Below are 127405 nucleotides of genomic sequence, written 5' to 3' on the forward strand. Positions count from 1 at the left end.
CCACACAGCAGGCTTGCTGGATTTTCTTTCTTTATGAAAGAACCCACGTAACTCCTGCTTTCGTCTGTTTTAGGAGGCAAGGCTGATTCAGAATGCCTGTTTGTTGTTGTTTTCCACTCTGTGGAGGCATTTACTTTTCCTAAAGGAAATCCATGAATGTTCTGGGGAAAGAGTAGTGATTAGCTATTGAATGTTTTCTGATTTAAAACTGCTCACCTGAAATTGATCCTTTCAGACTCGCTGATATGGAAATAATTTGGCAGTCACTAGGATACTGAGTAATAATGTCCCTGCAGGAGTGGAGAACAGTGGCCACATCTTGGCTACTTGTACTCATAAGCTTTCTCCTTGAGCTCATTCTGTTACAGATTCATATCTTGTGTTTAGTTATTTTGGAAGCTATTGGATCAACATTGTTCAGATTTTATAGAATGTGTTCTGAAGAGGAACTTTGATAAGAAAGTTTATTATAAATATTACCTAAAATATATGAATCTCTCTGCACCAGTTGTATCTTATTGGTTGGTCTCATCACTGGAAACTGGAACCCTTGATGAACAAAATTAATACTGAAATAATAAATAGTTTTATATTGTGAGGTTTAGACACATTCAAATACAAGATGGAAATACTAACTTGGATTGAGGCTGAAACACCTGTTCTATGGCTTGGGATTATTTTGGTTTTAGAGGCCCGATGGTGTGGTGAGGAAAGTTATCGGTATACGTACATAAACATCTTAAAATGGCCATCTCTCTAATATACATGCTTTAAGAAGACTTTACTAAACCTGTCTTTAAAAAGAAAAACAAAGAAAGGGCAGAATTTTAAAAATGCTTTCTCTGCCCAAGGCTTATGGAAAGGCAGCGCAAGGGTGACGAGGGCACATCGAGGCCCTGCTTTCCAGGCGCCATTTGTGAGCAGAGCCAGGAGCCCCGTCCATGGGCTTCCAGCCACTCGTTCCTCTCTGCGTTCATGGATGGAGCCCGTGGCCGTGTGCACAGGTTTCCTACCCAGACCAGCTTCCATCAGGCAGCAGCAGATGCCCCTAGGACAGGCCGCAGGCTGCAGATGACAGAGCTCCATAGAAATACCTCACCCAGTCCAGGGTCCTCCTCCTGAGCCGAGATGTACCAGGTCCTGGTGCAGTGCAGATGGTTTCAGACTGCTCTCTGTGGTGAATGCTGATGTCAGATAAAGAACTGAAAATGTACTCAACTTTTTCATCTTTTCTATTTTATTTTTGTAATTTATATGGTACACAACCCCGGAAGTAACTATTTTGAACGCATATTTTTATAAACCAGGTAATTTATTATTAGCCTGGAATTTGGACTAGGTTTGTTTTGTTCGTTGGCTTAGTTTTCAGTCAAAAAGGAAATGACTGCCTCCCCTCTGTCGGGTCTTGATTTCAAGTGCAGGTTCCGGAGAGCAGACAGAGTCTCCCAGAGCAGGAGAGCAGGCTAGAAACACACACTGCTCGGTGTGGGTCGGCTGTGGCCACAGAGATGGAAGTAGGGCTCTGTTCTTATCTTTGGGACGCAAAACTCAGAGCCATAGTGCTGAAAGGAGATCCCCTCGCAGGCCCCTTCCTGACACCCAGAGTTGTGGTTGAAACACTGAATGGGATGCTGGTTTAATCCAGATCTGATGCTGTGCAAGTCGGGGTGTTCACCTGGTTGGTCCCCAGCGTGACTCCTCTGCATTTCATACTGGCGGTGAATACAGCGTGACCTTTCAGATTGCATATCTCAAAAGTAACATTGCCTAATGTTTTATAATAAAATATATTATATGTGTTTTGATTGGTGAAAATAATACAGATACATTTTAAAAGAGAAGTGTATAGCACGTCCAGTTTTTGTGTTTTTAAGTGACACTTGACTGTGTATTTCGACATCACCCTCTCTGATTACAGATTTAACGTGAACACAGGTAGATGTTGGAGTGTCGTCATTTCAGCCAATATTAGCAAATGTTTTTAAATCGAAGGGCAGGACATTTCTGTCAGTTCTCTTGCTGAAATATTCTGCAAATTCTCGAATTTGTTTTTGAAAACATGGACAAAATCGAATATTCAGTGTTGGTGTAATTGTTTTCTCACAGTGTGGCCAGGAGAACCCACCAATCAGTGTTTCCTTGAGTTACCTAAACTCCTTAATGGTGCTTGTAGGCCTCTGGGTTTGTGCACACGATGAGCCACTCTCATTTCACCTCTGGTTTTGAAGCACTTGAGGATGTTCATGACTGAAAACCACAGGAGTAAAAGGGCTCTCAGTGGCTCATTTTCTTTTCTCTGCTTCAAAGGACTAGAATCCTTGATAGACGGGCATCAGTCTTATTTTTAAAGGTCTCTAGAGAAGGGAAACATTTCTCTTGATATTAGTCTGGGTTCCATTTCTCTGTCTTATTCCCTTCCCACTTTCAATGTAGACAGTACTAAAATACTTTTTATTCATTGGCTAAAACAGTACCTGTAGGTGGGGTAAGGTTTTTTGGTGGGGGGAGGAGTAATATTTCAGAATAACTTAATATTGTCTTGAAGATTCTGTGGCTACTCATGTAAATTTAAGCATAAGGTTGCCTTTGACAATAAGGCAGTTATATGACATTTTTGTTTTTAATCTGGAAAGTTGGTAACAAAATCAGTAATAACAGTGATGGAGTGGCCAGTTGCGTCTCCTTGAGGCCATCTGTGACCCTGATTTAAGAGGGATGCTTCTGTCATCATCATTGGAACTTGCCATTCATTGTGTCGTCAAGGCCCAGGGCCTTCCACTCCTTCACAGTTTGAAAAACCAAGGCTTTGAGGACCCGGGGTCTGTGGGAGCAAGGCTGTTTGCTGCCATCCCTTCTCTGCCGCGGTGCTTTAGAATGGGACGGAAACTTGGCATCAGTTCTCCAACCCCTGCGTGACAGCACTGAGGCTGCAACCCCGGGCAGGGCAGGCGGGCCCCACAGGCTGCCCGCTCCTTGTTGCCGTGCATGCGTGCAGAACGCTCTGTTCCTTTAGTCATATAAACACCTTTGAGAACTGCTGAAAACTGTGACCTTCTCCTTAGAAAAATGCCATGACCTCAAAATTTTGCCAGACTCCTCAAGGAATCCTGGACCCTGGTGGATCCCGTGTTAGGAGCCCCTTTCTAGAAGCAGCTTCTAGATGCACGAGGCGTCTTAGATGGAAGCGGAGCCTGCAGGAGGGTTCTGCTGCCTTTTCTGCTTTTAGTAGCCCCAACACCTGTGCACACAGATCTTGGGTGTAAATAGGGACATCTCACTCTGAGCCCAGCACTAGTTGGTGTTCTTATTCAATATCAAAAAGAGCGTCTGGAGGCTCAGTTCCAGTGAAACGGCATTTCCGTCATTCCTTCCACAGAACTCGGGGTGGGACTGCAAAGGAGGAGCTGCAGGTTTGTGATGCAGACTTCGTGGAGAGACAGATGTAATTAAGCCTCTCTCCATTTTAAAGTAGTAGTTCTGTGCTGAGCTTTGAAGTAAACTCCTGACTTTCACTTAAATCTCTGTTTTAAATGGATTCTGCAATAACATTTTCTCCCCTTCTCCCCAAACTTCCCTGTGACTTAGTTCGGATTTTTATACACGTGCTTTAAGATTCCTTTCACTTACGCACTTGGATGGCATGGAGCGCTGGAATGGAGGGAGTTCTCCAGCTCACACCTCCGTTCAGAGCAGGGGGCCCCCTCCCGCGATCACCAGCCTCGGCTCTGATGGTTTTCATGCAGGGAATGCCCTTCCCACTGAATTTTTTGTGGTTTTGAGTGTTAGAAAGTTCCTCCCTGAACCGAAACCTGGCTCCCACGACTTCCACTCGTGGGTCTGAGGCCTTTCCTTTGGGTGAACTAGAGCGAGTCTGACCCATCTTCATGCAACAGGCTTTAACACGTTGGTTGGAAACGTAAGCTCCAAGTGTTGCCATCTCTGGCTAAACTCAAAGTTCTCCTAATCCTCTTTATCTGAAAAAGCCCCAGAGCCTCTCTCCCTCAGCGCACCCTAAAACTATGGTCCTGGAAATAACATAACATTCCAGGTATAGCCTGAGCAGCAGCACCCTCCAAACAAGGCCCCTCACTAACTAATGCAGTCTCAGGTGGCCTGAGCCTTAACAGCCGTGTCACACTCAGAGCCTGTAGTCCAGCAAAATTACCGCATTTTGTGGTGGTGCAGTTAATCCTGATTCTGTCATCCTTCGTATGTGTTCTCTCTGCTCGCTTGTGACATCCATCAGCTTTAGGAGCATGAACGTGCCTTCTGAAAGTTCGTCCACGTGGTGATTAACAGCCGTGAGGGGCACGACAGGGCCTGGGGCAGACCCCAGCAGTCACAGGGACAGGGCCCTTGTGGCCAGCGCTTTGTCACCTCCTCAGTGGGGCCCCTCAGCTCCAGCATCGTCGTTCAGCCCCTGCGGAGTGTCATCTGGCCACTAGGTCAGGAAGAAGGGTCTTGATGGCTGCCTCGCAGAGATCCCGAATGCCCTTCTGCAGCGCTCTCATCTCCTCACTAGCCATCTTTCAAGACAAGCAGTGAGTCTGTCACCACGCCCTGCTTCTCAGAGTTCATTCTTTGATTTTCACTTGGGAGGAGCAGGTGATAAGCGCCAGCTTCCTCTTCCAGAGCTACACGTTTGATATCCCTTGGCTACTTAGAAAGTGTGACTAGTTGTCCTAGTGTGCGCAGGTCAGTGCTGGGCGAGGGAGCAGGGCAGAGACTCGTGTTGACCTTACTTTGTTTCTGTGTGAAGAAAGAAATGGTGTGTTTTGAAGTCAGTGTAACCATGACTCCACCAAGGGCCGCACGCCAAGCAGCCCTCTTGGGGCTTGCTGGCTGCAGGATCATGTCTGAAGGCAGAGCCTAGCTCCAGCTGGGTATGACTTCAGAGGGTTATCACCTGGAGCATACCTCGATTTTGTTCTTCTCTGCTCTCCTTTTCAAAGAAGAACAGTCAGGGTCCTTTGTTTTCATCCGTTTCTAATCTGGGCTAGAGCTCCACACAGACTGTCACTGAGAGTTAAGTTTGAACAACTCTCCATTTCAAAGTTGACTTGGGTATTTTTAAGCAGTAAAGTATCACACTAAAGATGCTTTAAAATATAAATATTTGAGCAGCAACACTCAAGTGTATGTGTTTATTCTCAAATACTCTCAAAGGTGGCTCCCTAACTTGACTGAGAACTTGACAGAGGAATAGAATGCACCCAGTCGAGGCCTGCCCCTCCTCCCCTCAGCCCCTCTCCCTGCTCTCAGACCTGTTGCCCTCCTGGCCTGGAGACCAGCTCTGCTCCTGTCTCAGGCTCAGGAGCCTGGCCCCTTGTCTTTTGCGAACTTCACTCATGTTAAAAAGAAAAAGCTCTTAACCCAACATCACCCTCCAATCGCTCCCCCTCGCAGCAGAAATCAAGAGCAGTCTATATTCTCTTTCTCCACCTCCTCTTCTCCCATCTGCTCCCTCTTTTTAAAAAAGCAACATATATGTTAGAAGATAGAACCCAGAATGGGAAGCTAAGCACACTGTATTCCCCCATCCAGAGAGGACCACTGTTAATACCTTACTGTATATCTGTCACATAGTGTTCTATGGACACACACATCTGTATGGTTCTTTGGGTTTGGCGGGGGGAGGTTACCCCAGTGAGGTCATACATCTTTGAGTTAGTGATCTCCAACTGTCCCCGTCCATAAGTTTTCACCTGGTCTAATACCCTGGATTTGGGATTTCCCCAGTGTCCCCAAAGTCCTCTTCCAGTGTGTCCAGCCAAGATCCAGTCAAAGGTGGTCATCGTGTCCTTAAGAATCTTCTAATCTACGTGAAACCAACGTATGGGCCTAGGCATGTTGTCCTGCAGGAGGTGCGCCCTGTGGCTCCGTGTGGCTGCTTCTGTGTGGTTGCACTGACCTCTCTCCCAGAGACAACTCTCCCGGAGTTCCTGCATCTGGAAGGCGTATTTGAAGGTTTGACAGATTCACCTGCAGCTTTTGGTTGTAATATGTGTAGCGATACTGTGTCCTTTATATGAGCTCATATCGAAGATGTTTCACATCTTTTTGACCCACTGTCAACGATGCTAAAATTGACCTCTGGTTAGGGGGCGGCCAGTGCAGCCCTCTGCCATGCAGTCACGTGTTCTCCTTATGACTAGAAAGTCATCCACGGGGGCTTACTTTGGGGGCGCCCCATGCACGGCACATGTCGTGCTGTTAACCCAGGTGATAATCCTTGCCATGAGCAAGAATTTCATGAGGGCTTAGGGAAGAGTGATGACCCTAATCTGCCGTCCCTAGACAGCATTTGCTGATGTTGGCTGCTGTCCGGGAGAGCCGCCCGGCAGGCTCCGAGCCTGCCCTGCCCTTCAGCAAGCAGTGCCTAGTGGGCGAGGGCTGAACCCTGCCTCAGGTGGGGTCACGGGAGGGCTTATGTTCCTGGTTTTCTCTTGCTTTGAGTATTTCAAATCATTCTTTTTGAGGTTAAATTGCCATAACCATGGACAGGCAAGCTCCTTAAAGCTGATTCCTTCCAGTGCTTTTGACTGACCTCATTAAGTTTTTAACTTTTTATTTTGAAAGAATTTCAGACTGACAGAAAAGTTGCAAAAATAGCACAAGGGATTCCTGCCTACCTTTCTGCACCCAGATTCCCCAGATGGTAGCCGTTTACCATGTGGCTTTGGCCTTCTCTGTGTGTCTGCATACAGACAGGTATCTGTACACGTGTGCATACCTACATGTGCACATGCGTATGTTTGTACATACATACATTTATGCTGATATATTCACTAATTTAGTCCCTTTTTTTTTCTTTTACAAGCAACCTGGTTTTTTAGTGTCTGTAAACTCGTGTATACATGAAGTCTACACATGTACGTAAAGACACATGAGCAAAGATCTAGAAGATTGGAATGCACAGTTATTTAACTTGGGCTCTTAGAGAGTATTATACCCAATAGCAAATTCCCTTTGATCACACATAGAACTTAAGAAATTGACTACCAAGCTACAGAGCACACCTCAGTAAATTCTAAAATCAACAATATACAACTTTTTCTATGATAGTACAATAAAATTCAAAATAAATGTGAAAAGATCTCACATCTGGGACCTAAACAATACACTATAAGCAACCAAGGTGAAAGAGGAAATCATAAGAAAAATTGTGAAATTCCTGAAAGTTCATGACCTCAAAAAATACATAACTTGCTGAGTTTGGCGGGACCCTGCTAAGGCTTAAATACATTTATCAAAAACAACATTTTTTTAAATGAGTTCAGTGTGCAACTCAGATACTGACAAAAGAGCAACAGAGCAAGCCCAAAGACACAAAGAAAGAGGAGTAATAAAGATGAGGGCAGGGGCCAGCCCGATGGCACAGCGGTTAAGTGTGCATGTTCTGCTTCGGTGGCCCAGGGTTCACAGGTTCAGATCCCTGGTGTGGACATGGCACCATTTGCCACGCCATGCTGTGGTAGGCATCCCACTTATAAAGTAGAGGAAGATGGGCATGGATGTTAGCTCAGGGCCAGTCTTCCTCAGCAAAAAGAGGAGGATTGGCAGCAGATGTTAGCTCAGAGCTAATCTTCCTCAAAAAAAAAATGAGGGCAGGGACAAGATAAAACAGAAAAAAATCAGCAAAACCAAAAGACTAAAAAGACCTCTGGCAATGCTGATCAAGGAAACAAAAAGAAAATGCAAGTTAACGTATGAAGTGGAAGAGGGAAATAACTGTAGATGTAAAAGAAAACTTACAGTATTCTAACAAACATGAGGATCTACGGAAAGCAGATACATTCTATGGAAATAGAAAGTACTAAAATTGTCAGAGGCATGATGATACTGAGCACGTGATACACGTGAACTTCTTTAATCTTCTCAAGAGGTCGCAGGAGGTGGGTGTTGTTGCTTCCATGGTAAAGGTGGGGAAGAGGCAGGAAGAGAACATGAGCTCCCACAGTCAGACTTGGCAGGGGTGGGGGCCGAGGCGGGTTGCGCTGCAGTCAGGCGCCGTGCTCTTAGCTACTGTGTTCTGGATGACTTCCAGAAACCCGAATGCACCAGCGACCATCAGAGAAAGGGGCGTGGTGATCAAGCCCCCCCCCGCCCCCAAATTCTCTCCAGGACAATCAATCTTACAAGTCACTTTTTACTAAACTTTCAGGACACACACAAACCCCATCTTATCCAAGATTTTCAAAGCCACCCCAGTCAGTTTAGCAGGCTAGTATAATCTTGATTCCAAAATTGGATAAAGACATCAAGATGATATGCCCTTTTCATAGATGCTAAGTGAAGCCAACATCATATGGTTTATTCCAGAATGCAAGAGTGACTCAACACAACTGTTTCAATAAATAACCTATTTTTGTTTTTAAATGCTCAGAAAACTGAATAGAAAAGAGCTTTCTTTGGAGCGTGGCAGAGCGTCTTCCGGGAAGGGCAGGAGGAGGCAGCGAAGGTCTGACTTCCCAGAGCCACCTAGGGGGGACACGGACCACGACAACGTTCTCCATGCGCGCGTGCATGTGTTTGTGTGTGTGTGTAAGCTGATGAGGCATAAGCCAGTGGCCAAAGGGCAGCCCAGGTGAGCAGCAAGCATGTGCAGGGCTAACAGAAACACGCGGTCCTACAGCGGTAAGGGACCACCTCCCACCCACCTCCGCCCAGTGGCGGGAGAAACTCGGACTGTGGCTGTGCTCAATGAGGACGCGGGCTTTTGCATGCTGGGCATACAGAAGGAGTCTGCACCCTGATGAGCACAGACAGGCAGCACGGCCCAGGCTTGGCGTGCAGCCCTTTGGCCCACCCATCCCCTCACCCCCCTCTAGAAACAGCAGAGAGCACCACTCCCCAGGAAAACCCTGCTGCCTCTGTGCAAATCAAAGTGCATCCTTCCACAGGACCATGTCAGGACTCCAACCTGGCTGTGATGCCCTCCTGGGCTCCCTGCTTCCAGGACCCCTCCAGGCCACTCTTCCCTCATGCAACTGCATGCCATTCCTTCCTTCATTTTCAGCAAACGCCTGCTGAGGCCTTCCTGTGTTCCCTAAATGAGACACACACCTCCTGCCCCTAGAGACCTTACTCTGGGGCTGCAATCAAACACTTAATCCAGCTGAGTTGACAAGTAAGGACAAGTTGCCTGGGTGAAGGATCTGATTCTGTTGACTTCATCACCAAAAAATAGCTCACCTCTGTTCCTCCTCCCCATCTCCATCATCACCCCACCTGCAAACCATGGGGACAGGCTGTGTGGCCTGAAGGGTCTCCTGGCTTCCATTCTTGTCCAGCTACCACCCAGCCTTCACCCTACCCTGGCATGAGCCTCCTAGGATGCACCTGTGACCTTGTCACTGCCTCCGTGGCAGCCTCCATAGGTCCCAGCTGACCCCACAGGTGTTTCTCAAACTTGAGCTCCTGCTGCCACCCTGCTCACACACACCTTTCCTTTTACATTATCAGTGTGGCCAGCTTCACACTTAGGACATTTGGATACCCTAAAACCACCTTCTGTGCTTTTTCTGCTGGTCGATTCTAAACAATCGAAGGTCAGTAAACCATGTTAATGCGGTGACGATGCAAGATGCAAATTCCCAGGCCCCACCAAGACCCTTTGAGTCTGAGGTCTCAGCAGGGTCTTGGGCATCTGTGTTGTAAACGAGCTCCCAGGGAAGGCTGAGCACATGTCCAGTCTGCCCAGTTGTGGGCCCTGTGCAGGGCAGCAGCCTGATGCCAGCCTCCATGCTACCCCCACCCCCATGCAGGGCAGCCAGAGGAAAACATGGAGGGTTTGGGCCCCAGTCTGCTGTGCCACCTGCACAAGTCACCTGCCCTCTCTGAGCCTCCCTTGTGGAATAGTGTCGTGGTTTCCCATTGCTGCTGCCGCAAATTACCACAAACTTAATGGCTCAAAACAACACAAGCAGACTGTCTTACAGTTGTGTAGGTCAGAAGTCCCACACAGTCTCCCTGGGCTTAAAGCAAGGTGTGGGCAGGGCCGCTTCCTCCTGGAGGTTTCAAGGAAAGAACAGGTTTCCTTGCCTTTTCCGGCTTCCAGAGGCACCCACATTCTTTGGCTCCTGGGCCCTTCCTCAATCTTCAAAGCCAGCAGCCAAGCCTCTCTCTGACCCTGCTTCCATCCTCCATCTCTTTCTCATCTTCTGCATCCCTCTTCCCCTTTTAAGCACCATGTGATTACACTGGGCTCACCCTGATAGTCCAGGAAATGTCTCCATCTCAGTGTCCTAAGTGACACCTGCAAAGTCCCTGTGCCGTGTGCAGGTTCCAGAATTAGGGTGTGTTCCTCTTGGGGGGCTCATTATTCTGCCCACCACACACGGGGGTGATCACCCTACAGCCCTTTCCATCAGCATTTCCTGAAGTGTGCCCCGTCTTCTGCCTGCATCAGCATCACCTGGGGCTCTCGTTACAGAGTGTGGGGCCACCCAGACCCCCAAACCTGAGCCTTGATGGGAGACTTGGGGTGTTGCCTTTCCTTGAGTTCAGGTGATTGCTACGCTCAGCGGCATCTGATAGCCTGGATCAATGAGACCTCCAGTGTGGCAGGGCAGGGCACTCTGGAGGGGTCAGTCCCCCACCAAGAACTTAGTGGGCCCATCACATCGCAGCCTTTTTCAGGAGGTGTTTCCCAGCCTACAGATGGACCTCAGGACCTCAGTCCATTCCCTGGGGACACTTTGGGCTCCACTTTGGGGCCAGTGAACCAGCAGGTGAGGGGCCTCTGGGAGGGGGAGTAGAGGGTGGGTGACCACATGGACTGAATGTGGGACCCAGGGACTCTGAGTCTTCCAAGCAGGGGAGCTTGGCAGGCAAGTTTTGCCCCCTGTGCTGCAATGCAACCCACCTATGTTCAGCACACAAGCGTGCCACACACGTGCACCATGCACGTCCATGGGACACCATGCACCCACATACACACACCGTGCACACACTCTCAGAGTCTCTCTCTGTCCCTGGTCTCCACCCAGACTGGGGGGAGTCGGGCCCTGCTCTGTGTGCAGTAACTACATGTGCCGTCCTAGCACGTGCAGACCGCTATAACAAAGGACTGGGTGGCTTAGAAACAACAGACACTTCCCTTTCACAGTTCTGAGGGCTGGGAGCCCAAGACCCAGGTGCCAGCACGATCAGCTTCTGAGGAGAGCTCTCTTCCAGGGTGCAGACAGCCACCCCCTCCGTGCGTACTGCTCACATGGCAGAGGCGGCAGGGGGCTCTCTGGCTCTCCGGCCCTCACAACCTAATCACCTCCCAAAGGCCCACCTCCTACTGCCGTTACCTTGGGGCTTATGATCTCAGAGTGCGCATGTGGGCAACACAAACCCTTGGCCCACCGTGCACCCCCCGCTGGCTGTGATGACCTTCTCTGGGAGCTCTGCCCTTGCAGGGAGTGTGGAGAGATCTCGCCAGAGCCCAGGATGACGCATTACGGGCGCACTAATAAAATGCACTGCCCAGAGCCCAAAGTTCTGTCCTTGCTGTTCTCTGATCTTATTGGTGACACTGCTTGGCAGCTCTACTTGGTGTCAGGCTCCTTCCTGCTCCGGTGGGGCCAAGATGTGGGGCTGACGTGCTACCGGGCTGCGCAGGCTCCGGGCACTAAGTGTCTGCACGGCTGGGCGCCAGCATCTCCTCCCCTCCCCAGCGAGGGCCCACACCACCTCTGCGCCCACACATCCCCCAGTGTGCCCATGCCCCCACAGTCTCAGCAGACCCGCCGTCCACCTGGCCAGACCCTAGCTGCCTCTGTGACTTCTCACACATTCCCCTCGTCTTCCCATCACCCAGTCCCGTGGCTTCTCCCCAGCCACAGCCCTCGGGCTGCCCCCAGCCCCCTGCCCCTGCCCAGGGTCTGTACTTGTCAGCTCTTCCCTGCCCGTTGCCCCCTCCCCATGTCCACCTTCAGTGCAGCGCTCCAGGGGTGGCCTCCTCAGTGCACAAGGCCCCCCACCCTGCCATCCTAGTGCTGGGCTGGTGGGGCAAACTCACGTGGTCCCAGAGTCATATGTGTGTGGGAGGTGCCATTTAGGCTGTGGGTAACCAAGGCAGGTACCAGGAGTGCTGGGAAAGGCCTCGTGGGTGCCAAGACCAGTACCCGTGGGCAGTAGGATCACCTCCTGCTGGGCCACACCCTGAGGACAGAGTCTCAGCCTCTCACCCCCAGGAGGCACTGACCTGGCCCTGCCCCCTCCTCCTCTCCAGGCAGGCAGGCCTCCTTTCCTTCTCACAAAGACATGAAGCACATGCTGGCCACAGGGACTTTGCTCCTGCTGTGCCCTCCATCCAGAAGGCTCTTCCCACAGAGCTTGTGGAGTTGGGTCCTCCTTCAGGTCTCAGCCCAAACCCCACATGCCCAGAGGGGCCTTTCCTGAACCCTCCCATGTAAGGAAGCCCTGGCCGTGCTCAAGAACCTTATCCTGTACTGGTCACTTCCTGGCACTTACTGCTCTCTCAAATGATCGTTTCTATTCTTCTGTTTTCAGTCTCCCCTCTCTAAACTGTGGGGAACCCCATGTCCTGCTCGCTGTTGTAACCCAGCACCCAGCATGGTGTGAGGCACCCAGAGGCCCTCAGGAAACATCCACCAGAGGGTTGGGGGCAAGGGGCTGAGCTGACAGCCTCCGTCGCAACGCCCACACTCTGGGGATTAGCCACCCCGGAGTGGGAAGGTAGGCTGGGGCAGGGCAGACAGAGGGGACGAGCTGGGCAGTATGCTGTCGGGTGGCCGGGCCTCTCCCAGGGCCCAGACAGTGTCCCCCACGCTGGCCTCCAGGAGCTGCCGGGGTGGCGACCGCAGTCCACACCGCAGCCTCAGCACAGAGCCGAGCTCCCGTGCAGTGGGAGAGGACGCCGGAGAGGGCAGGGGACACAGCCGGACCCCCATCACAGGGCAGAGGGACCCGAGCAGCGCAGGCGGAGCGGCCCCTGGCCCCAGCTGCCCCGTCCTCACTCAGAGAGCTCCGAGCCAGCCCCTCCGAGCGCGCTCTGCGCCTGCTCCCCAGCCGCCCCGAGGGCCCTGAGCCTGCGCCCGCCCCCAGGCCGTCTATCTGATAGGACCACGCCCACCTCGCCCCCCGCGCCTCCCCCTGCCTCTGTCTAGCTCTGCCCTGCCCACAGCAGCCCTAGTACACTTGTATGCCCCAGGCAGGTGCCTGCTCTCTCCAGGCCTCAGTTTCCCAAAGTGTGCAAGCACGGCTGGACTCTGTTGTTCTTGCTTGTCCAGTCTTCTGGAAACAGCCCTCAGCGCGTGCTTGGAGCAGCTGCACTGGAGAAGCTCAGAGCAGGCTGCACCCCCGTCTCCAGGCCTGGAATTCTCACTGACCAGGTCTGCAGAAATGGCCCGCGTGCAGCAGCCCTGGGCTCCCGCTGGAACTATCAGGCAGATGTGCTCTTTTTGAGATTGTCAACCTAGGGCTGCTGGGGGCCATTCTGCCACAGAGGGTCTGGTAGATGGGAGAGATGGATTCTTATTAATATTGTGCAGCTGGATCTAGCTATTCCTGAAAGCAGCATATCTTGGCATTTTTAATGCTTCATGAGCCAATAAATTACTGTTGCTTAAACTGGTTGGATTTGGTTTCCTGTCACATCTTATAAGGCAGATCCTGATTGAAGCAGAGGACAGATGTCCTGACCTCTATGCCGGGACAAACCGGGAAATTCTAATGTCCAGGTGGGGCCAGTTGAGGAAGGTCCCTGGATCCTGTTCAGGCCCCTCCCCCATTCTAAACGTGAAATGGCACACCTTTACACTCCTAGCACCCCAGTGTCTTCAAGCGGTGTCCTCCCCTCCCTCCGTCCCTGCCCGAAGAGGGCGCTGGGGGTCCAGTCTTCCTCGCCCCCTTGATGCCCACCTTGTGCCCACAGGACTCAAGGACACAGCCAAACCGCAGCTCAGTGGCCGTCGCAGAAGGAGGAGAGCCCAAGAGGAGGGCCCAGTGCCCAGCCTTGAGGAAAGGGAGTCCTGGGTGCCAGCGGTTGATCAGGCGAGGGCGTCGGCGGGCAGTTCGGGCGCAGAGACCGGCAGGAGCCGCGCGCAGAGGGGCAGCGTGCGGTGCTTGGGGGGGGGGTCCCCGCCACGGGGCGGGAGGCGAGCCTGCCGGCGGGGGCCCTGAACACACAGCTGGCTGCCTGGCCGCGGCCCTGCGGCCTGGAGAGGAGCCGAGGACGACAGCGCCCCGCCGCCCCGCCCGCCGCGCTCCCCGGGCGGCCGCGAGGGGGCGCCGCGCTCTCCGGGCCGGGCCAGCGCACGGCGGGCGCGGCGGCGACGCTGCCCGGGGGCAGGCCGGGGTGCAGGCGCGCAGGGACCGGTGAGTGGGGCGCGGGGCTGCGGGCGCGCGGGGCGCAGGTGCGGGGACGCGCGGGGACAGGGCGCACGGCGGGCGGGGGATGTCTGGGGCGCGCGGGGCGCAGGTGCGGGGACAGGGCGCGCGGCGGGCGGGGGTGTCCGGGACGTGCGCCGGGCGGGCGCGGAGGGGACGCGCGGAGAGGCACCGCCGGCCGCGGTGGCGGGAGACCCGCTGTGCCCGCGTCCCCGGCCGCTCCGCTCGGCGCCAGGAGCAAGCCTCTTCAGCCGCTCAGGTGGCAGGAGAAGCCCGCCTGGACCCGAGGCCTCCAGCCCGCGCTGCACCTCAGTTTCCCGGTCTGTGAAGCGGGAACAGCAAGGCTGACCTGCCCCGTGCTTGTGAAGAGGGGAAAGGGCCTTGTCCATGGGGAAGAGGGTGCTGTGGGCTCTGAAGCTGGGATCGGAGGGACGACAGGATCAGTGCTTCCATCAGAGAGCCTGCAGGGACGGTGGGGTCAGCTCGGGGACCTGGGCGTGGCCCTCACGCAGTGACAGCGGACAGGGTCAGGGGACCCTTGGTCCACTCCGCTCTGTGCTCAGGCGGAGCAAGGGAGGCCTGGAGGGGAGGAGGGGATGGTCTGACCGTGCCCCACGCTCAGCGAGGGGGACGGTATGGGACAGACAGACCTGGCAGCTTGCGGTGGTGAGGGGCTCGCCCAGCCCCCGCCCTCCTGCCTCCTGGGCCCTGAGGCAGAGGTTCTGCTGAGCTTCAGGAGCCGGACAAGGGCCCTGGGAAGATTTATCTGCCGGGCAGGTGCCGCGCCCCCCTCTTTCAGTTGAAGTAACTGAGGCTTAGAGAGATGACGGGACTTCTTCAAGGTCTCAGGACCACGAAGTGGCAAAGCTGGAGTTCCAACCATGGTGGGGCTGGCTCCAAAAGCCATACTCCAGCCACAGTGCCAGGGGACCAGGGGAGTCCTGGAGGTGTCCACTCACTCACCTAGAGCATTAATTGCCCACCTACTGTGTACTGTCTGCTCCCTGCCCCAGTAAGTGCTTACAAGCAGATGCCAGAGAGGGAAGCTGAACGACTAATCAGAGGGAAACGGGGTGTGGCAGAGGGTAAGTGCTCAGGAGAAAAGAAAACGGGGTGATGGGGGCGGAGGGAGACTGGGGTGGGCAGAGCCTTAGCCTGGCCGCCTGCAGTGAGGTGGCTGTGATGTGAACAGAAGAGCAGAGCCCACAGGAAGGATCTGAGGGAGCAGCAGGTGCCAGGTCCCTTAGGCAGGCACAGAGGGTGGATAGGAGGAGCTGGAACAGAGCCTGTGAGGGGAGCTCTGGGGTTTGGATTTTCTTCAGGGTGTAGTGGGCAGTCGCTGGAGGGTTTAGAGTTGCGTGTTGAAAGGATGCCCCCGAGGCAGGTAGAGAGGACTCAGGGAGCAGGAGAGGATCAGAGAGGAGGTCGCTGGAGTTGGCCAGGCAGAGCTGCGGGCACCTGGACCAGGTGCTGATGAGGTGATGGAGAGAGAGTTTTGAGGAGGAGCCCAGTGGATGCCAGATGTGGAGTCCACTCGCTAGGGCCGCAGCCACACGGAGGCCTCCACCCTGGCAGGGCCAGGCACATGAGGAGGGCAGGGTCTCCTGTGGGTGGTCGAGTTGTCAGCTGTGGTGGAAAGGGAGCCTGGTTTGGGCTCAGCACTGCCCCGCTCCCTGGTGTGCCTGTGCAGCTCTCGGACCTCCCTGTGCCCAGCGCAGAATCTGCAGAGATCAGAGGAGATGCCGCTGGGTCTCGGGCTGGGTCTCGGGTTGGCCTCTGCATCCTTTTGACGTGTTCCCATAAGCATTTGAGCGTTGGTGCTGCTCTCGCTTGTACTTTGACCCAGACCTACAGTCAGCCATTTCTCCAAGAAACCTTGGTGCCTTTTAGTGGGCGTGGGTTTTAGAAACGGGTATCCAGGTACTAGATGTGCTCATTGTTCCGTTGGTGTCATTGTGTTTGAATATCTGGTTGGGCTAGTCACCCTTCCATGGCTTTTTATTTTAGGGGTTTCCTGGCTATCCCAGTGTATTGCTTGTATCTTTTGTTGGAATCATATTAAATTTGTATACAATTTCAGGATAATTGATGTCATTATGAAGTCGAGTCATCTTACCCAAAAACAAGCAATGTCTTTCTATGTGGTCAAGACTACTTGGTCTTTCATTTATCAGGACAACCTTCAGGAGCATTTTGAAGTTTTCCTCACACTTCTTGTTAAGTTTATTAATGAGTATTTTACCTTGTTTGTTACTATTAGTAATGTTTTTTCTTCCATTATATCTTGTAACTGGTTATTGTTTTGTGTATGTATTTTATATCTATCTACCTCACTAAATTAATTTTGTTGTTAGTGTTATCATTTAGATAAAATGATAAAGTGATTTAGATAGCTCAGGTATTCTGTCATCTGAAAAGTGAAATAGTTTTGCTTCTTTACTGATTTTTATGCGTCTAATTCCTTTCTCTTGTCAAATTGGCTAAATACCTCCAGTTCAACATCAAATATTGGCTATAATGGGCATCCTTACCTTGCTTCTGACCTTAGTGAAAAGGCCTCTAGTACTTCTCCCGTTAAGAAAGATGCTGACTTTAAGATGGGGAGACTTTATTTATTTATAGTTATGGGAGTATCCATTAATTCCTGTTTTATTGGGTAGTTTCTTAAAATCCGAAATGGGTGTCAATTTTTGTTGAAGCCATATATGGAGATAATTATATGATATTTCTCCTTAGCACTATCAGTAAGATGAATCATATTAATGGATTTCCTAATGTCAGGTCCAGGATGAGAGTGAGGCAAACAATAAGACACAAAATGTATTAATGTGAATATTAAGCCATCCTTGCATTCCTGAAATAGAAACCACTTGGGCATGATATATTTTAATGTGATTGTATTAGCTATCTACTGCTGTGTAACAAGTTACCATAAACTTAGTAGCTTAAAACAACACACATTTATTATCTCATAGTTTCTGTGGATCTGAAGTCTGGACGTGGCTTAGCTGGGTTCCTGCTGGTGTTGGCCAGGACTGAGTCCTCATCTAGAGGCTCAACTAGGAATGGATTCACTTTTCCACTCATGTGGTTGTTGGCAGCATTCATTTGTTTGTGGTTACAGGACTGAGAGCTTGAGTGTTTTGCTGGTGGTTAACTGGAGTCTGCCCACAGCTTCTGGAGGCCACCCACAGTTCCTAGGGACCACCTGAAGATCCTTGCCACGTGGGCTTCCCCAGCATGGCCTCTTGCTCCATCAGGCCAGCAAAGAGAGTCTCTAGAGTAAATCTGCCGGCAAGACAGAGTCTTATGCGCAGAGTCACAGAAGTGACATCCCCTCAGCTGTGCCATAGTCTGTTGGTTAGAGGAAAGTCAGAGGGTCCAGCCACACTCAAGGCAGAGAATACCAGGAGACAGGGATTGTCGGTACCCTAGAGTGTGTCCGCCACAGTGCTATTAGATTCTGTTTGCTAATATTTATTTTTGCTAGTTTCCCCAGTCATCCCTTGGTTTGATGAAGCTTGGCTTCTGTGGTTCTTCAAGAAGGGCTTGTGAGTTTGGCATCCCTGGTCTCTTTCGTGTTGAAATTGTTCTGCACCCTTGACACCTGCAGGGTAGCTTGGCTGGTTATAAAATCCTGACTCACACTTTCTTTCCTTGAATTTGTTAAAATGTTGCTCTAGGTTGTAGTGCTTTTTTTTTTTTTTTTTTTGAGGAAGATTAGCCCTGAGCTAACATCTGCTGCCAATCCTCCTCTTTTTGCTGAGGAAGCCTGGCCCTGAGCTAACATCCATGCCCATCTTCCTCTACTGTATACATGGGACACCTGCCACAGCATGGTGTGCCAAACAGTGCCATGTCCGCACACGGGATCCAAACCAGCGAACCCTGGGCCACTGAGAAGCAGAACATGCACACTTAACCACTGCGCCACCAGCCGGTCCTGGGTTATAATGCTTACGTGTTGTTCTCAAGAAGTCTGATAGAAACTGCTTTTCTTTCCTTTGTATGTGACTTGATCATTTTCCCTGGAGCTCCAAAGGGTTTTTTTTTTCTTTATCTTTGAAGTCTAATCATTTTACTAGGAAATGTCTTGGAGTTGATCTTCAGTATCAATTTTCTCAGAGTCACGGGGGCCCTTTGAATATGCAGATTCAAGCCTTCTTTTATTTCCAGAAAGTTTTCTTGGATAATAATTTTAAATGTTAGTTATTTTGTTTTTCTTCTTCAGGGATTACAATAATATGTCTGTATGCTGGATCTTTTTTGCCTGGCCTCTATATCTGTCACTTTCTCTGTGATTCTCTTCACTGCGGTCTTTTTGTCCGTTTTGTTGTGTGGTAGCTGTCCTTCATTTCCTCAGTGAGCATCACTGAGTTCTGTCAAATTTGTCCTCCCTAAGAGAGCTTCCGGTTCAGTATTCATTTCTGAGATGACTTTGTCATTTTCATTTTCTTTCCTGAGTTTGGGCAACTCTATTGCACATTTACCTAGTTTTTTTGTCCATTTCTCTTCTGAGTCTTGTAATTTATACTTCAGATGTCTCAGCACGCTTTCTGAAGGCGATTCGAGCTACGGTGCCCTGTAAAGTGGTTTGCGAGGAGAATGGCTGTCAGCTCCTTAAATTGGTTTTGTGTGGCTATTGTCTGTCATCGTCTGTTGGCTTAGAAATGTCTTTATGTTTGCCTGGACTGGTGATAACGGAGGACGGTAGGCGGGAGTTGGGGATTTGGGTAACGGCAGGTTTCTTGGTTCAAGAGTGCCCTCTTCTGTTGGTTTAGAGAAGTGCGGAGCCCTTAATCTGGGAGTCCTCAGTGCCCGGAGTGCTTGTCTTGAGTTTGCCATTCATTTTTGCTTCTGCAGGACCTTAGGTTTCCATGCTCCTTCTTCCTGTCCATTTACCACCAACCCTCTAAAGACCTGCACTTCTGAGCCACGTGCCCCAGAGGCAGGGCCTCTCTGAGACAGCCGCCTTGGCCCGTACACTTTCTGTGCCCTGTCAATTCCCCACTACCTGGCGCTCCCTCCCCACGCCCCGTCTCAGCCCTGCTCTCAGAATCTCCCCAGCCTTTCTCCTGGTGCTGTTTAATCTGAGTTCTTGGCCTGGGCGGTCCTCGCTCCTCTGTCTCCTGGTTTCTGCCTGAGCTCCGTGCCAGGGGCTCTGGGTCAGGCTCTGCAGGCTGGGTCTTCTTGCCTCATTCACACCAGTTTCAGGCAGCAGCAGCCTGTCTCCTGGCCCTGCCCTCAGCCTGGTGTGGGTGGCCGTGTTTGCTTCCTTGGTCGATCTGTATGGAGAGGTTTGCACTGAGGAAGCTGCCATTATCTATGGGACCTGGAGGTGTCCCAAACTTCTACTTAGGGAGTTTCACGCAGATTGGGGCACTCTCCACCCCAGCCCGACACTTGCTCTCGTTTTGCAGCGCTCACTGCATCTTGCACTCGTCACCGCGGCTGAGCCACTTCAGGGTCAGCTGCCAGAGTTATGCCTCCCCAAACCCGCAGCACCCCACGGAGCAGGCACGCTCCTGCACAACACCGTGCTCACTGAGGAGCCTGGCCGTCACGCAGATGCACTTCCTCCTGCCTGGTCCTTACTCGACGGCCCCAGCTGCCCCATTAGTGCCCTTCGAGCCTTCTATGGGTCCAGGATCCAGTCCGTGGTCAAGCATTGCACTAGTTTATTGTGTCTTTCAGACTCTTTTAATCTACAACAGTTGCTCCACATTTCTATTCCTGTCTCCTGACATTCACTGTTTTGAAGGCTCTCTGTCAACTTTTTCCCATAATCTGGATTTGTTAGGCTTTTACCTCAAAACTCAGTTCGGGCTAAGTGTTTTAGGTCAAAGTTGTTTTAAAATTACAGACTGTGATGCGTCTCCGGGAAGTGACGTACCCCCTACCTTCCACCTCCCCGTCCTGTGCCCTCCTGGGGGCCAGGGCATCTGCCAGCAGCTGTGTGGGAAGGGGGTGTTGGGAGGAGAGGCTGGGCCCTGGGGCTGATGGCTTTACTGGGATGTCCTGTGGTACTGTTGGGCTCCCGCCTCAGTTTCCTTTCCCACCCTCCAGGCATCCTTCCCAGTTCCCTTCCTGTCACTGTCACTGAGCCCTCCCAGGGCTGCCTCCCGCTCCCCTGGCCTCTGGTCCTGGCCTTGTGGGCCCGGCTCAGCCTCAGGGGCTTCTTCTTTCAGCAAAGGCGCCCATTCACACCCATTTCTTGCAGGCCCCCAAGAGTCCTCAGGGCACCAGAAGTGGCAGAAGGCGCCAGGTCGCCGAGGCCAGGTTCAAAGCCACCACTTCCTCGCTGGGTGACTGCTCCTACACTGCAAGATCTCTCTGGGCTTCAGACACCACACAGGGCCTGTAATGTTGGTGTCTGGCACAGAGTGGGCGTCCACTCAGCCAGGCAGTCTTAGGGACTAACCTGTTAAAGGCTCATGAATTTTGGGGGCAGGAAGCCTCAGTGTTATTGTTTTCAAATAAAACTAAAACAAGCTCCAGGGTTGCCGGTGAAAGACCTCTGCACCCCGTGCCGGGATCCTCCTAACTGGCAAACTCCTGCTTTGCATGCAACGGATCTCCCCAAGGACCAGAAGGAGCGCAGCCTCTTGGAATCCGCTAAGTATTGCCCCTGCAGAGGAGATATTTGCTTGATTTATTTGGCCAGTAAATTGCTCATTTGCTTGTTTTCAAATCCAGACAGCATTCAGAAGTGCCCGAGTCTGGCTAAATAATAACAAAATGGCCATTCCCGCTGTGGTGGTGGAAGCACCTGCACAGACATGGTGACTGTACCTGTGGCCTCAGGTGAGTCTCAGAGTAACTTCCATCTACTTTAGAGATGAGCAGACAGAGCTCAGGGGAGCAAGGGGACTTCACAGGCCCCGCCAGCGTAGGCCTCTGATGTGAGTCTCTGAGCTCTAGACCTTCCTTTCAAGGGCTCACCTGATTAGGTCAGGATCATCTCCTTCTTGATTAACTCAAAGTCGACTGATTAAGGGCCTTAATTAAATTTGCAAAACTCCCTTCACCTTTGCCATATAACATAAGTAATCACAGGACTGCCATCCATCATATTCACAGGTCCCACCGAAAATCAAAGAGAGGGGATTATACAAGGTGTGTACACCAGGAGTGGGAATCTGGGGCCATTGTAGAATTCTTCCCAGCGCATCTTAACTTACCCCAGTCGAACCTCAAGTACTGTGGTGTGAGGACCTTCTGCTAGTGTACTTCCATTCTCCCCTCAGCCTTTGTGCTTGTACTTCTTTCCCGGGGCTGCAGAACGAAGTACCACAAACTGACATGGCTTAAAACAACAGAAATTTATTCTCTCACAGGATAGAAGTCCCAAATCAAGGTGTCTCAGGGCCAAGCTTCCTCTGAAACCACTAGGAAATCCTTCCTTGCCTCTTCCCAGCTTCTGGTGGTTTACTAGAAGTCTTTGACGCTCCTCAGCTTGCAGCTCCAGGCTCTGCCTTCATTGGCACGTGATGCTTTCCCAGTGCGTCTGTGTCTTCAAGCAGTCACCTTCCTATGAGAACACCAGTTGTATTGGACTAGGGGCCCCTCCTCTTTTAGTGTGATCTCATCTTAACTAATTACATCTATAGTAACTATTTCCAAAGGACATCGCATTCTGAGATATGGGGGTTAGGACTTCAGCATGTCTGTCTGGAGGGGAACAATCCAACCTATAACAGTGCTAGTGTTGTCATACATTTTTTTTCCCTGTATTTACAAACCCCATACTACATTATTTTTTGCTTTAAATACTCAATTGTATTTTAAAGATATTTAAATGGAAAGAAAAAAGCCTTTATATTTACCCGTGTAGTTACCATGTTCTTGATTCCTTTATGTAGATATGGGGTGGGACTGAGGCCAAGCGGGCCTGGTGCATCACCACGTGGCCACCTCCTGATCGCCAGCGATGGGGGCGCAGAGCAGGGCCCCGAGCTGGGTGTGCAGCCCACCGTGGCCACACAGGTGGGCATGTGGGGCCTCTCCTGTCACCTCTTTCCTGCACTTGGTGTGCATATCCCTCTGGGCGCTGTGCGTCTCAGGCTTGGTTTTGACAGCGGTGGTTTCCTATGTGCTGATCCCTGTTCATTTTTCTTTCCAGTTGAAGTTAAGTGTTAATGCCTGTGAAGGGCTCAGGCAGGACTTCTGGGGAGCTGGAACTGTGCTGTTCCTCAACCTGGGTGCTAGTGGCACGGGGGTGTTTCCTTTGGGAGAACGCACCTCGCCACACACCTCAACTGTGTGTGCTTCAGGACGCTGGCTGTGCTTCAGGACAGAGCTAAACAAACCAATGACACAAACAAGGAACAGCTAAGGCCGAAAGAGAAGCTGAGGACCCCCGGGCCCTGCCCCAGGGAGTGGGCTTGGCCGTCCCTAGGGCAGCAGCCGGGTCCGAGACTGCCCCCTCGTGGCCAGCCTGGGGTGGGGGCTTAGCTCCCTGAGCCTGTGGGCGGGGGCTGGGACTCAGGAGCAGCGGTGTCTGTGCAAGGACTCTGCAGACTGCAAAGTGCGCCTGCCAGTCGGAACCCCGTCAGGACAGCTGGTCTTCTGACCGCTTTGGGCCTTGCAGCTCAACTCTGGGCCCGCCCGTGCGCCGGCCTCTGCCTTGACGGGTGACTTGGAGTCCAGCAGCCCTGCTTTTGGTTAAACACAGATGCTCCCTGCATACTTCTTGCTGTTGTTACCTCCGCAGACTAATCAGTGGCTGCAGAGAGAAGACTGTGTCCACTGCCTGTCAGTGGAATCGGCCGGCGGGCAGGGCAGCTCCAGCAGGCTGCCTCCTCCCCGTGCCCGCCCGGGACCTGGAGCTCCTGCCCTGCCTGCGGTGCCACCCTGCACCTCATCTGTCTGCTCTCTCTCTGTCTTTCCATTCTTCTTTTCCCAAAATGAAAACCCCTTGAAGCTTCTCTGTAAAGTAATACAAGCTCATTGGAGAAAAAAAGTCAGAAATGCAGAAAGGGGTAAAGAGGAAACTAGGACAACTCACTAGCCTCTCTCGTCATTGAACATGGGGGACTTTTTCTCTGGGGGTGTGGGGGTATACTTCTCTTTTGCAAAGATGAATTTGTACTCAGCACGGCCTGAAGTATAACTGGCTTTTCTCACTCTGTAGCTCACATTCTTTTTTTTAAAGATGGAATTTTTCCATCCAATTCATGAAACCTTGAATTCTTTTTTTTTTTTTAAGTATGCTTTTTTTGTGCGGAAGATTGGCCCTGAGCCAACATCTGTTACCACTCTTCCTCTTATTGCCCCCGCCAAAGCCCCAGGACACAATTGTATATCCTGGTTGTAAGTCCTTCTAGTTCTTCTATGTGGGACGCCACCACAGCACGGCCTGATGAGCGGTGTGTAGGTTCGCACCCAGGATCCGAATGCACAACTCCCGGGCCACCAAAGCCGACTGTGCGAACTTAACCACTTGGCCACCGGGTCAGCCCCTCACATTCTTCTCAAGGTCTCCTGTGCCCCCGAGAGCTGTGTGGTGCTCCAGTGAAGGGAGGACTGCACTGTGCTGGAGCAGCACCTGTCGCTGGGCACTCCGGGCCCGCAGCCTCTCAGCAGGTGCTGGCGATGTTTGTGCTCTGCCTGGACAGGGTCTCGGAGTAATTGCTAAGGTCAGGGTTGTTGACCCAGGCTGGCTTCTGCTGTCATGCCATCCACAAGTTGCTCTGGAGGGTCCTCAAATCTCGGGGCATTGCCCGCAGGCTCGCTGTGCCTCACGCTCCTCCTCCTGCCCTGTCTGCACACTTGGTGCGCTGATCAGCCCTTGCCTCCTGCACCACCCTGCTCTGGGCTTCCAAGACCCCCTCCCCAAGCTTCCCCCTCTGCTCCCGCGTCCCCCCACCCCTCCATCCTCTTCCCGCTACAGTCACCCTGGTCTCAGTCAAGTCACCCAGGTGGTCAAATGCAAACCTAGTGTCCTTTTCATCAGCGATCCCTCTGCCATCCAAACATGGCCTGTGGGTGTCACCTTCCCAAACTGTCCAGAATGCAGCCATTTCCCTCCACCCCGATTCCAGCTCATTCCATACCCGTGACTCCCCCTCCACCCTTCTCCAGCAGTCAGAGACCCTCTAGGGCCACCGCACAGCCCTGGGACCAAAGTCCCCTCCTCCCAACCCCATGCCCCAGGGCAAGGGTCCTCACCACCCCCTCCAGCCACAGTGGCCGTGCTCTTCTCGGCTTGCTCCCTCCTCCGGGCCTTGGCACTTGCTGCCCCCTCCATACACACCCTCCTCCATTCCCAGGATGTCCTTCCCACGGCTGGTCCTTCCTGCCCTTGTGTCACCTCCGCACATGAGCCTGAGAGCTGGGCCATTAGGTCCACTTTGTGAGAATGTGAGAGGGAGAGTGAGCTCCCTAGGGTCTCACAGCCAGGGCCCAAGCCCACGTCCTGCGTGTAAAGCCAATGCACTCCTCACAGCCCACAGCTGATTCCGTATAGCTCCTGCCTGCTGATGATGGTGTACTTGAGAAACAGGCCTGTCTCCAGAGCCTGGGGAATTACAGTTCTTTTTACTGCAAGTACAGAAACTCAGCTCAATCCGACTTAAGCACAAAAAGAGAATGTATTTGTATCTGTAAATGAAAAGCTCAGGAGTGGACTTCAGGCATGGCTGGATCTAGGACATGGTCTTAACCTCTCTGCATCTTGGCTCTGCTTTCTCCATGTGGGCTCCCTTCTCAAGAAGGCCCACAGCAGCTTCACACTTACCTCCTATCCTTTCCTTGACCTGAGCAGAAAGAGGGAGTCTCTGCTCTGACAGTTCAAACAAATGTCCCCAGAACCGAGTCTGGGGGCCCACTCAGGTGACATGCCTACCCATGAATCTATCCCAAAGAGGGGATGGAATTCACTCAGTGGCTGGGCCTGGATCACATGCCCATCCCAAACCATCATAGGCCGAGGCAATTCCTACTGTAAGTGGACACCAGGGCCATGTGCCCTCCTACTACAGGCAAGAGAAGGAGGACAAAATGGGCTCTGTTGACAAAAGAAAGAAGAACAGATGCTGGGCAGGCAGAAGTCACAGAGGCCTGTGACCTTGGGCAGCTGCAGCAGGGCCAAGTCTTGGCGTGGGACCAGGAGGCCAACCCAATCTCCCTCTGGCACGCCAGCACTTGCTACCCCCGCGTCGCTCCGTCCATGTACTGGAGCGGCCTGGCCAGAAGGGTCATGCAGACACTCCTCTTAGGGCCTTCCCCAGCCTGCTGGAGCCGAGAGGAGGCTAGAAGTGGAGCCAGCTAACAGCCCGCTTCCTTGGGGAAGCTGCTGGCTGGGCAGAGCATAAGCCCTCAGTGAATTCAGCTTGAATAATCAGTGACCAAGACAGGCCAGCCCCTGCGCTGGGTGGGGGCGGCCCAGAGAGGGACAGGATTGCACCTGCTGTGCAAATGGCCCCAAGTTCATTCTTTCCCAGGGTGGATGTTTCTGGAAGTAGTGCCAGTTGCTCTGTGGCCCTCAGGCCAGCCTCCCCCTCCCTGCCCCTCACCTAGTCCCTCCTGCTCACTCTGAGGGCCGCCCCCCACCTCGGCCCCCAAGTGCTGGCAAAATTGCCATTCCTGGAAGCCCCTCTTGTCTGTAGTCCCTTCCTTCAGGAGGCCAGGGTGACTCAGGTGGGGCCGGGAAGGCCTGCAGGCAGGACTGGCCTCTGCCAGCCTGACAGCTGCAGTCGCCAGCACAGTGGTGTTTTCATGGCGTCTGCAGGCTGAATCTTTTCTGAAGAAAAGTGTTAGCCTGGGAAAGCCAGGGCCCCCTGACACCCAAGCAGGGGCAGTCTGCACAGGTGGCGATTCCTCCCTGCCGCGTCCTGGCAGGTCTGGGAAGTGTGACAGGTGGCTCCTGGGCCAGCCCACTAGTCCTTGCAGAGCCCGGAAGTCATTGTCCTGATGACAGGATTGACAACCGCCTAGGCCAGTCTTGCAAGATTCAGCCCGCAGGGAGGGGCGGGCTGCGGGGAGGGCGTGGCCTGCGCAGCCTCCGCCTCAAGGACCCCCCGCGCAGAGGGGTGGCCAGCGGGGGCCCAGGGGCGTGGCCTCCTGCGGTCTCGGTCAGGTCGAGGAGGCAACGTGATTGGCTTTGGAGACCCCAAGGCAGGAGGTCTGGAAATCCGAGCCCCGACAGCCGTGTGTCCTCAGGAGCCAGCAAGGCTGCGTCTTCAGGCTGGGCTGAGGACTGAGCACAACACTGCCTTGTCCCCTGTTCAGTCGTCATCATGTGTTGAGGGTGTTTATTTTAATGCATTGTAAAAAGCACACAGCACGTTAGACCCGTGAGTTCACAGTTGTTATCGGTAAGGATGATGCTAATCCTGAAATGTGAATTGACGTGAGGAACATGATGAAGTGAATAGCTGTGCAGAGGAGTCAGGTCCTGAAAGTCACCCTGTAGTGGCTCGTCTGACAAACACCAAAATGAGTTTTGTGTCCCGAAGGTCCTGAGCCTGAGGCTGGGCTCTTGGAGGGACCCAGGGGCCTGTCCAGGGCAGGTGTGCCCAGGGGAGCCCCACCTGCATCACCCTGCCGGTACCTGGGCTTCTCTTCCTGGTGGGTGTCCTCGCTCCCCAGCACCCCGGGGGCCTCCACAAGCTGCCACAGGGGCCCAGGGCCAGCAGGGACAAGGAGAAATCGAGCGGGGCTCTGGGAGACACCTTCACCGTGCCCTGGCTCCCCAGCGCCCCGCACTGCAGGGGTGAGGCCCTCAGCCACAGTCGCCTCATGTCAAACAGGCGAGTGAGAGCAGCCGCATGGCAGGTGGGCGAGGACTGAGTGAATCCACATGATGGCTGAGCAGGGCAGCACTGCTGACGCGGTGACTCGCTTCCCACTGTTCTTGTGTTCACTCTTACTACCTCACTATCGCCCCTGCTCCCACTGGAAGGTGTGGCGAACCTGTGGGAGCCCTGCCGCCCCTATTTCCAGGGCGCTGTTGTGCTCTCTTACCATTTGCGTGTTCCCCTTCAGGTGCATGTGTGTCGGTGGCATCTGGACTGGGCATCGTGCACAGCGACTGGTTCACACCTGTGCCCTCCACCCACCCGTGTGATGTGGAGCCCTGTGTCCACTTTATCAGAAGCTCTGAGGGGGAAGGGACTTGGCCAGGGGCTCCTGGGCAGGCGGTGGAGCAGGTCTGTGGGTCCCCAAATCAGAGACTCCTTCTTCTGATGAAAGACCTGGCCGGGCTGAGCACTGGAACCGCCCGGACTGATGAGGAGCCGGGGCGAGGCCCAGGCATCCACATTTTCTGGCAGCTCCTCTGGTGCCTGCTGGCCTCCAGCAGGTGCTGAGGGCGGGGCAGATGTCCAGGGCCCACAGCTGACCAGGACGGCCCTTCCCCTGGTGGTGGGAGGTCTCAGCCTCAGAGGTAAGGGCTCGCCACCTCTGCAGAGGTGGCCATGGCCAAGTGGCCTTGCACAGGACCCAGTTCTGGCACTCTCCTTGCCTGTGTCTCAGGACAGCAGCTGGAGGCCTCACACTGCCTTGATCCCCGGGGTTGACCCTGTGCAGCAGGCAGCCTCCAGGCCTGAGGTGTGAGTAGCCCACCATCCAGCCTTGGCCTTTCCCCACGCAGCCTGCCTGGGGCCCCTGCGTGGAGACCCTCCCAAATCAGAATCAGTGTCTGCTGCAGGCCCACCCTGGACCCATTTTCAGAAGATAATAAAAGCCTAATGATCAGTTGGAGTCCCCAGAAGGGTGGGGGCCCTCCTGTCCCCACCATGTTCCAGCTAGGTCAGGCCCTCTCTCCAAGCCTCATTTTCCCCTTCTGTGAAGCACAGATAATGACAAAACTGCTTTTCGGGGGCCCCTTTCACAAGGGGCCCAGATCCGCAGCCGTGTGTGCGCACACCACCCAGGGGTTGGCTGGGCGAGGGCCCCACCATCCCAGAGGCTGGGACTGAGCCCAGAATTCCAAGTGCAGCGCGGCCAAGGGTTCAGATGTGCACACACGTGCTCCCAGCCTTTCTGACAAGGGCCTTTGCTCTGTCTGCTGGAGGTCTCTGAGAGAGCAGACAGAAACAGTATGTTTCTTTGTTTTGTTGTAACGCTGATGACTTCATCTTCCCCTCGTCTTCCCAGAAAAGAGATGACGCATCTCGAGTCCCGCTGTGAGAGCCCCCTCTTACAGCGAGAACGAGAAGTCCTGAAAGCAGCTTCTTGCTTCTGGGAGTTCTTTTCAGAGAAGCGGTCGTGCTGGGTGTCACAGGCCCCAAGGCTCATGGCGGCTCTCGCCTGCCATCGTGGGGGGAGGGGAGGCTGGAGCGCTGCAGCCAGCTGCCTGGCCACTTGGCGCCGGCTTTCTGGGACTGCCCTACGTGTCCAGCCCCTCACCTGTGGATCCCACTCACAGGTCACCGCTAACAGGAAGCTGCACCACTTTTTAACTTGTTCCCCCAGATTTCCAGATTCAGAGGAGAAATGAAATTCTTTCTCTGTCCTTTAAGATGTTCCAGACCCTTGAGAGCCTTCTCTAGCTGGAAGGAAAGGCCCCAAGGGGTGATGTCTGTGCAGCCGTGACTCTGTCCTGACTCCGGGGCCCTGCCCCTCCAGACCCCACTTTGTTAGCTGGGTGACCCTGGGCCCTGACCAGCACAGCTGCAGGCGCACCAGGCCAGGGCCTGGTCTGGGCCCGACCAGAAGCCAGGGCAGGACACGTGGCAGTGGAGGGCCAGCAGCAGGCAGGGGGCACTTCATGCCTGAGGGGAGGAGGGGGAGCAGGCCCGGGAGACCCCCGGCTGTCTGGGCATGATGGGGGCCTCAGTGTCTCTTGTGATGGAGAAAGTGGCCACACTGGTCCTCCTCGGTCCACCTTCAGGCACAGCGGGCAGGGTGGAGGGGTGGGCAGGGCCACCCTGGCGGGGCGCTTACCTGCTCCTCGCCCGGAGAGCGGCCTGGAGCCCCGCTTCGCAGAGGCACCAGCCGGCCCAGGCAGCGGGGGGCTGTCCCACGCCAGCAGGCGGGATGGCGGCCGCACGCCCCCGGGGCGGGTCCGAGGCCCCGCGGTCTCCCGAACCACCCTCGGGAACAACTCCCAGAGGCCGCAGGGAGAAAGCAGACGGTTGTTTTGCCCACTGCCCGCCCCGCCGAGGCGCCGCGAGGGTCTGTCCGAGGCGGTGGCTCCTGCGGACACCGGGGTTCTGGCGGGGGTGGCGGGCCGAGCGCTCGGCGTGCAGGTCCCAGAGCGGCGCGGGGGGCCGGCGGCCGGGGCCCAGGGCGGGGAGGGTCCAGGCAGCCCAGTGTGGGGTGGGGATGAGGGAACAGGCCGCTGGAGGGCTGCGGCTGCAGGAGCCATCGCAAGGTGTGACAGCAGAGGGCCCTGCGGCCAGGCCGCTGGCTTCAGGCAGTGACAGGAGGGGGCAAGCAGGCCGGAGGGGCGCCCGGCAGGGGCGAGGCAGGCAGGGCTGCCTCTTGGCTGGAGGCTGAGGGACACTTAGCGCCTGCACCCTGGGCCCCTCATGCGTCTCAATGGCGTGTGTTTTCACAGGAGACTGGTATTCATTCTCTGCAGTAAATGAGACCCTCGTTGCCCCTCTCAAAACAGACTGTGCTCCTCCCCTCCAGCTGCCACCTGGGGGCCGCCTGGTCATCACCATCAGCCTGGGCTGCTGGCCAGGCTCCCAGAGCATGTCTTCTGCTCTCCTCTGTCTGCTGCTGCATCCAGTCACCTCCCACTGACTGTCCTTCATTCATTGATCCAGCAAGTGTTGACTGAGCCCTGTTCCAGCTGCTGGGGGAGCAGCCATGAGCAGCATAGACAAGCCGGGCCCCAGGGGAGCTCACAGTTCTATGGGGAGGAGAGGAGACAGACACATAATGAGGCACATGAGACTTCAGACTCAGACAGATGCCGCAGGGACACGCAATGAGGTCAGGGTGGAGAGGGGCAGCAAGTGCTGTGTGGACCAGTGCTCAGGGAAGGCTGTGATAGAGGATGAGAGGGAGGCAGCCGTGAAGGCCTGGAGGAAGGGCATCCGCGGTGGGAGAACAGCAGGCACAGAGCCCCGAGGCAGGACTGAGCATGGCATGTGCAAGGGGAGAACTGGGGACGAGGCCAGAGGGTGGGCCTGGAGCCTTATCGGTGGGACCTCACGGGCCATGAGAAGGACTTTCGGGAGGGGCCCAGGCGTGTCATGTCGCTGGTGGTGGTGCTGACCAGGTCCCAGCGCTGGGCTGGGCACATCTGTACACAACCTCTTCATGTTTCTAGGGCCTTATCAGCCCAGTTGTGCATGGGGGTAAACTGAGGCTCAGGGAGGAGCGCACACACACCCTCGCCACTCACATCTGCCTGCCTCCCCCTCTCCCAGAGGACCGGCCCTCGGCAGGCCTCCGGCTATAACCCCAGCTGCTCAGAGGACCCTTCCTCACTCATCGCCTCTCACGGCACCTCCAGGTGCAATGGCCCCAGCCCCCTGTCGACTGCATTTTTGAAGGTTGCTTCCAGGAGGGGACACTGCAGCTGGCCTTCCAGGGGAACGGAAGGGTGTTCTGCAGTGGGGGAGCCATGCAGACCTGCCTCTGAGTGGGGTGCAGATGGCGTGATTGGGGCACAGCAGGCAGGCAGAGAGGTCTGGAGGTCCTGACATACTCTTTCATAAAGTCAATTCATTTATTAAGATGAACATATTTTGTAATGAAATTTTACATTCCTACCGAAATCCCCAGGATCACTTCCCATAAATAGAAAGTAACCATAAGAATGAATGCAATCAAAACAAACATTATTGATTTTTAAAAAGAATAAAATTACAAAATAAAATATAAGCCCCAGCATTATGGTTTTAGGACATACTCACTCTATCTTGCCCGCTGAAGGCAGCTTAAAATCTGACAGATACACAGAGCAGCGATTTAAAGACTTCAAAAACTAAATAATAGCAGGCAGATTAGGGAAGAAAGTCAGGATTTGAAGAACCACTGAACTGGCAGTGAGTCTCACATTTTTCCTCCACTGGGTGGTCCCCAGCCTGTGCTCCGCACGGCTCGAAGGCCAGAAGGGACGTCAGCACCAACAGAGAGCTCCAGGAGAAACCCTCTGGTTCTGCCTCACGGAGCAGGAAAGGTCTCTCTTATTGCTCAAAGAGGGTGGAAAAATCTATTTTAAAAATCTTCCCTCTGCTCTTTCATACCCAGGCCACAAGCAGTCCCACAGGACATTGCATGGGCCCTGTAAGCCTAGAACCCTGGGGGAGGGGAACGTCCTCTCTGCGGAGGAGCTGCTGCCCCACGGCCGGCAGAGTGCACTGCCTTGGCTCCTCCTCCCTCGGACCTCCTACCAGGTGGCCCCAGATGCAGAAAGAATCGTGGGAGTGCATGGCAGAGCGGGGTGAGTAAAGCCCTAGCTCTCTGGCTGGAAGACCAAAAGGGGAGTCCCAGGCAACTGGAAAATACCACAGAGATTGTCGAGAGGGAGGAGCTCAGGAGAGCAGCCCCACAAAGTTGTTTATGAACTCCTGGGCTCACCCCCAAGCTGCACCGGTGGGGATCTGAGTCCACACAGCACACCCTGGGCTTTGATAACTAAAGGACAAGACAGACCACTGGCCTGGTCTCAGGCTGGCCACTATGTGGCACAAAATCTGAATACCAACTCAGTGGCTTTGAAAATTAACATCAAAACCACAACCATAGAAACCTCACGTGAACTTTTGGCACAAGCCCAACTAGGTCAGTTGCCTGCTAAAAGAAAAACATAAATATTCTCATAGGATGTAAACAAGACCCAGAATTTGAAAACATAGTGTTCAAAATGTCTAAAACCCCATCCAAAATTACTTGACATATCAAGAACTAGGAAAATCTCAACTCACATGGGAAAAGATAATGAGCAGATGCCAACGCTAAGGTGAAGTAGATGTTCAAATCATCTGATGAAGACTTTAAGGCAGCTGTAATTAACATACTCCAATAAGTAAGGGCAAATGCTCTTGAAACAAATGGAAAGACGGTAAGTCTCAGCAAAGAAGTACGAGGCATAAAGAACCAAATGGAAATCTTAGAACTGAGAAATGCAACTACCAAAATTTAGAAACTAACTGGATGGGCTCAGTAGCAGAATGGCAAGGACAGATAAAATGATCAGTGATATTGAACATAGTTCAATGGAAATTATGCTGTCTGAACAGCAGAGAGAAATTGAAAGAAAAATTAACAGAGCTTCAGGGACAATAGCAAAAGGTCTAACATTTATATCAGTAGAGTCCCAGAAGGACGGGAGAAAGACTGCAGTGCAGAAAAAGCATTTGATGAAATAATGGCTGAAAACTTCCCAATTTAGGCAAAGACATAAACTCACATATTCAAGGACCCGAAAAGAAGGTGAATCCCAAACAGTATAAAACAAAGAAATTCACGTCCAGACACATCAAATCAAATTGCTAAAAACTAAAGACAAAGAAAAAAAAGAAGCTGAGAAAAAGGATGCTTTCCTTATAAGGGAAGAGTTCAAATTACGGTGGATTCCTCATTAGAAACCATAGAGGTCAGAAGTAAGTGGAACAATATTCCGGGAGTAAATGCTGGAAGAAAAGAACTGTCAACCCACAATTCTATATCCGTAGAAAATATCCTTCAGGAATGCAGATGTTGTAAGACATACTCAGGTGAAGGGAAACTAAGAATTTATTGCCAACAGATTAGCTCTCTTGCGTTGCTAAAGGAAGTTCTCCTGGTGAAGGGGAATGACACCAGAAGGACACTTATAACATCAGGAAAGAAGGAAGAGGGACAGAAATGATAAATGTCTGTATAAACGTGATAGACCGTTCTCCTCTTGAATTTTTTAAATATGTTTGATGGTGGAAAACAAAGATGCTAACATTGTCGAATGGTTCAGTTTCGGTGTAGGTAGATGTAAGGAATAAGATGCCTAAAACATAAATGAGAGAGGGCAAAGCCGCCTACATGGCAGTTACGTTTTCTGTATTTCCTATGAAGTGGTGAAATACTGATTCTAAGGAGGCTGTTGAAAGTTCAGGATGTCTATTGTAATCCCTAGTGCCACCTTGAAAAGAAATACACGGAGAGAGATAGTAAAAAACCAAACAGAGAAGTCAAAATGGAACGCTAAAAATTGCTCAGATGATTCAGAAGAAGGCAGAAAAGAGGAAACAAGAATTAAAAACAGAGGCAACAAAAGGAAAAAGTAAAATGGTTGCTGTGAACCTAAAACTGCTCCAGAAAATAAAATCGATATTTAGAAAATAATAGAATGTCAGCCCTTATTCAAACACACTGATTAGTGCATTAATTATAAGCAGTTTAACCAGACCAATTAAAGGGCAGAAATTGTCAGAATGGATTTTTTACATGATCCAACTTTATGCTATCTAAAAGAAACTCATTTCAAATATAATAACATAGATTAGTTCAAAGAGAAAGAATGGAAAAAGGATATAACATGAAAATACTAATCAAAGAAACCTGGTGTGGTGATATTAATAACAGAATAAACTTCAGAAAATTACCAAAGATAAAAAGAGACATTACATAATGATAAAAAGGGTCATTTACGAAGAGGACATCATCCTAAATGTGTACGTTCCTAACAACAGAACTTCAAAATACTTGAAGCAAACTGACTGAACTGAAAAGCAAAATAGACAAATCCACAAATACAGTTAGAGACTTCAATAGTCCTCACCCATTACTCGTTAGAACTAGTAGCCAGAAATCAGCAAGGATGGAGAAGAACTCAACACCGCCTGGATCTGATTGACATTTACACGCCATCCCGCCCAACAGCAGCAGAATACACAGAATTCCAGCGCACGTGGGGTATTCAGCAAAACACAGTGTGTCTTGGATCACAAAATACACCTTAACAATTACAAAAGTATTGCGCTAACACCAAATATGTTCTCTGACTGTAGGGGAATTAGATTAGAAATCAAATACAGAACAACGACAGAAAAATTCCCAAAAACTTAGAAATTAAACAACACATTTCTGAATTATCCATAGATAAGAGAGGAAGTGTCAAGTGTCATTTTGAACTGAATGAGAATGAAAATACAACATGCCAAAATTTGTGGGATAGGCCTAAAACAGTGCTTAAAAAGAAAATAATGGCATTTAATTCTCGCAGAAGGGAGGAAAGTTCTTGAATCAATAGTTAAAACTTTCACCTTAAGAAACTAGAAAGAGAAGAGCCAAATAGACCCAAAGCAGAGGGAAGGAAGGAAATAATAAAGATGAATGTAGAAATCAATGACATTAAAACATAGTGTGCTCATGGGTGGGAACACTCAACATAGTAAAGCTATCAGTTCTCCCCAAATTAATCTACAGATTTACTGCAGTTCCAGTCAAAATCCCAGCAGGATTTTTTGTCAATATAGACGAGGTCATTCTAAATGTATATGGAAAGGCATCGGAGCTAGAATAGCTTAAAACACCAAAATATGAGTTAGTAATAAACATAACTATTTGTGACAATGCATACCTGTAAAAAAAATCCTTAATAGGACAAAGGGAGCCATTTATCAAATGTCACTAATGAAAGGCTGTTTGGTTTTGATTGTTTAGGGTGACACATAGGGGCTCTGAGAATCTGAGACTCCCACCTGGCTTGTTCTGCATGGTGGCACGTGGTCTGTTCTCTCCCTCCACCGCCCAGGAGTGGGCATCCTCGGGGCTGGAAGCCAGAGCTTGGATCTAGAGTGCAAATGTCCCCTCGCTGGCCTCAATTAATCCACTCCCGGCCCAGCTGGATTCTCACCCTGGCACTTTGAGACTCAGTGGTGAATGCCCAGCCTCTGCGTGGAGCCTCCATGGCCCAGGAAGATGGGCGGGTGGCAGGTGGCTAGAGGCAAGAAGACATCATCCTGCTTTTCAGAAACAAGGCAGCAGGGCCTGTGAGCAGGAAGCCAGGTTGCTGGTGACTTTGAACAGTCCTCGTGTCCCTGTGCAGTCCAGAGCTAGGCAGCCCCGGGGACCTTCCCACCCTGGTCCCACTAGTTGAGTGAGAAATGAGGCCCAGAGAGGGGAAGCATTCTAACCAAGGCCACACTGCAGGTCAGCAGCCAGATGGGAGCAGAAGGTAAGAGTCATTCATCCGCTCACTCGTTTGTTTCAGACGTGTTTTGAGGTATCCTGCACGTGCCCAAGCACAGTCCGGGCACCGGGGATGCTGCCGTGGGTGTGAGAAAGCATGTTCCAGGGCTCGCCGTCTTGTGGGGAGACAGAGAAGAAATAAGTAAACAAACAGAGTGAGAACCTCAGTAGGTGGCAAGGACGGTGAGAAAATGACCGCAGTGACGTGACGTTGAGGAGCCACCACAGGCAGGTCTGCATGATGCGATCCGAGAGGTTCCGGTGCGCGTTTCTCCTTTCCCCTCACGCTGTTCTCACACTCACTGCACTGCCGACACCGGGTGAGCGTCTGACAGTTTAACGCCATGCTGACTGTCCACCTGGAGACTGCATCAGGTTGCACAGGTTAAGGGCTCAGTCCCGCAAGACTGGCCCCACTTCCGACTCCAGGTTCTCACTGTGCTTCTGTCCGACTGGCTATAAATCAGAGGTTCCTACCACCTCCTCCTCGGTTCAATTAATTTGCTAGAGCAGCTCACAGAACACAGAGAAACATTTACTTACATTTACCAGTCTATTATAAAGGATGAATATATTTCTTTTCATAGGTCATGGTATCCCAGAGGCATCCCAGCGGGCTCTGAATGCTGGAGAGCCAGCCGGGTGAAGTGAGGGAAAGATGCTCCTGGCAGAGGGACCTGCAAATGCCGGCACAAGAGTGCTGTGTTCCAGGAGCAGGGCGATGTAGGGGGGGCGAGATTGTATCTGATTCCCCTCAGAGCCCTGGCAGTCCCCCAGCCTCCTCGGATCTCGGATCCCGGTCAGTATGGCCATCCGCCCTCCCGGGGCTGCATCCTGGACCCTAAGGTGTGGGGAGCTAGGGATAGAAGCTTGATGTCAGAGGCCCCAAGGCTTCCATGGCGATAACCACAGCCTGTCTGGTCCACACGGGGGAACCACGTGCCGGGCCTCATGGGTCTCTGGAGCAATTCCCTTCTGGCTGCCCTGCTCCTCCCGCCACTGGGAGCTCCCTAGGCCATCCTGGGCCTCATGGAGGCAGATCCTCCCATGGCCATTTCTCGCCAGCTCTCTTGGAAACTGGCTCAGGCTCCTCTACCTTCAGAGCCCACTCACCTGTCTGGCTGGTTTTCACCTCTCAAAAGGTGCTCCGGGAGCAACATGGTGGGTTGGCCGGGTGCCGGGATTGGGGGTGAGGGGGTGGATACCTCCTTGCCTGTATCCCTGATGTGTCTCCCAGGCATATAAAATGCAGAGGCCCCAGAAGAGAGTCCTGTTCCTCTGCTCTCTGCTTCCGCCCCCTCTCGGGGCTCCAGGGCTGCAGGGTTCCGTGCACAGGCTGGTGGTGTGAGTGGGGAAAAGGGAACGCTGTGGGGGGCAATTGGTTACTCTCTTAAGCCAGACGCCTCCTCCCTTCAGTATCCACGACCTAAGGTTGGCTGAATGTGGACACGGGCCCCTTCTGTTTCCTGTCTTCCCTTTTGTTGATGCATTTCCCTAATATCACCACCTAGTGTTATACTGTAAATACAAATGCTCTAAATATATATGGAAATGTCAGCACGCCAAGGAAAATAAATGCCTTAAACCACTCGCAGGACACATCTGTGGATTCACACTGGGGACCGTCCTGGTTTTCACAGGCAGGTCCTTGGGCCGGGTGTGGACTCTTGCTGGTATGAGACTCTGTGGGGAGTAGATGTGCTTCTCCGTACTTTTTTCCTCCCATTTGTGCTCCTATCTAGAGATTAATTTTCTATTTGTTAGCTTTAAAGTCATTTTAAAAGTTTTCCTAACACTGTATTGTTGGTCACAGGCATATTGTATATAGCTTATCTGAAATAAGGGGCCAGTTTTTTCTTCCCAAAGGCAAAGCTGACATGGATAACGGAGATGATGCTGGAACTGTGTTAGGATAGAAATCTGGGTGAGGGAAGCTCATGGGTCTTTCCCAGGAGGCTGTGCTGCAGGGCCAGGTGAAGTGATCCCAGGTGTGAAGCAATGGCCAGCACAGGGGATGTGTCCCTAAGACAGAGCCCAGCCCTTCACAGCTGGAGATGCTGTCTCAGCTCACAGGACAACATGCGCAGGTGGCTGGGCAGCAGGGGGCATCCAGTCTGGAGGCCCCAGAGGCCAAATGCACAAGGAAGGAAGTGAGTGCCTTGACTGGACCCTGGAGCCCTCAGTGACCCCTGTCTATTCCTCAGTCCCAGGCAGAGCCAACAGGCTTCTTGCGGGAGGGACGTGGAGGGGTGCTGGGCTGAGCAACCAGGAACGGGGGGCATCTGCAGGAAGCACTTCCACGTTAGCACAGAGAGACTGTTCCGCTGGTATGGCCCTGTCCACCTTGCATGGGATAAATGAGGCCACAGGTGGGCAGCTGTGAGTCCTGCAGGCAGGAGTGTCACCTGGAAGAAGTTTTTGGTATCAAGATTCTTTCCACTTGTAGTGACAGAGGCTCAGCTCAAATTGACCAAAACAAAACATGGGAATTTTCTATTTCACATAAATGAAGTCTCCCAGCGGGGTAACTTCGGGTGCAGCTGGATTCAGGGCCCACACACTGTGCTCAAGGCTTGTCCTCCTGCCCCCTCTCAGGCCCACTTGCCTTGAGGGGGCAGGAACGGGGCACCCGGCCTCCCATTGGTGGCTGGATAGCTGCTAGCAACTCAGGCCTTCATCTGTTCTGCCTCCAGTGCTGCTGGGAAGAGAGCATCAGGAGGGCAGGCTGAACACTCAGTCCCCCCGAAGCCCCCTAAAATACTGTAATGGCACTTCTGTTGACACACAGCACAAGGACAGGGAGAACAGGAGCAGTGACAGTAGCAAGAAACTTTAGGAAGGTGGCTGAGGAACCAATGAGAGAGCAGAGCTGAGGGAGTCAAATCCCCAGCCTGAGGATTAATTAGTGGCTGGCTACAGTCAGGAGTCACCCCCACAGCTCCACTTCCCAACCCCAGTATCAGAGTTCCCCCAAAACAGCCCTCCCAGATCTCCCCCAGTGAGATCCCCCTGCTCCCTCAGAGTGTGCAGTCTCCACCTGGCAGCCAGGGTTCCCAGACACAGAGGAATGCGCTCAACATGGCAGACGGAGACCAGGACAAAGTGGGGAAAGGCAAACTGGAGGAAACAGAGGCAATGCAGGGAGAAGGAAACCTCAAATAAAACTTGTTACTGATATCCTGAGGGAGGTAAGGGAAGATGCTACATCTATGAAAAAAGAACAAAATGTTAGACATTTAATAAGGAGCATTCAAAGAAAAAAATAAATCACAGAAATTAAAAATATGTCAGCAGAAATAAGTAGAAGATTTAGAATATAAACTTGAAAAACTCAGAAAGCAGAGCAATAAGATTTGTTTATTTATTTTTGCTGGCAGATTCACCCTGAGCTAACATCTGTTGCCAACCTTCCTCTTTTTTTCTTTCTTCCACCGCAGAACCCCAGTACATAGTTGTATATTATAATTGTAAGTCCTTCTAGTTCTTCTATGTGAGCCACTGCCACAGCATGGCTACTGACAGACAAGTGGTGTGGTTCTGCAAACAGAACCAAACCCAGGCCACCAAACTGGAGCATGATGAACTCTAACCACTAGGCAATCAGGGCTTACTCAATAAAATTTTTTTAAATGGAAAATAGAGAAAAGATTAAAATTGAAGGACAAGTCCAGAAGGTCTGACAGGAATACTCAGAGTTCCAAACAGAAAAGGAAGGAAACGAAGTCATCAGTGGAATGACTTAATGAAATTTCCCAGCACTGAAGGGCGTGAGTTTCTAGCTGGAGAGACTGGAAACTGCCCCACACAAGGGATGGAAAAGACCCATATCAAGGCACATCACTGTGAAATTTCAGAAGACTTGGGATGGGGGTGACCAACCATCTTGGTTTGCCTAGGACTGAGGGATTTCTTAGGATCTGGGACTTTTAGCACTAAAATCAGGATGGTCCTGGGCAAGCCACAATGGTTGGTCACCCTACTGGGACAAAAAAATTCTACGAAGTGCAGAGAGAAGCCAGAAAACAGTGCATTCAAAATTCTGAAGAAAAATGACTTCTAATTTAGAATTCGATACCCTGCTGAACTATCAACCATACCAACAAGTAAGATGGTGATGTGAGAACATTTCCAGGCATGTAAGGTCTCAAAAAATTTATTTCCTAAGCACCCCTTCTCAAAAGCTACTGGGGGATGACCTCCATCAAAGTGAAAGAATAAACCAAGAAAGTGGAAGACCACAGATGGAGGAAGCAGAAGACCCAACATGAGAGATGAGGAAGGAATCCCTTGGTGAAATGATGATGAAAAGCAATCCCCAGATGGCAGCTCTGCACCAGACCTGGAGGGCAGCTGAGCCACACTGCAGCAGTGGGACCCAAGAGATGGACTGTCATCACTAAGACCCCACTTCCATCGGGCCGTCTTCTTACCCCGAGGACGGAAGGCCCAGGAGAGCTTGGCCCAGAGTCTCATTGGCCCTTGGTTTGTCTTGGCCATGGCTGAGGAGGGTCTCTCCCTCGTGCTCTGCTGAGGGCATGCACATCACTCACAGAAGTTCTCAGCTTTTCCCTGAGGGCTGCAGGGAGGCCACGGTGGGCTCAGAAGTGGAAAGTGCAGAGCAGCCCGCTCCCTCTGACTGTACTCCTGCTGCGTGTCCAGTGCCTGGTCTGCACCTCCGTCTTGCCGGGCGCCCGACTGCGGAGAGCCCTGTGTTTCCCAAGACTCGCTCGTGACCTTGCTTACGACCTCCCCAGAAGGGGCCTTGTCAACTCCCAGAGAAGCAGAAGGCAGACCATGACCAGGAGACTGTTCTGCTCACCTCCACCTGGAGCCTCCGTCCAGCGGGGCAGTGCTGCCCTCTCCTTGCAAGGCTGGTGGGTGCTTGCCCTCCATTTTCAAGACTAGGTGGTGCATTGCCTGGGGATAGACTACATGAGGTGGGTAGAACTAGAAAGAAAAGAAGAGAATGATTAACATGAAAGTCAGGGTGGTGGTCACCTAGAGGTTGAGGCGGTAAGAAGTCGGCTTGATCAGGGAAAGTGCTTAAGGGATTTAAGGTCCTGGTAATGCTCTTCGTATTAGCCTGGGTATAGGTTCACAGATGTTCATGTAGTTATAATAACAATAAAAATAATTATTATTTAAATTGTAGATGTGTTTGTGTAGACTCTTTTGTGTTTACTTCTTTAAAAAGTAAAGAGAACACCTCTCTCTTGTGGTCCAAACAAGGCCCAGGATTTACTCTGATTGGATAACCTGGGTCCCCTGCTCAGGGATGGGAGGAGGGGATGCTGCTCTCGTGGGCCAGGACTCAGTTCACCCCCCAGCCCACCCCACCCTAACCAGGGATCCAGCCAGTGGGAGAAGTGGTTCTGGAAGTCAGGAAGCATGGCGGTTGGGAGGCCAAAACAAAACCCCTTCGCTCAGGTTTAGGGGAGCAGTTGGGTCATATATTTTGATTCCCTTGAAAGGACTGATGTCCTTCGGCCCAGTGCCTCTCCTTCTAGAAGTGTGTCGTCAGGAAGTAATCAAGGATGTGGACCAAGATTAAGGGACTAGGATTATGGAGCAAGAGAGTGGCTGACTTTTCCCTCTTTGAAGAGCTCTATTTTTAGTTCCCGACCTGTGGTGGGTCTTGCTGCTGTCAACCTGCACTCGACAGATTGCCTGCAAGCCTGGCCCTGAGCTCTCAGAGCCTGAGATATGGAAGCAGAAGGCTCTGTCAGCAGGAGCTCAGGGCTATATGGAGCATACAAATAATTCAGGCCAGTCCTCTGCTCACAGGCAAGTCTGTTGGGTGGCCTCCTGAAGGCAAGGCCAGGTGCATTCCCAGCATAGGCAAGCGCAACATCTGGGCTCAGGCCTGAGGGAGGCCCTGGCACCCCCACAGCATCCCTTCAGGCGCCAGGGAACAGCGGGGAGCCCTTCATGGGACCCAGACTGGAATGAGGTAAGTGTTTTAGCTCCAGGCTGTGTCAGGGAGGGTGAAGCAAAGGACGACAGGGTTTATTGGGGCTGAACAAGATGCTGCCACTGCTCAGAGCAGCCATGCTTGAGCTGGCATGGTCCACCCCTACCCCAGGTGGACTCTTTCCTTCCCTGAGGCTCCTATAAGAGTTGGGGAAGGGCTTGCCTGTGAGCAGAGGTCTCTCCTTCACCTGAGTCCACCACAGACTGCTCAGGGGGCTCCCTGCCTCCTGAAGGCTCAGCCACTTTGGGGTTCCCAGTAGTCAGTTGCCCTCCCCAAGTTCCAAGCCACTGAGCCAAGCTCCCCTGCTGAATATCTGGGCCATGTCTGTCTTCCACTCAGCCTTTACCAATTTCCCTTCCCTGAGCCAGGGCCAGGAGCTTGGGCTGGAGGTGGGAGCCCAGTGATCCAGGTACTAGTCAATAGCTGGTAACCTTGTCCATTCCACTTTACTCTTCAGGGCCCAGGTGTGCTCATCTGTGAAGTGGGCAGTCATTCCCATATGGTTCTTGTAAGGATTAAGATAAGAACAAAAGACACATGAAGCATGACACAGAATCTGTTTCTTCTTGAACTGAAACCTCTGGGACTCAGAACCTGTCTGGGTCAGGTGGAGTGGGAACTTCATCCTGGACCCTTGCAAATGGCCCTGAGTTCAGCTCACCATCCCCTAAGGGCACAGGGACTGTCCCTGTTCCTGCAGATGCATCAGAAGCAGTCCCAAGCAAAGATGCACATTTGGCCCTCTCAACCATGCCTTGGGCCAGCTGAGGCCCCAGACACCTCACCTGGGGTGCAGGTCTGGCCTGGACTCTGTGAGAAAAGCTTGGAACTTAGGCCACTTCTCAGAGCTCCTAGAGGCCCTGCAAAGATAGAAGTAACACTGAACAGAGGCTGAAACAAGGGCTCTAAGGAGGCCCTTCTGGGTTGGGCAGCTCTTTCTCATGGCAGGGGAAGGAGGAGACCTGGGCATTCAGGACACATGCAGATTCAGGGGATGTGTGGCCCCAGCTGCTCCCAAAAAGCTGCGGGGGGACTAGGAACATCATCCTAGAAGGGCTCTCAGCTCTGTCCCCAGAGCACATGTGACCCTGATGGAGAGACAGAACAGTATAAGGTGTTTATTCTCCCCAGTATTGTTTCTGCTGTAAAGTTTTGTGCAATGCATTATGACAAAAAAAGGGAATGATGTTTAACCACCAGAACGGAAGAGATGAAATTACCATTAATTGTAGACATGATTGCCTTCTGGAAAACCCAAGACTCTTAGAACTAATGAGATTTAAAAGTCCATATTCCAAACCCAATAGCAATATCCAATTAAAGACATAATGGGGGACATCAGGGAAGAAAGTATAGTAGGAAGTGCCAGGATTCCACCTCAGCTATAGGACAGCTGAACCAGCAGAATCTGTGAGATGTAACTATTTGAGCACTCGAGTCTTTTCAGAAGCTTGAAGCTTCCGGAGGAAAGCTTGGACTTCCCAGTTACTTTTGGTCAATTTCAGGTCTTAGCATGGCAGCAGCTACCCATCCTCCACCCCTCAGCCTCACGGCAGGCAGCCATGCACATGCTCTGGGAGCAGCTCGCAGGAGCCAAGGTGGGCAATAAAGACCTTGACTCCAAAGAGCAGGGCTCTGGATTCTGATGCTGATCGCTGCTTCTGACCACGGAGGTACAGATACAGGGGCAGGCCACTGTGGTTGTAATCCCCACTGAATGAAGAGGCTTCCAGGGGATTTAAAGGGCCAGAACCTGGGTCTTTTCCTCCTTCTTTTCCCCCTTTCTCTCCTTTTAGGAGCCAGGATTAGAACATTCAAAAGCACCCCACATGGGGGGAATTTTAACAGTCATGGCACATGCTCATGGAAAGGAGCAGGCTCAGAAAAGACCTTAAGTCTGCACCTCAGGCTGATCCCAGCACAAAGGCACCCTGCAACAATTAAAACAAACACAGGAAACACTGAGGAAATCTTATTTCCAGAGTTACCACATTATAAGATTCAAACATCCAGTTTTCAACAGAAAAATCACAAGACATAGAAAGAAACAGGAAAGTATGGACCATTGAAAGGAAAACAAAATAGATCAACAGAAACCATCTCTGAGAAAGACCAGATGATGGACTGGTCAGTTAAAAGATGAGTGGTCAGTTAAAAAACTATGTATGAACAAAATAAAAATATTAATAAGGAGATGGAAAACATAAAAAGGAACCAAAAAGACATTTTGGAGCAGAAAATTACACCACCTTAAATGAAAAATTCACTTTGGAATAGACATGTTCCAAATCAGATTTGAGCAGACGGAAGGAAGAATCAGTGAACTTGAAGACAGGATGATTTAAATTATTGGGTCTGAGGAACAGAAAGAAAAAAGGTTGAAGTAAAGTGAACAGAGCCAAAGGGACCCAGGGGACGCCATTAAGCAGACCAGCATACACACTGTGAGAGTCCCAGAGGGAGAAGAGACAGAGAAAGGAGCAGGGAGATTATCTGAAGAACTGATGGTTGAAAACTTCACAAATCTGGAGAAAGATATAAATATAAACATTCAAGAAGCTCAACAAACTCCAAGTAAGATAAACTCAAAAAGACCCACGATGAGACACATTATAATCAAACTGTTTAGAAGACAGAGAGAGAATCTTGAAAGCAGCAAGAGAGAAGCAACTCCTCACATGCAACGGACCCTCCATAAGAGTTTTGGCAGATTTCTCATCAGAAACCTTAGACGCCAGAAGGCAGTGGGTTGAAATATTCAAAGTGCTGAAAGTAAAAACATTGTCAACCAAGAATCCTATATACAGCAAAACTGTCCTTCAAAAAGGAGGGAGAAATTAAGACATTCCCAGATAAACAAAAGCTGAAGGAGTTCATTACCACTAAAACTGTCTTATAAGAAATACTAAAGGGAGACCTTCAGGTTGAAATGAAAGGACACTAATCAGTAACTTGAAGGCATATGAAGAAATAAAGATCTCTGATATAGACATCTACATGGGCAATTATAAAAGTTAGATATTGGTAACTTTGGTTTTTAACTCCACTTTTTGTTTTCTACATGATTTAAGACACATGCATTTTAAAAAAATAATTATTAGTCTATGTTTTTGGACACCAAATACATAAAAATATGATCTTGTGACATCAACTGAAACAGGGAAGGGACAGCGCTTACAGAGGCAGAGTTTTGTATGCTATTTAAGTTAAGCTAGTATATGTTCAAAGTAGAATGTTATAACTCTAGGATGTTAAATAGAATCCCCATGGTAACCACAAAGAAAAAGCTATAGAATATAAAGAAAAGGAAGTGAGAAAAGAATTAAAATATTTCAAAACAAAACACTAACTAAACACAAAAGAAGATACTAATACAGGAAATGAGGGACAAAAAGCTAAAGGCATATAGAAAAAAGAGCAAAATAGCAGAAGTAAATCCCTCTTAATAGTTATTATTTTAAATGTAAATAGATTAAACTCTCCAGTCAAGAAGACAGATATTGGCAGAATGGATTAAAAAAAAAAAAGCAAAAAAAATGATCCAACTATATGCTGTTTACAAGAGCCTCATTTTAGATCCGAAAATATAAGTACAGTCATGTGCTGCATAACAACATTTCAGTCAATGACAAATTGCATATACAACGATGGTCTCATAAAATGAGTACCAAATAGCCTAGGTGTGTAGTAATCTATACCATCCGGGTTTGTGTGAGTACACTCTGTGATGTTTACACAAGAACAAAATTGCCTAATGACACATTTCTTAGAACGTGTCCCTGTTGTCACGTGATACATGATTGTATGTTAAAAGTGAAAAGATGGAAAATTATATTTTATGTAAATAGTAACAAGAAGAGAGTGAGATGGTTATACTAACAGCAAAAAAAAAGACTTTAAATCAAAAAAGTTTACAAGAGATAAGGAAGGACGTCATATATTAACAGAAGTTTCAATCCAGCAAGAAGATATAACAACTATGAACATTTACACAAGTAAAAACAGACTGTAAAAATATGCAAAGCAAAAATTATGAGAATTAAAAGGACAAATAGACAGTTCTACAGTAATAGTTGGAGACTTCAATACCCAACTCTCAATAATGGATAGAACAATGAGACAGAAGATAGGTAAGGAAATAGAGGATTTGAAGAACACAATAAACCAACTAGATCTAATAGACATATACAGCACACTACCCAAGAGCAGGAGCACACGCATTCTTCTAGAGCACAGGGGACATTCTCCAGGATAGACTACATGTTGGACCACAAATCAAGTCTGAATAGATTTAAAAAGATAGATATCATATAAAGTATGTTCTCTGACCACAGCAAGATGAAGTTAGAGATCAACAATAGAAGGAAAACTGGAAAATTCACAAATTTGTGGAAACTAAACAATGCATTCTTAAACAACCAATGGGTCAAAGAAGAAATGAAGGGAAATTAGAAAATCCTTAGAGACAAATGAAAATGCAAACACAACATAGTAAAACTTATGAGATGCAGTCAAAACAGTGCTAAGACAGAAATTTGTAGCTGTGAAAACTTACATTAAAAAAGAAGAGAGATTGCAAATCAACAACCCAACTTTAGAACTTAAGGAACTAGAAAGAAAAAGTAGAACAAATAAACCCAAAGCTAGCAGAAGGAAGGTACTAATAAAGATTAGAGCAGAGAGAAAGAAAATAGAGAAGAGAAAAACAATAGAGAAAATCAATGAAACCTAAATTTCGTTCTTCAAAAAGATTAACAAAATTGACAAACCTTTAGCTAGGTTGACAATAAAAGACAGAGAAGTCTCAAGTTACTAAAATCTGAAATGAAAGTGGGACACCACTTCCAATTTTACAAAAATAAAAGGATTATAAGAAACTACTATGAACAATTATATGTGAACAAATTGGATAACCTAGTGAAATGGACGAATTCCTAGAAACATAAAACCTACTAAAACTGAATCACAAAAGAGAAAATCTAAACAGACCTCCAACTAGTAAGGAGATTGAATCAGTAATCAAAAGCCTTCCAGCAAAGACAAGCCTTGGACCCGATGGCCTTTCTGGGTGAGTTCTACCAAACATTCAAAGAAGAGTTAGCACAAATCCTTCTCAAACTTTTCCCAAAAATTAAAGAGGAGGAACACTTCCTAACTCACTCTATGAGGTCAGCATTTTCCTAATACTTTGCTAGGCAAAGACACAGCAAGAAAAGAAAACTATAGACCACTCTCTCTTATGAACATTGTTGCAAAAATCCTCAACAAAATACTAGCAAACTGAATTCAGCAGCGTATTGGACAGATTATACACTACGAGCAAATGGGATTTATTCCTGGAATGCAAGGATAATTCAACGTATGAAACTCGATTAATATAATACATCACATTAACAGAATAAAGGAGAAAAAAACCCCATGGTCATTTCAATTGATGCAGAAAAAAACATTTGAGAAAATTCAATACCCTTCAAGGATAAAAACGCTCAACAAACTAGGAATAGAGGGAAACTACCTCAACATAATAAAAGCCATATATGAAAAACCCATGACTAACATTATTCTCAACAGTGAAAGACCAAAAAGTTTTTCTTCTAAGATCAGGAACAAGGCAAGGATATTCGTTTTTGCCTCTTCTATTCAACATAGTATAAGAAATTTTAGCCAGAACAAGGAAAAGAAATAAACGGCATCCAAATTAGAAAGGAAAAAGTAAAATTAGTTGTTTGCAAATGACATGGTCTTATATGTAGAAAGCCCTAAAGATTTCACACAAAAAACCTATTAGAACTAATTAACAAATCAGCAAGTTAGGATACCAAATCAACAGCAAAAAATCAGTTGTGTTTCTACACAACTAATACTCCAACAATGAACGATCCAAAAGGAAATTAAGAAAACAGTTCCAATTACAACAGCGTCAAAAAGAGTAAACTTAGGAACTTATCCTTACCTCAACTTAGCCCAAGAGGCAAAAGACACTGAAAACTACAAAACATTACTGAAAAAAATGAGAGAAGACAAATGAATGGAAAGACATCCTGTGTTCATAGATTGGAAGATTTAATGTCGTTAAGATGTCAATACTATCCAGAGCGATCTACAGATTTAATGCAATCTGTATCAAAATTCCAATGGTACTTTTCGCAGAAATAGAAAAATCCATCCTAAAATTCATGTGGAATCTCAAGGGACTCTGAATAGCCAAAGCAAGCTTGAAAAAGGAAAAAAAAATATGGAGGAGTTGCGCTTCCTGATTTCAGAATTTACTACAAAGCTACAGTGATCAAAACAGTGTGGTACTGGCATAAAGAGAGATATGTAGACCAATGGAACAGAATAGAAAGCCCAGAAATAAACCCCTGGGTATAGTCAAATGATTTTCAACAAGAATGCCAAGACCATTCAATGGGGAAAGGACACTCTTCAACAAATGCTCCTGGAAAAACAGGATATCCACATAACAAATAAGGAAGTTGGACCCTTACCTAACACCATATATAAAAATTAATTCAAAATGGATCAAAGACCTAAACATAAGAGCTGAAATTACAAAATTTTTAGAAGAAAACATTGGGGGAAAATTTCATGACATTGTATTTGGCAATGATTTCTTACATATGACACCAAAGGCACAAGCAACAGAAGGAAAAGTAGAGAAATTGGACTTCATCAAAATGAAAAACTTTGGTGCATCAAAGGACACTACCATCAGAGTAAAAAGGCAGCCCACAGAATAGAAGAAAATGTTCACAAATCACAAAGGTAATGAGGGATTAATATCTAGAATACATAAAGAAAATCCTAAAACTCAACAATGAAAAAATCAAACAGCTTAATTCAAAAAGGGGCCAAGGACTTGAACAGACGTTTCTCCAAAGAAGGTATATACAAATGGCCAATAAGATGCTCACCATCACTAATCATTAGGGAAATGCAAATCAAAATCACAGTGAGTTACCACTTCACACCGTAATGGACAGTTACTATCAAAAATACGGAAAACAGGCCCCCGCCCCATGGCCGAGTGGTTAAGTTCCTGCGCTCTGCTTCAGCAACCCAAGGTTTTGTAGGTTCGGATCCTGGGCACAGACCTAGCACTGCTCATCAAGCCATGCTGAGGTGGCGTCCCACACAGCACAACCAGAGGACCTACAGCTAGAATCTACAACTATGCACCAGGGGGCTTGGGGAGAAGAAGGAAAAGCATAGCAACAGAGGTCAGCTCAGGTGCCAATCAAAAAAAGAAAATACAGAAAACAAGATGTGTTGGCTTTGATGAGGAGAAATTTGGTACCCTTTTACATTGCTGGTAGCGATGTACAATGGGGCAGCCGCTGCTGAAAACTGTATGGCAAAGGTGGAAGCAACTCCAACGTCCATTAACAAGTGAATAAATAAAGAAAATTTGGTATAAATATACAACGGAATATTATTCACTCTTAAAAAGGAAGGAAATTCTGACATTTGCAATAACATGAATGAACCTTGAGGACATTATGCTAAGTGAAATAAGCAGCCACAAAGGGACAAATACCGTGTGATTCCACTTAGAGGAAGTACCGAGAGTAGTCAGATTCACAGAGACAGAAAGGAGAACAGAGGTTCCCAGAGGCTGGGGGAGGGGCATGGGGAGTTATTTAATGGGTATGGAGTTTTAGTTGGGGAAGATAAGAAAGTTCTGGAGATGGATGGTGGTAATGGTTGTGCAACAGTGTGAATGTGCTCAATGCCACTGAAGTGTACCCTTAAAAATGGTTACGCGGTAGATTTTGTGTTACGCATATTTTACCACAATTTTAAAAAAGATATAATGGGGGAGTGGGGAGAAATGGTGGTATGAGAGTGTGAAAACGTGTAAACTTCTGCTACATCTCAAGGCAAGGCCGGAGTGGCTCTGATGTGGAGCTGTGGGCCCACGACAGCTGAGGCTGACTTGGCGGGGGTAGTCCCCAGCAGATGCCGCAGCTGCGGGGCTGGACGAGCAGGGTAGAGCCATCAGGCCACAGCGAGCCAGGACACCCTGCTGAAGCCCAGGAGTCCAGGTGACAGGCTTTTGTGGCACAGAGCCTCCTTAGCAGTTGGAATTACTACCGGGTTGTGGTCCCAGGCCCTTGCAGGTGGGGAACGCCCGTGGGGGATGCGCCTTGAGGGCCCTGTCTCCTCCCAGGCACCGTGCTGGGGCTTTGTGCACGTGGTCTCACCAGCTCCTCTCCTAGCCTGGGAGGAGGGACTCTTCACCCTGTTCTCAGCGTGAAGGCACCTGATAGAGCTCAGAGGAGCCCACCACAGCACGGGGTCCCCATCTGGGAGTATCCTTTACCTCTGTCCCCTTGGCCACGGCTGGTCCAGTGCCTGCCCAGGAAAGGAAGCCCGAGAGATCATCTCCTCTCCAGGATCATCGCCCAAGACATGCTGCACTGACCCCTATGTGCTTCTCTTGCGTGAGTTCGATAGATTTCCATCTTCTGCTGATTTTTAATGCCAACCACCAGTGCCAGGGGCCATGACAACAGAGTGGGAGTTGTAGACTGGCCACCTGGGAAATAGAGCTGTTATCTCTAAATGTGCTTTTGGCCCCTGGTATGGCCCCCACAGGAGCTTTTGTTGTTGTTGTTGTTGTTGAAGAAGATTGTTGAAGCTGAGCCAACATCCGTGCCCATCTTCCTCTGTTTTATGTGGGTTGCCACCACAGCATGGCTTGACGAGTGATGTGTATGTCACACCCAGATCCAAACCAGCGAACCCAGGCCAGTCAAGCAGAGCTCAAACTTAACCTCTGCACCATCCGGCAGACCTACAGGGGCTTTTTCTTTTTTTTTTTAATGAATTAAATTGCCACTCTTAAAATCAGAATACAAAACATAGAAGTCAGGAGTCCTGGTGTCTCTTCAACCTGGAAGGTCTGAGCCTGTGGTGGCCCCAGGAGCTGGGTTTCCTCACGGCCACAGCCCTGGCTGCTCACTACCGGCCTCACACTGAGGAGGAACCCCAGGGCCCTCAACAGCCTCTGCCACGTGCTTTTGTATGATCAGATGAAAAAGAAAGTTACATATTTCTGGTACCCACATCTCCGTCAAAAGTTGGGGAATGAAAAAAAGATCATCCTTTAGGACTGTGCCTGCCTTGTAATCCTGACATGTCCTGCACTTGTCACATCTCCCCAGTTCCCATAGAGGAGTTCAGCGTAGGCCATGTAGTCCCAGAAACGTGGCGGGTGCCAGAGGCCCAGAGCAGGTGGTCTGCCAGTGCGCAGCCCTAGAAGGATGGAGGCCCGTTGGGCGCTGGTGGGGCACTGGCCGCCCACTGCAGGGTGGTGGGCAGGGTCCTCTCCCCTCATTCCACCAGCCTTCCCACCAGTCTAGTCCACACAATGCAGGCTGGCTGCCCAGGTGTAACTGTTTCGGGAGCCCCAGGACCTCCAGATGCAGGGCCTGAGACCTAAACACGGGGAGATACCGAGACGCCTGAGGGGGTGGGGCTGGGCAGGGAAACGGAGGCAGAAGCGCATGCCTAGGAGGGGGGAAGCTGTGACTCTTTCACTCTCTGAGCCTCAGTTTCCTCATCTGTGAGAAGAGAGGGCAAAGGGGTGAGGTGGGGTCAGGGAGCGGGGAGTGGCTCTATCAGCCTTCCCAGGCCGAGACCCGAGCTTCTCCCCAGCTCCTCCCTCCCACCGACTCGCCACTTGAACGCCTGGCATATGGGCCGCCCTCACCACCCCAGTGCTCGCTGTGTGACTTCAGGCATCACTGCTTCCCACCTGCCTCGCTGAGTCACTTGAATGCCACACATCTTGACCCAGCACCCACTATGTATGTGCTAGGCATGGGGCTGGGCCCTGGGGGTGCAGCAGGCAGCAAGCCAGGCTCCTCCGAGACAGCATGCAGTGCGAGGCCTGGGGGACAGGAGGCCCGGGGCCCCGGGAGTCAGGAGGCGCGCCCGGCAGGCAGGTCCAGGGCGTGTGAAGGGATGGTGCATTGCTCGTCCTGGGGCAGAGGGCCTCACTGGACAGGTCAGAAAGTGGACTTTGCAGTTCAAACTGTGGCTCGGCCACTCTCGGTTCTGAGCCAGAGCAAGATGTTTCCTCTCAGTGTCCCCTCGGTGGCCCCATCACAGGGCGGGCATGCCCCAACCCCCACCCCGGGATTGGTGCAGGTGTTCCTGGGGCCCTTCATGCTTCGGGTTCATTTGATGGCTGAGCTTACCTTCGGCTTGAACGAATGGCACTAAAACAGAAACAACAGCAGGGCAAGGGGGTGTGCACATCAATGACACGGCGTTCAGCACCCGGGGCGTTCCGTCCACTTGAATGGGTTGTCTGCATTGTGTCGGATGTGCAGTCCTTGCCTGCCTGTTCACTTTGTTATCCCAGAACCCGTTTCTGTGTTATCGCCGAGGCTTCATGACCATCATTTCAACAATGACAGAAACTCCACTAACGGGTATGAGGATGTCCTTGTCCGTTCTCATTTTGTTCATCATCTATAGCACTCTGGATTTTGTTCACTGCTTATAATTAACGCCGAAGCAAACTCCTTTCCATGCTTTTCCTCTTTAGATAATCTTCTTGGGTTATATTTCCAAGGATTGGGATTAAGGTGAAAGGGCACTATTGAACATAAGGCTCTTTGCACATGGAGCCAAATCGTGTACAATTCAGAGGGACCATGACAATATGCAGCCCCACCCAGCAGGGTTTAAAGAGCTGCTCCAACTCGCCAGGCAGCACTGGGTGTTTTCATCAGCCTTGTTCATTTACTGGGTATAAAGTGGACGCCCACTGGAGTCATACCATGCACATGTCTGTTCTCACACACAGGGCCCTGCGGCCCAGCAAGGCAGAGAGGGGACGGGAAAGTGCTCTTCAGAGGGCGCAGGCGGAGCAACCAGTCCGCCAGCCACCCAGTCTGTGGGGGCGCTCGGCGCAGAGCCCGTCCATGCTGGCCCCAGACTCCCGGGCCCACTCACCTCACCACGCAGGCTCTGTCCACAGAAGCACAGGCTAGGGGGGCTTACTGGTGATTTCAAGGATTTTCAAGGGAAATTGTGACAATAAATAATTTTCCCATCATCATTTCCCATCATGGCTTTTTTTAAAACAATTGTGGTAAAATACACATTACATAAACTTTAGCATCTTAGCCATGTTTAAATGTCCCGTTCAGTGGCATTAAGTGCACTCACATTGTGGTGCAGCCGTCACCACTGTCCATCTTCAGAATTCTTTTGATCTTGTAAAACTGAAACTCTGTCCCCATTAAATAATAATTCCCCATTCTCTCCTCCCCCAGCCCCCAGCAGCCACCGTTCTACTTTCTATCTCTCTGTATCTGACTCCTCTAGGGACTTCCTGTAAGTGGAATAATACAGTATTTGTCCTTTTGTCACTGGCCGATTTCACTTAGTGTAATGTCCTCAGAGTTCATCCATGTCATGGCATGTGTTGGAATTTCCTTCCTTTTCAAGGCTGAATAATATTCCATTGTGGGGATGGGCCACAGTTTGCTTATTCGTTCATCCATCGCTGGACACTGGGTTGCTTCTTCGTCACTGGCATTTAAAAACTATCCCCATCCAAACAATGGAACACTGTGAGGCAGTTAAAAAGTAAAAAGAATGAACAAGCTCTATCCTGCCAGGGAAAGCTCTCCAAAATGAGTTGTTAGGGAAAAGAACACAAGAGAATGTGTACAATGAGCTACGTTTTTCGTGTAATAAAGACCGAAAAGAGGGAATATGTATTTATATTTTCTTGTCCTTGCTTAAAGAAGCTCTGGAAAGATAGATAAGAAACTAACAAAAGCAGTTTACTTCTGGGAGGGGCATCCGGAGGCTGGGGGCCTCCATCTCCACGTGGCTGCTCTCGCACCCCAGTGTGTGATGCCGCTCCACCCGCACTCTCCCTGGTCCCCCACTTGGTCGCTCACCACTGTGCCTCCAGGACCCACAGCCTGGCTCCTGCCACCTGAGCACACACTCCCACAATCACGCCATTTGCCCCCAGCTCTGCTGAGCCTTTGTGCACGCTGGCCCCCACCTGGCAAGTCTCTCTGCAGGCGCCTTCTGCCCTCTCCTGAGCTCAGACACACACACACCCTGCCCTCTCTGTGCTTCAGGCAGGCTGGAGCCCCTGCTAGAGGGAGGAAGAGGCTGGCTTGCACTCCCTGGAGGTCCTCATGCAGAGGCCAGCGGTGGGCCCCCGCCACCCTGTCTGCCCCAGCACACCTGGGAGGAAAATAAAGTTGTGCTGTCCCTAGGGCCAGGACTGTCCGGACTGCCATCTAGACTGATTCCTGAGCCCTCCCCCGGCTGTAACTTAGTCCCCGCACCCTGCACACTGTACAGCCTTGGGACGGCCCTCCACGGGGCTCCCTCTGATCCCCAGTGTCAGCTCTGATTCTCCATGTCCATCTGTCTCTACTCTCAGGGCCAGGTCACCCGTGTCAGGGTCTGCCATGAGGGCAGCAGGGGCGAGGTGAGCAGGGCAATGGGGAGGCAGACCCTCAGAAGTCCCTGTGGTAAGCCCACAGGACTCCATGGTTAAGAATGTGGGGGCAACTTGAATGTCCGGCAAAGGGGATGGTCAAACAGTCCCAGGCTTGGCCAGGCCTGGCTGCTGTGAAGGCCCTGGCAGGCTTTGTTCAGGAAGACTGGCCTATCGGGTCCGTAGAAGAGCCTGGGAGAGGCTGCACTGCACATGCGTGGATGGGCTCCTGCCGTAGGCCAGGCCCTTGATACAGTGCCAGGTCAGAGCACATGCCCCGACCCCTGCCCAGAGGAGGTTTGGATAGAGAAATCCCTGCACGACCATCGCGGGTGGCCTTTCTCTGACCAGGCACCAACAGCAGAGCCCCAACACTCACAGTGCTGACAAGAGCCTCAGCCGTGTCCAGATGGAGGGAGGAGTGAAGATGGCAGGGAGCCTTCTTGCAGGAGGGCACAGCTGGCTGAGTCAGCCAGTCCTAACCACAAAGAGCCTGGGATGCCAGAATACAGAGGGCAGCCATTTGGCTGCACCTGAGAGTAAACCCAAATTAAACAGGCTCATGTAATCAAGAATTCCACAGACTGGCTGCCGGCACAGCAGGATCCAGGGCCTCACACGCCAACCTCAGGAACCTGCCCACTTTCCTGGTCCCTTATGGGGACAAGATGTTTCCAACAGGACCATTCTACCAGCTCAGGGGTCCCAGGGGAAAGAGTTTCCAGGCACCACAGAAGTTCTGGGATTGCCCCTGAGCTCTCCAGTTTGTATCAGGCCCATCTCTGATCCAATCTTTGTGGCCAGGGGCAGGGGGACTATGCTGACTGTCCAGGCCTTGTCAAAAACAACCTTCATTGGGGGTGGGGGTGGACACTGAAAAGAGTCACTCCCTAAACGGCTTGGACTGAGAGTGAAGGAGAGATGGTTCCCAGAGGATGCTGTGCTGTGGGGTGGAGGTCCCTGGCAGCCCTCCCAGGAAGTGATCACTGGCCTCAGGTGGGCACAGATGTGCTTGTGGGAGGCAGGGTCTGCCCAGCCAGGAGCCCAGGGGACCAGCAGGCCCCAGCTCAGGTGTACCCCAAATGCTGCTTGCCGTTGTAGGCAGACATGCCGCGGACACTGAGCGCCTCCGACATGGTCACCCGCAGCAGCCTCAGCCCCCCGCCCACTGAGCCCACAGACGGTGAGCAGGCTGGGCAGCCTCTCCTGGATGGAGCTCCATCCTCAGCCTCCCTGGACACCCTGATCCAGTACCTGGTGCCCACAGCCGATTACTACCCTGAGGTGAGCGACCCAGTTGAAAGCAGGGGCGGCACATTGGGCAGCCGTGGAGAAGGCAACAGGGCTGGGGCTGGTCTGGGGCCTAGGGGATGGGGTAGGCTGGGAGGCATGCCCCCCATGCCCTTGTGAATACATGCTGCCTTTCTCTCTGTCCCCTTAGAAAGCCTACATCTTCACCTTCCTGCTGAGCTCCCGCCTCTTCATCGAGCCGCAGGAGCTCCTGGCCCGGGTCTGCCACCTGTGCATTGAGCAGCAGCAGCTGGACAAGCCGGTGCTGGACAAGGTGAGGGGCAGGCAAAGCAGGGGGCCTCTGAGTGTACCAGCACTCCCCTGACATGCCCTCGGGCATCAGCCTCTTAGAGAGGCAGTGATTGTGCCATTCTCCTGAAGGAGCCCACGGGGGTTTCTGACTTCTCTGAGGCCCAGAGCCAGAGGGACAGAGTCAGAATCTTTAATGCAGGTGCCATTATCCAGTGCCCTATGGGAGCCCTTGAGCTCACACCAAGCCCAGACCCGGGCCCACAGAGCCCCATCAGTAGGACCCCTGCCATCTGGATGGCCCTGCAGCATATGCCAGGCTCCCTGCCCCCAGCACCCTGCATTCCACCCTTCCCTCCCCTGGGGGTCCGCTGATGGCCCAGCCTCCTGTGGTTCCCCATATCCTTTCCTCTGTCCCTGACCAGGTGCCTCAGGCTGCACCTGTCTATTTATACATGTGTGGGTCAGGCTCCACTGTTACAGTGACAGAAACCCAACTTCAACTGGCCCAAGCAAAGGGACTTTACTGGCTCATGTAACTGCAGAGTCTCAAGTACCACCTCCTTAGAACGTGGTCCTTCTCCTCCAGCCCTCCACTCCGTTCGCTGGCCAGCCTCCTTCTCGGGCGCTCGCCGCACAGTGACAGGTGGCCTCACTGCTCCGGCTCTCAGCCCACCTTCACAATCCCTAGAAAGAGCGCCCACCCTTGGTAGGGTCCAGGGAAAGACCCGATCTCATTGGCTTAGGCCATAAGCCCTTCTGTGAGCCTGTCACCGCACCTGACGTGGGTGTGCGTGCTCTGATTGGCTGGCACTGATCTGGGCCCACTCCCGGAGCTGGGGTGGTGTCAGCTGCCCCTGAACCCCCGGCTGGGAGTGAGGGAGAAAAGGCAAACTGAGGTGCTGTCACCACGGAAAGGAGGACGAGATGCCAGGCAGCAAGAACAGATGACCCCTCCCCAAGTGTGCCTGCCCTCTCTGCTCCCTGTGGTCTGCCCCATCCCCGCGACCCGTCCCTGTCGCCTGGCACAGAGAAGTCATGAGGCCTGTACCCGCCTTGGCCACTGCCACCCAGTGGCTCAGACCTGGGCACAGAACAAGCAGGGAGTGGCAGAGGTGGTGGCTGAGGTGGCCCCCCTCGCGATCACCCCTCACCCACCGTGGATGCCCCTCACTTGCCTTGCAGGCTCAGGTCCGGAGGTTTGGCCCCAAACTGCTCCAATTGTTGACCGAGTGGATGGAGACCTTCCCACGGGACTTCCAGGAGGAGTCGACCATCAGGCACCTGAAGGACGTGGTGGGCCGCATTGCCCCCTGTGATGAGGTGGGTGAGCATCCTTCACCTGTCTGTACCCTGACAGCAGGCTGGCCCCTTAGGGGCGTTGTCTTCCCACCTGCACACTGTACCTCCTCTCAAATCAACCCCTTTCTGCCCCATCAGGGAATTGGGCACTGCAGACCTGGCAGGCAACTCAGGCCTCGGGTCCAGGCCAGGGCTCTTGACCTCTCTCCTATCTTGCTCTCATCCAGGGCATCAGATGGTGGGCGAGGGAAGATCCCCTCACGGGACCTTGTGGTCACATGGTCAGGCTGTTGGTCTGTGGCCCGTTAGGCCAGCCTGGCAGAGCCCTCGTCCTGGGCCTAGTGCCACGGAGGCCTCCCCCTCCTGCCCCTGCACCACATCCAGGGCTGGGCTGGCAGTCAGGACTCCTGGACCAGGTCCCTCCAGTCAGGGGCAGAAAAAGGCTCTGCAGGATGAACCAAAATAACAGCAACAGTGGGAATAGCGGCCACTTGCTGTCTGGGCAGGTTGACTGGCGATCCTCTCGGCCTCCAGGGGTAAGCTGTAAACCCTGCAGGGCTGGGCAGAGGAGGAGAGAGTGCCCCCTGCAGCTAAAACCACACTTCAGGGTAAATGGCCCTTGCACTCCAGTGGCTTGCGAGGCAGTCGGTGTACCTGGGTACCCGGTGTACCTCTGCGCCCCCAACCCTGCCTGGCTCTCCCAGCTGTGCTACACTGGGGAAGGCACTTAAAGGTCTCCAAGCCTCACTTCCCTAATGGAGGAAAGCAGGACAAAAATTCCCACCCCAGGATTATGGTGAGAATACAGAGAAGGGCCCTGTGAAGGGGACAGAGGTCTCCTGGCACCTTTAGAAGGGGCAGGTTTATTGGCCACTCCAGAATGATGCTGTGGCCAGCACTGATGCTGCTTTATCTGGAAGGAGAGAACAGTGCAGGGAGTGCATGTCAGCAGCCCTGGGAGGAGGCTGAATGTGGCAAGCTAGCAGCTAGTAATGTGCCCCAGAGTGCGTCTGGACATGGCAGAGCCGGCTGCACATGGAGCACAGGGGAACTGCTAAGGCAGGCTGGACTATGGAAGCTCTAAAGCAGAGGGCTAACTGAGGCTCAGAGAGGGAGGCCCTGCCCCGGGGTCACTTCACAGAGCAGGCAAGTAAGCTAGCTGTTCTGAGGGCTCAGTGAGATGAGGGTCCTCTCCTCCTCCCTCTGCATCCCGATTCATCTGGGGATCATGTCACTTGGCTTAGGATGCAGCAGGGAACAGGGTCAGGGAAGGCTCCAGGATTGGACGGATCAGGATGGAGAGGTAGAAGCAGGGAAGGGAGATGCTTGCTGACTGGCTGGATAGACAATTGGCTACTTTGACGGATGAGTAGAGGCGGGAAGACAGATGTTTGAGTAGTTGGGTAGGTAGGTGAATTTATGGGACAAGTGGATGAGGAAAGACTGATGGAAAGAAGGGAGGGGGAAAGGTAGGAATGGTGGATAGGTAGGTGGGTGGATGGATGAATAGAGGGATGGGAGGGTAGGTGTATGGGTGTGTGTGGGTGTCAGTGGGTGGCTGAGAACATGGATGGGAAGGTGAGTGGATGGGTGAATAAGGATGGATGTACAGATGAGTGGGTAGGAGATACATGGCTGATGGATGGATGGATGAGTGGGCAGATGGGTGAGCAGGTGGATGGATAGTTGGGTGGGTGGATGGATGGATGGATGGGTGGGTGGAGTAAAGGGTACATAAGGGGGGAAGAGCCCCGTCTCCTGCTTTCTCCCTCTTCCCAGGAGGCCTTCAGCTGCCTGAGGTCTAAGCCAAGATGGGATTACCCACCCTTATCAGGCCTGCCTCTGCCACTGGGGGAGCCATTTCAGAGGCAGACCCTGCCCTTCTGGCTGCGCTGGTGGAGGATGGGTGTAAGTCCTGGGCTGGTTTCCTCCAGAAGCGGAGCCTCCTCACCAGCTCCCAAGAAGCTGTCAGGGCTGTGCTGGGAAATCTTTTCTAACCACCTAGTGGATGAAAATAAGGTACAACGGAGCCCTGTGAATGGAGAATGGTCATCCCCCAGGCGTGGGTTTTCAGAGCAGAAAAAAGTCATTCAGAACATTTCCTGCTCCTTCTCTTGGGATCCAGTTAGGTGTGCTGAGCAGTGTGGGCTGGAACCAGAGTTCCCCGGCTCCGCCCCACCCACCCTGGCCTGGGACGGGGGTTCTCCCACGTGTCTTTGTGCTCCTCAAGCTGCCCTTCTGCGGAAAGCACCTGCTGCAAAGGGGATGTCCTCCAGGGCTGGCCTGCCCTGAACGCTGTAGGTGGTCTGCGGCACCTCCCAGCTCGGGCCGGGGCTCAGCTCAGAGGGGAGCTGGGAGCCACAGGCCAGACTGACAAAGCAGGGCCTCAGGACTCAGAGCATGAGCCAGATGCAAGCTTGGAAACCATAGCTGTGTGACCTTGGGCAAGGTGCTTCGTGTCTCTGAGCTTCAGTTCATTCAACAGTCAAATGGAGACGACAACGGTCCCCACCACGCAGGTTTGCAGCAGAGTCCCTGAAGTCACCTGAGCTCTTATTTCAGCACCTGGGAAATGCAAGCTATTATGAGGGTCCAATTCTTTCCAAAATTCAGGCATATTGGGATTATTTTTAACTTTCATGGAACTTTTGTCATGGAACATTTCAAATATACACAAACAGAGAAGAGCAGCCATGAATTCATGTGAACCCTCAGCTGGCTTCAACAATTATCAGCATTTTGCCAAACTTGTTTCTTCTATGCCTTCATGCACGTCCCCCTCCCTCCAAATTATTTTTAAACAAATCATAGACATTATATCTTTTGCTCCAAAAATATTTCAGCATTTTCTTGTAAGGATTCTCACACAGGCATAGAATCAAATGACATAAAGTGCTGGGCACAAGGCAGTGAGATGAGCACGAGTGTTTTCAGAGCTGTGTATCTTTGGGCAAGTTACTTAACCTCTCTGAGTTTTAAATTCCTTTCTAAAGAGGGAGGATGATAATCCCTGCCTCATAGGGCTGTGAGGAGAACAATAAGCTCAGGGATGTGGAGGCGACAGCACAGGGCCAGGGTCAAGTGGGCCTCCCCATCAGTGCAGCCATGACAGGTGACACCTGTGCCTCCTCCTGTGCCCTCTGCCATTTCCTGGAAGGTTCACATCCTCACTGTCCTCCCCACCACCTCTCAGTAGCTGGGAACAGAAGGCTGGAAGGAGTGAGGAGGCCCTTCTCCATGACTGTGGGTTCTGGAGACCCGTGGAAACCTTTCCAGCACAGAGCTGCTGCAGCCAGACGCTGCTCCGGACCACCTGTGCCGGGCAGGGGAGCCTGCCTTGGAGGGGCTCCTGGTAGGTTAGACTCAGCAGTTTCAGCTCAGGGAAGCTAGTCCCGAGGCTGACGGAGGCTGGGGGAGCCCAGAGAAGGCCCAGAGGTCGCAGCTGTGGTGAGGGAGACAGGACAAGAGGACAGAAATGCTCTGGCCACACCCACTGGGCCGGCGGAGGAGGCTGACACCAGGCAGCCCTCCTGGGACTGATCTTACTTTCCCACCCATGTGACTGTCTGCTGGACCGACCCCACTGCCTCGGAGGCCTCCCCCGAGGGCACAGGTGGCGGACAGCTGACAAAGAGAACAAACTGGGCTCCGGGTTCAGAGCTCCGACTCATGCAGAGCTGCTGAGCCCACTGGACATCGGCCCTGGGCTGCTCCGAAGGAAGTTTGCAAGAACTTCAGAGAACAGGGGTCTGTGCTTGTCCGGCCAGAGCCAGGGACTCTAACCACGACATGCCCGGTTCCAGAGAACCCGGAGACACCTGGAGAGCTGCGGCTGCCGCCCTTGGACAACCTCTGTACTGGCGCCGGGTCTGTGCACACAGGAGGCGGCCCGGGGAAAGGGACGAGAACACAGCCCAGGCCCTGTCCCCCAGGCACGCAGGCACGCTGACCGGGGTGCTGCGCCATGCCAGGCATGCCCTGTGCTCCATAACGTGGGCTCCTGGCAGGGACAAGGGACGCCTCGACGGCCTCAGGGGGGCTCTGGGTCTGCTCAGACTCACTGAGGAGCTCTCCGGGCCTCCGCCCACAGTGTGCAGAAGTCAGCGAGAATGTGAGAGGAGGTCAGGGGAAGGGCAACACTGTCCCCAGCCTCAGAGGACGAGCAGAACATTCAGGAAAGACCAACAGCTAAGCTGGAGGTTGACCCACTGGAAGAGTTCTAAATGATTTAGAAAACAGGCAACGGCAATTCTTTGGGGTGAATATTGGTTCAACAGAAACAAGTCCTGCTAAATTATCTGAGTATTTTTTAAGTAGCGTAAGCGCATGGTTTTGTCAAACCGTAGGCACAGGCGCACGGCACCCTGGACGTCAGGAGGGCCCCGCAGTCCACCCTGGAGAGGCTGACTGACCCAAGGCAGGTGAAGGCCACGTTCGTCCAGTCAGCAAATGCGGGCACCTCCTATGAGCCAGGCACCGCCCTTCATGCTGGCGATGAGCAAAGAGCGACCCGGTGTTGTCTTCACGGAGCCGGCAGTCCCACGAGGGGATACAGGAAGAGGGTCGTCCTCCGGCGTGGCGCGGGCAGGGGCTGCGAGGGAAGGGCCCAGCACTCTGAGCTCCAGAGATGAGAAGAGCATGCCAAGAGGGAGAAGGCTGCAGAGGCCCTGCGGGGCAGCCGAGTAGGGGTAGAAAAGGGGTCCAAGGATGGAGGAGGGGCCTGCGTCTGGAGCACAGGGAAGGGGGGCAAGGGCCACGTGGAGGCCACTGAGCGTGGCCAGAGCTGACCTCAGGTCCTCCAAGCCATGCGGGGCTTTCGTCTCTGCAAAAGCATGGAGGCATTTTAAGGTCAGACGTGCATTCTGAACAGACTGCTCTGGCCGCAGAGGGCAGTGGAGAGAGGCCAGCGTGCGCGTGGGGGGCCCCCGCAGCCGCCAGGGAGATTACAATGGCCTGGACCATGGAGCCCATGGTGGGAGACGAAGCATGGAATCAGAAGAAAGCAAAATCAGGAGGGCTGGTGGCAGCCTGGGGATGGATCCGGGCCGTGCACCTGACGGTCGTGCTCCAGCCACCGAGACCAGGGTGTGGGCAGAGGACGCGGCTCTGGGTGAGGAGAGCCCCAGGCAGATCGGGGTGACCCCAGGCCATGTGGCACATGCAAACTGGGCCTTGTCCACACACGAACACCAAATAACACCCTGGACATGAGCCAGCGAGCCAGGAATGAGAAGAATGGACGAGGCCAGGAGGAACCCCACGTGCAGCCACAGCAGCAGCCAGGCGTGTGAACAGCCCCGCGTAGGAGGAACAGGGGGCTGAGGCCGAGGCCAGGGCAGCTGCAGCCTGAGAGACGGCCCCTGGCTTTCTGGACAGGAGGTGCTGGGGAGGCAGCAAGAGCGGCCCGGAGGCTGAGGGAAGTGGAGCCGTTGCGGTGGGGGAGGAGCGAGTGGGAGATGAGGGGTGTGATAGCCAGTGTAAGCCCCTGAGACACCACTGGCTGGGAGAAGGAGAGAGACGGGTGGCGCAGGGGGCTCACAGGTGGCAGACTGTCGCTGGGGCTGGCTCATGCTCCCACACACAAAGGCGGGGGCGCGGGGCAGCAGGCTGGCAGCACAGAGCGGGAGGGCTGCTCCTTCCGCGGCACCAGAGGGCCCTGGGAGCTGGCGTTAGGGGTCGGCTAGGCAGCCTCCCGTCCTGTTCCCTGTGTCGTGACGGCTCCACCACAGTCGCCGGGGCCACTGCACAGAGAAGCACTTCCATAAGGGGCTGGCGAAGCCACCACCACACCAGCACTCTGGGCTCTAACAGTGCTGGACTCAGTGGCCCCTTGAGCCCCATCAGGGACTTGAGGGACCGTCGAGACCCCCAGGCACACTGGGCCCAGCAAGCCAGACGAAGTGCCGCTGGGCTTGTGTTTTCCATCTGAAACTGCCTGGTCGTCCTGATGGCCCACCACCAGGTCTCCTCCCAGCCCCTGAGCCAGGCCGGCGGGGGCCCACCCATCTGCAGGGGGCCAGGCCCTGATGCCCACTGCCACCCCCACATCGGCTCCTGGGCTCGTGGGCTCGAATCCACCCAGGGGGGCCCTTTGATGCTGACCTGGGGGCTCATTCTGCGGGTCACTGCCCCACCCCTTGGGAATATGCAGATGTCTTGCTTACTGAACCCAGCTGGTCTGATGGCGCCTTCCTTAGAAATAGGGGTCTCTGAGGGGGAAAGAATCAGCTTCCCCATGGGGGTGGGAGGGTGGGCGCCCTCGAGGGTGGGGTGGTGGCCTTCACCCCTGCACAGCCCATGGCGGCCCAAAGCAGGGGCCCAGCCATCTGCGTGAAGGTGAGGGGCTCTGTCAGCACGGCTGCCGTGGGCACACGCCCACTGCATGCGTGGCTCTAACAGCACAGAGATGGCAACACAGACTCCCTGCCCAGGCCAGGCTGTCATTCTCCTGGGGGTGTAAACAAACCGTAGGCAGGAGGGACCCCCATTAAAGCAAAGGCCAGTTACCCAGGGCAGAGCCCGTTCCACATCTCCTCTGTCCCTTCTTGCCCCTGGCAGTGCCCACTCTGCTTGCTGCCCAGACAGCAGGGGTGGCTTTGGACCCTGGTCACCCTCCCTGGCCGAGTTCCTCTCAGCTCCCACTGGTAACCCTGCAGCCTCCTCCCCAGCCAGCCTCAACTGTGGCCCCTGACCTGCCCTGGACTGGGTCCTGCTTCAGGTGGGGCAGCCCATCCCTGCCAGCCCGGGGCCTGACCCCTCAGATGGGAGAGAGGCAGAGATGGGTGTTGGGCCTGAGCGCCCCTCTCTCCACCCCTCTAGGCATACAGAAAGAGGATGCAGCAGCTCCTGCAGGCTTTGCACCAGAAGCTGGTGGCCCTGGGCCAGGGGCCGGAAGGAGTGCTGGGTGCCGACAAGCCCATCTCCCACAGGACCAAGCCGCCGGCCTCCATCCATAGGGAGCTCCTCAGCGTCTGCAGTGACCCCTACATGCTGGCCCAGCAGCTGACCCACGTGGAGCTGGTGAGCAGGCCGACGCTGCCCTCCGCCCAGATCAGAGCCAGGAACAACTGAGAACAGCTGACACCCTTGGCCCCATCCGGCCCCCGGCTTATCTCAGCATAACCCAGGGCCTGAGCCTGTCACAGCAGGGCCGGCCGGGCACCTCCAGAGGGCCCTGGACGCTGGAGCAGCCTCTCACCACTCCCGGGGCAAGCAACAGGAGGGCTGGAGGTGCCAGCCCTGCCCAACTTTGACCCTGGCAGGCCTGAGACGCAAAGCCTGGGACAGAGGAACTGGGTTCAAATCCTCGCTCCAACTCCCCTGCTGTGTGACCCTCCCAGGGCTGCTGCCTTCCTCACCCCGGCCTCCGCCCCCCCCCCCCCCCCCCCCCCATGACTCACACAGACATGCTGTGCCCACCCAGCTTTCCAGAGAAGTCAAACACGCCTTCCTGCTTGCGAAGGGGACGCCCTGGCCCAGCCTCCAGGGCGTTAGTTTCCTTGCAGATGCGGAGGTCAAGGGCAGAGAGGAGGCTGGGGAGTGGGTTTCTTTTAAACCTCCACATTTATGGTGCCCTTGCTGCCTTCCAGGCACTATACCCCACACCGCCCTGCCATGTAAGTACTATTATTATTCCCTTTTCACAAATGAGGAAACTAAGGCCCAGGGAGTTTAAGTGATTTGCCAGAAGTCACACAGCAGAAGAGCCAGAGCCAGGATTCAGTTCTCAGCCAGACCCCATGCTCTTAGCCATCAGGCCTCCCGCCAAGGAAGCAGGTCATCAGTTACCCCATTTCAAGCCTGGTTTCCCAGGTATCGCACCCCACAAGCACTCCCTATAGGACATTGCCCACTGGCCCCATGAATTACAGCAGCCCCGGTGCGTGGGAAAGAGGGGCTGCCTCCTTCAGGGACGGTGCTGAGCTCTGTGACAACCCAGAACGGGGTCGTGGAGCCCCAGTGAGAAGGGAGGTGCCCACTGGGAGGCAGGGAGCCCACAGGAGCACCTTGCCAGGCCCCCAGGGGCACCCCCTCCCATACCCTCCCCCTGACCTGACTCCTCTTCTCCTTCCCGGTGCAGGAACGGCTGCGACACATCGGGCCTGAGGAGTTTGTCCAGCCTTTTGTGAACAAAGACCCTTTGGCCGGCACAAAGGTAGAAGGTCCTTGGATGGGCTGTCCCAGCAGTGATCCCCACCCACTGCCCTGCGGGGAGCTCGCGAGCATCAGCTAGGCGAGCTTCAGGGGCCCAGAACGGGCCATGGGCTTGAAGAGGCGCGTCCACTCCGCCCGTGCCCCTCCAGCTCGCCCTGGCTGGAGTCCCGGGGAAGCCTGGGAGGGCGGCACGCGCCCAGCCGGTCACCCACCCAGCGAGGGCGGAGGGGTGGCGGGGAGCTGAGGGAGGGAGGAGGGTGCCCGGCGCTCCGGCCACGCGCGCCCTCCCCGGGCATTCCGGTGGGCGTCGGGCCCTCCAGTGGCCACTCGGGGAAGCGCCGGCTGGAGCGCGCAGCCCCCGGAGGGTCAGGGCGCGCTCTTGCCTCGGGTGAGTGCTGTGGCCCTGGGGCCAGGCGCTCGGCCGCCTCCGCACGTCCATTTCAGAGTCCGCCCCTCCACTCTCAGAGCCCAACCACCAGGGTGCCTGGTGCTTCTCAATGGGTTAAATCCTAGCAGAAAGTGGAAACGTGTCTTCTGCCCTGGCGCCTAGTAAAAGAAGTGCAAACTGAATACGCCATGGCTTTTTCACTGCTCACAGGAGCAAAGATACACTGTGACTCTGAGCAAAGATTAAACACTGTGAGTGCCGAGGGAAAGGGATGCTCTCATACGCGGCTGGTGGGGGTGACACTGGCACAGCCGCATTGGAGGGCAGAGTGGCAACAGCATCAACGCTTGAAGTGTGCACTCTGGACCTCAACTTTCCACACCTAATACTTTATCCTACAGATATGCACACCCATGTACACAAAGATGTACACACAAACGTATTTGGGATATACAGTGTTTTATGGCCAAAGGCTGGAAGCAAATTATTTTATCATCCATGGGGACTGGACTAAAAATTATAACACATCCGTACACAGCCAGCCCTAGGGCTCTAGTGGTTAAGATTCGTACTCTCAGCGCCACCTCTGGGTTTGTTTCCCCGCAGAAGTTGTCCGACACTGTGGCAGCTGCATGTCGCTGTGATGCTGAAAGCTCTGCCACGGGGATTTCAAATTCCAGCAGGGTGACCCATGGTGGACAGGCTTCAGTGGAGCTTCCCGGTTAAGACAGACTAGGAAGAAGGATGGGGCCGCCCACTTTCAAAAATACTGGCATGAAAACCCTGTGAATGGCAGCGGAGCACTGTCTGATACAAGCTGGAAGGGGAGAGGATGGTGCAGAAAGACAGGCAGGATTCCGCGCTGCTGTCCACACGGCGCTAGGAGTTGGAATTGAATTAAAGGCAATAACGAAAATCCATGCAGGGAATGCTATGCAACTCTTAAAAAGAATAAGAATGACTGTAAGTGTGGAATAATCACCAAGATCCTTTGTCAAGAAAAAATTAGAGTGAAAAGCAGTAACAAAGCATATGTGACCATTTGTGTGACAACAACAGAAGGGTGCGTGTGTGATCCGGATGTGCTTCAAATGCGTGTCGCCGCCTCCAGGAATAGCCACCGCTTGGAGCCCAGCGCGGGCCGCGGTGGGAAGGCAATTTTGCTGCTCATAGCGGGTTGTTTGCTCTTGTTTTGTTTTGCTTTTTTGGCCATTTCCAAATATTTGTTATTTTTTATTGTAAAGGACATCAAGACTGCACGCGGCATTTACTCACCCGCTCTCCTGGAGGTGGACGTTTGTGTCGTTCCCAGCCTTTCGCTGTTGTGGATGTTGCTGCCATGGGCCTTCTTACACGTCTCCTGCTGCACACGGGTGCATAGCTTTCTAGGGCGTCGGTTCTCAGATGTTTCAGTCCCAGGATGCCTTTCCGCTCTTGAAAACTACGGTTGACCCCAAAGAACCTTTGGTTTTGTGGATTATATCTGCCGATACTTATCTTAGCCATTTACTTATCCCAAAATGACAATATCTCATTACATGTTAATATAAGTAACGTATTTTATGAAAAATAACTATATTTTCCAAAATTAAAAAAAAGTGCTGAGAAGAGTGACATTGTTTTACAGTATTTTTGTAAATCTCTTTAATGGCAGACAACAGAAAACAGCCGGATTCTCTTGCCTGCGTCTGCGTTGTCTCCTAACCTGCATTGTTCTGGCGGAAAATCCAACTTCACGCAAATATGTAGTTGGAAAAGGGGGCAGTATTTACAGCCTTTTCAGGGGGTTGTGAACATTCTCCTTTGCTACTATGCTGAAACTGAGCAAGTGGTAGTTTTTTGAGATCAATTGCTATTTGCAATCTGAAAATAAGCCAGTGGACGTTCTGTTAATTCGAGCCCACTGGTCCGTCTTGCAGCTCGAAGGGATTTCTTGCCCAGGCGTGACTTTGTAACATCGTCTGTTGGTCGTTTGGGAAATATGAGTTCACTGAACCAAGAAGTTCTTAGGAATGTTGGCACGCTTCATTACATGATATTTGTAAATCACATTCATTAATATCACTACTGATCTCAACCCAAAAAAGTCCTTAAATATTAGGAAGCTGTCAAGGTACTGAGGCGGATACATGTTCGACAAGTTTCCAATTTTCTCTTAAAAATGTGAATTTTATCATTGGCAACATATACTATCACTTGTTTTCCTTGAAGTGACAGGCTCATTTTGTTCGTTTTCGAGACAATATCAGTCAAATAGTGAAGTCTGGAAACCGTAGGTGGTCAGTCCTTCCGTCAGGTGGGAACGATGTCTGTGGGGAAGCGGTCGTTCGGCTCCCGCGGCGCTCGCTCCGGGCCTTCCCTCTGGACCCCATCAGACCGCGGGCGGCAGAAGGCGTCCAGGTGGTCTCCTTTCGTCATGTAGAACACACCAAAGACGTGTACTCAAGGGCTGAGATCTCATAAAAGTGAGAAGCTTTGCCTCCTCGAGGACATTCTCAACTCACACTCGCTTTTGTCCTTTACTGTGAGTGTGTGGCAGTGACAGACGCAGTGACCACTGGAGTGGCCTGGGGCCTCTGCCTTGATTCCGGCTGAAGTGGCAGCAGTTTTTTGCACCATTCTTTTCCACATCAGCGCAAATGTCAACACCGAGAAAGGGCAGTAACACTGTGTAAACATGGAAGTTGCTTTGTCCTTGTGGACCTCTGAAGGGGTCCCAGGGCCCCCAGGAGTCCATGGACAGCTCTGAGCTCTGTTGCCCTAGGCTTACCTTGGAGGGGCTCGCTGCGTGCATCCCAGGCTGGGCACGTGGCTGCGCCGTTCACACTCCCAGCAGAGAGCTGTCCTTGCTCCACGTCCTCACAGACACTGGAGATTGTCAGACTTTCTCATTTTTGTTAAACAGTTAAATGGAGCATCTTTTCTTGTGTTTTGGACATTCTTGTTTTCTCTTCTATGAAATGTCTGTCCCTGATTTTTGTCCAGTTTTTTATTGATGATTTGTCTTTTTCTTAGGGATTTTTAAGAGTTTCTGTGAGGTTTTTTTTAATATGTACTAGTTAATTATCCTTTGTCAGTTAAACAGACTGCAAATTTTCTTCTCCTGGTTGGTTGCTTTCATTCTCACTACTATGTTTTTTGATGAACAGGTGTTCTTAATTTTCTCCTTATAAAGAACTTTATCATTATTTTTGCTTTCATATTTTGAAGCTATGTTATTCGGTGCAAACAAATTTAGACTTGTGACACATTCCTGATCAATTGGACCTCTTATCATTGTGCCAGTATCCTTTAAACTCTCCCAGTGCTTTCTGCCTTAGAGTCGTTTTTTTGCCCTAAAGTCTATTTTGTCTAATAGTAATTTAGTTAGGTGATATTTATCATATGTATTTTTCTATTTTTTCACTTGTATCCTTGGGCTTGGGGTGTGTCTCTCAAAAATAGCAAGAGGCTGGATTTTTTTCATTGCAGTGAATGTAATTGCTGATCTCTGTGGATCTGTTTTTACTCTCTTCTTTTGTACTTTTCAATTATGTTTCTCATCTTTTCTGTTTCCTTTTTTCCCTTTACTTCTTGTGGATTCTTTTAAATTATGGTACATTTATACAGTGGAATATTCTATATCGATTTAAAAAATTATATTTCCAAATGATAGTTTATGGCACATGGAAAGGTTCATGTGGAAAAATATGGACCTATATCTACAGTTACATACAGATAGATGGATACATAGAGACATACAGTTGATTCTTGTGGTTCACAGAAGTTACAGCCTGTGGTCGTCGTGAGCACTGAATTAGTGAGCACAGAGCCACTGTTTCTGTGGAAATGCAGAGGCAGGCTCCTGTGAGCCTCTCATCACAAAGTTTTCATCAACCAGTCGGTATATAACCTGTGTATGTGTGTTTCTGTCTAAAGATACCTTATTTAATGCACGTTGTTGATTCAGTAACATTGGGCTCATGCCTACAGCACTGTCACTCATGTCTGGACGAAGCTTAGCTAAGGCATGTTCTCTCCTTCGGGCCCATCACAGCCTTCACGGGCTTAGGGAAGCGACACAGGGCGGAGGCACTGTGGTTGGGGGCCACTTTAAGCAGTGAAATATCCATGACACTAAATAGACCGCAAAAAGGACACTTGTTTACAGTGTTGGAGCTGAAATGAGAAGGCAGGGCGTCGCCCAGCTCAGCCTCAGCTGGGAATGCACAGGTGCGGCCGGCGACTCAAAGGTTTTGCCACTCTGCACATGCATGAATGACAGTGACAGTGATCAGAGTATTAATTTTGGGGTTACAAACAAATTTTTAGAGAGTAGACAGATTTACAAATACAGAATTCAGGAATAATGATCAACTGTGTAAATATATATATATATATATCTCATATTAATAGATCTCATATTAAATTACATCTTTAAGTGTATAGAAAAAAGGCTAGAAAGATACACATCAAATCATTGGTATTTGTGGATGGTTTTGAAGTTTCAACGTTTTTCCGGATTGTCTATAATGATCATGAACTGACTTCATGTTCAAAAAATTATTGACAGAAAAACTGAGTGTGGTCCTATGTCTTCCCCAGCCTTGTTTCAGTGACAAGACTAACAACCTAGAGGCTTATGTGAAGTGGTTCAACAGACTCTGCTACCTCGTGGCAACTGAGATCTGCATGGTGCGTAGAAAGCCGGGGGCATGGCCTGGCACAGCCAAAGGTGGCCGGGTGTGGAAGGAGCCCACGGGGAGGGAACCAGAGGGCATCCTGAGCCCATGCATCTCTAAGCCCAGGGCCAGGCTAAGCATCCCTCCAGGTCACCCGGTGTCACCCAGCTTGCCTGCAGTGACATTTGCCCCCTGGGTAGAGCCTGGCAGGGATCCACTGGCCTCTGACGAGGGTGTCAGAGACTGCTTGCTGAAGGAGTGAGGGGCAGCTGATGTTCCCGCAAGGGGCTCTGCTTCCTGCATCTGGGCCTGTCTGCCGTGGTGGCCTGGGATGCAGCCACATTTCGTCCCTGGCTGGCTCAGGACTGAGAGGTAGAAATGACCTAACTATTAAGAATTGGGAGATTGCACCTACATAGTCTAGGTCCCTGGCTTCTCCTGGAAAGCAGGAAGACCCAGCAACGCTGAGCCAGACGTGCTTGTCCCTGGGCCACGGTCCCACCGGGCCATACCCTTCCACCCTCTTCTCTTCCTTACAGCAGAGGGACCTTCCTCTGAACCCACTCTCCCGTCAAGCCCCAAGGCCACTTGTCAGGGAAAGATCACAGGCAGCGTGGCTGCCAGGTTGGGCTCTCCGGAAGCAAATGCTGAGACAGAACTTGGGGGACAAGGTGTTTATGAGGGGTCGGCACCTGTGACAGAGAAAGGGGAAGAGGCAGGACTGCTCAGAAGGAGAAGCTGATCTGCGATGCCTCTCCCTGTGGGAGTGTTTCCTGTGGGACAGCCCACCCGGGGCCGGAAGGGTTGGCCTTTATCCCCCACCCGCGGGAGGACAGAGTTTGGTTCTGAGCCATCAGAGAGATTGATGTCTCAACCTCGGCCACAAGCTGGGGTTGAAGTCACACAGTCATTCTACAGAAAGCGGTGGAGGGGCTACTCAGAGGACAGGGTCTGGCGTCAGCACGTGCCCCCCCATCATGTGGGGAGAGCAAGCTTGGTGCTGGGAGGAGGGCGAGGGAGCCATGCTTTCTGCTTCTGGAGGGGGCGTGCTGGAGCTGGGCCTGAAGGCAGACATCCCGGGGAGCCCTCAGCCCCAAGAGAGTCCCACCAGGCCGAGCTGAGTCCTCCATGGCATTGGGCTCTGTGCCGGCTCTGCCCAGGACGTGCCTGAGACCCTGAGCCCTCAGTCTATGAATTGCCCTGGGAGAGCGCCTCTGCTATGAAACAGGCTTAGAGAAGGCTGACGAGCAGAGGTCTAGGCAGGGCCAGGTGGGAGCATGTCATCACTGAGCCTCAGGCTCCCTGTCCCCAGCCAGCCAAGAAGAAGCAGAGGGCGCAGGTGATCGAGTTCTTCATTGACGTGGCCCGCGAATGCTTCAACATTGGCAACTTCAACTCCCTGATGGCCATTATCTGTGAGTCTGTGTGGCCGGCCTGGGGCCCCCCATGCACGTGCCCCCAGAAAGGTTGGAGGGGGTGCACTCAGGCAGACAGGCTGCAAGCCAGAGTGCTCCTCTGGGTGGGGTTGGTGCCGGCTGGGCCCACCTCCCGTCCCAGAGGTTCAGGGGAGGTGCCCTTGAGGCCGGCTGAGCCTCCTCAGGGTGCTTGGTAGGGCTTGGCAGTGCGTCCCCAGATCCAGGAGGAGCAGGGACCCAAAGCAGGCCCTGGCCACAGTATGGGGCCAGTGTGGTGGGGACGGGGACAGGGACCTGCATGCACAGAGTCACAATGTCCACCACCATCCATCCATAGTCTGGCAGTCAGAGGCCACTGCGGACCTCAGCCTTGGTCAGGGTACAACCTGAGGGGCTGGGCCAGCTGGGACCCGCAGAGGCCTCCAGCCCGAGCGAGTGAGTAGGACTGTGCAGCCCGAGTTGCCCCCAGCTCGGCCCTCCATCTTCCAGCCGGCATGAACATGAGCCCTGTCTCCCGGCTGAAGAAAACCTGGGCCAAGGTGAAGACAGCCAAGTTTTTCGTCCTCGAGGTAAGCAAGGTTGCTGGGCAGCCAGGGGCCACTGGCCATCCCCAGGATGCAGCAGTCCAAACGCCTCTGTCTCCTTGCAGCACCAGATGGACCCAACAGGGAATTTCTACAACTACAGGACAGCCCTGCGCGGAGCAGCCCACCGCTCGCTGACCGCCCACAGCAGCCGGGAGAAGGTAGGTCAGGGCCTGCCCGGCCCTCAGAGCTCCTCTCTTGGCCCAGGTGGGCTGCATCAGAGAACCTGGATGCTGACTGGACAGTCAACTGACCCAACCCCTTGCCCTTCTACAGCATTTGTAATAGACAGCCTTTTTTTTGTAATGTTGCCTTACTTGCATGCCTCCACCATGGGGAACTCACCACCTCCCAAAACAGACCAGCCCACACCCTAGCAGCTCAAACTGGAGAGCAGTGCTTCCTTACGGGGCCACAGTCAGCCCCTGGGGCCGTCTTCTCTGGAGGGCCACGCAAGCGAGGCTGCTGCCCCTTCTACCCACCAGTCCTTCAAAGCCCCCAGGCCCCTCCCTCCTCCTCCTGAGTCAGTGGCCCTATGCCCTGACCGGTCCTACCCTGGTCTCCAGTTCCTTTCTCACTAGGGTCCCTTTGACCCCTGAACTGCTCCATTGGTCAGAGTTCCTTCTGTTTCAGACCAAATTGTGGTTCCAAGCACACTGGGTCTTACAGCTCCGTATTGTAGATGCAGCACTTCACTGATGTGGCCTCAGGTCGCAGTTGGTCTCCAGCAATGACTACACCAAGCTGCTTGCTCACTAAAGCTGCCTTTCACGGGTCCTGTGCTCACACATTTGCATTTGGGGGCCTTCGCTCACCCCGACCAGTATTATTTCTCCTGCAAATTCTCCTCATGGCCTCTGATAAAAGAAACCATGCCCAGGCTCTGGGATTGCAATGATCCTCGGGCTTAACCCTGACACCAGCCCGATGATTAGAGTTGTTTGTCTTCACGGGGAGGAAACCTCAAGACTGCCAGGCCTTTTCAGTCTGGTCTGTCGCAGGAACGTTGGAGGAGCCAGGTCCCTGCCACGGTTTGTGGAGGTCTGTTTCCAGCTTGAGGGGTAATAGAACCACCTGTGTTCCTGAGATTCTAAGTCACTCTGGAATTGTGTCGCATGGAGGCCAGTGGCCAGGTTTGGGGAGCAGGCCGAGAGCGGCACGCTTGTGCCACCCAGCAGGCCTTCCCAGCCCTCCCCCAACTCTCAGTGGGGCGGTTCTACACAGACCTGGCCACTTGGATGGCTGTGGCCTGTGCAGCTGGCCCTTCCTGTGCAGGCTGTGAGCACTTCAGCAATGTGGTCCCGAGAGAGCTGATGTGGAGGGGACGGCATTCAGTAAGGCAAGACTCAAATCCCGGGGCAGATGAGCCTGTCCGCCAGGACCCAGGAAGCTGGAGAACCAAGGTAGCAGGGACAGGGACCTCGCGTCACTGAGCACCCACCACATGAGGGCCACTTGCCCTCCAGCCCTCATTTAATTCTGACAACTACTCCGTGCGATGGATTTCAGCATTGCCATTTCCCAGCTTAGGAGACTGAGTCTCAAAGAGGGGATCTCACTTGTCACATGGCGAGGAGGTGGCAGAGCCAGGAGTCGGACTTCAGCCTGCCTGGCTCTGAATCTTGGGGTCTTTGTGTACCACCGTGTTGCCTCCCATTCCCAGGGTGCAGGAGCTAGGTGGCAGGCACAAGGGCCCTGGCATATGGCCCAGTGTTGGACTGTGGTCTGGGGTGGTAGAGGTGGCTGCAGCCCTTGGTCTGAGGTGTCAGCCATGGCACTGGCACTCTGCACTGTTTTTCTTCCATCTGTGCTGAGGTAGGTGGCCGTGGGGCAGAGTGAACAGACTGGGACTTTGTGTTCCCATGCTCTGAGCCCCCTTCCAGCTCTGGGGTGCTGGGACGCTGTGCATTTAGGTCTGGCGCTGTCAGTGGGTGCTTTACAGAGCTGTGCATATAGTTTCACTGCATTCTCCTCTACCTTCCATAGAGACATGGACCATGAGCGAGGCCCACAGAAGATGGTTCATAAATGGATGGAAGGCTAAAGGATGAATGGATGGATGGATGGAAGAATGGATAGACAGAAGGATGGATGGATCAATGGAAGGATGGAAGGAAGGACAGAAAGATGGATGAATGGATAGAAGGGAACTTACAAGGAAGGAAGGATGGCTAGAAGAGGGACGGATGCTTGGGGATGCTCTTGCAGCCCCTAGTGCCCCCGACTGAAACTTTGAGGCCAGGAGGTCTCAGTGGTCGTGGCACTCTATGCTTTCTTCCTGCCTGTGGCCAGCTCCTCCCTCTTCCCTGGTCTCTGGCCCAGGGCCCGCTCTGCACAGGCTTCTCTGGGCCACCTCCAAGCTGAGCTGGGTTCTGATCCAACTGCTCAGGTCTGGAAAGCAAAGGCAGTGGGTTTACAGTCACGCCGTGGGGACAGGGAGACCAGCTAGGGCACTAGAGCCTGATGTGATGGGCCTGGACCCAGGTGGACATGGCAGACATGGTGGAAAGTGCTCATGTATGGAAAATGCTAGTGCTCTGGGCACCAGCTCCAATGGCCCTGCCTCCAGGAAGCCTGCATCAGGCCCGCAAGGAGCCGTCTCTGTCTGTGGAGTCCCACTGACCTTACTCCCATCTCTGTCCCGGCACTTCTCCCCATTCCGACCCCATTTAGCCTTCATGTACTGACACTGGGCCTGGGACTCGGCACCAGTGGTGGAGTTGGGGAGATGGACAGAGACCATGCTCCCTCCTGGCACAGTGTGGAGGCAGGCAAGACAGGGGCTCTGGGGCTGAGCCACCTGAGTCCTAGTCCTGCCTCTGCCCCTTATTGCTGTGTGAGCTTGTGTGAGTTACTTAACCTCTCTGGGTCTCGGCTTCCTCATCTGTAAGGTAGGGTAATAAGAGTTCTGCTTCACAGGACTGTGGCAAGGATGAAACACAATCCTGTGTGCATACAGCTCAATGCAGTGAGGCACTCAGGCCCACCACCAATGCCCCTGTGACAAGGGCGTAGGCAGAGGGCTCTTTGGGAGCACACACAGGGACTAAACCCAGCCTGGGGGAAGCAAAGACCTCCTCACTCCGTAGGCTGTGTCCGTGACTGTGTCCTGCTACACAGAGGTCAGGGATGAATGTGTCTGGCATGCCCTCACTGCCCCCAAGCCCTGGGCCTGGCACAGAGAAGACCTGAGCCAATGTTTGTGGACCCATATAAATCTAGGGTGACCAGTTTGTCCTGGCTTCCTGGGGACAGCCCCAGTTTTAGCACCGAAAGTCCTGCGTCCCAGAAAACACCAGGCAGTTGGTCTCCCTGCTAAATCTGGCTCTGGTCCTGGTGGTCACTAGCTGAGGGGCCCCAGCCAGGCCGTGCCACTCTATGGGCCTCAGGTTCCCCATCTGCCCTGCCCAGCTGCGCCATCCGCACTTCTGTGCTGTGCAGAGTGCTCAGTGCTGAGGTCTTCACTCAGAGTCCTTGTCAGCTTGGATGGGGTTGACCTCAGCACTCCCTGAGCCAGAAATGTCAGGTCCTGGTGCCCAGTCCCAAGGGTGACAGGCTGGAGGCTGGTCCTGACTGGAGCCCCAGGGCAAAGCAGCGTGTCAGTTTCCTGGGCTGCCGCAGCACAGCACACACTGAGTGGCTTAGAACAACAGAAATGTCTCCTCTCCTAGTTCTGGAGGCCACAGTCAAGGCTGGCGGGGCTGTGCTCCCTCCAGAGGCTCTAGGTGGATCCTTCCTTGCCTCTTCCAGCTTCTGATGGTCTTGGGCATTCCCTGGCCAGTGGCCACATCACTCCCAGCTCTGCCTCCACCTTCACATGGCATCTTCCCTGGTGTGTCCAAACTTCTCTCTTATAAGGACACAAGTCAGTGGATTAGAGCCCACCTAAACCAGTATGACGTCATCTTAACTTGACTCCATCTGCAAAGACTTCCTCCAAATGAGGTCCTGTTCACAGGGTCTAGGACTTGAATGTATGTTTTGGGGGGACACAGTTCAACCCAGAGCAGCAGGGTAGACCCAGCAGGCTCCCCAAGGGTGGGGTGAGCTGTGAGCGGTGCGTCTCTCTCCCCTAGGAGTCAGCAGATGCAGAGCAGAGAGGAGAAGCACGTCCACTGCTGAGACAGAGCCCCGCCCTTCACAGGCCCCGCTCAGAGCCGCCCTCAGGGCCCGGCCTTCCCACGGTGCAGCAGCATCAGATCTTTAGCATCAAGAAAGACATAGAATGACAAATTGTTAAATATATATATATGTTTTGTTCAAAAAGAGGCCACAAAACTTCACAACACATGATTCATAGTCCATACATATTTAACAGTGTGCTCAGCATGCACCGTTCCTCCTGGGGCACACGAGCTGGGAGGCCTAGGTCTGTGGATCCCCGGATTGTGGGGGGACGCTCCCACCAGCCTCTCCCAGCAGGCGAGGGAAGAAATGGTAAGGGTCATCGGAACTGCGTGTCTTTCTCCCAGCCCCAACACCAGGAGGAATGGCCCCGAATACGGTAGGAGCTCAGTCAGCCCTGGGGTCTGCTGGGGCCTGGGAGGGAGCAGTCTGGCCCCAGGGTAAGAGGGCCCATGCCTGCTCTCTCTGTGGTTTCCACATGGCCCCATGATGCACACTTAGTAGCCTGTAACCCAGGAAGCCCCGAGGCTGCCAGCCTCGCCCAGGGAGTCTCTCCAGCCCCTGCCTCGGGGTTGCGCCCAAGGTCCCTGGAGCAGGTGGCTGCTGGCGAGGCTGCCTCCTGCCCGGGCGGCCCTGCAGGGAGGCCAGTCAAGGGCCAACCTGCAGCGTCTCCCTTCCAGATCGTCATTCCCTTCTTCAGCCTGTTCATCAAAGACATCTACTTCCTGAACGAGGGCTGTGCCAACCGCCTCCCCAGTGGGCATGTCAACTTTGAGGTAGGATCTTGGAGCCCCTGTGGGTTACAGGCCAGTAAAAGCCCCCAAGCAGGCGCACCAGCCCTGAACAGTTGGACTAAAGGGTCCCCGAGAGGAGTGCAGCCAGCCACTCACAGCCGGTCCTGAGGTGGGGTCATCAGAGTCCCCCCACCTACATTGTCCAGAGGGGGAGACCAAGGCCCATGAGGCACTGACTCCCGCTCCGTGTGGGCCTTGTGCCCAGAACAGGCAAAGCAGACTCATTTTCAGCCCTTGAGGAGCACCAGCCTGGTAAGGAAGACAGCCCTGCAGGGCCACAGTGACAACTGGCGAGGTGCCGTGACAGGGGCTGCACACGGGCACAGTGCACGGGGCCGGGGAGGCCTCCCAAAGGCAGGGCCCTGAACAGCAGGAGGAATTGGTCAGGCACAAGGCAGAGGGAGCAGAAGGAAAGATTCTTCTCCCTCTGCAGATGCTCGCCACTGTCAGCTCAAGTGTCTTCTCCTCCAGGAAGCCCTCCTTGACCTCCCAGGCAGAGGGAGGCCCATGCACAGCAGGTTGGACATCCTTTGGTCACAGCACTCCAGTTCTCAAGCTCCTCAGAAGCAGGGCCAGGCTGATCTGCTCTGTGTCCCAACCCTCTACACAGGCCCACGCAGCACAGGTGTCTCAGAGTGGCTGGTAGGCTAGGTATGGTGGGGGCGGAGGCCCAGGAGCCCTGAGGGCATGGGACAATGCGGCAGGAGGTAGCTGCGTCAGACAGGCAGAGCACGCCACGCCGCAGTGTGCTCTCCCAATCTGTAAGGAGCGGCTCTTCTCCCAGAGGAGGGCAGGCCCCACCCAGCCTCCATCTCCAAGGGGCAGGCAGTCCTGGGCTGGCCCCTTGCTCTCTGAGTCTCAGTCTCTCCCTCTGCAAAACGGGGCTCCAACCACGGCTGCACAGAGGGGCCAGGAGGGACGGACATGCTTCGAGGCCCACCAAGGCCTCTGCAGGTGTCCCCTGCTGACAGGGCCCCCGGCCAACACCTGGGCCCTTTGGCTGGAGTCACCTCTGCTTTGGGGCCTCACACAGATACCCCACAGACCTTCACATACTGCCCACAGGGCTGGTGACCCCTGAGGGCCAGTGTAGCTGGAGAAGTCCAGTCCAGAGGTGGCCAAGGCTCTGCATCCTGGGGGGCAGTCCCGTGAGGCCACGTGAGAGACTAGGCTAGGGTGAGGCTGCAGGGCCCAGGGGACCCCAAAGCACACCAGGTGTGGGAGCCCTTGTCTTTGCCCTTCTTGAACCAGTCCTCAGAACTGAGGCCAGGGTGGGAGAGGCAAGACTGCAAGGTGCTCCTGTGGCCCCAGATCAAGGCACAGGCAGTGCGAGCTGGAGCTGGCCACCAGAATTTACTGAAAATTCTACTTAAATGAATTTCCTTAAATTTTATTTAAATATATTTATTTAAAGTTTTTTGCATCATTCTCTAAATAAACAAACGTGTCATACGTAGGGCTATATCACTTGTCATAAGTAAGGATAACCACAAAAACAAATGGAATGGAGCTAAAGTAATAGTCCCCTTGAGATGCGCAGCCAGCCAGCGGCCCAGCTGGCTGCTCTCTCCCACGAAGAGAGTGCCTGGTGAGCCCGAGTGTCAGGTGCGGGGATTCCTCAGGGGGAAAGAGGAGACGTGACAACCACCTGGGTTTTCCCGATGGGTGATTCGGTCATTTATTTCCCAGTGGTCCTGCCTGCCCCAGAGGTGGACCTCACTGAGAGTGTTGAGAGAGCCCGGCCAGGGCCCAGTCTCACAGGTGACCTCCAGGCACTGGGGGGCACCCACTTTGTGTCTCTGTGACCCTGGCAGAAATTTCTGGAGCTGGCCAAGCAGGTTGGAGAGTTCATCACATGGAAACAAGTAGAGTGTCCCTTCGAACAAGACCGCAGCATCATCCACTACCTGCACAGCGCCCCCATCTTCAGCGAGGATGGTAAGGTGGCCCACGGCCTCCCTGACCCCCGGCTACAGGACTCTTGGGTGGTCTCATAGTCACATCGCCATTCAGGGCCCCTGCTCTAAGCAGAACGCACCGTACCCCCATTTGCTGGCTCCAGGAGGGAGCAGAGAAGGCTGCATCCCCCAGCTGGATGGTTGCCACCCTCAGAGCACAGGACAGGGCCCGAGGAGCTGTGGGTTGGGACTCCAGGGCCAGGCGTCCCGCTGGACACAGCTTGGACGCTGTTGGGCATCATAAATCTGAACCATGCCTCTGTATGACCCACTTTCCTCATCAGTGAAGTGGGGGTGATGATAAGAACTGCCCTCCCAGGGTCACACGGGGCTGGCAGAGCACTGGGCTCATGGATCTTTCCACAGCTGATGTGCATGCACGTGTGTGTGTGTGTGTGTGTGTGTGTGGTGCACAGCAGCATGAGAGCAGACACCCTTTCTCCAGAGTGCCGCTGCTGTCCATCCCTCCAGCAGACCAGCGTTCCCACCTGGTCGTTTGTCAGATACAGCACATTTGCTTCTGAATTTGCTCAGTGAGCGTCCTCCAGGACCCCCTCCTCCAGGAAGAGGAGTGCTGGAGAAGCAACTGGTCATCTGGGCCTGAGCTGATCGTCCCTGTGGGGGCAGTGTGGCCCCATGGCTAGCTGCTCTCTGGGTCTAGGATACTCTTGAACCACCCTGAGAGGCCCCCACTCAGCATGCCAGAGGCCTGGCTCCTTGCCACAGCAAGCATTTTACAAAAGGACCCACACCCATACTCAGGAGAAGATGTTCTGCCAAAAATAAAAAATTAAGGGGAAGTATTGTTTAATGATTTTATTTCTGAATTATTAATACTTTCAACTTTGCCATATTATTATTCATTTTGAAGCCTTTTGGTGGGGCTCTCACCTGCATCTGGAGTCCCTCCCCTCACACAAGAAGCTCAGCAACCTCATCAACCAGCCTGGGCTGCTACCACCCCAGTGAGCTGTGTGACCCTGTGCAGGTTCCTCACCCTCTCTGAGCGTCCACTGCTGCATCTATAAAGTGAGGAGAGAACATACTTCCCAGGGCCGCAATGAGAATTCCTTAAATTGGCACAGGCAAAGCCTATGGGACTACACTCCATCGATACTAGTTGTATCTGTTTCCTATCGGTGCTGTAACAAATCACTACAAACTTGGTGGCTCAAAGCAACACGAATTTATCCTCTTACAGTTATAGAGATTAGAAGTCCGAAATCAGTTCCACTGGGCTAAAGTCAAGATATTAGAGCTGGGTATTTCTGGAGGGTCTGAGGGGAGAATCCATTTCCTGGTTCTTTAGGACTTCTAATGGCTGCCTGTATCCCTTGGCTCATGGCCCCTCCCTCCATCTTTGAATCACATCAGTCCAACCTCTGCTTCTTCCATCATATCATCTTTTCTCCCCTGTAGTCAAGTCTCCCTCTTAGGACACTAATGACTGCATTTAGGGCCCAGCCTGGGTAATCCAGGATCGTCTTCCCTGCTCCACTTCCTTAACTAATCTCATCTGCAGAGTCTCTTTAGGCTGTAGATAGTAACATGGTCACAGGACCAGGATTCTCTGGGCTACTATTAAACCTCCTACACTAGTTGTTATGATGATTGTTGTCATTAGCCACTGACGTCTTCATGGAACTTGGGCAATAAGATGTGTCAAGGGCACGTTAGGAGTTGGGCAGGGGGGGTGTAGGGGAAGAGAGGGAAGAAAGAAAGGGGCATTTCATTCACTCGTTCAGTCTCAGGATTTCTAGAGAGTCTGATGTGTGCCAGTCAGCAATTCTGCTGTGAACATGCAGATAAGAGCCTAGCCCTTCTGGAGCGCCCTAAGAGAGGAACACCTCTCATTTTGACCCTCTCTTTCTCCTGTCCCTCCCCCCACCCCCCAAAAGCAGAGAAAAGCAAAAGAGACCTCAGATGTATTGAGCCCTGACTGCTTCACAGCCTCTGACAGAAGTGCCCCCGGGCCCTCAGCCCCAGGCCTCCCCTGGCAGGGCCCTCCTGGCAATCCAGTCAGCCTTGAGGCTCCTTGAAGCAAATAAAAATACAGAAAGTCTCAGCAAAGAAACAGAAGATATGAGGAAGAGCCAAATGGAAATTTTAGAACTGAAAACTACAATAACTGAAATAAAAACTGAGTAGATGGGCTCAACAGCAGAATGGAGAGGACAGAGGAAAGAATCAGTGAGCTGGAAGACAGAACAATAGAAATCATACAATCTGAACAACAGAGCCTCAAGAGCCTCCGTGGGGCTATAACAAAAGATCTAACACCCCTGTCATCAGAGTCTAGGAAGGAGGGGGACAAAGAAGGCAGGGTTGAAAAAGTAATAGAAGAAGTAATGGCTGGAAAGTTCTCACATCTGGAAAAGACACAAACCTGAAGATTCAAGAAGCTGGGTGAATCCCAAACATAATAAACCCAAAGAAACCCATACCAAGACAAATTGTAGTCAAACTTCTGAAAACCAAAGAAAAGGAAACAGATCTTGAAAGCATTGAGAAAGAAATGACACTTTACCTGTAGGGGAAAACCAATTCAAATGACATCTGATTTCTCATCAGAAACCATGGTGGCTGGAAGGCAACGGCACTCTTTTCAAATGCTGAAATAAAATAACTATCAACCCATAATTCTACATCCAGTGAAAATATCCTTCAGGAGTTTAGTAGAGATAAGTCAAAATTGAATTCTAAAAACTGTTTGGGCAACCTCCAGGAGGAAAAATAAAACAGAAACAAAACAAAGAGAGAACACACAAAAACCAAAAAAAAAAAAATGAACAAAATGTCAGATTTAAGCCCTATCAATAATTATATTAAATGTAAATGGTCTAATACACCAAGTAAAAGACAGAGATTGGAAGAGTAAATTAAAGCCATGGCCTAACAATATGCTGTCTACAAGAAACTCGTTTCAAATATAATAATACAGACAGGTTAAAAACTAAAAGGATGGGGAGACATTCATCAAAGGAAAGGAGGAATGGCAATATTAATATCAGAGGGAAGAAAATTCACAGAGACAGAGAGGAACATTATACAATAATAAAAGGGTCAGTCTCCCAAGAAGACATAGCAATCCTAAATGGGTTTCCACCAAAAAACAGAGTTGCAAAATTTATGTAGCAAAAACTGATAGAACTGAAAGGAGAAATAAACAGATCCACAATATAGTTGGAGACTTCAATGCCCCTCTCTCAACAGTTGATAGTACAACTAGACAGAAAATCAGCAAAAACATCGAAGAACTCATCATACCATCAAACAACAGGATCTAATTGACATTACAGAACACTCCACACGACTACACATTTACAGAAGACACATTTTTTCAACTGCCCATGGAACATATACCAAGATAGACCATATCCTGAGCCACATAAAATAAACTGCAAAAAATTGAAGTAATTGAAATCATACAGAGTGTGTTCTCTGATCACAATGGAATCAAACTAGAAATCAGTTAAATAAGACAACAGGAAAATCTCCAAACACTGAGAATCTAAACAACATGTTTCTAAATAATCCATGAGTCAAGGAAGAAGTCGCAAGGGAAATCAAGAAATAACTGAAGTAAATGAAAATACAATCAAAATTTGTGGGATGCAGCTAAAGCAGGGCTGAGGGAAAGAAATTTCACAGCACTGAATGCGTATGTTAGAAAAAAGGAAAATACTCAAATCAGTTATCTAAGTTCCCATCTCAGAGCCTAGAAAAGGAGGAGTGAAATAATCCCAACGCAGCAGAAGGAAGGAAATAAAAGCACCAGAGAGCAGAAATCAGTGAAAGGGAAAACAGAACAATAAAGAAAATCAGTTAAACAAAAAGCTGGTTCTTTGGAAAGAACAAAAAAAATTCCCATCCTCTAGCAAAGAACCTCTTGACAAAGAAAAAGAGAGAGAAGACAGAAATTACTAATATCAGGAATGAAACAAGGGGTGTTACTACAGACTCTGCCAACGTCAAAAGGCTAATAAGGAAATACTATGAACAATTCTATGCACATAAATTTGACAAGTTAGATGAAATGGACAAATTCCTCAAACAACACAAATTACCACAAATGATAATTTGAATAGCCCTATGATATTATGGGAATTGACTATTAAAAATACTCAAAAACAGGGCCAGCCCAGTGGTGTAGTGGTTAGGTTCGTGTGCTCTGCTTCGGCAGCCCGGGGTTCACAGGTTCAGATCCTGGGCGCAGACCTAGCACCACTGGTCAGGCCACGCTGTGGCAGCATCCCACATAAAGTAGAGGAAGATGGGCACAGATGTTAGCTCAGTGACAATCTTCCTCAAAAAAAAAAAAAAAAACCCCAAAAATGAAATCTGTAAGCCCAGATGGTTACACTAGAGAATTCTATTAAACTTTTAAAGAAGAATTAATACAAATTCTGCACAATCTCTTTCAAAAAATAGAAGCAGTGGGAACTTCCCAATTCATTTTATGAAGCCAATATTAGCCTGATACCAAAACTACACAAAGACAGGTTAAAAAAAGAAAACACAGATCAATATCCCTCGTGAATATAGATGCAAAAATTCCCTAACAAAACATTAGCAAATAGAACCTGGCAATATATTAAAAATAATTATACATCATGACCAAGTGGGTTTATTCCAGAGATGCAAGTCTGTTCAAGATTTGAAAAGCAATCAATGTAATCCACCAAATTAACAGGTTAAATGAGAAAAATCATTTGAGTACATCAATCGGTGTAGAAAAAGCATTTGACAAATTTCAACAACTATGCATGGGAAAAACTCTCAGGAAATCATAAAAATAGAAGGAATTTGTCCACTTGATAAATTGTATCCACAAAACCCCTTCAGCTAACATCATATTTAATGGTGAAAGACTGTCTGCTTTCCACCTGAGATGGGGAGCGAGGCAGGATGTCTACCCTCACCACTCTTATTCAGCACAGTAATGGGAGAGCTAGTGCGTGCAAAAGGCAAGAAAAAGAAATAAAGACATACAGATCAGAGATGAAGAATTAACACTGTCCCTATTTGCAGAAGATGTAAAAAAAATCCCAAAGAATCTACAAAAACTCCTAGAACTGAGTTCAGCAAAAGTCACAGAATGTAAGATAAACATGCAAAAATCTATTGTGTTTCTATATATTAACAATGAATATGTGGACACCGAAATTAAAAATACAGTACCATTTATGATTGCTCAAAAAATGAAATACTTAAGTGTAAATCTAGCGACACGTGGACCAGATTGACATGCTAAAAACTACACAATGCTAATGAAAGACATCAAGGAGCTCAACAAATGAAGAGACGGAACGTTCATGAATTGGGAGACTCTACATGGCAAACATATCAATTCTCCTCCCCAAAGTTAAGTACAGGTTTAATGCAATTCCTATCAAAATTCCAGCAGGATTTTTTACGGATATAGACAAGATTATTCTAAAATTTGTATGGAAAGACAAAGGAATTAGAATAGCTGAAACAATTTTGAAAAAGAAGAATAAACTAGGAAGAATCACTCTACCCCATATGAAAGCTGCTGTTATATGGCTACAGGAATCAGGAGAGCGTGGTCTTGACAAGACAGGCACACGGGTCAATGAGCCAGAACAGGGGACCCAGGAGTAGACCTGCACAAATGCGCCTAGTGATTTTTGACAAAGGTACGGAAGCAAGTGAGTGGAGGAGTGATAGCCTTCGCGACAAGTGGTGCTGGGGCGTTTGGACATCCATAAACCAAAAAATGAACCTCATCCTAAGCCTTACACAAAAATTAACTCAAAATGGATCACAGACTCAAATAGAAAATGTACAACTATAAAACTTTAGGAAAAAAAGCAAGAGAAAACCTTCAGGATGTAGAACTTCAGGAATTCTTATAAAACTATGTAGGCAGTGGGGCCGGCCCCGTGGCTGAGTGGTTAACTTCACGTGCTCGGCTTCGGCAGCCCAGGATTTTGCCAGTTCGAATCCTGGGCGCGGACATGGCACTGCTCATCAAGCCATGCTAGGTGGTATCCCACATGCCACAACGAGAAGGACCCACAACTAAAAATACACAACTATATACCGGGGGGCTTTGGGAGAAAAAGGAAAAATTAAATCTTTAAAAATAAATAAATAAACAAACAAACAAAAAAAACTATGCAGCTCCTATACGACAGCAGTTGTACTCTTGGGCTTTTATTTACTCCAGAGAAATGAATACTTACGTTCACACAGAAACCCATACACCAACACTGATAGCAGCTTAGCATGTTACAACCGAACACTGAAACAGCCCAGATGTCCTTTAGTGGGTGAACAGTAAACCAACTGTAGTATATCCACACCATAGAATACTATTCAGCACCAAACAGGCCTGAAGTCCTGGTATACCCTACAGCATGGACAACCCTCCAGAAAATTACACTGAGTGGAAAGAGCCAACCCCAAAAGGTTACATATTGTACGATTCCATTTATGAATATCATATTCCTGAAATGACCAAATACAGACATAGAGAACTGATTAGTAGTTGCCAGGGGATCAGAAAGGGGTGGAGATGGGAGGAAAGTGGTGGGGCCATGAAAGGCTACATAAGGGATCCTCATGGTGATGAGATGTCTGCATCTGGACAGTATCCGCGTCAATATCCTGGTGCTGAGCCTGTCCTGTAGTTTTCCAAGGGGTTGCCATTGGGAGAAAGCGGATAAGGGGTACACTGATGGCTCTGTGTATCTTACAACTGCATGTGAACCTACAATTATCTCCCAGCAACAAGTTTGATGTAAAAACTTAAAGCAATTCAGACTCTGTGTATAAAATAGATTATCATCATCAACCACAATTGCCTAATTTTACTTCATTTGCTGACTAGGTCTTTATCTGGCTTCTTATGAAAGCGAGAGCCCAGAGAACCAAACAGAAAGAGAGAGGTGGAAGTCTCTAAGGTGAGTCTGTGCGCCGCGCCGGGCCAGGTGGCCGCAATGCCTGCGTCTCAGCCCACGGGAGGCGGGCAGGTCAGGCCAGGGTCTTAGGAGTGGGGGCAGAACTCAAGGGCTGGGGTAGGAGAGGCGGCTAGGACCACAGGCTGCCCCTGCAGGTGGTCAAGACGTGTCCCGGGGCCAGAAACCCCTAGTCCCTGTTCTCACACCATAATGTGAGACTCACGCCATCTCCTGCTTGTTGGGCCTGTTAACCCAAGCCAAGCAGAGGTGGGAAACGATCCACAGCAGTGGGCCTTGAGGACCAAGCCCGGAGGATTGCACAGCACCCGGGGTGGGAGGCCGCTGCTGGAGGGCAGTATGGCCTGGCCGCGGCAGGCTCTCCCCACCCTCGGCACCTTTCAATCGGCAGGTCTTCTATTTTGGGGAAGACGTGAGAAGCGCTGAGCTGCAGGAGGAGGAGCGGAGGAAGTCAGCAGCAGGCTTCTGCAGCCCTGCCTCAGCCGCCCCAGCGCAAGGCAAGGGTGTTGGTGCCTCACTGCTTTGCAAACCGTGAACCTGTGGTCTGGCGCCACCACAGCGACCACGTGGCACAGGAGACCTTTTTCCTTTTGTGGAACCTCAGCCCTGGCAGGGCCTGGGCCTCCAGACGCGTGGATGGCACCTGCCATGGGGGCCCTGCCTTCAGGACAATGTGACAGCAGGTCACATTGCTGGTCAGTTTGTCCATCCTTGGCAAGGACACAGCACGGCCCCAAAGTGTTGGACGACGGCAGTCTTGATGTCACTGGGTGACATGTGCCGCAGAGGCCGACACCCAGTCTGTTTCCAGGTGGCCTGGGAGCCCCCACCTCTCCAGCAGGCATCACAGTGATGTGAAAGGGACCAGAGCCCCCAGGGCCCCTGCCATTCTAGGATGGACCCTACCCTGCCCCTCGCCATGGCTGTTTTCTGAAGCCATGTGCACCCCCTTTCTGGATCCTGCTCGTATCAGGGGATGGCTTTTTGGTGACAGCTATGATGCAGGTCACAGGACAAATCTGAGTCACAGAGCTGACAACACGTACAGTACATTGTAAACTTCAGAGCCGGTATAAACACACATGAGTACACCCTGCATGTCCACATCCGCACCGTGTCTCTCACCCATGGGCCTGAGGTGAGCTTCCGCCAGGAGGCAGGCAGTTTCCATGCTCAGTTTCCCAGGAGTCAGGAGGGGGACGTGGTAGCCATTCCCTCCCCACAGACCCCACGTTGTGCTGACAGGACCTGGCGAATGGATACTGACAGCCTGTGCGGCCAGACGCCTCTCTTCTTGGGGAGTGGGAGGGGAGGCTCCTCTCATGGGCCCCCCCCAGCCCCTCACACACCGAGTCAAGCTTCTGTGCCAGGAAGCAGTGGTCATGGAGCTGCTGAGCCCCCACCCGGCATGTGACCAGGTCACCCAGCCAGGAAGTCAGGACGGGTGATGTGTGATGCAGGTCAGGCCCTGCCGGGCACAGCAGGGTATGTTGGGGGACACTGACCCGCCCTGGCCAGCTGCTGGCCACGTCAGGCCACGCAGGGGCTGGGCCCGCTCGGTACCAGACTTGCATGTCCTGGCGCCATGGCTTCAGCATAGACACTCAGCACCTCAGATGCCTCCGCTGACGCAGGGAATTCTGCCTGGTGAACCGGGCCGGGACCTCGGCCAGGCCCCAGAAGAGCCTGGCAGCCTGGCAGAGGTGTGGGACCGCTGCATGTTAGGGTTGAGCCCCAAGAGCTTCCCCCCTTCCCATCTGAGCCCCAGAGAGAAGGTGAGTGGTGCAGGGAGCAGGTGGCAGGGCGGGGGCCGGGCTGCCACTGAGCTCAGGCTTCCACCCACCTCACACCATACTGAGATCCCAGCAGGGGCCTGGAGGGTCCGAGGAGCTGGCTAGATGTCTCCTCATCCCTTCCTCCCTACCCAACATGCTCCCTTGGTGCCTGGCATCCCCTGGGGCAACATTAGACAGGACCCTCTGCAAACATCAGCAGGGACTGTCCCTGCCTCCCAGTCACACTGAGCACTGCCTGTCAGGAGCAGGAGCATGTGGTGCGAAGGAGTCAGGCCAGCCTCAGAGACGCATGATGGCAGGTCCAAGTCCGATGCCCATGGAGCTCTGGGAGGCCTGCCCAGGGCCCAGCTCCCACAGAGGAGGTTGTCTCCCACCCAGCCTTGGGGAAACAGGACACTCTGGAGGGGCCTCCCAGGCCACCCAAGGGCCCAGGCCTTGCCAGTCGCCTGGCTCCAGCTCCTTATCCCTGAGCAACTTGGTACAGGCGCCTGTGAGGGAACCCCAGGATGCTCAGCTTGGGGAGACATCCGTTGAGGCTGAGGGACCTGGGGGCAGCTGGCCACGGTGCCCTCCCCTCCTCATGCGATCCCTCACCCAGGCCCAGGCTCCAGCTCTTTCTCCAAGGCCAGCCCCCAGATGCCTCTTCGCAGCCGTGCCCCCAGCAGCCGAGGCCCATCTCAGCCCTCTGCATCTCCTGCCAGGAGATTGCAGCTGCCTCCTCCCAGGCTGCGGGGAACATGAGGGAAGGGTGTTGGAGAAAGCAGTTCAGGGCCTACCATTGAAACTCCAGTGGTTAGACCAGGAGGCAGGTCAAGCTTGTCAGTGCTAACAGGGCAGGGCTACAGCCCTATTGCTGCTGGGCCTGCAGCCCCAATGCAAAGGAAACATTGTTTCCTGTTCTGTGGCCTTGCACATGCTGTTCCCACCACCTGGCATGCTATTCCCACCTTGTCGATCTCGTCAGAGCAGCAGCCTCAGGTTTAAGGCCTGTCTTCTGGAGTGGGATTCCTAACATGCGGCCCCTCCTCCACGCCTGCCCCCTCCAGCCTGCCCACTCTGGGTGACCCAGTGCAGAATGGGTGTCAGGGGAGATGTCAAGGTGAGGTCTGGGCTCACCCCAAGTTGGAAGAGGGTTCAGGGCAAGAGAGAAGGAGACAGCCCACGGCCAGCCTCGCAGAGGACGCAGGGCCAAGGGGGCTCGGGCTGAGTGTGTTTGCGTCTCCGGTTCATCCAAGGGGCCCTTGAACCCTGTCTCCACCTCCCTGAGCAGCCGCTGGGTGGCAGACCTTGTGCGGCCAGAAGTGGGGCTTCTCTCAGACGACCCACCCAGCAGCCCCCCAGGTGGGGATCATGGTGCCACTTCTCCAGGTGCAGCCTCAGAGCCCAGAGAGGGACGGTGCTCAGCTCACAGCCACACAGACGGTTCCTTAGCCACATCCAGGACTCGTGGTCCTTCCCTGCAAAGGTCCCTTTGTCCTCTTGCTCTCCTGGTCTCAGTCCCTATGGCCAAGTCAGATGGCCCACAGGGACTCCGAAGGTGGGTCCCACGCCTGTGGGGCAGGTGTCAGCAGCACTGGTGGTGCCCAAGACTAATGCCCGTGAGGCCCAGCACAGCGCTGGTGACACAGACCCCCGACCCACAGCACAGGGTTTGAAGCCACCCAGCTCAGCCACGAGGCAGGCATCTGGGTGCCAGACACCGGGCATGGGGACAGCCAGCAGCCCCACTGCGCCCAGGAGGCCAGGGAGAGGGCGGGGCCAGGGTCTCTCCTAGTGCTTTTCCCCAGCCCTGCAGAGAGGGAACAGCGGGGGTGGGGGACAGGAGGACGTCCCTGACGGCTTTGCCTCGGAGGCCGCTGGGCCTGGCTGGGGTTCAGAATCGGCCTGTTCTCACACGGGTGCTCCGCACCTCCTCTGAAACCACGGCCCCACATCGCCCATCACTGGAGCCACACTCCCACCAGCCCCCACCCCGCCAAGCTCCCTGAGCGAGGGCATCCCTCTCACGACCAGCGACTCAGCCCTGTACCCCAGCCACACCAGGCCTCTGCAGAACCTGTCTGTCCCTCCAGGGCAGGACTCCAGGTAACCCCAGGGGACACCACAGACCGCCTCCCCCCCCCACCCCCAGACCTCAGGCCACTGCGTCCCTCACACTGCAGGGTGCATATGAGGTTCTTGAGGGCGGGGCGCCCTCCCCGGTCTCTAACTGCACCGACACAGCCCGCCGGTGGGTCGCGGGGCGAGGAGCCGTCCCTCAGTCAAGAGCTGCGGCCGGGTGTCCCTCAGCTGGGGCTCCACTGCACCGAAATGCAAACACTTCCCTCGCCGGCGCCGAGCTCCAGGCCTGGCACCACACACAGCCTAACAAACCCCACGAGGGAGGTGCTCTCACCGTCCACTGGGCAAGTGACGAAGCAGGAGTTCAGAAAGGCAAAGCCACGGCCCGAGGACACCCAGCTCACAGGGACGGGCCTGCCCCTACGAGGGTCCGTGGGCTCCAGAGCTCTGCTCCTGAGGGTGCGGAGGAGCCAAGGGGGCTCCGACAGGCCGCCAGGTCTCCCGCAAGCACAGACACCGTGACACAGGTCTGTCCTCCGCTCCTGCCCCTCCTCTTTTCTGGGTCCCTGAGCCCCCAGTACCCCCTGATGTGTCATTGTGTTTAAGACAAAGCTCCCACTCCCCCTAGCTCCCCACTCCCTTCCGTGGGCCCTGGCGGGCAGTCATGCGTCGTCCCCAGCAGCAGAAGGGAGCAGGCTCACGTCCCATCGTGTCATCCTTTGTCACGGCACCCGTGCTGTGAGGGGCAGGCCCAGCTGCACAACGTCTTCAGTGAAAACGGCTTCACTTTCAGTTCTCAGGACTTAGGTGGGGGCCTGGGGCCCTGGGCCGAGAGACGTCCCACAGGGACACCTGGAAACACAAGCACGAGAGGCCTCTCAGCCACAATCAGGCCCTTGCCCAAGGGCTGAGCGGCTGCCTGACGCCATTCTCCTCTGGCATCCCACCTGGGCCTCCAGGTAGGAACAGAGAGGTGGAAAGATTAACTGGGAATGAGCAGACCTGAGGCAATAAGCTAGAACCCTCATGTTGACCAACAGACCGTCCCCACGTGCGCAAGCTGAGAGAATACTTCAACAAAGACGGAGGAGACAGACAGCGGTGTGTGGGGCAGAAAGCAGGGGCGGGAAAGGCCAGCAGAGGCCAGATGGTGAGGGATCCCACGGGGCAGACCCAGCAGCTTGAAGCTGACCATAAAGGGTCTGGGGGCCCCTGAAGAGTTTCAGGGGTGGATGGGTGGTTACTTTTATGTGTCAACTTGACTGAGCCAGGGGGCCCAGATATTTGGTTAAACATTGTTCTGGGTGTGTCTGTAGGGTGGTTCTGGGTGAGACTGACGTTTGAATCAATCAGTGGACTCAGTAAAGCGGATAGCTCTCCTCAACGTGGGCGGGCCTCAGCCCATCAGTCGGAGGCACGAATAGAACAAAAAGTGGAGTAACAGAATTCACGCTGTCTCTGCCTGTTTCCAAACTGGGACATTGTGCCTCTCCTGAATCTGGATTAGACTCTGCACCATTGGCTCTCCGGCTTGCACAGAGCAGATCGTGGGACTTCTCATCCCCCATAATCATGTGAGCCAACTTCTTATAATAAATCTCTATCATCTGTCTATCTGTCTGTCTATCTTCTGTCATGTCTCCTATTGGTTTCTCTGGAGAATCCAGACTAATACAGGGAGTAACGTGGTCCGTTTTAGAAAGATCTCTTTGATGTCTTTTACCTCAATAGTTCTACTTTTGTAATCTATCCTAAAGAAGAAATCTGTTAGCACAATATTTGCATAATGGAGAAGTAACCAGTGATTACTTTATTCCTGTTCCTGTGGATTTTGCTCCCAGCCCAGGCCAGAGCCTGGAGAGCTCAGTCAGAGGCTCCCAGCTGGGGAGGAGCCGAGCCTTAACTCCTTCTTGGAGCCCAGAGGGGAGACTGGTGCGTTCTCCTGGCCTGCGCTAGCACACAGGATGGGCTGACAGCGAGCGGCTAAGTACAACACTAAGATCAGTGTAGCCAAGCGATGCAGAAAGCTCTCCAATAAATTTCTTTACTCCTATTGCTTTTGTGGACAATTACACTCTACTTATTTTAATAATTATTTACCCTTTTGGATTGGAACATAAATAACATACAGCAATGCAGAGCACAGTCTAAATCAACATGGCTTAATGCTAGCATGTACAGCCTCTCTGTCTAAATCTGTCTCTCAGTTTCTCACTGAATCTCACACACCAAGGCACTTAGCAAGGAGACCCTACTAGGAGCTGCTGACATGAAGCTGGTGAGAGAAGAGACAGGCTGGGCCACAGTGGAGGGGGCAAAGGGGGCCGGATAGGGGACATATTTCAAAGGTAAAGGCAATAGGGTTTGCTGATGAGGTGGAAGTCAAATGTGAGAGAAAGTGAGGGGTCAAGGCTGACTCCAAGGTTTTTGGGCCTCAGTGAATGGAGGAATGGAGTTGCCATTTACTGAGATGTGGGAAGATTGGGAAAGGAGCAAGAGTGGAAAGGAAAATCAGGAATTTGATTTGGAGCATGTTCAGTTTGAGATATCCATTAGACAGCCCAGTGAAGACACTGAGAATGGATCGGAATGACAGGATTCCAGGGTTCACAGGGGAGATCAGGCCTGGATACGTAACTCTGGACGGTTTCCATGTGCAGGTTGCTTGCACAGCCAGGGGCCTGGATAAAGCATCTGTGGAGTAGGGTACCGAGAGAAGATAACTGAGCCTTGGGGCATTCGAATGTTTAGAGGTTGAGGAAATAAGGCAGATGCATCAAAGGACATTGAAAAGGAGTTTCTAGAAGTTAAGAGGAAAATCAAGGAAGAGACAGAAGCTGATAAAGAAAGATCCAAGAAGGAGGGGCCCGTCAGCTGTGTCAAGTGCTGCTGAGAAGTCAAATAAGACAAGAGCCAATTGCTGACCTGTGGGTTGTCAACACAGACGTCAACAGTGGCCTCAACAGGAGGCGTTCCAGGGAAACGTCGGGGGTGAAAGTCTGACTGAGATGATTCAAAAGGAAATGGGAAGATGGCCTATCCAACAGAAGGATGGGCAAGAGATTACAACTGTTCACAGAAGAGGAATTGCAAATGACTCAAAATTTTGAAAAGATGCTCATGGGTGATAGAAATGCTCAGTCTCACTCAGAAGACCACATTGGCGCACTGCTTTTACCTCTTAGCTTGACAGAAAAACAGTTTGTAACATTGTGTGGGCTTGCACCCCAACATTGCTGCTTGGAGTGTAGACTGATACACTCCAATGGGAGTGGATTTGGCCATTTTCATCAAAATTACAAATACATGTGTGCTGTGACATAGCAATTCCACCTCTAGCAATTTATCTCACCATCTCGCTTGCACACCTCCTAAAGAATAAGCCTGCATAAGGCTGTTCATTGCCGCACTGAAGGCAAAACGTTGGAAATAACCCAAGAGTCAATAAATAGGAAAGTAGGGGCCGGCCTGGTGGCATAGTGGTTAAGTTTGCCTGCTCTGCTTTAGTGGCCCAGGGTTCGTAGGTTGAGATCCCGGGTGTGGACCCACACACCACTCATCAAGCCATGCTGTGGCAGCATCCCACATATAAAACAAAGGAAGACTAGCATAGATGTTAGGTCAGCAATGATCTTTACAATTGCTTATATTACATTAAAAATCTCTTTAAAACTTTAAAAACATTTAAAAATACTCAAAGATCTAATAATAATAGTTAACTTTTGGGAGATGTGGACTGGGTCAATAGAGAAAGACCTTCTGCTTTTGAACCATGCAATGTATTACCTATTCAAAAATTAAACTAATCAATTAAAATTTAACATACAGAAAGAGAGAAAGTATATATTCCAAAATCTGAGGGGAGGTGACTTCCAACTTCCAGCTGTGGGAGATTTCTCTGCATGAGGACAGGATCTGTATATTCTTAATTTCACAGAATATTGCAATATTGCTTTCCAGAATGATTGTACTAGTCTATGCTCCCAACAGAACTCAGGGCCCTCCCCTCAAATCCTTACCAACAGTCACTGTCATCAGGATATGCTCCTGCTGCAAGATATGTGCACCAAAATGAGGAAATAAATCAAGGAAGATGATGAGGGTCAGCAGTCATAGGATCCAACACAGGGAGAGAACAAGGCAGGTCCTGGGGAGACAGCCCGGCAGCATCTAGAGAGCACCCAGTGTAGACTGGAGTGAATAGGAGGGCAGGGCTCCCAGAGAAGAAGCCTGACTGAGACCTGGCAGGTGTGACCATCCTAACCTTTACCACACAGAGCCTCTAGGGGGAGGAAGAATGCAGAGGATGGGGAGACAAGGGATGTCTGGCTTTTGGTATAAGCCCTTTAACACTATAAATTATTTTCAAGTAATACTTTGATTTAAAAAATTAATTTTAAAAATAATTTCTAGAGACAAGCCATAAAATTCCATTCAAGCATTGTACAACAAAAAATTACAGTAATTCACTGGGGGAGGTAGGGTGGGACTCCCAAACCTGAGAGAGCCTGTGGCCTTGCAAGGGACTCCACACCTAGAGTAATGAGCAGGAAAATGGGGAAGAACAGGGACTGCGAAAGATGAATTTATCCCTCGAATGTGTCTCCTTCCAAAATAATATGATCCCAAACACACAGGGCTACAAGAGCAGGAAACACCTGGGCACAGAGGACAGGGGAGGGAGGGCCAGGCAGCTTCTCAGGGCAGTGCTGGGGAAGGACCTCCTCCAGCCATCAGGAGAAGAAACCTCACAGAGCAGGCTGGAGGAGTTCCACCTCTAGCATGGTGGCATAAGGAGCTCCACAGACCCGTTCCCCAGTAAAACAAGTCTAAGTGGTGAAAATTATTTTTTTAAGTCTCTGGAAATTGTCTTAAGAGTATAGAGTAAATGAAGAAAATTTATTTAAGAAAATCTACTAAAATTTAGTAAGAACAGTGTGAGTTTATTGGGTTTGAACCATGACCCACCTCCTCACTCTTCACTCTCAGCTCAGTGTGACAGAAGCTCCACTCCAGGCAGGTGCAGCCAAGAACACAGGGCCCCCCTCCCCACCCCTCAGGTCACAGTCAAGGGCTAGTCTATCTCCCCAAGAGAAACAGACCACAAGCATTTCTCATCCCTACCCCCAGCTATGTGTTGCAAAAGTGGATCCTGAACACGTGCAGCTGAGAGGTCAGGGAGGCCCTTCTTCCACCCAGCCACCATCGCAGAGGGGAAACTCTACCCCAGGCACTTCAGTCAGAGAATATTGAGGCCCTCACTGCCCTCATACCAGCTCACTCATAGGGTGGAGTTTCCACATTGAGAGACACAAACCTAGAAGACCAGAGGCTACAGCCCCTACCCAGTGCTCTGCTCACAAGGCAAGGGTGTCACTCTGAGAAAGTGGGCCACTGTCCCCACCATCCACTATGGGGCAGTGGCTTAGAGATTTTTCCTGGGGGGAGAGGCAAGCCATAAGAACAGAAAACTCCCAAGCTCTGCCCAAAAGAAATGACTTTATCTGAAACAGAGTGTAGGGAAGCTCAAGCCTAAGGGCACTCTCAAAAACAACAGATTTTAGGGGCCAGCCTGGTGGTGCAGAAGTTAAGTTTGCATGCTCTGCTTTGGAGGCCTGGGCTTCACGGGTTTGGATCCCAGGCACAGACCTACACACTGCTCATCAGGCCATGCTATGGCAGCATCCCACATATAAAATAGAGGTAGATTGGCACAGATGTTAGCTCAGCAACAATCTTCCTCAAGCAAAAAGAGGAAGATTGTCAACAGATGTTACTCAGGGCCAATCTTCCTCACGAAAAAAAACTCAAAAAACTAACAATAGATTTTAGTGGTAAGCCATTAGTAGGAAACTCATGTAGCTTCATGAGTACAATAAACTGAACCATAAACCAGCTAGTTTACCAGAGAGAACCATGGAAAAAAACAGCCATGAAGAACCCACCTGGGGTCAGAACAAATCTCAAATACTGACCTGAAAAACTACTCCTGAAAAGGGGGCCTTCATTTAATTGGATCAGATTGTACAGCAGTTTATGTCCCAAGACATTGTTGAAAGCAAGCGAACAATCATCCAACAATTAGTGAAATCTAACATAGAGGTGTGATACGGAAAAAGGTAGACAGGTAACAGAGAGATGAGGGAAAGAGACAGTCAAAGAGAACCCTGCCAAAGCCACTGTCATCTCGGGATGACTGTACACACACCCAAGCCTGAACCCTCTGAGGAACAACATCAGAGCTTCACGCTGCAGAGGAAATAGATTTACTGCACTAAAACAGTCCACATAAGTCACCAAACAAGTAAACAAGCAAACAACCACCACATGACTAGCCCAGGGGATGGGGAGGAGGACCAGCACCCAGAGTTGCTAAAATATATTTTCCAAAATGTCCAGTTTCCAACAAATTTACAAGATGTGAAAAGAAACAGAAACGTCTGCCCATGCATAAGGGAAAAAAGCAGGCTACACAAACTATAAACGAGAGGACACAGATGTCAGATGTAACAAAAAGACTTCAAAGCAACCATTGTAAATATGTTCCAAGAACTAAAGGAAAACATGCTTAAAGAAATAAAGGAAGATACAATGACAATGTCTCATAAAATAGAGAGTATCAATAAAGAGACAGAAATTATAAAAAAAGAAGAAAATTAAAATCTGGAGTTGAAATTATAACTGAAATGAAAAAAATTGCTAGAGGGGCTCACCAGTAGATCTGAATTGGCAAAGGAAAGAAACAGCAAACTGGAAGATATGCTGACACAGATTATGCAATTTGAAGAACAGAGAGAGGCAGGATTAAAGAAAAATGAACAGAGCTTCAGGGAAACATGGGACCCCATTAATCTCACCAGTGTATACATAATGCAAATACTAGAAGGAGAGGAGAAAGAGAAAGGAGCGGAAAAAAAATTGAAGAAATAATGGCTTAAAACTTATCAAATTTGATGAAAAACATTAATCTACACATCTAAGAAGCTCAACAAACTCTGCCTAGGATAGACTGAAAGGCTTTCACATACAGAGACATCATAGTAAAGACAAAGAGGAACAAGTTTGAAAATCTTGAAAGCATCAAAAGAAGAGCAATCTGTCACATACAAGAGACCCCCCCCACCCCACCCAACCCAGATAAGATTAACAGCTAACTTCTCATCAGAGACAATGGAGACCAGAAGGCAGTGGTATGATGTATTCAAAGCACTGAAAGAAAGGACCTGTCACCCAAGAATCTTATATCCAGCAAAACTATCTCTCAAAGAGTAGGTTGAGCTCTGGGAAGGGTCTTGTGACTAAATGGCAGGTCCAGGAGTGAGGGGATAGAAAGCTAAATAGGTGGCTGATGCATGAAGAGGTGTTTAGCTCTTACTGTCTAGGTCCTTGGGATGCAAGGGTCAGAGTCCCTGACAGAGTTACATTCTTCTCCAGAAATACAGTTCTATGGTCAGTATGCCAGGTGGGAAAGAGAGCACAGTGGGGGAACAGGGAAGCTAGCAAGGAACTGGGGCAGAAGGAAAGGAGGAAGGGGGGAAATGTGGCTGAGTGGATAGATGGACAGATGGAGCAGAAGTGATGGGAACAGGCAGTGTTAAGGAAGTAGATTGAACAGGACTTCAGCATTGATTGATGTGAGGGGGCAGTGAGCGAGTAGTGTGCTGGAGCCCAGGACTCTGGCACGTATACCCCAGAAGAACTGCCACCACCCTCTGCTCCTATCCTTGCACCCATTTATATCCTAGGTAATCAATATTAACAGCCTGCTGGGTGTCCTTTTTCATCTTTCTCCCTGTTCTTATAAATGTATACAGATGAATACATAGTAGTAAAGCGATTTTTAACCGAAATTGCATCTTACCATACACATTACTCTACAACTTACTCTTTTCTGTTAATGCAATAGATACAGATATTACATAGACAGATAAATAGAGAGAGAGAGATTGATAGAGAGAGATACTCTCACTCTTTTTCTATAGCTGTGTGACACCAAGTATGGGTGTCCCTCAACATATTCAGCCTTTTTCCTACTGATGACATGGAACAGGGATGGAGGAGTGAAGGAACGGACTCAGTTTTTTATCACTATAAACAACACTAAAATACTATGTGTGTGCAACCTGCTGTAATGTTTTGTTAATTCTATGGAAATTAAATGGATGCAGCAAAAAAATCATTGGATTCGATGACACAAAATTAAGGATTTCTGTTCAAAGAAGTACACACGACAAAGTTATGGACAGATAATAGACTGGGAGAAAATATTTGTGAAGTCTGAAATTGACGAGGATTTAATACCTACATTCTACAGCAAACTTCTGTGACTCAGTAGCAACAATATAGTGAACACAATTAAAAAATTAACAAAGGAGAGGCCGGCCCCGTGGCACAGTAGTTAAGTTCATGCGCTCTGCTTCAGCAGCCCAGGGTTTTGTGGGTTTGGATCCCAGGGGCTGATCTACACAACACTTATCAAGCCATGCTGCGGTGACATCCCACATACAAAATAGAGGAGGATGGGCGGTGTTAGCTCTTCCTCAAGCAAACAAAAACAAAAGAGAGAGAGAGAGAAAAGGAGAAATACTGGCAAAAGCATGAAGCTTGAAAGAGTAATAACTTTATGAAAAAAATCAAAACTCTCTAAGAACCAGGAAAAAAGCAAATTAAAACCCAAATGAAATACCACTTTATGTCCAAATGTCAAAAATTAGGAAGGTAGATAATATCAAACATTGCTGAGAACATGAGGGGCTGGAGCCTCTCATGCACTGATGAGGAGGTTACAGGACCATCCCGCCAGCAAGGACTCCAGCAGCATTTTGAACAATTATGTACCTATATTTCCTTCAAACCAGTGACCCCAGTCCTCGGTATAAGTCCCCTTGCTCCCTAAAGTGATTGCACAGGGACATAGGATATAAATCGATCAGAATCCAGACAAAATAAAAATCATGCTAGCATTTCAAATGAGGGTGTTTAATATAAGGAGCTGATAAAAACAATTAAATGGATTTCTGAAAATGCAGTGACAGCTCCAAGGGAGAAGTGCGTTTTAAATTTTAATAAATATCAACAAATTACTTTCCCAAAATGTTGTGTCAACACCCAGTCTCCTCAGTCATAAGGGAAAGAGACAGTCAAAGAGAGCCCTGCTAAGGCCACTGTCATGCCAGGATGCCCCGGACCCCCAGGGAGGACATGATCGTGACCTTCCACGATGCCGGGGCCAGCGCCAGAGGCTTGTGCTCGCTAACTTTTGCTGAATTTCCAATAAAACTTTATTTCAAAAAAACAAATGGCCAGAACACTGGCAGCAGCTTCCTGATTTAACTTTTTAATTTTGTATTAAAATATTTCTCTTGCTCACCGAGTTTTCGGTGCCCCCTAGATTCTGCAGCTGGGTCACAGCCCTGTGGAGTTGTCCATCCGAGGCGAGGGCGGGGCGGGCGCTGCCGGGCCGCCAGGGAGGCGCGGTCCCTCTGGCCCCCCAGCTCGGTTCAGGCGTGCATCCGGGGAGCAGCCTCGGCTCCCTCAGTCCAGCCGCCGGACCCCAAAGCCATGCTGGGCCTCCTGCGCCACGAACGCCAGGGGTCAGGGTCTGCCTGGGCGGGGAAATCCCTCTGCCAACCCCCGATCAATTGCTCACGGATCTGGGTCCAATTCTTCTCCAAGACGCCGGGCGATCTCCTCCCTTCTCTCCATCGCGCAGCCCTCCCTGAGGTCTAGCCTCAGCCCCTCTCCCCTGGGACCCTGAGGGGCGTCAGGGGTCTGCGGCCTCGCAGCTTGAGACCCTGCCTCCCAGGTGAAGCTGACGGTATGCCCCCTGCTCACCAACAAGCCCGTCCCTCCACCGGGCGCCAGCGGCCTAGAGCGCGCTGGCCCCCAGCCCTCGCCGCCCGCACCCTGGAGGGGCCGAGGGGCATGCGCGCACAACCGCCGCCGTCAAGTTAGTAATATTTTAATGCAGTGTTTTTAAAAATCAAAACTAATGCAAAATATCCATGATGAACAGAATATCAACCTTTGAATAGAGACAAGATTGGATTTTGCCTTAGGCTCAGCACTTGGGCTGACCCTGTCTTTGACTTTTTAAAATATTGCATAAAAACATTATTTATGCCGATGACTGATGTTTTGGGCACCCATCTTATTTCGTACCTGAGGTAAGGGCTCCACTCACTTCACCCTGGCAGATACAGTCAACAAACAAGTCATTCCAGTAATAATTTCAGAAAGTGCTGAGAGCTCTAAAGAAAATAAAACATTACCACTGACCCAGCAGCTCTGCTCCTAGGCATATCCCCAAGAGAAATGAAAACAGACGCCCACACAAGGACACATCCACGAATGTTCATAGCGTGTCATTCACAACAGCCAAGGAGTGAAAGCAACCCCAATGTCCATCCACCGATGAACAGATGGACCAATGTTGTACATTCATACAACGGAGTATCCTCAGCCATAAAGAAGATGGGGCGCTGCCACGTGCTACAGCGTGGATGACCCTTGAGAATATGGTGTGAAGTGAAAGAAAGCAGACACAGAAGGCCACATACTGCATGACTCCATGCATATGAAGTGTTGAGCGTAGGCAAATCCACAGAGACAGAAGGTAGGTTAGTGGTCGCCAAGGGCTGGGGGAGGGGGATGAGCAGCAAATGTTGATGAGCATGGGGTTTCTCTTTGGAGTGATGGACATGTTATGGAATTGGGCGGTGGTGATGGTTGCACAATTTTGTGAATATACACTGCAGAATGGTAAATTTTATGTTATGTGAAATTTTATGTCATGTGAGTTACAGCTCAAGTTCAAGAAAAGGGAAATAAAGCAGGGTGATAAAGAAAGGCCGAGAGGTGGGGTGTTAGAGAGACCAGGAAGGCCACTCTGAGCTAAGGACACTTGATGGGATCTGAGTGACAAGAAGGAGCCAGCTGTGGCTTTAGCTAGGAGGAAAAGCACTCCAGGCAAAGGCACCAACTTACGCAAAGGCCCTGAGGCAGAAACCATCTTTCTGTAGTCTTTCATTCACTCTACAAATCGTTACTCAACAGCTGCTCTGTGCTAGGCACTGTTCCCTGGGGACACAGCAGGGAACAAACATCCTATAACATGATGTCAGAATGTGAAAGCAGTTCCAGGCTAGGAAGGAAAATAAAGAGGGAGAGGAGAGAGTGTGGGATGGGAGGGGCTGTGTTATATAGGGTGATCAGGGATAGCCTTGCTGAGAAAGTGACATTTGAGTGATGGGGTGGGGGACAGCGAGGGTCTGAGGCAGAGGGAGGACCGAGGACTAGACTGCGAGTGTCGGGAGCCGCTGGAGGTTGAGCAAACAAGCGGCAGGGCAGGATTCATGCTCAAAAGATAGAGATCGCTCTGGCTGCTGTGGGCACCACGCTCCCGCCCCTGCCTCAGCACAGCTGACGTCAAACTGTATTTTGCAGGTGGAGTTGCTTTTTAAAGGAACTCATGTCACATAAGTCCCAAATATGACACCGATTAGGGCTAAACAGCTCTAGATTCCTCAAGGCCCACAGTGGACCTTGGCTGGGCTCTGAAATCTGGCAGTTTTAAAGGAACTATTGCTGTGGCACTTATGGCAGAGGCAGGGTCCCTGGCCCCACCCATGGGACTCAGGCTCAGGGATCCCAAATGGCCTGGGAGTCAAGTTGTGACCTGTGTCCCCAGGTGGTGCTGACACAGGTGGTCCACAATCCCGGCGTTGGGGAAACAGCAGCCTGGGCTCTGCAGAGCACAGTGTCGAAAGCCCTGAGCACACAGAGGCCTGGGGGAAACACATCCCAGACCCCTTTAGCCCGACCTGTGTGGTGATTACAGTGCAATTACCAGCAAACATCTACAATTGGAGATGATACATACAAATCTGGGTCTCAGGCTTCTCCTTAGAAGCTGCACTGTCTGCCAGCTCTGGGCCACATCTCCAGAAGGCAATTCTACACAGCCCCCAGCAGCCTTCTTGCCCACTCTGGTGGCCCACCTGGGCTGCGGTGGGTTGGGTTTGGGACCCTGAGGGGGCCCTGAGGATGGCATTCATGTGTTTTTGAATGAAAACAGCCTTCTGTGATCTGGTCTGGGCTCAATTTCCCATCCACTTGAAAATTACACTACTCTTTCTTTGTTTTTTACACCCAGAAGAGAAGTTTCCAGAGTCTGTCAGGTCTGTCTGGATGCCCTTCCTTAGAGGTGGATTCCGAGCTGTGGAATCAGGACTTTTGTTGGGAAAGTTGCACAGAATAAGTCAGGTTGGCTTCCAGGTAAGGCAGCCGTCCGTCCCCGGAGCTGGACTCGCCACGTATCCCACAGGAGCAGCTGGTCAGGGAAGGAGGGCAACTGGGCGGTGTGGGCATCCAAGAGGAGGGCCTGGGCTGTGAAGGGTCAGGAAGGAAGACAGAGGCTCATATCCAGACCTCCAAGAGGACAGAGGGCTGGGTCATGGTCCCAGGCCAGAGGGGAACTGACCTCTTTCACTGTGGCCAGCAGGTGCTGTGGAGGCCTCATCGGTGCTGAGACAGGCAAGGGAGATGAGCAGTGGTCTCTAACCCTAGCCAGGGGGATAGGCACGTGTGGCAGGATGAATTGAACCTTTTGCCCTGGCCACTGGTCTTTGGGCTTAGAGAAGTCACACAAGCATAGCGTCGTTCACGGAGACACTCAGGAGGAGGCATTTCCAGTTCCTATGGGGACCCTCTGTAGGGCAGAAGGAGGCATATGCACCATAAGCATCATAATGCCAGGGCGACTGCAGAGTCTGAATAAGGGCTCCCAGAGATGTCCACGTCCTAATCCCGGGCACCTGTGACTGTTACCTTACATGGCAAAAGAGGCTTTGCAAGTGTGATTAAGTTAAGGATCTTGCAATGGGAGATGATCCTGAATTATCCAGATGGGCCCTAAATGCCATTACGAGTGTCCTTATAAGAGGGAGAGGGAGTTCTGACTCTAGAAGAAGGCACTGTGATGGTGGAAGCAGAAGCTGGAGTGATGAACTTTAAAGATGGAGGAAGCAGAGACCGGCCCAGTGGGGCAGAGGTTAAGTGCGCACATTCTGCTTCGGTGGCTGGGGGTTTGCCGATTCAGATCCCGGGTGTGGACATGGCAGTGCTTGGCAAGCCATGCTGTGGTAGGCGTCCCACACATAAAGTAGAGGAAGATGGGCACAGATGTTAGCTCAGGGCCAGTCTTCTTCAGCAAAAAGAGGAGGATTGGCAGATGTTAGCTCAGAGCTAATCTTCCTCAAAAATAAATAAATAAATAAAATTCAAAATTAAAAAAAAAAAAAAAAGCCATAAGCCCAGGAATACAGGGGGCCACTAGAAGCTGAAAAGGCCAGGGAATGGATTTCCCTGGAGCCTCCAGAAGGAACCAGGCCTGCCAACACCTTGACCTTAACCTAGCAAGACTGGTTTGGGACTCCTGGCCTCCAGAACTGCGAAAAGACAAATGTGCGTGGCGATTTGTACTGCAGCTGCAGGAAGCTAACACAGTGACTCTCCCTCCACGCAGTGGGATCTAATCCTGTCAGCAAGAAGAATGTGTGGAAGACCTCAGTGGTCTGCAGAGAAAGCTGAGTGGTCATGAGGTGAGTGTGTTTGACTCTAGAGGCCCTGAGAAAAACCTGCTTCAGCTCTGCTGGTGCAAGAGCCTGAAGCTGAGAGCCCCAGCCCCTCCACTGGCCGGAAAGCAAAGCCCACCCCTCGGTGTTGGCAGTGGCAGCTGCGAAGAGGTGGGTCCAGGGCTTCACCCCAACGGGAGTCAGGACCCGCCATCCTGGGGAAGGGTTTGGCCCTGGGCAGAGAGGGAGGAAAGAGGGGCCACTGGGGACTTGTGAGGAGGACAGGAGGGAGGGCAGCAGCTCCTGCGGTGCCCTAAGGGCCCATCTGGGAGTCACATCTTCCGCCTGCCCCAGCCCACGCTACCTCGGGATGTGACTCGAGGCCTTTGGCAAGAGAACATGCTGAACCTCTCGGCCAGGGCAGGGTCAGGCAGGCTTTGACAGGGAGGGGATGTCTGTGCCTTGTCTGAGGAGAAGTGCAGAAGGAAGAGCAGGTGGTGAGGGTTGTAGGCTCAGGGCCCCCTGGAACTCAGGGGCCTGGCTGCCCCTCAGACTGCCAAACTCTCCAATACATGCTGGCCATTGTGCCCCGGGATGCCCATGGCCCAGCTGCCCCGTGAAGAGTCTCTGCCGACCCTAGGCCTCCTGGAGGGCCGCCCCCAGGCTGTGTGCCCACCCTCTGGCTCTAGGGGACAGGACGGCAACATCTGCCGCATGGGCTTCTGGGGTGAGGTGAAGCCACAGCGTGTCAGGCTTTGCCTTTGATTTCAGGAACCAGAACCTGGGGCATCTGTGTGGCCACTGGAGCAAGAGGAGAACCTGTTCCTGCCCTGTGAAACCGGCCTCAGGGCTGGATGTTCCCTCACCGCTGCGCTCTCCTCCCAGAGGAGCTTGGACTCAGAAGGAAACCCTCCGCCCGTCCTTGCCTTTTTTCCTTCCTTCCTCCCTCCCTCCCTCCCTTCCTTTCTTCCCTCTGTGCTATAGAGTGAATGTTTGTGTTCCTCCAAAATTCGCATGTTGAAGCCCTTGTGAATAGGATTAGTGTCCTTCTAAAAGTGGCTCAAGAAATCTCCTTTGCCCCTTCCACCATGTGAGGTTACAGCAAAAAGACAGCCAGTTAGGAAGTAGGCTCTCACCAAATTCTGCACGTGCTGGCACCTTGTCTTGGACTTCCAGCCCCCAGAACTGCAAAAAATAAATTTCTGCTATTTCTAAGCTACCCAATCTATGGTATTTTTGTTATAGCAGCCCACATGGACAAAGACACTCCAAAACCAAATAATGTTCCCACTTTTGGTTACTGAAATTTGTTCCAGTTAGCTATTGCTGCAAAAGAAATTACCCCAAAACTTAGTGGCTTCATAAAAACAACCATTTTATTTTATTTCACAATTTTGTTGGTCATAAATTCAAGGAGGGCTCAGTTGCAGATTCTTCTGCTCCACGTAGCATCAACTGAGGTCACTTGGTGGTATTCAACTAATAGATGGGTTGGTCTCCGAGAACCTCACTGTATAAGAAAAATCCAGATTTTTCCTTCCTATCTTGGGAAAAATCCAGTTCTTCCCTATTACGAGTTTCTTCTCTCCTTTACTACTGCCTACTACTACTGAGTCTCCTTTACTACTGCCACAGAACGCTTGACTTCTGATTGACCACCAAATGTGTGGAGGTTTTTCCCCACAACAAGCAATTCTCTGTGACACCAGCTTGGTGTCCTACGACTCAACTCAATTCTGACACAAAGATAGTGTCAGATCCCACAGGTGAAGGGCTCAGTCCCACAAGACTGCCCCCCGCTTCAGACACCAGTTGCAGGCCCAGGCTATCACCGGTGCTTCTGACCAACCAGCTACAGATCAGAGGTTTCAACATCTCCTTCTTGGGTTGGATTAATTTGCTAGAGCAGCTCACAGAACTCAGGGAAACACTTACTTAACTTACCAGTTTATTAAAGGACATGATAAAAAATACAGATGAACAGCCAGATGCATAGGGCCAGGGCTGGAAGGGTCCTGAGCACGGGAGCTTCTGTCCCCGTGGAGTTGGGGTGCGTCACCCTCCCAGTGTGGATGTGTTCGCCCACCTGGAAGCTCTCCAATCCCCTCCCGTTGGGATCTTATGGAGGCTTCCTCACTAGGCATGATCAGTTACTAACTCCATTTCCAGCCCTTCTCCCCTCTCTGCAGGATAGGGGGTAGGACTGAAAATTCCAAACTTCTAATTATAGCTTGGTCTTTCTGGTGACCAGCCTCCACCCAGGATCTCACCCAGGGTCACCTCAACAGAACAAAGGTGCTCCTAGTGCTCTTATCACTTAGGAATTTACAAAGGTTTAGGAGCCCTGTGTCAGGGATGGGGTCAAAGACAACTACTAGAACAAGAGATGCTCAGAGTGCTCTTATCATGTAGAAAATTACAAGGGTTTCAAGAGCTCTGTGCCAGGAACCAGGGGCAGAAACCAATGTATATTCTGTATCATCTCATACTCACTCATATGAGGAGCATACTGGAGGGATGACGGTAAGGTTGCGCTCAGCTGAGACTGTCCACTCGAGTGCCTACACTTGTCCTCTCTGTGTGATTAGCCAGCACTCCTCACAGCATGGTGGTCGCAGGGTAATCAGGCTCTTGCACGGCGGCTGGATTGCCCCAGAGTGAGCATTCCAATGGAGTAAGTGGAAAGTACATGATTTCTTATGACCTAGCCCCAGAAGTCCCAGAACATTACTTCCACTGCATTCTGTTGCTCAAGTGGGGTCTAAGCCCAACCCAGATGCAAGGAAAGTAGAGCAATAGGTTTTACCTCTTGATGGGGAAATTGCCTGTGTTCAGGGTGGGAAGTAATTGGTGAGAGACATCATGGAGACAAGTTACCACAAATAGAAAATATCTAAACTGAAGCAGAGATTTTAAAAAATAAAATAAAATACAGAAAAGAGTGTTAGAGACATGTGGAACCCCGGAATAAGAACTGAAACCTGAGAACTGGAGTCCTGTAAGAGAGGAGTAAGAATTGGAGCAGAAGCAATATTTGAAGAGAATGACTGAGAATTTTCCAGAATTAATTAGAGACATCAAAGCACAAATTCAAGTAACACTGCAAACCCCAGCAGGATAAATACAAAGAAAAACCACACTTTGTATAGTAAGAATGCTGAAAAACAAAGGAAAAAACAGTAAATCTTAAAAGCACCCAAAGAAAAAAGATACATTCCCTTCAAAGAAGCAACAAATAAGATTGACAGCTGACTGCTCAGCAGAAAGGACACACAGTGAAACAGCATCTCTGAAATACTGAAGCAAAATAATTCCCAACCTAGAACTTTATAACCAAAGAGAATGTCCTTCAAACATGGAGGGAAATAAAGACCTTTCAAACATACAAAAACTGAGAGAATTTCTTGTCAGTAAATTTATCATTAAACCTAAAACTTCAGAAAAGTTCTTAAGACAGAAGAAAAGTGAACCAATAGTGAATTACAGAATTGAAGAAAAGAATGAAAAGCGCAGAAAGGGTAAATATATGGATTAAAATAAATGAATATTGACTGAGCAGTGACTATACAAAACAATAATGGTAACATTATGTGGGGCCTAAAATACATGTAGAAACAAAACAGAAACTAACAGTAATGCCAAATCCAGGAAAAGTCTATGGAATTGAAAGGTTTTAAGCATCTGTAATTAATAGAGAAATGGTAAAAAGTAATAACTTGCATTAAGAAATGGTAAAAAGCAATAATTTGTTGCATTTGCAACAAGAATTCTTGTTGCAGTCTCTAGGTTAACTACTAAAAGAATGATAAAAGAAGTATAGCTAACTATAAAAGGAAGCAATTAAAAATATTTGATCGTCCAAAAGAAATCAATAGTAAAAAGAAAAAAAAAAACATATAACCACCACCGGTTATAAAGAGAAAAAAATTAATAAGGTGGTAGATATCGACAAAATTATGCATTAAATATGAATAATCTAAATATTTCCAAGTAAAAGATCACAATTGTCAGACTAGATTTTTAAAAATCAATCATATACTACTTAAACAAAATAAACCTTAAATACAAGGACACAAAAAGATTAGAATTAAAAGGATGGGGGAAAATATACTAGGCAAATATTAACCAAAAGAAATTTAGTCTAATCACAGTAATATCAGACACAGGAGAATTTAAGGCAAGAACCATTAGGAAAGGTAAAAAGAGACACTGTATAATGTCTCAGTCCATCCGCGCTGCCATAACAAAGTACCACAGACGGGGTGGCTTATAAACAACAGAAATGTATTGCTCACACTTCTGGAGGCCAGAAGTCCAAGATCAAGTTGTCAGCATGGTGGCCTTCTGGCGAGAGCCCTCTTCCCTATTCACGGCCAGTGCGTTCTCACTGTGCCCCTGCATGGTGCAGGGGCAAGGGAGCCCTCTGGAGCCTCCTTTGTAAGGCACTAATCCCTCATGACCTAAGCGCGTCCCAAAGGCACAGGGGTGAAGTTCGCATGCTCCGCTTTGGCAGCCTGGGGTTCACAGGTCTGGATCCTAGGCGCAGACCTACACACCGCTTGTCAAGCCACACTGTGACAGCATCCCACATACAAAAGATAGAAGAGGATTGACACAGATGTTAGCTTAGCAAAAATCTTCCTCATCAAAATAAATAAATAAATAAAAGAAAAATATGTGTATCCATCTGAATCTAGTCGGAGAAGGGAACCACCGAGAAATGTGGACAGGCAAAGTTTAACACAACAAATAACTAACCATTCCAGGGCATGGGAGTGACAAGGGGTTGGCTGGTAAGTGGTAAAGAGAACTTGAAAGAATAAGAGAATATTATAAAGAACTTCATGCTTTAAAAAAAATGACATGATAAAAATGTAGTTTCATAGAAAAACAGAAGTTATCAGAACTGACGAGAAGAAATAGAAAAATCTGAATAGGCCAGTAATCTTAAAGTATTCGAGAAGCTCTGCACTCTGTTTTATTAAAGAAAAAGGCGTCTTCTCAGAGACTACGTCTGCCAGGATTCTTTTGGTTGTGAAGAATAGGAATCCAGCACAAACTGGGCCCAGCAAAATTTCAGAGTCCTTGGCTCAAAAAACTGGCAAGTCCAGCTCAGCTGTGGCCTGAGGCCCACCTGCACCTGCGATGCTATCGAAGCCTGCTCTCTCCTCTTTACCTGACCTCCCTCTCAGGCAGACCCTCCCCAGGTGCAGGGACAGCACAGCCCCCTCCCCACTGTAGCTCAAAGCTGGGCCTCCATGAGTTTGGCAATCTTCCTCCGCAGAAATTCCAGCAAGGATCTTGGAGTACCCCTTGCAGTGCCCACTCTGGGCTTCCTGCTGGCCTGGGCAGGGCTGGATTGTGACTTCTGTGGGGCCCTGGCACTTCCGCCTTTGTGGGTCCCTTCCTCCATAAGATATATTTTAAAACTTATTTTACAACTGCATTTCTGTGAAAACAAATATAATCTTGGGCCCCTGAAAGGTCGTTTTTTTTTTCTTCTGATTTTAAGAAAAATTAAACATTTCCATGAGCCCCTGGAAGTACCATGGGCCCTAAGCTCTGTGCTTTCTGTGCCTAAAGGACAAGTCAACCCTTCATGGGGTGACCTGGTTGGCCAGGCCAGGGCAACGTGCCCACCTTGCATCTAGGAAGGTGGGGCCCACCCAAACCACATGAGTTCCTCAAAGAAAACTCAAGGGTCTGTCCCCAAAGAAAGCAGCATGTAGAGAGTTCCCGTGAAGGCAAACCACAGATGACCCAGGCCAGGCACAGCTGCAGAGTTGCGCCCTTCTCAGACCCAGAATTCCCTTACCAGGCCTGAGTCTGAGCTGGGGAGGTGGGGAAATGACAGTAGGGGTGAAGACATGGAGGAAAAGCAGCGTGAGCTCTGACCTGGAGGGCTTCACATGAAGGACATCTTTCCCTGGAGATCTATCTTTTTGAGAGTAAAACCCAAAGGCCCTTTCTCAAAATGCTGGTTGGACAGCAAACCTGGGGCTGAATTCATTCATTCATTCTGTCAGTCAACTCTGGTGGAGTGTTAAAACCTTCAGTTTAAAAGGGAGGCACAAATAGGGCCTGCAGGCCACACGGCGCTTGACCCGGGAGCGGAAGGACACGTCATACTTCAGTGTGTCTAGTGTTTCCTTAAGCTTGGAAGCAGTTGCCTTCCCACTATATGGCCCCTCATCCTCTCTTTATATGAAAGTTGTCCTATGCATTATAGCTACATATATTGCAAAACCTATCCAACAATATTACAATTTTCTCTTTAACAGTCATTTATATTTTTAAAGAATTTAGGAGGAGAAAAATACTCTAGTATATCTACCCACATCGTCAGTGTTTCTGTTGCTCTTCTTTCATTGCCAAGTCTCAAGTCTCCCCCCTGTATCGTTTCCCTTCTCCTTGGCAAACTCCCTTTAGCATTCCTTTTGTAGCAGCTCTGCTGGTGACGAACCTCGGTGTGCCGTCCCCTGAGAACATCTTTATTTCACCGTCATTCTTAAAGGATATTTTCTCTGGATATAGAATTCCAGACTGACAATTATTTCCTTTCAGCACTTTGAAGATGTTGCTCCACTGTCTTCTGGCCTCCACGGTTTCTGATAAACAATCCACAATCCACGGTCATTTGAATTGTTGTTCCCTCATATGCAACATGTCACTTTTCTCTGGGTAATTTCAAGATTTATTCTTTTTTCCACGTTTATTGAGCTGTGACAGACACAAAATGTTGTGTAAGTTTAGTGTACACAACGTGATGATTTGATACACTTATATATTGTGAAATGATGACCACATTAAGGTTAGTTAACACCTCTATCACCTCACAGTACCTTTTTTGTGTTTTTGTGGTGAGAACATTTAAGATTTACTCTCAACTTTCAAGTATATAATACAATATTGTTAACTATAGTCACCATGCTGTACATTAGATCCCCAGAACATATTCATCTTATAACTGAAAATTTGTAGCCTTTGACCAACATCTCTCCATTTCCCCCACCTAGCCCCTGGTAACCACCATTATACTCTTTGTTTCTATGAGTTTGGCTTTTTCAGATTCCACACGTAAGGGAGATTCTACACTTTTTGTCTGTCTCTGTCTGACTTATTTCACTTAGCATAATGCCTTCAAGGTCCATCCATGTTTTCACAAAAGGCAGAATTTCATATTTTTTAATGGCAGAATAAGAGTCCATTGTACTTATACATACCACATTTTCTTTATCCATTCATTTGTCGATGAACAGTTAGGTTGTCTCCATGTCTTGGAGAATAATGCTGCTGTGAATATGGGAGTATAGATATCTGTTCAAGAAAGTGATTTCATTTCCTTCAGATATGTACCCAGAGTGGGATTTCTGGATCATTTGGCAGCTCTAATCTTAATTGAATTTTTGGGAGAACCTCCATGCTGTTTTCTGTAGTGGCTATACCAGTTTACATTCCCACCAACAGTGTACAAGGGTTCCCTTTTCTCCACATCCTCAGTAACACTTGCTATCTCTTATCTTTTTGATAATAGCCATTCTAACAAGTGTGAGGTGGTAGTTTATTGTGGTTTTGATTTGCATTTCCCTGATAATTAGTGATGTAGAGCATCTTTTCATGTACCTGTTGCCCATTTGTACGTCTTCTTTGGAAAAATGTCTATTCTAATCCTCTGCCCATCTGTTAATAGGATTATTTAGTTGTGTGAGTTGTGTGAAATGTATTATATATCTTATAAGTTAGATGGTTTGCGAATATTTTCTCCCATTCCATAGGTTGCCTTTTCATTTTGTTAATGGTTTCTTTTGCTGTGCAGAAGATTTTTAGTTTGATGTGGTCCCAGTTTTGATTTTTGCTTTTGTTGCCTGCACTTTCAGTGTCATATCCAAAATATTGTTGCCAAGACCAGTGTCAAGCAGCTTTTTCCCTATGTTTTCTTACAGGAGTTTTATAGTTTCAGACCTTATGTTTAAGTCTTTAATACATCTTGCGTTCATTTTTATGAGTGGTGTAGGACAAAGGTCCAATTTCATTCTTCTGCATGTGAATATCCAGTTTGCCCCATATCATTTATTGAAGAGATTATCATTTCCCCACTGAGTATTCTTGACTTTTTTATCAAATATTAGTTGACTGTATATGTGTGGGTTTATTTCTGGGCTCTCAATTCTGTTCCATTGGTCTATGTGTCCATTTTTAAGCCAGTACCATACTGTTTTGATTACTATAGCTTTATAATAAAGTTTTACATCAGTAAGTATAATGCCTCCAGCTTTGTTCTTCTTTCTCAGGATTGCTTTAGCTATTTGGGTTCTTTTGTGGTTCCATACAAATTTTAGGATTTTTTTTCTACTTCTGTGAAAAATGCCATTGGAATTTTGGTAGGGATTGCATTGAATCTATAGATGGCTTTGGATAGTATGGACATTTTAATAATATTAATTCTTCCCATCTATGAAGACTCAAGATTCAGGATTTATTCATAGTCTTTAGTTTTCATCAGCTTGTTTATGATGTGTTTGAGTGTAGTTTTCTTTGAGTTTATCCTATTTGAGATTTGCTAAGCTTCTTGAATCTATAAATGTTTGTCTTTCATCAAATTTGGGAAATTTTCAGCCATTATTTCTCCCATTTTTCTTTTGTACCAATCACTTTCTCTCCTCTTTCTGAGATGCCAATAACACGAATCATAAATCTTGTGATATTGTCCCATGATCTCTGAGGCTCTTCTTTTTTTAACTTTTTGTTTCTCTGTATTTTTTCAAGTTGGATGATTTCTAGTGCTCTACCATCAAATTCACTATTTTCTCTGTTGTCTCCATTTTGCTATATGTCCCACCCAGTGAATTTTAAATTTTAGATATTGTATTTTTTGGTTCTAAAATTTCCATTTGGTTGTTTCCAGGTATCTGCTGAGAACATCTGTCTCTCCATTTTTTTTCAAGAGTGTTTCCTTTGACCTCCTGGAGCATAGTTACAACAGCTGCTTCCACATCTAGATTGTCTTGGGGCGGGGGTGGGGGCGGCGGGGGAGTGTGGCATCTTTTGTTGATTGTCTTTTCCCTTGAGAACTCGTCACATTTTCCTTGTTATTGGTACTTCAAGTAGTTTTGGATTGTACCCTGGACATTTTGAATATCATGTTGTGAGATGTGACATTCTGGGTACTATTAAAACCCTCTAGAGAATGATTTTTTTTTGTGGCAGTTTTAGCAGTCAGTCAAACCTGGTTAGGTTCAGACCACAAGTTCTGCCTTACCTTCTGTGTGTGGAAGATACAATGTCACCTTAGTTTTCCAAGGCTTTGCTTGGTGGGAATGTAAAATGGCACAGCTACTCTGGAAAATAGTTTGACAATTTCCTGTAAAACTAAACATGCACTTATCATATGACCCAGCAATTGTACTCTTGGGCATTTATCTCAGAGAAATGAAAACTTAGGTTCATAGAAAAACCTGTACCTGAATGTTCACAACAGCTTTATTTATAATAGCCCAAACCGGAAACAACTGAAATGCCCTTTATAGGGTGAATGGTTAAATGAACTCTGGTAGAACCACACAATGGGCTACTACTCAGTGACAAAAAGGAACAAGCTCTTGACACATGTCACAACTTGCATGTATCTCACAGGAATTACAATTAGTGGAAAAAGCCAGTCTTAGAAGGTAATGTCCTGTGCGATTCCATCATACAACATTCTCAAAATGACAAAACTACAGACACGGAGACCAGGTTAGTGGTTGCCAGAGGAAAGGGAAGGGGATGAGGGTGGGTACAACTGTAAAGAGAAAGCAGGAGGGGTCTATTTGTGGGGATCGAGTAGTTCTGTGTCTTGATTGTGGTAGTGGTTACACAATACATGGGATAAAATTGCATAGAAACACACACACACGAAAATGCATATAAAAGCTGGCGAAATCTGAATAAGGTCTGTTGTCCAGTTAGTAATATTATACCAATGTTACTTTCGTGGGTTTGATATTGCACTACACTTACATAAGATGTCACCATTGGGGGAGCTGGGTGAAGGGCACAAAGGAGTTTCAACCTCCTATGAACCTGTAATTATTTCAAAATAAAACCTTTTCAAAAAACGTTTCCATGCTGCTTGGGTCTGTTCTGTGCAGCTTGGAGATGAGTCAGGGACAGGCATTGGCTCATCCGCTGAATTAGGGATCCCTCCTCCAGCTCTCTCCTCTCTGGGATTTGCCCCTCATGCTCTGGCTCACATGGGTTTCCTCTCAGAGTTTTAGGTGTTCATGCTGCTGGCACAATACTGCAGCTTTGCAACCAGGGCTGTCCTCAAGGCAGGGGCAGGAGAGAAAAAAGGAAAAATAAAAACGAGCTCAAGGATTCTCCCACACACACTTCATCTTGCAGAGGCCCCTTTCCCCGGCCTCTGGCTAGACAGATGGTTTCTCTGCACAGCTGTATATTGGACCTCAGTTCAAAAACAAGAGACAAGAGAGGAAAAGAAGAACTGAGACTCCCAAGCCCATATGGTTCATTCTTCAAGTTTTGGCTCTTCCTTCCAGTCCACCCCCATTGTGGGTGCATCAGAGTCCATGGCTGGTTACTTGTTTACTTTGTCCAGAGTTTTCAGTTGTAATCAGTGGGGCAGACAGATTGTAATGGTCTTTCTTCATCTTGGCCAGAATCAGAACCCATAAATTTAACTTTTAACCTTCTCAATTATCGTGCGAGATAGATATTAATTCCTCCATTTTAAAGCTAAAGAACTTGAGACTTAAAGAGGTATAGTCACCTGCCCAAACCCATATAGCCAACGCTAAGGTGAAAATATACATACAATTTGAATTAGCCCGTGGAACAGGTGTGTGGAGTGGAGTCAGAAAGCAGGAGAGGGAAAAGCAAAAAGGAGACAGGAAGTGGAAGAACAGAATGGTGGGGAGAAAGAGCATGAAATGGGAGAGAAAGGGAAGAAGAGGCAGAGAAGGAGGAGAGAGTGGAGAGAGGGGGAGGTCTCTTTCCCACAGGTCAGGGCAGCCTCAGGCAACAGCAGCTCTGCGCTTAGAGGACCTGTCCAGAGCTCGCCCCGTGACAGACATCCCTCCTCCATAAAGTTAATGTGAGCAGGCCGGCCAGTCTAAGCAACGAAGTAATCTTAGCCCCCTTTCCCATCAGGGCAATCAGTCTTGGCTTTTCTTTGTTGACCCTATTTGTCCAGGGGCAGCTGGACAGGTCACCTCAACTGTCTGAGGATGAGGACTTTTATTCTACAGTTGAGGGATTGCTTTCTCTCTCTGTACCCAACAGTAATGAGAAACTATGTTGTTCCAGCTACCGCTGGCATCTATCTGCAGCTGTGAGAGGAGACAGCCTGGGGACAAAGCCCACGCAGGCTAGCCTGCCTGGAACCTCCTTTTCCTCTGGATCTCCTTCCCAAGTGAACCAGTTTAAGTCAGGGCTTTTATTACTTGCAGCCGAAGCACCTTGATTGATTCCAAGCCTGAGCCACTCTTGGACGTGTTTCAGGGGCCACCCATCCCCAGGGTGCTGCTGGAGAACCACCTGACTCTGAGCCAGGACAAGAGCAAGCCTACCTCTGGTCATAGGTAGGGTCTCCATGTGCATCTGTTATTGTCCCTACCCAGATCTACATCCCATATGCTTACAAGTGCATGCTTGAGTTTTTGGTTTTGGTTTTTTTCCCCATACCAATAACCAATTCTTCAACTCCCTGGACACCAACCAATCCTGACACCAACTGAGTGTCCCACAATCCAATTCAATTCTGATGCCAACTCCAGGTAGTTAACTCCGCAGGTTACGGGCTCAGTCCCACAGACTGGCCCTCCTTCAGATGCCAGTCACAAGTGTCAGATCCACACGTTACCTGCACTTCCATCTGACTTGGCTCAAAGTTGGGGGTTCCTGCAACCTGCCTCCTACTTCAAGTTTGATAGTTTGCTAGAACAATTCATAGGACTCAGAAGAACACTTTACTTACTATTACCAGTTTATTATAAAGGATACAACTCAGGAATAGCCAAATGGAAGAGGTGCATAGGCAAGGGATGGGGGAGGTATGTGGAACTTCCATGCCCTCTCCAGGTGTGCCACCCATTCAGCACCTCCATGTGTTCCTCAACCTGGGAATTCTCAAAACCCTGTTGTTTAGAGGTTTTATGGAGGTTCCAATACATAGGCACGATTGATGAAATCATTGTCCATTGGTGATTAACTTAATCTCCAGCCCTTTTCCCCTCCCGAGAGGTTGGCCAGTAAAGCTGAAAGTTCCAACCCTCTAATCATGCCTTTCTGGAAACCAGTCCCCATCCTGAAGCTATCTTGGGGCCCCTAGCTACCTCGTCTCCTTAGCATACAAAACACACTCTACCACTCCGTAGATGCCAATGGTTTTAGAAGCTGTGTGCCAGGAACCAGGGACAAAACCCAAATTCTGAGTCCATGGGGTTGGGTCAAGGGGACTCCATGTCTGCCTCCAGGGGTGAGCATGTGGTAAGGTCTGGCCAATCAGAGTATTTTATCCACTTGATCAGAGCAGTTGGCTCAGTGGTGAACTCATGTCATGACACAAACCAGTGAGACTCAGAAGATGGAATGAAAAGTCCATTGAGAAAGAGAAGGATTTTCTTTCCTGCTGTGCCCTTCTGGGATTCTGAGAGAATAGAATGTACCCCCTGGACCTACTGGGGGTCATCTTGCACCCAGATGAGGAGAGCCCACCTGAGAATGAAGGCAACTGAGAAGAGAGCAAGGTTGAGAGGTCGCCAGAAGAAGCCCAATGCTGACAATATCACTTGCCCTCCTAGATTCAGTTGTGCCTGAGGTTAGACCAACCTCCAGACTTTTCATAAGTGAACAAGTAAATTCTCCTCCACAGTGAGTTGAATTTCTGATACTTGCAACTAAAATGGCCCCAATCAGCACATACCTCCCTGCACTTGCCGGGCCACCAGCCTGCTGCAGGGCCTTCCCCACCTGCCTTCTCCACTCCTACCCAAGAATCCCAACTCCTTCTTCATTCCTATAGTTAGGTTCCCTCAGTCAGGAGGAGCTCCCTTCTCTAGGCAAGGCCTAATTTGGGAGTCTTTTAAAATGAGTAGTACGGGGAAGACTGCAGGATGCCAAGCTACCTAGAGCCCAGGCAGAGAGTTTTTCTGTGCCCCTCTGCTCCACTTATCTCAGTTAAATAGATAAATTTATTTTACCGGGTAGGACTGTGTTCAGATGCAAATAATGGGAATCTTTCCCACAGTGGTTTAAACAAAGAAGTGCAGAAGAATGCAGAGGGCACGGACCCAGGTGCCTCCGCCCTTGCTCCTCCGCCACCCTCGTTAGGCACAAAGTGGGGGTTCTCTGCCTGATATGTATAAAGAAAAACCAATTACCACAGCATCAGCCTTTGAGAAAAGAAAAAGCTTTTACTGTGAGATCGGCCAGCAAAGAGACAGGAGGCAACACTCTCAGAACTGTGTCCCCAATCCAGGGCTTGGGGCAAAATTTAAGGGATGATGGGCAGGATGGTCTGAAATGTGGAGATAGATGATTGGAAGTAAGGAGAAGTGAGGTAATTGATGATCTGCACAAGCATAGTTACGCTCCATGGCTCTTCATAGGACCCATGTTCAAAGATGGTGTGTTAGTGTGATCTGAGGGTGGAGTTTTCAGCCCCTCGACGTCAAAAGGGTTACTCATCGGGCATTTGCACAGGCCCCCAGTTGATGAGTTGGTGGTCTCAACCAGCCTGAACTGGAAAAGGGATAGTATCTCAGTTCCTGAAAAACAACTTTTAATTACTCTGTTGATAAGATAGGGTCAGTTGAACTGGTCCTAGTGGACACATGGTTATACCCTTAGTGTGTGGCTTCTATCCTCATGATCCCTTGTGGGCAGGAGGAAGGGGAAGTTGTGGCCCAGCAGACCTTCCCTCTCAGTACATTGGCCCGAAATGCATCTTGGCTGGGATGTGCCCTGAGGGTGGGGATCCTTGATCGTTTGCTTATATATTCCAAGGACCTAGAACTGCGGCTCAGTAAACATGTGCCGAACGAATGAGCTGTTGCAGGAGTGCATGGGTGTGTGCGTATACAGGAAAACTGGGTTTTTACTTCCTGTAGCCCCTACAGTGGGGTCAGGCAGGGAAGAGGTGGCTGGAGTGGCACCAAATCACCCCTCACAGCATCTGCCACCCATTCTCCACGTTGGCACGCAGTCTTCTGTCATTCCCCATGGGTCTTCGTCCTCTACAGGTGAAATCTCTTGGGAGATTTCTTTTTTTTTATATATCTGAGCACATCTAGAGACCCCCACCCCAAACTTTCTTAGGAGATTCTTAGCCACCATGGGGCATATACTTCTCTAGGGAGATGCATTCTCCACCTTTTTCTAACTTTCCCTGGGGCAAAAATGATTGGCAGGAATGAGACCCAACTGTGATTTCAGCAGAGGTAACAGCTGGCCCGTTCTGCCTTCAGTAAAAACCAAGCTGGCACAGTTTTTGAACAAGGACTTCTTACAGGAACATTGCCAGTATTCATATCCCATGTGCTACAATAACGTGAGATTTATCTTTAGCAAAGGTGCACACAGTCAATAGACCAAATTTATGTCGATTTTCTTCCCTCAAGGAATAGTGATAGAATACTTAAATGTATGGAGAGTATTAGGCCTGTGAAGGAGAATTTGACTCAGGATCATCTGGAGCCACCCACAACTCTGCCAGCCCAACCCCCACAATAGCCCCACCTTCCTACCCTTGGCTCCACCTGCCACAACCCACAACTTCTATTAGGTTCCTCAGTGGTCTCTTGATGGATCATCAGAGAGATCTTCTTTACATGTAATTGCAAAAAGCACACATTTTGAAAATAGAAAAAAAAAAAGGAAAGTAAAAGCAGTCACCCATAATCCTCCCAAACAAACCAAACTATTTTCATTTTGCTAGTTTCCTCTGGGCCTTGTTCACACACATGGACTTACTTTACAGAGTGACAAGAAGAGATTTATTTTGTATTCTGTGCCTGCACTCAACAGTACATCATAAGTGTTCTTCACATTGCTACAGCTTGTTTGATATATTAATAGCTGCATAATCATCCTCATGTTTCTTGTACCATAATTTGCGTAACAAATAAATGAGTTTATTTCCAACTTTTTGCCCCTGTAGCTAATGCAGCAATATACATCCTTGTGTACATGGTTTTGTTTTATTTTTATCGTGTTGAATGTTGTTTAAAAGCAGCATGAAGGCTGCTGTCAGCTCTGGGCCGGCAGCTTGTGTTGCCCTGCTCCACCTGAATCCCCAGGCTGCCGGTCAGAGAAGAGCTGCTGGGGCCCTAATGTCAATCTCTCAGCTGACCACAGACCGACTGGAAGTGGCACTATCCCCCAGCTGGATGACATGTCTGAAGAGAGGGCCTTGGAAGCCCATCTCCACTTCTGGAAGAAATCAGTGGCGTTCACCTGGCCAGAAGTGGGATCAGGTAGCCTGTGTGGTTTCCCTGCCACAGACAGAGTTGCCCTTGTCTCCTGTGCCCAATGGGCTATGTTGGCTCTTGGGGACTATTCCTCCACTAGATGCTCTCTTGGCAGGCTGGCTGTCAAGGTTTCTTGCGTTTCTAGGATCAAGTTACGGGCACCTGACTCAAACTAGACAGCTCAGATGCCTTCTTCCCGGAGGGACGTAACGCTGACTCAGCCTAGCAGCAGTGCCCTGATGAAGCCACCCCTCTGTTCCAGCTCCCAGATCCCCAGAGTCACCTGGGTGCTGTCCTTTGTGAGCCCGCCCCTACTACCTTGCCTTCCCCCAGATAAGCTGCCCTGCAGCCTTCCAAGAGTCTCTTTCTGTTCACATCTCTGCCGCCCTTGAACAGAGGGCCCTCCCAGATACAGCAAGATCCCAGGCAGAGGTGCCCTGGGGACCCTGGGGACCATCTCAGGTCAGCCTGGGGACCAGCAGTCAGACACGAGGGCCCACCTGCCCAGGCCAGCTCAGCCCACCCCGCACCTCCTCTCTCAGCTCTTTCTGGCTCAGTCATTCATCACTCTGACCAAACAAAGCTTGACAAAAGACAAGGCGATGCCTTCGATCCTCTAAAGGCAGCCACCCAGCAGCCTGTGCCCACTCAGCACTGGCCCCAGGCCCCACTCGAATTCCTGGACAGAGACTCCCGCTTCCTGGGCTGGGCCGAGTACCAGGAAATCCAGGCGTCGGCTGCATCCTGGGCCTGGCATGACCTGTGGCAGTGAAATGCAGGGGTCCTGGAGCTGGGGGACTGGCTCCTACCCCGGTGCCACCACTCACTTCTCATTAGCTGTGGCAAGGTCACTGGGCAAGGAGCTCACTTCTCTGAGCTTCTGTTTCCTCATCTGCAAAACTGGTGTGAAAATCCTTGTGTCCGGGTTTCCTACAGAAAACTTAATTCCCGGCCCTGGACCATGACAGGTTTCAAATCTGAGCCATTTTGTCTGTCTACAGGGGTTTTCACAGAGCCCCCCCAACCCGATCCAAGCCTGCTCTCACCGACGTGGCCTGTGCACCCTGGGCTCAGAGGACAGCCGGCCGGCAGCCACCTGCCCGCCGCGACTGCCTTGGCCCCCAGGAGACGGAGGAGGCAGCCGCCTCCCTCCTCTGGGGAACTCTGGGAGGCGAGAGGAGCCTGGGCTGTCTCCAGTTTCTGAAGTTCCTGGTATATTAAAAACAAGGAAAGTTGCAGTAACTGTGGTATAACTTGTGTCTACACACAAAAAAAGTATGATACAATATATTCGTGTTATCAGCAGATAATTGCAGAACTGAACACATCTTCTGGTGAACTCTGAGTGGTACGGTCTGGGTCAGACACAACCTCAAAGCCACAGACGGGCCATCTACTTATAATCTGCTGGAGCTGGGGCTGTACCCTCAAAGTCTGAACTTCCAGAAAAAGATGCAACCAAACCCAATGCAGAACCTTCATCAGATCCCATTCAAAGAAAACAGTAAGGGGCGGGGACTACTTTTAGATGTTTGGGAACATTTGAACAGGGTAGGATGTAGGGTTATTTTAAGGAATTACCATTCACTGTCTTGTCATGACAATATAGGAGAACTGTCCAAAGTGTCAAAAAATGGTTCAAGAAAAAAATTTTCAATAAAAGCACTAGACAAGTAAAGCATTTATGACCAAACGTTAACCATGGTTGAACCCAAGTGGTGGGGAACAAGTGCTTCACTGTGTCAGCCTTTCGACTTCTTATACTTGAAGTTTTTCATTAAGAATGATTACAAATTTTGGGTTGCTGACACAAATGTATTGCACATTTTTCAAAATAAGATGCTATTATGTTGTGCGCCTGCTGGCAGTGCGGCACCTGGTGGCTGAGTGTGCAGGACAGCGGCCGGCCTGAATGTCTATTGTTGAGGGCGGCTCGTTCTGGGTGACGCCTGTGGGAGGCAGTGCTGCGGTCCTCACCCAGGCTGACGCCCGACCCCATCACAGGTCTCTGGGCCACCAGACAAGCCACAGGGGAGTCGGGGTGGCTGCACTAGCTGTAGCCTCCAGCACCCATCATCCAGAGCTAGAGAGGGAGAGCTCATTAGGCCCACTTCACAGAGGAAGGCTGATCCCAGAGGGGACGGGAGCTCACAGAGGCCGTGCAGTTGACATGTGGTCAGGCAGGGATTTGAACCAGTGGCATTCTGGTAGACCACTCTCAGAAAAATAATAAAAAGAGAGAGAGCAAGCGAGGGAGGCAGGGAGGAGGCCCTGATGCAGTGTCTGCCGATTTCTGTGGTGTAAAGATAACCCTACCACCACAGCCAAGTTCAAGGCATCAGTGGTTAACAAACGGCGTACAAAACTCCTGAAGATTTAACAGTCAGCACCATTGATTTGAACCCAGTCCTGGGAGCCCGTCTCCGTCAGCTTTCCTACTCTTTGGCACTTTGCACACAACTTTTACAGTTTTGCCACACCTGTGTTTCACCTGACTTATTTATTAAGTATTTTTCTCTAAGACATCTTACTTTTTAAAGAGAGATGACATTGCTATCATTGAAAGCAAAATGACTTGCTATAAATTAGAACATAAAATTAAAGTCAACATTTAATTATTAAAATTAAAATGTTCTTTGCACTTCTTAAAATACCCTTCCCATGTGGTGCCAGTGACCTAGAGGCTGCATTTTGGGGACCTGGGTCCTGTTCCTCTGCCCGCCTTCTATAAAGGCCACCATGTGAAAGGCCCATGGCATGTCACTGGGTCCTTCAAAAGGAGGAGACAGCAAACCTGATGTGAGTGTGAAAGTGCTCGGCCAGTATTCAGAGACGTCTCTTGTACGGTCTTGATGCCTCTGCAGAGCTCTCCACCTGCAGCATCTCTCAGGACTTCAAGCTCCAGGAGGAACACACTGTGAACACCTTCTTCAGGACTGCCTGCCCCATGGGAACTGCACTGGGTTTCCCCAATCATTTTACCTGCAGCCACAGTTTAGGGGTGGTGTGTAATAATCAGCAGCAGCAATGCGGACAGCCAACGTGGACCAAGACCTTCAAGGGATAGAGCCTGGGGGAAAGCAGAAAAGAGAGATCAGACGGGGTGAAGGGAGGGCATCTTAAAAAGACAGTGCTGGTATCCACCAAAGCCAGAGACATGTCTTCCATGTGATGCAGCCATTCCACTCCAGAATACAGACTCTCAGAGAGGCATACACATGTCCATCAAAGACACCCAGAGTCTTCATAACAGCTCTGGCCATAGTAGCCCCAAATGAAAATGAATACAAATGCTTATCAACACAAAAATGGACAAATCAAGTGTGGAATACTATACAGCAAAGAAAAAGATCAAACTACTACTACTACATGCAAAAAAATGAAAGAATCTCACAGATAAAACGTTAAGAAAAAGAAACCAGACACCACAGAGTACATATTGTGTGATTCTATTAAATCACACAATTTGATCTGTTTGATCTATAAAGTTCAAAACAAGGCAAACTAATCTATGGTGATGGAAATCAGAATAGTGGGTGCTAATAGCTGAGAAGCCTAGGGAAGCCTTAGCAGAGCTGGCAATGTTCTCCGCCTTGATCTAGATGGTAGTTACAAAGGTGTTTTTACTTACTAAACAATGGTTGAGCTGTACACACAAGATTTTTTGCACTTTAGCTAAGGTATGTTATATTTCAATATAAAATTTAATAAATACGGTAAGAAAAAGTAAAAAAACACCAGCATAGTGCTGGGTGAAGAGAGTGAGAAACAGAATGACATAGATAACCAATATTGTTTTCTAATTAGGAAGCACATGTACACTAAACAACGCCACACATAATGCAAGAACGCAAATGTTATACATTAAGCACATTAGAATGGCTGCTTGTGGGGTAAGGAATGAGAGAGAGGGGTAGTGATAGAAGAGAACACATAAATAATAAAATAAGACCAAGGCCTTGCTAGGACCAGAGGGGGATCATGTGCCATCTGAGAAAGAAAAGGAAGAAGAGAAGAGGGGGGAGGAGGAGGAGAAATTAGATTTTGGGCAACCCTCTGAGGTTCCTGACACTGCTCAGGGAATCCAGCTGGGGCTCTGATCCCTGGAGCTCCAAGTGCTACGTAGTCTGCTTTACACACAGGCTGCCCCTGTCTATGGCCCTGGAAAGGCAGACATTGCTCCCAGAGGGGGCAGATCGGCTCCTGAAGGACAGAAGCCCTTATCAGGACCCGGACCTGAGAGGCTGGCAGCTGGGACCACTGGAGCTCCGCAGATAAGGGCAATTCCAGCTGGAGCTTACAGGTGACTTGGGATTTTTTGGAAGACAGGAGATGGGAGCAAAGGCGGGGGGGAGTCATGCATGGTGGATTCAGAGAAATGGCCCCACAGAGGAGGGAGTTTCATGGACAGTATGGGCCTGAGTCAGACCTCAGCACGTGCCCTTCATGAGATCTGCCATAGTCAAGTACCACCTGTGCGTTTATTTACTTCAGACTTTTAATCAAGTCACTTTTTTTTTTTACTTAAACCGTTTAAAAGGCAGTTTTGTCCAAAGTGTTGGTATGGATGTGGAGAATTTGGAAGCCTTATGCGCTGTTGGTGGAAATGTACAATTGTGTAGTTACTATGGAAAATGGTATGGCAATTCCTCAAAAAATTAAACATAGAACTACCACGTGATCCACAAATCCCACTTCTGTGTACTTAGGCGAAAGAATTGAAATAAGGATCTTGAAGAGGTATTTGTCCATGCATGTTCATAGCAGCATTATTCACAATAGACCAAAGGGGGAAGCAATTCAAGTGTCCACCAACAGATGGATAAAAAAAGAATGGTACAGTCATGCATGGCATAGAAACGTTTTGCTCAACAACGAACTGCATATATGATAGTGGTCTCATTTGATTATAATGGAACTGAAAAATTCCTATTGCCTAGTGATGTCATAGCCATTGTAAAACCTCAGTGAGAGAAAAGGAAACTGCAGGAGAAGAAAAAGAACTCCCAAGAAAATTCACAGTGAAGGGTGTAGCAGAAGCTTTTACAGATCTCAACAAGCTGCTTAAAAAGTTTGAAAACACGACCCCAAGACCGAAAGGTTTTCATTAATAGAGAGGAATGATCAGGGTGCATTATCTGCTTACAAGCAAATCTATGATGAAAAAAGAAACAAACCAAGCAAACACCATGGACGTATTTCTGAAAAGAGTGACTCCTCCTCAAGAAGAGCCTCGGGCAGGTCCCTGAGGAGGTGTTCCAGAAGAGGCCTTGTTATCACAGGAGAGGACAGCTCCATGCGTGTTATTGCCCCTGAAGACCTTCCAGTGGGACAAGATGTGGAGGTGGAGGACGCTGAGATTGATGATCCTGACCCTGTGCCGGCCTAGGCTAATGTGTGTGTTTGTGTCTTAGTTTTTAACAAAAAAGTTTAAAAAGTAAAAAGAAAAATAAAAAATTAAAAAAGAGAAAAAAGCTTATAGAATAAGGATACAAAGAAAATATTTTTGTACAGCTATACAATGGTGTAGTAAACTGTTACTGCAAAAAAGTCAAAAAGTTAAAAAAATTAAAAGTTTATAAAGGAAAAAAGTTACAGTAAGCTAAGGTTAACTTATTACTGAAGAAAGAAAAATATTGTCTACAAATTTAGTGCAGCCCAAGTTACGGTGTTTGTAGTCTTCAGTAGTGTCCAGCGACGTCCGAGGCCTCCACATTCACTCACCACTTGCTCACTGACTCGCACAGAGCGACCTCCAGTCCTGCAGCTCCGTTCACTCGGTGCCTGTACAGTGTGCCCCTTTTATCTTTTATCCCGTATTTTTACTATGCTTTGTCTATGTTTAGTTATGTTTAGATACACACTGTGTTACAACCGTCTGCAGCACTGAGTATAGTAACACGCGGCCCAGGAGCAGTAGGCTGTACCACAGAGCCTGGGTGTGCAGCAGGCCAGACCATCTAGGCTCATGCAAGTCACTCTATGGTGTTCACACAACGACAAAATCTTCTAAGAATGCATTTCTCAGAACACATCCCTGGCATTAAGTGGCGTGTGACTGTATATACACACAATGGAATATTACCCATTCTTTAAAAGCAAGGAAATTCTGACACATGCTGCAACATGGATGAACCTTGAGGACATTATGCAAAGTGAAATCAGCCAGTCACGAAAGGAGAAATACTGTGTGATTCCACTAACAGGAGGTACCTGGAGCAGTGAAATGCATAGAGACAGAAAATAGAATGGTGCTTACCAGCAGCCAAGGGGAAGGGAGAATGAGGAGTTATTGTTTAATGGGTAGAGAAAGTCAGTTTTACAAGATGAAGAGTCCTAGAGATGGATGGAGGTGATGGCTGCACAACAGTGTGAGTGTGCTTCATGTCACTGAACTGGACACTTTAAAATGGCTACGATGGGGGCCGGCCCCGTGGCCGAGTGGTTGAGTTCACGCACTCCGTTTCAGCAGCCCAGGGTTTTGCCGGTTCGGATCCTGGGCGCAGACATGGCACCACTCAATGGGCCATGCTGAGGTGGCATCCCACATGCCACAACTAGAAGGACCCACAGCTAAAATGTGCAACTGTGTACCCAGGGGGCTTTGGGGAGAAAAAGGAAAAAATAAAATCTTTAAAAAAGAAATGGTTACGATGGTAAATTTTATGTTACGTGTATTTACCACAATTCTTAAAAGGTATCACTACTATAAATGAAAAGCCTCTTGCCCCAAAGGCAACGTCTGCACACAATTGAAGACAACTACATGACCAAATGCAGGGCATTGTTAGCATCAGCCCAGGGTGTTTAAAAGGGAGGTTAGTAATTGCCAGAGAAGTGTTAAAAGTATTCCAGAACCATCTCTCTCCTCGACAAATTCAGAAGGGCTGAGAAGGACTTTAAAGGAAGCCTCTTTCTTCTGACCTGATTTAACAGAGTGGTGTCTGGGGGCCTCTACAATCCGTTCTCTTGCCAGGGGCCATGGGCAGCCCACACTTTGAAAGACCCTTTAAAGAACAAGGAGGGGTCAGCCCCACGGCCAAGTGGTTAATGTTCTGTGCATTCTGCTTCTGCAGCCCAGGTTCACCGGTTCAGATCCCAGATGCAGACCTACACCACTCATCAAACCATGCTGTGGGGGCATCCCACATACAAAATAGAGGAAGATTGGCACAGATGTTAGCTCAGGGCGAATCTTTCTCACAAAAAACAAAAACACAAACAAAATAATAAAGAACAAGGGAGTAGAGGGCATGAGCATCACAGGCAAGGGCAGGTCAGGGCATGCCAAGCGAGAGGAGCAGAGCAAGGAGACCTCCACTGGGGAAGAGTCCCATGCAGGTCCCAAGTGGCCCAGGGCTGTTTGGAAAGGGAATTCCAGGTCTCCGGTACCTGAGCTTGGGTAACTTGGTCTCATGGACTCCTTGCCCTGTGAGGAAGGGTCCAGCTGGAGGAGGGTCAGAGCAGAGCCCCGTGTGAGTGCTGGCCAAGGGAGGCGGCCTGGTTGCTTTGGTGAAGGTAGGGGCTGTGCTTCCTGGAGGCAAGGAAGCAAGTACAAGCCAGTCTCAATAAGCCAGGACAGGGACTAGAGAGACCATGGTAGTCAGGGTGGAAGGGAAGGAATTGGAGGGAGAAGCTGTGAAGCACGTCCCTAAGAAGGCACTCATAGACATGTGATGTTTTAGCCTGCACTGCATCCACATCCTTTCCTTGGAAACAGCACCTCAGTTTTCCTTTCGGAAGCAGCCTCTCTCCAAGATCCGCAGTACACGTGGCTATGCAAAGCTGACTCTGCCCTTTTCCTACCATAGGAGGCAGGAGATCCAGGCCTGGCTGGTCAGAAGATGCCATCCTTCCCCCACCCCACCTCCCCACCAGAACGATGACGAGTACACAGCCCAATATCCTATAAACTCCTGAATTCAGCTGTATCTGAAGCTAGACCCACCCTTCCCCTTAGCTTACGCTTTAGAAGGGTGCGTAGCTTTAACTGACACGCAGCGTGTGGATGGTGGAGTGTGTGCGTCTAGGGGATCTCACCACAACCTCCTCCTTGTCCAGGGCCTCTGAAAGGTTCATCTAGTCTGTAGTGGTCCTTCCTAACCACTCAGGCGTCCTTACAGTTCCGAGTGCAGCAGACCCCCGATAGTCTTATTTACAGAGAAACACCCGCCGTGTCAACTATAAGAGTTGCAGTTGACCAGCTGAAACGGGAAATCTCATGGACGTTTAATTTTTTAAGTTAATTGTAAACCTTTAGCTTTTTTTCTTCTTTATTCTAGTCTCAAACTTCTCCATAGGCCCTTGGAAAGCTCCCACGCTCTACGCCCCGCGCCCGTCACGCCGGACTGAGGACCAGGGCCCGGCGCGCGGCGGGCGGGAGGCGCGGGCCGAGGGGTGAGCCGGCCCGCTCGGACCCTCGTGCAGGCGGGCGGGAGCGGCAGGGCCTCGGCGCATGCGCGCAGGGGCGGGGCTGCGCCGGGCCTGCCCGTTGCCGCTCGGCCGGCGGCGTGGTGGCGGCGAGCGCGCGCCGGCGGCGGCAGCCAGGAGCGGGACTTTGTGCTCACAGACCCTTCTCCGGGCGCGTCCTCCCGCCCCCGCCGCGTCCTCGCGAGGCGCCCCCACTGCGCGGGCCCGGGCCCGGGCCCGGGGGATGGAGCGAGCCCGCTGCCAAAGCCCTGGAGGGGGCCTGAGGAGACGGGCGCGCGCAGCCTGACCGGCCGTCCTCGCCGAGGCCCCACGGGCGCGTCCCCGCGGGCGGGCCGCGGAC

General features: G+C 50.6%; 1 protein-coding gene across 1 annotated transcript; it reads left to right on the forward strand.

Moving 5' to 3' along the window:
• Nucleotides 1-14289: 14289 nt before the first annotated feature.
• Nucleotides 14290-86755, forward strand: RASGEF1C (RasGEF domain family member 1C). Its single transcript, XM_046668087.1, has 14 exons — nt 14290-14331; nt 54975-55157; nt 55315-55437; nt 56598-56735; nt 63534-63734; nt 64795-64869; nt 69841-69930; nt 71230-71332; nt 71822-71901; nt 71982-72077; nt 76722-76817; nt 78650-78773; nt 85650-85722; nt 86129-86755. Exons 2-14 carry the CDS (start codon nt 54981-54983, stop codon nt 86151-86153), a joined length of 1401 nt encoding a protein of 466 aa, XP_046524043.1. The 5' UTR covers nt 14290-14331; nt 54975-54980; the 3' UTR covers nt 86154-86755.
• The last annotated feature ends 40650 nt before the right edge of the window (nt 86756-127405 follow it).

This window comes from Equus quagga, chromosome 7 (assembly GCF_021613505.1).
Source record: "Equus quagga isolate Etosha38 chromosome 7, UCLA_HA_Equagga_1.0, whole genome shotgun sequence".
Classification (NCBI taxonomy): Eukaryota; Metazoa; Chordata; class Mammalia; order Perissodactyla; family Equidae; genus Equus; species Equus quagga.

Coding starts and splice junctions, on each gene's coding strand:
- RASGEF1C (XM_046668087.1), top strand. CDS start 54,981: ATGCCGCGGACACTGAGCGCCTCCGACATGGTCACCCGCAGCAGCCTC. Junction 71,333..71,821: donor CTCCCTGATGGCCATTATCT/GTGAGTCTGTGT, acceptor TCCATCTTCCAG/CCGGCATGAACATGAGCCCT. Junction 76,818..78,649: donor GTGGGCATGTCAACTTTGAG/GTAGGATCTTGG, acceptor TGACCCTGGCAG/AAATTTCTGGAGCTGGCCAA.